Source organism: Sphaerodactylus townsendi, linkage group LG04 (genome assembly GCF_021028975.2).
Source record: "Sphaerodactylus townsendi isolate TG3544 linkage group LG04, MPM_Stown_v2.3, whole genome shotgun sequence".
Taxonomy (NCBI): domain Eukaryota; kingdom Metazoa; phylum Chordata; class Lepidosauria; order Squamata; family Sphaerodactylidae; genus Sphaerodactylus; species Sphaerodactylus townsendi.
In genome coordinates this window covers 33,187,527-33,331,705 of record NC_059428.1, presented here as the reverse complement: position 1 = coordinate 33,331,705, position 144,179 = coordinate 33,187,527, and the positions used below count along the sequence as shown (strand labels likewise).

Here is a 144,179-nt window from a genome sequence, read left to right as displayed (position 1 = left end):
CTGGAGAGAGTAATCCAGACCTGCTGTTTTAGTCCATTTATGCACAATCTCTTCTTTCCTTGAATAAACGGGAGCTTTGTGACATCTTTTAAACTACTGTTGTAAGACCTTGCTGCTAAGTGTCTTGCTGGTAGCCTGTTGTAGGCTGAGCTGGCCCAGAAGCATCAACCTGTGGTAGAAGTCAAAGGGTCCTTGGCTTTTGACTCTTAGGCGGATTCTGCACGGGCCGTATACAGAAGTGCGGCAGGTAAAAACGCTGTTGTGGGGGAAGACTTCACAGAGCTGCTGCTGCTGGAGTGAAGCCGCAACAACCCATTTTCCCCACAACTGTGTTTTAGTGACTCGCTAAATGAGTGAGTCTTTTAAAAAACGAGTGAACAGCACCAGGTGGAAGGCACTGTTTTTTGGCAGACTGCTGTTTTTTTTCACTTACCTCCTCTTTGCATAGCTCCGTGGAGGCGAGGGGACACGCCTCCTGGCCCCCAACCCCCGAGGCATCGTCATGGCCATGGGGGCACATGACGTCCCCTCATCTCTGCAGAGCTATTAAGGGAAGAGGAGGTAAGTAAAAAAGTGGTGTGCCTCTGTCTGGAGGCGCCTCCGCGGGCCACGGCAGTTCCGGGGCCTTGTGCACGTAAGCGTGTGAACGACCCCAGATGCGTACTGGCATCAAGTAGGCCAGTGTACTGCCTGTCTTAAGGCCCATGCAGAGTGGGCCTTAGTTTAAAAATCTCAGCCTGGAGCTGGGAAGAAGAAATTCTGCTGGAAGGGACAAAGAAAGATCTTCCCTGCATTTGGAAGCCTCCCTCCTCCCTCTCCTATTTATATTTTATTGTAAACTGCTTTGGGAGAAATTCTCAAATAAATACAAATATTTAAAAAATAAATTTCAGGACAAACTTCTGCATACCAGAGACCCCTCTTTAGATGCAAGGAGTGAATCTTCAGTATACAGTCATTTTATGCAGATGTATATTTTTTAAAAAGCAGGCTCAAAAGGCCATGAAATGGAGGACATGCGGGTTGAAATACAGTCAGGTAAAATTCAAATCTAATAAAGAAAAATACAGAGACTTCACTAGTTCGCTAAGTTACAATAGGCAGGTAGCAAGTCTCACTGGTTTTGCTGGTTTAACCTCTGTTATGAGAGAGAAGAAATCAGAAGTCAAGTGAAGGGAGAAGTGTGAAATTTCTTAACCAATCTCAGTTTCATGTTGGAGTCTTCCTTTGAAGTTGCCCTCCCAGGTTGAGATGGCTCCCAAAGAGTGATACCAGCTCAAAGTTCAAAAACTATGGAGCTAAACTCCGGCATTGATCTTTACACTGTGAGGTCTTCATAACCTCCATAGCTCCCTTGGAGCTCTTAGATCCCAACACTGACAAGATCTGTAATTCCTCACTTATAATTCCGGTACAAGAATTAGTTGGTTTGTTCAGTACCCTAGGCAGAGGCGGCCTTCCACACCACTTCCCTCTCATCATATGATTGGTCCTATTCATGCTGTATTTCATTTTTCTTCTTTGGCATTCTTATTTGTTAACCAAGCACCATCAGTATTTCATTTGCACCACAAAGTATGACTGAGTCACTCCCCTTCCCATCTCGCTCTAGTCTATTTCCAGCTTAAGTGTTGCGTGCTGGAATATAAAAAGTACTTCCAGCCATGGCCTTTTTCTTTTGAACTGAGTTATTGTAGCCTATCCCTGCGTGCTCAGTATGAAAGAATATGTTCCCTGGGTTCAGGAACTGGCTTAAGACCAAGCAACTCTCTTATAAAATGTTTCAGTACAACTGAGAATGCAGGATACTTCAGAGCAATAGTTACGTTTAGTGCTCTCTCACTCAAGTAGGATTACTGAACAATGCCAGTCTTCTACATGATGCTACTCCAGGACACACAGTGCAGAGCTGGCCATTAGAATCAATGAACAGAATAAGACCCAACTTCTCTTCATGCAATATTGTGAGGAGACTCAATGAATGTGGAAAGGAAGTGTCATCATGCTGGCAAGCATCACATTCCTCTCCAACTTGTGCATGTTTGAAAATGCTCTATTTGCATATAAATGCCATAAGACAAGCAAAACCATTTTAAAAGTTATGGTCCCTCTCTTAGGTTGGTGTGCTGGCCTTCTAATTGCAGTTTCAGTAAGTGGAACGTTCCAAAATATGATCTGCCATCTGCAGTCTGAAGTGGTACAATCCCTACTACTACTTCAGCGTTCTGCCACCTCATTCACGTTTCATTCTGTTGCATGTGTGAACCACAGCTAAGTGCTAATAGTTACCTCTCCTTGTGTTTCGAAGGCCTGAGGAAATGAGCTTCCCAATCACAGAGAGTCCACCTTGCCTTCAAGAGAACCTGAGTCACTTGGGGGTAGAGCTTGCCTCTGCAACGTCACTTTCTTCTTCCCATTATGCATCTGGTCTTCCCACTATGTTGTGTGGAAAGTGTTCTGATTAGCTTTGATTTAGCAAACAATAGCCCATCACTCATGGAACACTTACCTCGGGCCTTTTAGCTGCATGGTGGGCCTGAAGTGTTGTCTCCTTGCGTTTCTCTGTTTACACGTGAGGAGGCAGCCCAGTTCTCCCCCACAGGTAGGCTCAACAGGCCTCTGTTTCCTGGTTCTCTTAACTCTTCCCCTCTAAAAGGCACAGATCTAATAATACTCAGTAGTCCCAATACTATAGAGCTGATATTGTCTCCCCTGCCCCTCCTCTCTACTTGCTGTCTCTCTTTCCAGCCACTTTCTTGTTGTTACCATGGGGGAGAGGCTTGTTTTTTAAAAGAGGCTTGTCTGAAAAAAAGTTTTTAAACACCCTCCCAATCATCAGGGAGGGCAGAAGCAGTGTGTGGGATGTGAGACGGAGCCAGGAAAAGACCCTGCTTGTGCTGTTCCTTGCAAAAGCCAACTGTGTTCTATCGACACATTGATATATTGAAATGAGCATTAGAGAAGCAGGAAAAAGCCAGCAACATGGAATGGGGTGAGGGGGAAGACATGAATGGCAGTGTGAGGAGTGGGGAGGGTGGAAGTGGGCAGTCTGGCCGGGGGCAGATGGAAGAGGTCCAGGGCAAAGCTGTGCTCGCTGGAAAATCTCCCTGCTCTGGCGGCAAAGCAAAACTAAATTTGTGCTGCTTGCCGCAGGGAGACTAAAAAGTGAAACCGGGCCTTGAGGAAATACATCCATACAAGAAATCTTTCTCCATCAGACATTTGCCTACATTGCACAGCAGATACCTTGTGATTAATCGGCCAATGAAGACTAGCAGTTCCAGATGCCTCTCCATAATCCTGGATATGACACAAGACTGATTTTATTATACTTTTGAAATGCTGTGAATGGCCACATTTTAAATAACCAACAAGGAGAATTAAAATATGTAATCTGTCTATACATATCTCTTTTAACGTTAGACATGCACTGTATTCCATAGTCAATGTTTCCTGATTCATGCAACCCAAGACAATGTACTAAAATGTGCTGGATAGTTACCTGTCACAGAAATGTATGGAAATCCTTCTTGTGTTTCAAATCTTGTTGAATTTTTAATTCCAAATGAAGAAACCAATCTTCCTCTATAAAGTACAGCAGAATCCATTATTAATATTCTGTGTGCTTTTAATACTAACTTCAACAGGTCAAATATGAAACTCTACGTTTTTAAAAATTGAAAACTACTGAGAATAACCACAGAAGGTGAAGTTAAAGGTTAATGTAGAGGAAGAGTTTCAAAATTCCAGTAACTGCTGAAGCTAAATGTGCTCGGCCCATAAAACTTGTGACTTGTTTTCCTGAGTCTCATTCCGGTTCACTGCTTGCCGTGTACGAGGAACTTTACAAATATATAGTCTTCAGGTCAACGTGCTGTGAGTGCCTTCCCTAATATTTTCTTCAGGTTCCTTTTAACTCTTTGCTTTCATTTCATCCAGATTTGATTCTAACTACAGCGAAAACTATATATGTGGACAATTATAATAAATAACCACATGCTTTCCTATGCCCTACTGGAAAACAATAATAAAAGCAATAATTTAACTTAGTATTTATGTAGTGCTTCACATATGTTTCAAATTTTAAGTGTCGCTTACATGCTATATGGGAGGGGCTGAGAAAGAGTTGCATGTTTAAGGCCATCTAAGTTTGTGGCAGAGGCAAGATTTTAATCAGAACTTCCTGAATTGTAGCTCAGTCCTTGAGGTACAATTTAAATGTTCCTGCTCCCACAAACAACAACCAATTAAGTGAATCAGAGCTGTGGAAACTCACAGCAAAATGATTTCATGTCTTATGATGCCCTTTGTGGTATAAGGGAGAGAGGAAGAGGAGATGTGGGAATTCTGTTGCCAGCAGTAGCTTCAACTTCAGAGTATGCCAGAAGCAATCAATTTACCTCAGAAACTCAAGGTCTAATTCTAGAAGAGTACTTGTGGTATTTATTACTCAAGATGGAAAATATCCAGAATTATCTCCCCATTGTTCTTATCTCTATCCTGTATTTTATTTTTTTTATTTGGATTAGTTTTTTATTTTATAATTTATATATTAACTTTCTGTCATTCAAGTTAGTAAAAGAAATTGATTTAAATGACAAAACAAAAACCTACAATGAACTAAGCACGTTAACACAAATCAAGAGCCCAGATCAGAATGCCCAACCAGATGTCAGAGCACTGCCAAAATTAAAAAGTGTTGCAAGTCTTGTAAAATAATGTCATCTCAGGGACCTTATGAACCTCTTCAGACAAATTATTCCAAACAGCTGCCAAAATAGCACATGATCTACTGTTGCCATGCAATGTTATTTTTAATGTATGAAGACACAGAATGTGCCGTACCAAAGAAAAGAATATTTGAGCGGTGATGCAAAAGGCACTTACATCATTTGACATAAAAAAAGTGACTGGTAACAATATGAAAAATAAATTATATAGTCCAAGCTCTTCAAGAACCCCAGGCCTTGATCAAACATACTCCTTTCTATTTCCCCTACTAAATACACTCCCCACAGACTCCATTGCTACTTGATAGAGTGTTTACCAATGTTTCAAAGATGCAGGAATTCTAGAACTTTCTAGAGCACAGGTGTCAAACTTGCGGCCCTCCAGATGTTCATGGACTACAATTCCCATCAGCCCTTGCCAGTATAGCCATGTTCATGTTGAAAGGGACTGCTAGGAATTGTAGTTCATGAACATCTGGAGGGCCGCGAGTTTGACACCCCTGTTCTAGAGCTTCCTTTACGAGTCATAGAAAGTTGTCAATGTTATAAGATTCAGGAGGGCTGGCCACCCAGGAACGTACAACCCAGTTATCATGAGAGTAAAAAAACCTGACACTAAATTAGGGATTAGCAAAGTGGGCAATACTCCACTGGGGACAGTGGAAACATCGAGGGGGTGGTGAGGAATTTTGGGGCAGTAGGAGGGCACTGGGGAATTTGGGAGTGGTTCCTGTGTCAGCTGGTGGGGAAAAGGCCTTATTTTTCCATCCTTGTCATGGCAAAGAGCCCTATCGCTGCTGCTTTGCAAGGCAAGATTTTTTTTTGCTGCAGCACTCTCCTCATTGTGTAGTGTGGGGGTGCACGTGTGTGTGTGTGTGTGTGTGTGTGGCTGAGGGAGAAGCTGGCTGAGCAGAGGGTGGCTGCAGGGTAGCTTGCTGGCGAGCTGCTTTGCAAGGCAAGATGTATTTTTTAAAGGAAAAGCAGTAGCGCTCTCCTCACTGTGTAGCCCAGGGGAGGGGAACCAAGGCAAAGAACCCCGTCACCACTGCTTTGCAAGGCAAGATTTAAGAGGAAAAGCATCAGCACACTCCTTACTGTTGTTCTGAATATGCAGTAGACCTTACACCAAGAAAAGTGTGTGTTCATATGTGGGGGGGGGGGGGGCACGAGGGAAGTGGCCTGGGAGCCAAGGGAACAACAGCCCCAAAAGGTTTGGAAACGACTGCACTAAATTATAGGTCATGTTTGAAAAAAAATTGTGAAGAAAGTTGTATAAATTGTACGGTAAACATGTTAAATATGAAAAAATCATAGAATGTAAAACTTGCTGCTGTCTGAAGAAGGGCTTACATCAGCTACTGGAACAGATCCAGAAATTATCTCATGAAAGGATCATGAGCTGCCTTCCCCCGCTTCTTCCTGAAGTCGACTGACCACTTGCTCCATGCTGGTATCCAAAAAAGTCAGTCGAAAAACTGATTTATAGAAACTCCCCGTCTGCATGCAAATATAAAGGAGGAGGAGCTTGGATTTATACCCCACCTTTCTCTCCTGTAAGGAGACTCAAGGTGGCTTACAAGCTTCTTTTTCTTCCTCTCCTCACAGCAGACACCTTGTGAGGTAGGTGGGGCTGAGAGTGTTCCAAAGAACTGTGACTAGCCCAAGGTAACTCAGCAGGAATGTAGGAGTGCAGAAACACATCTGGTTCACCAGATAAGCCTCTGCCACTCAGGTGGAGGAGTGGGGAATCAAACCCGGTTCTCCAGATTAGAATCCACCTGCTCTTAACCACTACACTACGCTGGCTCGCCTCTGACATGACAAATGTTTCTCTTTATTTTTCCACAAGATCCCGTAGGGTGGATTTTATACAACAGCATGGATGTGATAATAGTAGAACTTTAACTGGCTGTACTTTGTTGGTTTCAGCCTTTTTTTCACCCTGCCCGGATAGGTGACACAGTACTAAAACTGGGCTGAAAGAAAAATGCAGCTTTGCTGTTTCGTTTCTTCTCTTTGATTGGATTATTCATCTAGTTAGGCAGTGGTAGAAAGAACTTCAGTCTTTGGAACCTAAATTTCTCACCCTTTCCTATTAGTTACTGTTTTACCAGAATATACTAAGCCTTCCTGGGCCTTTCAGGCAAATATGAACTTGACAAAATCACTGAATTATGGATAACGTTCCTTTTCCTGCGAGGTCGCCCAGTTTACCTTCTATTTCTCTCATATACCTGAACCAGAGGCTGTGAGTGGTGCATCTGTTTACTGTAGTCCCTTTAGTTCCTACCACATAAGGAGATTCATTGTGGTTGCAGCTGCAGCACACAGCAAAACATATTTTTTGAAAATAAAATTATATGTACCCAGATCATAGAGAAGGCATAATATACAAAAACTGATAATTCTTTGCTTTGCAGGTAGGGATGTTCAAATATTTGCCAGTTCAGCTTATAGTCTGCTCAAGATAAACATATGGCCAATTTTTCGTTGATAATTTCAACAGTTCGGGCCCATGAGTTGAGTTACTTTTTGTGCATTTAAAATGCCTTCAAGTGCAGTAAGTAAGTGTTCCATACATGTTCTCACATAACCCAATGAGAGTTCTACTTTCCCCCTGTGGCACAAACCTGTTGTTGCCAGTCTACGGGCAATCATATACTCTCTAAACAAATAAATATGTTGGGTGCTGTGTGGTTTCCAGGCTGTATGGCCGTGTTCTAGCAGCATTCTCTCCTGACGTTTCCCCTGCATCTGTGGCTGGCATCTTCAGAGGATCCTCTTCAGAGGATGCCAGCCTTCAGAGGATCCTCTGAAGATGCCAGCCACAGATGCAGGCGAAATGTCAGGAGAGAATGCTGCTAGAACACGGCCATACAGCCTGGAAACCACACAGCACCCAACATATTTATTTGTTTAGAGAGTTTAGAGAACTGCATGTTTATTGTCGTCATCATCATCATCATCATCATCATCATCATCATCATCATCATCATCATCATCACCATCATATATTCAGGACTCCCAGAAGAACAAACACTTGCAGATGATTGTCTAGTGACTGTCAAGTATTTTCTTTCTTCTCCAAGAAATTTTGTCAGGAACCGTCAGCACCGAGCAGCAACTTTTCCGTTCCTCTCTGCAGCTCCAAATCCAAGAAGCAGCAAGAAGATGCACAGAGAGTATAAAGGGAGACAGCTGTCAGTAGCCACAAAAATATTTGAAGCAGGCTTTCCACATATGCCAGTAGCAGCTGTTGAAACCACTGGCTATTGCAGGAGATCTAGGAGCCTCTCACCCTATGAAGTGCAATTCGTATGTCCTTATGAGATATTAGAACAGCATAAAATTAACCCAATGGCAGGATAAAGTACCAGGAGGAAACTTTAACATAGAATTCTATGGAGATGATTTAAATTATGCAAGCACAAGAAGAAATTGGGAGTATTTTCCAAGTTGCTTACCTCAGAACAACTGATAGGGGGCTGTTATGAAACAGCAGATATGATTGTTAGAGCAATGGTGTTGGATGACTTGTGTTTAAGAGAAGTTGGAAGTGCTGTAGGCTTGGCAGCAATGTTGACTTGGCAATAGGTGTATACTGTCTTCTGAATGGGATTATTTTTCCTATGAAAGATCAGGGATGCAGTTTCTTTGTTATTCCTGGACAGACAGGTGATGAAGATGGCTAAAGGCTGGTCTTTGCCAGCTTTGGATGAGTCATCAGTCACAGCTGTTTCTGCAGAAAACTGAAATGTCCACAGTCAATAGTAACATCCAGATTACACTACTGACCATGTTCTGTGTTGGACTGCATTTGAAACTTCATCTGGTGCAAAAAAAAAACCCTGGACAAAGTGTTAACATGGGTTCCGCAGATTCAATCAGCCATATGGTAACTGCATCAGCTTCCATGTTGTTTCCAGTTCTTATTCTAAGTACTACTTTTGGGCTTTAAACCTTTCAATGGCTGGAGCCCAGAATGTGAAAGACGACATTCAACTGTATAAATCTGAGATTGCTTGCTACATGAGCCCCTCCAATTAGAGACATAGTTGGCAGGGAGTTTTGAGATAGCTTTTTCAGATAGGGACCCTAAATTTCCCAGGAGATATATGAGCAGTGCCTTCATTGAAGACTTTCTGCCGCCATTTGAAAATATACTTGTTTTAGAACACTTCTGAAAAAAATATGACTGTTCTGCTTTTGAGGTTTAAACTACCTATTGTTTTTAGCCTTGAGTATAATATTAAAGTGCCTTGTTTTTTTAATCTGTGAGCTGCCTTGCCCATTCTATAAACAGAAAAGTGACCTAGACATTTACTAAATAAAGGGATCTGTGTCAGTCATATATTTTCTTATTCTCTGTCATCATCTATAAAGGTAACAAACTAGGTACTGCCTGAAAAGCGTATTTTTAAAAGATGGTCAGACTGTGGGCTTACAATCTAACAAGCTGTCAGAATGTTCTTTTTAAAAAAAACACCTGCTGTTGGTACTCTAGTACTTGAGCAAATAATTTGGGTTGCTGATGTTTCGTTCTGTGGGATTGGGGGGGGGGGCGGATCTTAGCTAGAACCCCTTTGCTGTGAATTGACAGGCTCTACGACATAGTATCTGGTATTCATTAGAGAATGATTATGCCAGCTAGTTTGTTTCAGGGAATATGTCCTGAGAGGTGCATGTGTAGACTCAATACTGAAGATTAGGGTTTAATTTCCAGCCTTGTTATGAATAAGTGAGTACTTTACTGAAATAGTATTAATTTGATCCACAATGTATTCAGACAATCAAGGTGAAGGACATTTTTTCTCTGCAAGCTTGCTGCTTGAAATGGCTGGCAAAGGTGTTTACTCACGAGCTAGGCCTTCACCTGCCTTTCCAATTACCAAACTATACTTTTGAACCAGCAGCTTCATAGAATCTGCATACAAATTAGTGCTCTACTTAGCTGTTGTAATCTGAGGGCATTTACAAATCTCTCTCTCTCTCTCTCTCTCTCTCTCTCTCTCTCTCTCTGCACTTCAGACAACAACACACGGCCCTGAGCAAGAATTTTAAGAGGGAAAGCTATTGTAAAGTGAGAGGTGAACTCTGAAAAAGAGGGCTATAGTCAATATTCCAGGCCAGGATAATGACGGGACAATACATGTTTTAAGGATCCAGTTCAGGGAAGGACTGATAAGGAAGGGCACTAAAATATTTGCTAGCATCTTTTTTCTATCTGTAGGTAGTAACTATATGTTTTGTTTAAACAGTGGACTAGATAAGAGAACAGACTGCATAGAGAATTGTGGAAGTTTCACTGATAATTTGTCATAAAATGGAACAGAAAGCCAGTCGTGTCAATAGAAGAAGGATGAAAATCTCCTCCATTATGATGAAATTTCCAAACAACCTTTTAATCACCCCAGGCATTCCATCTATGTGATCTGTGGCCCTGGAAGAATTATTTGGGGAAAAGTATGGTTAAAATTGGCCCAAATCCAGATATTAACATGAGTGCAAACATGTAACATCTACAATATAAACACTGTATAAATTAGAACCCATGAGGCATACACTCTGCCAAATTTGCTGAAACTGGAGTGCCACATTACACCCTTAATTTATACACAGCATATTTAATGGAATTTAAATTAAAGTAATGCACAAATACAAATGCTCCAAGGAAAGCATAAATTACACAGAGTTCCAAACTGTGATATAAGAGGATTGGAGATGGGGTGGGATATCCAGGTCAATTTTTAAAGTCTAGCCATAAAAGCTGCTCTTTTAAAAATTCAGCAAATTGCACTGAAGCTCTCTCCATTTTGAATACTAAACTGAGTGATTTCCAGTGTCATCCTAGGCAGAGTTGCAGCTTTCTAAATTCACTAAAATCAATGAGTTTAGAAGGGTGTAATTATGCTTAGGATGGCATCATTAGAAACATGAGCAGTTATTTAAGTCTGGAAACATTTAGCTCTGAAATTAAATGTGTAGTTTGGGAAAGAGTGTTGCTGTTGGATCCAAAGCCTAATCCCCTCTTTTCAGCTATTGAGATGTGAACTGAGATTCCAAGATCTGAAGCACCATCCTATGCAAACCAGTAGCACCATAAACACTGCCCAGCTATGGTTTTCACTGCTCCTCCTGCACCTTTTTGCCTGACCCTCTAAACTGATTGCTTTTAAGACAGGTTGCACTGCAACCCTCATATATGTCTGGTGCCTTCTTCTTCAGTGATGACATACAGGCAGGATGATCTACTCCCAAGGGAATCACAGCCTCAGAATCTGTCAGGCCAACTGTTTGACTGTGAGACCTCCAAAAGACCTTTTAGTGGTAAAGAGGAGAAAGGGGTTACTAAATAAATACCCAAAGCTATTTGCTCTTCAGGATCTTTCCCCAGCTCTCAAATTGTGGAGGAAAAGGGAAGGAGAGGGCTTAATGAAATCCACATGCCCCACCCCCAAACTCTCCTTAATCTATGTGTTCCCGCTATTCTCCATAAACCAGAGTTCTGCTCCTGTGGACTTCTTTGTAAATAGTCACATAAATGGGCACAAAATGGGAAAATCTGAAAGCAAAGTATAAAATGCACATAGTAATGTAAACCAAGACCTGGATTGCCCAGGCTACCCAAACCTTATCAGAACTGGAAGCTAAGCAGGCTCAACCCTGGTTAGTATTTGAACAGGAGCCCACCAAGGAATACCAGGGTAGTCGTGCAGTGAAAGGCAATGGCAAATCACCTCTGAATTCTCAGGCCTTGAAAAATCTACAAGATAGGGATAAGTCAGCTCCAGTTTGATGGCCAAGAAAAACAAAAACTGTTGATATAGAATTCCTGTCAGTTCTGAGGAAAGGAAATTTTGCAAAATCCATGACCGAAGGCAATAGCAAAGATTCTGAGGAGCAATCTGGTTATAAAAGGGGGATTTTTTACTTGACATCTCTCAGCATCTTCAGTATACTAGTTATACAACTATCATGTCTTGTGTGCTCAAAGGGATTTTTAAAAGCATAGACAATTGACCATTATTTTACAAAATCCTTAAAACAAATAGTGACCCAAATTGAATAGTTGATTTGCTACCTTGAAACTAAGAATTCTTCTGTCACCACTTTCTTCCAGATGCTGATGAACAGTAAAGTCCCCTGTCCCTTCTCTCCCCCACCCCTGAACAGAAAGTGACAAAAGAAATGTTAGACTACATTAACTAATTCACACCTCTGGAATCTGACAATCTTGTCATCTGTAATAAAGAAGGAGGACAGGAAAGATTAAGACAATAAGTAAACTGAGCAATGAAGATGCGATACCAATAAAGAGCTAGCTAGAAACAAGCCGGCAACAGAATGGCAATTTAAAAAAATAGGGCCAGCTCAAGACATTTTGGGCAGATGGTACCAGATTGCTGGCAACTTGACTCTGCCACGCTGTGGCAGAACTTCATTACTGAACTAGCTATATTATCCATGCAATGAAGTAAGCATTACTAACCTACATCTGTATGGAACAATATAGTTTTAACAACAGAATGCTGAGATGTGTGGTATCCTGACCTAGATGGCCCAGGGTTGTCAGATCTCAGAAGTTACGGAGGGTTGTCCCTGGTTAGTACTTTCAAGAGAGACCCACCAAGGAATGCCAGAGTTGCTATGCAGAGAAATGCAATGGCAAACCTCTTCTGTTAGTCTCTTGCCTTAAAAACCCTACTGGGATGCCATAACACTTTACACACAACAACATGTGTGGTGTGGGTTGGTGAAAAAATCCTCTTTTAAAATCAAGATATCCAGCTAAGTTTTTCTCCTCATTTCATTCCCTGGGTCTGCTGATGTAAACAGTAGAGCCAAAATAACTTTTCTCACAAGCTTTCTTTCAACACTGTGAACCAGTTGTGCATAGCATCAGCTGAAGCAGAGGACAGATGGGAGGGGGAAGGGGTTGGTTAGCCCTTGGCCTGAAAATAATCTCCCCTCACCACTGGTTGCTGCTTATTTATAAGTGATTTTGGCCCCCTTTCCCTTGATATCAGCATTCCTTTCATTATGCTGTTTCACACTGAAGACATTTTTCTCAAAAAACAACAATCATCCCTTGCATCTGTTTATCCAGATATGACTTCTGAAAGCAACCATATTGAGCACTTTGCTAGTTTCAGAGACTCTTCTTTGGCTCTCTAAATGGCAATCCTAAAACACAAACAAGGCAGGCATCTGCTGCTAGCAGAACTGTTGAGAGCAGTACCAACTGTCACCACACAGTCTCCATCATTCAGTCTGGGCTTCCAAAATGGGGGCCAGAGATGGGACAGAAGCTTATTGCCAGGAAGGCAGAAGCATGTGGATGTGTGACTTGATTTCATTACTCAGACATCTGCTGTAGGGCTAGGTTTTAAGGGCTTCAGTTGTGACAGGGATTATATCTCATGTACAGTTTATTCCCAGGTTCTCAAACGCCAAAGGATAATACGTTCCAGCATTCTAAAGTGGTGCTCAGTTCATCCTCTCTGTAAAGTATGGGAAGAGGGAGCCGATGCAAAGGAGGAAAAGTCTCCAATACCCATAATAGTTGTTTAGGGATGGGAATTTTGGCGTTCTGCCTCAGCATGCTGGGTTGAGAACAGCTGAATCTGCTCAGATTTCCACTTCCACACACCTACTAAAGATTTAGGATCCTGTCGTGTCATGCTGCTTGAGCTTTTACCATTTTGGTAGTGTACGTTCATTGTCAGTGTCCCACAAGAGCTTAGAGGATTTCGTATCCTGTGTTTTTTTCCACATGCATATGAGACTACAAGTGGAGGTGGCATCCCTCGTGGAGAGAGAATACTTGTGCAAACAATAGCTCTAGTGATTCTGCTTGCACAAATGTGGTGAGTTTTTGAGTTCTTAAGGCCAGTTCCACACTTGAGCTGTTATCTGTTGGAACTGCTGGTTTGCTGCGTTTGAAATTACAATAAAGAATCTACAACTCTTTCAATATTACGCCATTTACAGTACTGTTATATAAGATGTCCCTATCCGCATGGGAGGAGCAATTATGACTTGATATATTTCGATGGTTTTGTAACACTGCAGTACACTAAAGCTACTGCTGCTTCTCATAGGCTTCTTTTTGACAAATAACAAAACAGTCCCTCAATATGTGCCAGTTCTTTGTTACTATAATGTTACTAGACAGACCTGAGGTGAAACAGGGAGGCCTGTTTCAATTGCTACCTCTGAAGGTGCCATGGACAATACAGGCCAAGATGGATGACAGATCCTGGGCCTGGGCTTTGGTGTCAATAAGAAGGATCTGTCTGGACGAGTCCCTCAACCCCTCACTGGGATGCATAGCAGCTAGCTACACCTTTCCTGAAGATAACTGAAAAACAGTGGTCAAGCCCTGGGAAATGGCCACTACCCTTCAACTTAGCATACCTGCTCTCTTGTTCACAAAAGATATGCTAAAACGCCAGACAGCCTAGTACAATCAAAGCTCCCTGACATCTATTCTTACCTCGCTAATCCTATCACTCCTTTTCCTGCTTTACTCCTGGGTACCACCACCTAACTTTGAATTGGAATAACCCCAGATTTGTGAAGTCATCAACTCCACCTAAAATATAATCAACCATTGGATGCTCCCTAGCTTTGAGTCATCTAGCCATTGTCCACTGCATTGTCCTCTCCCGGAGGACCAGAACTTTATTTAGGAAAATTACTCTAAACATTGCTGGAGGGCCAGATTTCATGTAACAAGCCTGCCAACCCTGCAGTCTTTGCTCAGTGTGTCTGGACCACCTTCTGGATCAGTTGCACTGTATGCCAGCTGCTCTACCCCTCTTCTTGGAATTCAACATTGGCATTGAACTCAGCTCCTCTGGACCTACTCCTCTACAAGACAGGTAGCTATCACCCCTTCCCACAATGATCTACTCTATTCCAACCCTATCTTTCCTCTCTTCCTAAATCCTAGGCTGTCAAATTCTCTATGTGACTATAGTTTTATTGTTTGTGCGTGTGAAAGTTCATTATCTTATTTTCTCAATACAAATTGTTAAACTTTACTTCTTGGACTTCTGTGCATTTCTGATGACAAAAAAACTCCGTAAACTCAGGTGAAAAAGACCCCGTTACCTATTCATGCAACTTAAGGCCTGTTCCCTGCTAATTTCCCATTTTAAAAGGGCTAATCCCTACCATTTTGGGTAACAATAATGCCAATTCATTATGGCATATTAAAAATAGCAATAATGGCAGTAGTTGCTTTGCAACTTGGAGGCCAGCTGGGGGAGAAGAAAGTCCCAGGTTTGTCTCATAGGAGTGCCTTTGTCTCATAGGAGTGGCAGCACATCTGCTTGGAAGGCAGGAGTTCCTCAGTTTTAGACCCTGGCCTCTCCAGTTAAAAGGATCATTGAGTGATGTGAAAGTCCTTTACCTGAAGTCGTGGTGCCAGTCACAATGGGCAATACTGACCTTGATTGACCAATGGTTCAACTCGGTATGAGACAGTTTCATGTGGTAACAAGAAATGGCCATCCACTGGAGCACTGGCACAACTCCCAGAACTGCACCAGAGGAACTGTCTCAGAGTATTGTAGAATAATACAAAAATAAGATTGCATTTCTATTCTGCACCACCAGAACTGTTTCCCTCTCCCCTCCCCCTCCAAAAAAAAAGAGCAAAAGGAGAAAGCAGGGATGCAACTTTGAACGAACAGGAAATCACCTGATGGCACACGAGCTTGCAATCTCCATAATATGTGCATGTATCACAACTGCCTGGTATGGAATGGCTTCTTGCCAGGACGTATTTCCTACTATTGTTTATGGACACACACATATGTGTACAAAATGTTTCTCCAGCCCCCCCGCCCCGCCACCGGCGCCGCCGCCGCTGCCGCCGCCAAAGGTGAGCCTGGACTGCAGAACATCTTGTCATCAGAAAAAGGAAGATTTCATTCAGCATTCAAATCATCTTTTATCAGTGAGTCAGATGATTGACACAATTGAACATAACTTGGCTGGGTCTGCACACTGGTTCCTCAATCAAATCACTTCAGGCCAATTTACCTGGAACAAACGTTGGCTTAGCCTGAGGTTTTGTGTTGACTGTAAGTTTTTTGCTGTCAGAGGACTTGCCAAGGACACAAAGGGCTTGGCCATGTTTCCTCTCTGAAGACACTTTTTCTTTTTTAATGTACACCTTAAGCAAACAGCAGCATTTGTGCCAAGCTCCCCCTCTGAATGAGTCAGAAACTCCTGCTCTCTCATACCAGCCAAAATCTATCTAGTCCTGCCAACAGACATCATCCAACACTGCCCCTAAACTCTGTCAAAGTGCTAGATTTTTTTAAACTCCAAGAACAGTCAACCTGAGAGGAAAAACAACCACATGCAGCACACATTTCCAGGACATTGAATAAAAATTGATCAAGTGGTCATTATTAACAGTTTTGGTGGATCAAATCACTTGCTTTAAGGGGACGATATCCAGTTTCTCTTCTGTCCTTGCTGTCAGGAAGAGGAAGGTGGTGCTGTCTGGATTCAAGTGTCCTATACCTCCAACAAGTGTAAGCTGACCTTCATGACTATTAAGATATGTGACATAGGGGTTAGTGTGCAGGACAAGGACTTGGGAGACCTGGATTCAACTCACCACTTGGCCTCAAAGCTTACTGGGTGGCTGTGATAGACAGGTGGCTGTCCCAGACTCCTCCCCCACATCCACCTCTTACCACTCAAAGTTCCCCACTAGGATCCCCCAATTTGGCACTGGACCAGCACTCCTTACCCAGGCCTGGTAGAAGCCCCACAGCCACAGCCACCAAGGGAGAGGGAAGCTGGGCCAACCAGCAGAAGGCATCCTCAAGGATGGGAGAAGCTGCACTGCCAATGTCATCAACAGTGGTTGGCAGCATAAACAAAGGGAAGCCCAGGTGATATAATATGGGTTGTGGTTTTCCATAGGACCACTGAGGAAAGGGACTCCAATTACTGAGGAAAGGGACTCCACAACTGCACTCTCAGCCCCCCCTAAAGCTCCATACACAATGAAGGAGGCAGGGGTGGGCCCAGGGGCCAGCAGTCGACCACTAGCCAAGAAGACAGGAAAAGGAGCCAATGACAGGAAGAAAAAGAAATTGGGTGGACTAATGAGGCCAAATCCATGACTGGCCTGAGGTAGGCCAGCAGGTGGAGATGGGGAGGGAAGCAGAATTGCTTCCTGGGTAGTAAGGGATTTTACCCAAAATGCTGGGGGCGGCCCCTTTTAGAGTGGTGTAATTAGTGAGGGCAGACAGTACTTAACGAGAGGCTGGATAACTTTATGAGATCTTTTCCACCAACGTTATGAAGGTGGTTTCTGCAAGAAACCCACAAAAATCCGGAGTAGAAGTTTAACAATTTTTATTAAGAAAAAGTAAAATAATAAACGTACAAGCACACAAATGGTCAGAGCACACAGAGAATTCACACAGTCCTAGGATATAGATAGAATTGAGGTTATAGGTCTGAAAGAGGTCAGAGGTTTGGGGGGAAATAGGTGGTAATTACCTTATCCTGAAGAACAGATCCAGAAAAAGCAGAGTTCAATGAATGCACTGAATTCCAAAGGGATGGGGTGAAACCAAATGGCATGCAATGCAACTGAACCAGGGGTTAGTCCAGAAAATTCTGGACACTGACTGAATGGTGGATAGCTATTTTATAAGGACAATCAGGTCCTCTAGCCGTGCTAAGAGACCTGATCTTCTCAGGACGAAGGTGGTTCTTGTCCTTCAAAAGGGGGACAAAAGATGGGCACTTGGCTTAATGATCTTAGCCTGGGGAGTTCCTGGAGATGATTAGATTTTGGAGTGGAACTGATGTCATTACAGTTCCAGGATAATGCCAGAGCAGATGAAGGTGTTATTTTGGAGAGGTTAGTCGGGAAACAACAAGATGGGAGTAGCGCTTAGAAAAATAGCTGACAGGAACTCATGATGAAATCATTTAGCATATACAGAAACTGTGGTCAAGGTGGGAACTGGCTTTCTCAGACTAGAGGCTTTGTCCTTTCCTGATTGCTTTAGGAAAAGGTGGCAGCTATTTGCAAGTAAATGTTAGCAGGAGATCTTTGCCCAGACAGGCTTCTGCCTTAGTGGTAACTCTGAGCTAATGCAGGAATGGCATCCATCTTGGCACTGCATTACTAGGCTATCTCTAAGGTTGGCAGGATAGGTGGAGACACTGCTGTCCTAAAAACAGGCTTCCCCTACCCATCATGGGTCTTCTAATAACAGGAGGTAGACTCAAATCTTTAATAGGAGAAGCTACCAGTCAGGCCAACAAAGTAAGGACCATCCCTCAGAAGGGAGAGATAGAGTTGATTTCCTCCTCTTCTTCAGTTTCTGATACCAGCAGGATCTCACCAAAGAGTGAAACTGTGGAGGATAAGGGCCATGGGAAAAGAGCTTCACACTTTCTTTGAGTCATTTATCAACAACCTGTCACCAAGTTTTGGTTGTGCAGAGCCATAGGAACATCCAATCAGAAGGAACAAAATGTTAGAATGCTGTGTGGGAGGGGGAAACCGAGAGTCAACGGAAGCCCCCAAGAACTGTTCTAGAGAGAGAAAATGTATAATTGGTGAGGGGACCCCTGGGCTAGAAGTCTGACCCAGGTAGTGCAGACTGGTTAGTGGATTAAGCTTACCAAGGAAAAGTGATCTGAATTAAGAATTACTCTATCTTCTGAAGTTAATAGACTGGATTTACCTGTGCTGCTGGTACTGTGGGGTCTGGTTAAATTGAAAACTTCTAAAGTGTGGAGCTTGCATACATTGGTGGACTGAAACCAATGTATGTCAGCCAGGGTTGTCAGCCAGGGTTGAAACTGCATTTAAACTCTGAAGTGATTAGGTTTAACTTTTACTTAAAGCTTCCTGTAACAGTAATTCTCTGGGGGGGGGGGGAGGAGTTGCCTCAACAGAAAGTTATGAAGCTACATTGCTGCTGTAATAGCTAAGCAGCAGCTATTATTCAAAATGAATGTTAAGCTCTAGTGAAGAAATGAACAAATCTGCTTGATTTGTTTTTTGCAATCCTGCCTCAGTCTTGTTCACAAACAATTCATAAATTCTCACAATAATGAACTCACATTAATATGGCCATCAAAATTAAGTCACAGTCACAAACTGTGGTGGCAGAAAGTGCTGTCAAGTCACAGCTGGCTTATGGCAACCCAGTAGAGTTTTTAGAGTAAGAGACAGTCAGAAGTGGTTTGCCATTACCAGCCTCTGCATGGGCTGAGAGAGTTCTGAGAGAACTGACTGGCCCAAGGTCATGTGAAGGAGTTACTTTGAAAAGAATATGACAAATAGATGTTGCTGAGTGACTAAAAGCTGGCAAACACATACACACAGAGAACAAGTGTTGTGAGCCCGTCGCTCTGGATCAGGGCCATTGTGCATATTATAAACCAGCTGGGTTTTATTTTTAGAAAGAGAAGCTGGGTATGACTACTATATATAAACTTAATACATAAGTTATACAGAACATTAAATATTCATGCAGAGATGTATCTAGTTAAAATATAGTAAACTGTCTTTTAGAAGAAAACTAAGGATAAAACCAGGCTGGGTTCACTTTATCAGAAGCCATTTAAAGCCTCCATGTTGAAAATAAAAATAATGTTGCAATAATCTTAGGAAGACATTTGCAATTTGTCCCACCATCTAGAAAAAATAAATATGAGGAAGAACACTACTAAGTTTTTTTTTTTCATGGACCTGTAATTTTCACTTAGTCCAAGTGTTGACTTATAGCCCTTTCATGGAGTTGCATCCTTTGATTTAAATTTTACATTCCTTTAGCAGTGTCATGATCTGGTTTGATCTGCTCATGTCTCCTGGCTGGGACGTGAGATCCTTTCCCTTTCCCCCATCCCTCTTATCTATCTGCTGTTGTAGTTTCATTTTATTCTGGCAATGTTTATCAGCTCGTTTGGAACCTGCTAGCCATTGCTCTGTTCAGCACTGGGAAATGTGGGTTATTTTGACCTAAATGAAGGCCACGCTGGCTCTGGACTTTGGGACTGGAGGGATGCCAAATATCTGTGGGAACTGGGGTTCAAGGGTGATGTGGTGTAACAGGTAAGGGAGATGATGATGGGGTATAATGGAGGGTGCTTTGACATGTAAACTTTAATTCTGGCAATCGAAGCCTAAATGCTTTTCCCTGACGCTGTTTCATAATAAAGGAATTTTCTGAATACAGAGTCTCGTTATTGAACAGTTTCAGGGACATAACAAGCAGCTCGCACCATCCTGAGTCCTGTGTAATAGAAATGCATTGCCATAAATGACAGAAGAAATATGGCCCATTACGACTTCTGTATACAAGTTATAAACATGCACGGGCTGTTAGACTTCCATTAGCCAGCTCTCTAAACTCTGCAGTGTGCAGATAATCTGTTCAAGAATAAACTGACAAAGAGAGATAATGCCACTGGCAAACACAGTTACTGAATACCTGTTAGGTGATAAATCCCACCAGGACATTTAAGGCTTGGCACTCAATGGTCTGCAATGAAGCCTGTGCTTTAGAACCTAGAGTTAGGAAGAAAAGATAAGTATTCTTTTTTTCATACTTGAATGTTGCTCACAGTGGCATACCTAAACAAAATGCCCCCCACCAGGGCAAGAACTAAAATGGCGCTCCCTGGCCCAGAGCAAGAACTAAAATGGTACCTCCTGGGTCCCCCCCAAATCTGCTCCCTCCCTCCGAATTGTGCCCCCACCTCCTTGTGCCCGGTCCTCTCCTTGGTGAGGGGAGCTCAGATCTGGCACATCCTTGTGCCAGGCCTCTCCTGTGGGCTTAGCACCCAGTGGGCCCGAAGCAAGTGAGGGTGGCCCTGGCACAGAGGGAGTTGCCGGGCACCAGGTGGGTCCCTGTGACCAGAATCTCCTGCAGCGTGTTGCCCAGCAGCTTCCTCTCTCTGTGTTGCTGGGAGGGGGTGCTCCTGGCCTGAAAGAGCACTAGGAATCTACCTCTGGGGATCTACTTCTGCGTGCAGCAGTGCACAACGCTGAGGTAAGTGTTCTTTTGTCCAAAAGCAGCTTTGGAGGCATGCAATCTTGGGTAAGGGACCAGCAGAGGAAGGAGTGTTTTATCTATTCCTCTGCAGCCCTTTTTTCACTGAGGATCACCCTCCATGCCTTTTTATTCCAAGTAGAACAAGTTATATGGAAGCATACTAGAATCTGTATAATTGAAGATGGATATAATTATTGTTGTTACAGTTGGCTGGGAGCAGCAGCTTGTTTGGCTGCTGTTTATTTTTTAGGGCAGAAATCCTGCTTTACAGAGTAGCATCGCGTGTTGACATTTGCTGATTCCCCCATTGCCAAAACTCTTTTAAGCACAGAGACTATGGCTAATTCCACATGGGTCAAAAATAGGGTGACCAGCCGTCCCGATTTTTGCGGGACACTCACGCTTTTGCGCAATGTGTCCCGCGTCCCGCTGGGCTTTAACATTGTCCCGGTTAGGGAATGTGCTCCTGTGGCAGCGCGCATGCAGCAGCCGCAGTGCCTTCTGGGGCGCTTCCCTGTCTCCTGACCGGGGAGCGCCGCGGGTGCCCGGGTGCACGCGCGCCCTGCTTTTCCATTATAAACATCTGGTCACCTTAGTAAAAAACAGCAGTGTGAAAATGGTGTAAAAGGGTTTTAAAGGGTTTACACCATTTTCACACCGTTTTCACACCGCCTATGATTGCAAGCATAATGCACACTTTCTAAGGAGCAGGTTCCAGTGAATGAAATGGAACCTGCTTTGAAGTAAACACCAGCTCATGCATTTTGGAGTTAACCCTGCAGTTTGATATAGGGAATATATCAAATGATGTGGTGGTGATGAAAATTGCCACCAAGTCACAGGGCTTTCAAGACAAGAGATGTTCAGAGGTTTACCATCACCTGTCTCCACGTCACAACTCTGTTATTCCTAGGAGGCCTCTTATCCAAGTGTTAACCAGGTCCAAACTCCCAAAACCTGACAAAATTGAGCTAGCCTGGCCCATCCAAGTCAGCATGATATCAATTAAATGATGTATTGATTGACAACTAAAATTCCACTTTCAAACAACTGTGTAAGAGCTGTGCAAAGTAAAAGAAACCCCAGTGTGTATTGGACTGCTTGAATGTAAAGGTGAATAATTCTTCCTACACGAACTACACATGTAATAGCACTAAATGCTCCTGTATAGGATACCGATCTTAAAACTTTTCAAAGTGAGTTGGTGCTAAAATACTAAATAGTTACACTGATTAAAAAGGGGGAACAATGGACATTTCTCCCGTGACATGATTTTCTGGTGCTGTGTTAAAAAAACACCCCATAAGATTGTTGTTGTCTTTAAAAAATCTTAAAACCTTCATTAAAATAATTGCCTACTGAGTTATAAATTAATTTCCCTTCACATCAACTTTTCTCATGTGTTGTGACCTTGATGTAGAATTCACTGACATCAGTGGAAAGATCCGTAGTAGATGTTTTTCACTGGCTTTCTGCCAGCTTCAGGCTCTCACAGAAAATAGATGTAGCTTTTGAAAAATGAAATAAGGCCTAGGCATCCTAGCACCTATAGAAGTACAATGGATATTTTTGAGATCTTAGTGTGTCTCAGAAGAAAATTTTTTAATTCATTTTTAAATCCATCTCATTCGTGATGCTGTCTGTTCATAAGGTATCCTCCTGTTTCTCTTCTTCTGCCCAGAGCCAGTGATGGTTCTCATCATATAGCAGTTGCAGAAGTGAGCGTTGACCTAACCATAGTGTTGCCTCCCTCCAGGATATCTCCTGAAATCACAACTGATCTTCCCACTACAGAAATCAGTTCCCCTGGAGAAAATGCCTTTTTTGGAGGGTGGACCAGAGGCAGAGCTACCAGGTTGCACCAGGTGCATGCCTGGGGGGCAGGAAATACCCCCATGACACCCCACTCCCCCGCCCCTCCCACAGCACCCCCCTGCCCCCACGCTTACCTTATAAAAACAGTGCAGGCTGGAGAAGTGGCCTGTTCCCTTCAGGCTGAAAACAGCCTGGCAGGAACTACATTTCCCAGGATACCTTGCAAGCCCCAAGGTCTCATGGGAAGTGTAGTTCCCACCAGGCCATTTTCAGTCTGAAGGGAACAGGCCGCTTTTCCAGGTTGAAGTAAGGTAAGTGGTGGGGGGGAGTAGGGCGCCGGGGAGGAGGCGGAAAACACAGTGTGTGCACCGGGTACACTCTGGCCCAGCTATGCCTCTGGGGTGGACTATATACTTAGCTGAAGTCCCTCTTCTCCGAAAATCTGACTACTACCAGGCCTCACCCGCAAATCTCCCAGATTTTCCCAGCCCAAAATTGTTTAACATTACCCAAAAGTGATGTCCCAGGAAAAAATGTAATTAATTTTGGCAGGAAGAGGCATGTCAGTCTTTGGTCTTTCTTTCCTCCTCTGTTTTTTTCCAACCTTGCTGCTCTGTTGAGTGGATTGCTGATGTGTAGCCAGGATAAATGTACAGTGGAACCTCCGATTTCACTGATAATCCATCTGGCGATTATCGGGGAAATCCGAAATCGGCAATTTCCAAAACTGCACTGTTTGCGCATGCGCAAATAGCGTAGCAAATTACGTAAATTGCATAAATTACGCAATTTACGTCGGCGAAATCCGAGACAGTTGGCAAAATCTGAAACGTTCTAACGGCTGGCGGCAACCAGTGAAAACTGAAATTGGTGATTTCCGAAGGCGCCAATTTCCGAGGTTCCACTGTACCAGTAAACAAAGGAAAATCCGAACTGCTATGTATTGTCAAAGACTTTCCGGGCCAGAATCACTGGGGTGTTGTGTGGTTTCCAGGCTGTATGGCCGTGTTCTAGTAGCATTTTCTCCTGACAGTTTGCCTGCATCTGTGGAACCTCTGAAGATGCCATCACCTGTCTCCACGTCACAGATGCAGGTGAAACGTCAAAAGACAAATGCTACTAGAACACGGCCATACAGCCTGGAAACCACACAACACCCCAAACTGCCATGTTTGAGGATTGTATTATTTTTTAAAAATAGAAAACTCTAAAGGTTAACCAAGGTTTAGAGGGTTCACATGTAATCCTAAGGACATGTTCCTGATAGTAAGTCCCTTGAATAGAGTAGGATATGGAGCAGGCCTGTTTAAATTCATTCTCTTATGGTCTCTCCGCACACGCAAAATAATGCATTTTCAAACCACTTTCACAACTGTTTGCAAGTGGATTTTGCCATTCCGCCCAGCTTCAAAGAGCACTGAAAGCAGTTTGAAAGTGCATTATTCTGCATGTGCGGAATGAGCCTTAGAAAAGAAAGCTGGCCTGTAGAATGCTTCATCCAAAAGTGAATACGTTTTCTAAACTAGATGTTAAATGGATAACATCAAACCCTACAATTTATTCTTACTGATACATTGTGTTGTACAAGTTTCAGTGTATGTATCTTACACAACATCCTTAAATTTAAAAGGGGCACGTGTCCATGTACGTGCGACAATTCTGCCTGAGCTTTTTTTATTATGCTTCACTGACATCATTGTATGTCAACCATTTTGATCTTCTCCCCTTCCCTTTCCTCCCACTACCGTAGCTATACAGGAATGATCTCCTCTTCATAGCAACTTATATCAGTTTGTTCTGACCACGCAACCACCTACAGACTGCAAGGCCAAGACTGTGAGTAAGCCATGCCAAACAAAATGCCTGAAACAATTGATTTTAATTGTTCCCAAGAACTGAAGATGTAATGATGTTTATATGTAACTTTGCTATTCCTTGAGATATCACAGTGTAGGACACCAGATGAGTAAAGATGTTGGTTTCTTCAGCAATGATGCATCACTCAGTAAAATTTTATCTGTTTCAAATTGGGGGGGGGGGGCAATGCTTAAACAATCCATTGTATGTCTGGTAATAATGCTTAAGCTGATACTGCACAAGCAGTTGCCTGTATCTTTATCTGGACCTGTGGCCCTATTCAGCAGTCTGTGGCCCTATTCAGCACTCACTATTCTGAACTTGCGAATGAACTCCAGTTTAGCAATCTCACATTGTAATTACAAACTGATTATAATATGCATTGCATCCTTTGCAAGCACTCTCTACAACATCCCTCCCATCTTCTGACTGAGATATAAAAACTCAGAGATCTCCATGAATACTCATGCCTGATGAAGGAGTTTTGACTTTCAAAAGCTTGTACCCTGAAAATCTTTTTGATCTTTGAGGTGCTACAGGGTTTGAATCTAACTGTTCTTCTGCAGACCAACATGCTACCATCTGAAACTATTTTCATGATAGTATTTTTGTACCTTTCCTTTCTTTCCCCCTGGACCACCCGACATCTCAGCCTGTCCTTTATTTGAACTTTTATTACAAACTAGTGCCTATTCTGTTTGTTTCTCTGAAAACAGTTTATGAATACATGTAGTCTAGTTATATCTTATCATCCTTCATTGTTGAATCCACATAATTTGATAGTTGACACAAACACTGGCTCAGTGCGGAGGAGATTTCAAAGACTGGTATTCCAACCCACAACATCCTTGCAAGAATGATGTAATTCCACTGTCTCCAAACCTGGGATCTTGGAATAAATCTTCTTCTGACAGTTTGACCAAAACTGGGTTTGGACTCTCACACACATGGTAGAACACCAATAAAAGCATCAGGCTTTATTGAAAAGATTAAGGAGAAGGTTTGGGTTTAAGCATAAGGCAAAGCAGGTGCAATAAAATATCAAAATCTAGCTTCCTAATATACACGGAACACTTACCTTGGGCCTCTTAGCTGTGCAGTGGGTCTGTAGTGGGATCTCCTTGAGTTTCTCTGTTTACATATGAGAAGCCAGCCCACAGCCTGTTTTTTTGCTGAAAACTCTGGTAAGCATGTAGTACTCCTGGTTCTCTTAATTCCACCCATCAACAGCCTTAAAGGCACAGATCTTGTCACACCTAGGAGTCTCGACACTAGATCTGATATTCTCTCCCCCTGCCTTCCACACACATACTCACTCTCTCTGGATGCTGCTGCAAAACAGAAGACAGAGGCTTGTTTTAAAACACAGTTTTGTTGAAATAAAGTGTTAAAAGCCATCCTGATCATCAGGGAGGGCAGAAGCAAAACGGGGGACATAGGATGGAGTCAAAAAGATGCCCTGCTTGTAATGTTCCTTGCACAAGCCCTCTCTGTTATTATATTGAGATACAGGTTTCTCAATATGAGTACTTAGAGACGCAGGAAGGAGCTAGCTGGCAGCATTGGGAGGGGCAAGGGGGAAGATTTGCAAAGTGGCGTGAGGGAGTGGGAAGGCTGATTGTGGGCAGAAGGAAGATGTCCGGGGCAAAGCTGTGCTCACTGGCAAATCTACCCACTATGGCAGCGAAACAAATACAAAATTGTGCTAAAAGTGGTCTCGCTTGTGCTGGAGAGAATGGAAAGTGAAAGCAGGGCTCCAAGAAACAGGCCAGTACATTCACCCTCAACATGCAGCAAGCACATTGTGCATAATTAGCCATACATTTACATATGTGAAGATAAGCATGTTACATCATGTTCAAATCAACAAAAGTTGCAAAAGAAGCAGGTAGGAGATACAGCAAGCTGATCCCTGATCCATTACTAGTCCTGATGGTGTTATTAGACCATGTTTGGGAAAAATGTGTGCCAGATGATTATAGGATAACTTGGTAGAAAACTGGACCATTACCCCCTGACCAATATAAGCCGATCAAGAACTGGACCCAAAGATGATTGTTAAAAGCAAGATTGCCCCTTCCTATTTGACATTACTGAGAGCAGTTATGTCAGATAGTTTTTAAATGTAAATATGAGATTTCAAGATTTTCATCTTATCTTGAGAACAGCAAAAGAGTTTTTAAGCAGTTGACAGGGAATTCTCCTTATGTTTCACTTTTAATGCTTGGATGACACATCAGGATACAGGCTATCACTTTAAATTTATGACGTGACCTAATGATGATGTTTATAAACTGTCAGGTTCAGTTGCGAAGCTACAAGGGAGCGGAGGGTGCACTGTGCATCGCCTGGGGGTTGCAGAAAATCACCCCAGGCCCCTCCCCCTTTCCCCCCCATGGTGCCCCCCACCCCCTTCTCACACTTACCTTAGTTCTTTTCCTTTTTCAGGCTGCAAAAGGCCTGTTTGCAGCAAAAACAGCCTGAGGAACTACAGCTCCCAGGAGACCTTGAGCTCACAAGGTCTCCTGGGAAGTATAGTTCCCATCAGACCGTTTTTACTGAGAACAGCCCTTTTGCAGCCTGAAAAAGTTCTGAAAAAGGAAAGAAACAAAGGTAAGTAGAATTAATGGGAAGTGGCTGAGAATGAACCAGAGGCTAGAAGGGCATGGGGTGGAAAAATTGGAATAGTATGCACTGCTAGCACACAGTTTGGCCCAGCTATGCCTCTGACCAGGTTGATTGATCCAGAGGTGACCACTTCTCTTGACAGGAGAACATTTGATTAGCACATACTCTAATATCCTTGGTTTATAGAACAAATCTTTTCATTCCTATTTGTTTACTGAATAAAAGTAATTCAGGCACTGATGGCAACTCAAAACTAATTGTTTTAAGTGTCTTTAAAGTTCACTTTATAATGAATGAATCAGACTTCAGGGAAATTACTAGCAACAGATGCCATCAATCCTTGCAAGGTTGCAGATGCCCATGAAATTCATCTTGCGTACGGCACGTATCTAGGAGGGGTGAGTCACACATGATCTTTGTGCACTACAGTGAAGCTATCACTTTCTCCAGGACTGTGTTTATTACCAACATTAATAAGAAACAATAATAAAGGCATTATAATTATTTTAAAATAAAATATTCAGTGTACTAAAACATTGTTTTTCAAAAATAGAACACTGAACATAGTTAAATGCCCTATCCCAAGAGCTCATGAGAGCTAAATCCCAGAACTTATTTCTTTCTTTAAAGTCTCACACCTGGAATTTGTGAAGCAATCCACAGAGCATATGCAAAAAGGTTTGCCCTTTTAAATTAATAACCGCATCTGGTTTTACATTTCCCCACTGAGAAATTAAATCTAGATACAACCAGGTCTCAAAAGAAGCAGCACCTTTTCATTACGGTTTCACCCTCTCTACTGCAGCAGGTGTGTGATGAAGACATCCGTGTCTATCACGCTTTCAAACAGTGCAGCACTCCTCATGATTATGCAATCGAACACGTGATCTGCTCAGGGGCTCTTTCTTCCTCATCCTGATTGGCTGTTGCGCTGTGTTGGGGCGGGAATTTTAAAAAAACTTTTTTTGCACAGCTCCATCACCATTCACATGTAAATATAGGACAGTAGTTGTTTTTCACGTTAAGCTACCTTTATGTGCAGCTTCGGTACTCTTAACCACGCAGCTGCGCTGGCACAAAAGTGTAATTTTAGTTTACAGTTGGGACAGAAATCACATTCCACGCAGCCACGTTTCAGCATAGCCTCCACTGGCGTGAAACAAAAAAAAGGGCTGCGTGCGCTTCATGCACAGCCCACCACACTCTGATTGGCTGGAAGGCTCCACATCACTCCCTACGGCAGGAAAAACAAATCTAGATTCAAGCCCCGATCCTCCCCACCGATTTGGATTTAGTGCGTGTTTTTTAAAAAGGTGCACTTTCATGCAGGTTCTTATAAAACACGTGATGGGGGGAGAGGGAGCACCAGACCAGGGATAAATCTGTGTTAGGCGATCAGGCAGTGAGGAGTTCTTCCTGAAACCTTGATATTTCGCGTGAGTATCACACAATTAATTAACCGTGGGGAATCGACCACTATGTCAATGAACATAGCTCACATCTGGATCCAGTGGAGGGGATAAGACTGGCTAAACTCTTAGTTTTAAAACTTTAAGCACTGTTCATGACAATGAATCAGACCTCACCGGTTAAAAACAAAAGCTATTCCATGCACCTATAAGAAAATAGCCTTCATTCTCCAGAACAAATCTGCTTGATCCAAAAGGCTGTGCCTTTTCCAGCTTAAACAGAACATCTGAAATAGATCAATAAACTGCTGAACTAGCAAAGAAACAATATTCTTGAAGGCTTTCATGGCCGGATTGAACTGGTTGTGGTGGGTTTTCCGGGCTGTGTGGCCGTGGTCTGGTAGATCTTCTGGATCTTCTGATGTCAAAACTGTTCATTCTGCAGTTCTCTCAATACCCTTGAAGTCAAACCACTCCAGAGAAATTAACTGGAGTATTCATCCTGTGGGATAGTAAACCCTAAAGGCAGGACTATTAAAATTCAACCAGGACTATTAAAATTCAATCCAAATTGTGGATACAAACAACTGATATCTTTAGGAGTTGGCCTGCTCAGAGTCTCCTATTTTCTTGTAAGGATGAGAAAGGAAATGAATATGTAGCTTTTATACCTCATCTTCAGGACAGCCCAAGTTTAGACTACTGTTCTCAGTAGGTTACACTTATTAATCTACCTTCTTAAACAAAATTAGTGTCTCACTCAAAATAACCATAAAGTGCAGATGACGGTAAAGCAATTAAAGGTTGATTATTCCTATGATTGCCTTCTGTTGTGTTGGATTCCAAAACATTCTTCCAAAACTAAGTCTTTATTCAACAGAGAATAGCTGTTTCCGATGAAGAAAGGTGAAGAAAAGGCTTTCTCAGCTGGAAGGAAACTTGCAGGGAGGCATATGATCTAAGCCAGTGGTGGTGAACCTATGGCACTTTAGATGTTCATGGACTACAAATCCCATCAGCCCCTGCCAGCATGGCCAATCTAACCCCATGTTAGGACATCCTTCACACATTTCAGTCTGCTTTCAGATGAGTTTTAATAGCAGATGACCATTTATTGAGACCTATCCATTTGGCCCCGTGCTTGGAACAGGTAGCAATTCTGAAAACCAGTGCTTCAGTACTTGAAAAGGCACATTGGGGCCGGGGGGGATGAGACAAGGTCACCTGGTCCCACTGCACCATGGGACCAATCATGATGAGGCCTTCACGGTATTTTAAAATGGCTGAATTCATCTCTAAAATGGTGTTGGCATCCATGGGTTGAACCTATGTATACAATTCAGTGGGGCTTACTTTTGAGCAAATAAACAGAGGACCATATTTTGTATCTATTCCATAGCCTCACTTTAAAATGGGATTGAAATAAGCTGCTTTCTTTAAGGGCAACAAAATGCTCTTTGTATTGTCAAAGACTTTCATGGCCGGACTCAACTGGTTGTTGTGGGCTTTCTGGGCTGTGTGGTTGTGGTCTGGTAGATCTTGTTCCTAATGTTTCTCCTGCATCTGTGGCTGGCATCCTCAGAGGTGTATCACAGAGATAAGTGTGTACACTTCTTTCTAGGATACACCTCTGAAGATGCCAGCCACAGATGCAAGCAAAACGTATACCTCTCTATGATTAAGGTGACCAGATTGTCACCTTTGTAAACCGGGACCCAGCCGGCCACGCATGCGCACGCAGCCGCACACTGCCTTCTGGGGCGCTCCTGTTTCCCACCCTGTGACAGGGCGGGAAACCGGGGAGCGCCCCCAGAAAACAGTGCAAAAATTGGGATGGTTCAAAAAACCCGCGGGACACGGGACAAATTGTTTTAAGGCGGGACTGTCCCGCCAAAAGCAGGACGTCTGGTCACCATATCTATGATACACCTCTGAAGATGCCAGCCACAGATGAAGGCGAAACGTTAGGAACAAGGTCTACCAGACCACAGCCACACAGCCCAGAAAGCCCACAACTACCAAAATGCTCTTTGTAGGAATAATAAACAGGCAGAAAATTTCTAGCACAGTGATTTGTGCCCACTGATTTTTTTAATTTTTTTTTTTTAATATGGGAGAATTTGGGGGGAGGGGAAGAATTCATTTCCTTAGCACATTTCTGCACTGGCTAAATACAATCAGTCAGAAGGAACTGGAAGAGCACAGATAAAACTCCCATCATTTTCTGTTACCAAAATAATTTTATCCTGATTAGAGGCACACAGTGATATACACTTAATGTGCTCATCCTGCTTTTGATCAGATGTCTGATAAGGTCTTGTTTTTCAGCTTCCTCAGCTCAAAAAAAGCAAGGGTCTAGTCAATGACAAATCTGAAGAGCACAGAACATGTAACTAGAGCTGATTCAAGATATTTTTTTTCCTGCCAATGAACTTGTCTCTAGAGTCTGAAAGGGTAGAAGATCCTTTCAGGCTAACAGAGACCACCAGCATGACATTGGGGAGTGTATCGGCATGACATGTTTTTAAAACACACCATGCACTGCAGGCAAATTGCTGTGAACCCAATATTAATACAAATCCTGCATAAGTTTTACATGCACATGACTCAGTCCCATTTCATGTGCTTTCCCCTGGACCTTTTTATGAGCCAGGAGGGGGATGCTTTTTGCTTCATTGCAGGGTTCAACGTACAGTATATTAAAAAAAATCTGAGGAATAGCAATGAGTCATGAAAAGAAGGAATCAGCCCAGAGGCGTAGCAAGGGGGGAAAGCACCCGGTTCACCCTCCGTCCCGCACGCCCCTGCTCCCCACAGGGGTGTGCGCCCGGTGCATCGCCCCCCTTCCCCCGGAGCTACGCCTCTGAATCAGCCAAAAGCGCAACATTGTTACCCAGCTCCTAAAATACCAATAATGAAAGAACCAGTTGAATATCCAGGGGGAAGACATTCGAACACCATGATGCAGCGACCAAAAAAGCTCTGCCAACAGATAGTGAGGCAGATCAAGAGAAGGACTTGTAAACTAGATTTCAGTGAATGGGGGTAGGCTCAGTATAGGAACAAGTAATCTTCGGGGTAGGTTCAGTATAGGAACAAGTAATCACCTGTGATTTCTTTTATGTCACAGCTGTAATTGTACACAAGTGGAAATACTTATGGGCAGCTTTTTCAGTCGCCATTTCAGAATCTAATCAATCATAGCATAGTTACTTGAACAAAAGATCAATATACACCAAAGAAACATGATGTGAAAAGAGCTTTCATTCACTTTCTGTCAGTGGATTAAACCACCTGCTTTTATCATTTTTCACACCCATCCTTTCCAGGAGGCACACAGAAAGGAGATAATTCAAATTAGATTTAACTAGCTAATCAGATGCAGAGACACAAATTGTTTTTCTGCTTATTGTCCAGCAACTTCAGTATCTTAAGATTGCAGTTCTGAATTAAATTACCCATACATTCTATTTGTTTCCATTAAACTTTAACATGAAATGTTTTTATGCTTATCAGTCTTAGTCACTCCTAGTAGTCATCATATTTAACATTTAAAGTTAAACAATGTGCTGACTCTCTTGATGGTGGTGATACCAGAGCACTGATTTTGGATGTAGGAGGGCCAGAGTCAAATCTATAAATAAGTGTGTCAGGGGGATTTGTATCTAGGTGATTGAGATGCATTCCTACCTCAACGTAACTGCTTAGAGCTACAAATCAAATGCTGCTGAAAGATATATGTAACCAGATTGATATATGTTACTACTGCCATCTGGGGCATTCTTTCCTTGACGGTTTCACATGCTTTCCTTTACGGTTTCACATGCTTTGTAGATAACTACGCTTACCTCTGACACCCTGGTCCCATGAGAGACAGAGTTAATCTGTTATCTTGTGAGGGCAGGAAGCCAGGTGGCTTTCTATTACTATCTGTAACCGTCCTTGGGGCGTCTTAGCTCTGGAGATGGTTTTTCACAAATTCTTGGGAAAGCGGGAGGGGGGAATAAAGGGGATGGCAAAGGACAGATTTGTCAGAACTGGCTTTGCCAAGCTTTAGTTCTTCACTGCTTAATCAAGAAATGCTACTGATCAACAACACAGAGATGGATATTGGGTTAAGGTTTGCATATTGAGGGCTTTGGGCAAGTCACATTCTCTTAGTCTACCTTGCTGTGAAAAGCTGTTGTGAAGATATCAAGTGAAAGCTCTGATTGTCACCATGGTGAAAGAATGGGGTACAATTATGATGACAATTGTATTTATGTTACTTAGTTTATATCCCACTTTTCTCCTCAGTAGGGATCGAAAGGGGTTTACAACATGCTCCTCTCCTCCATTTATACCCTCCCCTCCCTCACAACAATCGTCTAAGGTTGAGAGTTTGTGACTGGCCCAAGGTCACCTAGCAAGCTTCCTGGAAAGAATGGGGATTTGGACTTGCATCTCCAAGGCCTTAGTCTTGCATTCTAGCCACTCTGTAACACCTTTATTTAGAACATTTAATCCCTCCTACCCAGGAACCTGCTTGAGGCTTCTTACAAAATAAAAATAATAAAAATATTAAAATATTAAACCACAGCATTAAAAAAACCACAATCCAGCATAGCACAGAACAAAATAGCATGGTTCAGCCTAAAATAATATTAAAAATCAATCCCTTATTTAAATGTCCTGGGTGAACAAAACCAAAAAATTTTGTTACCCCTGTAGGAGTTCTATAGGCCGGTAGGAGTTCTATAATACCATACTTGTATATAAAGCATATATTATTACACAAAACCAATAACAATCCATTGTTTTCTCTCCAAGAAACACTGCCCTTGAAGTTCTCACAGCTCAGAGAATGGGAAAATGAATGGACCAAGATGCATTATATAGAGAGCCACACCATCAGTCCACGTAGAGTAGCACTGTCTACTCTAATTCTCTAAAAACTCTCCTACGGTCCATTAACTGTAGAGACCAGATATTAAAGGGCTGGATCCCATGCAAAACTGTATAGACAGAAAGGCAAAGGGGGAGTTCCTGGCCTCCTCCTGCGGTCCCCAAATTTCCCCCCACACCTTGCTCTGGTGTGTAAGAGCACAAGGGAAGAGCCCGTGAACTGTCACAATGGGAAAAATGAACAAAAACTGTATCTTCAACATTTCCTTCAGAGGAAATTACTATGGGATCCATTCCTTGGGCTGTGTCAATAAAACAGGTGACCTCCTAGAAGGCTGCCCTGAACTGAATAGCCCAGGCTAGCCCAATCTTGTCAGGTCTCAAGCTAAACAGGATCAGGCCTGGTTAGTATTTGGATGGGAGTCCACTAAGGAATACCAGGGGCTCCACAGAGACAGGCAATGGCAAACCACCTCTGAACATCTCCTAACATGTAAACCCGATGAGGTTGCCCTAAGTCAGCTGCAACTTGACTGCAAAAACAAAACAAAAACAGCTACTGCCCTTCCCTCAGAAACAATCACTATTATGACTGCCCCATTTCTAACAGACAATAGCTTTAACACATTGACAGACACAAAGCCAGCAAATTTTACCCATGATAAAGACAGTGTGAAAGGCTGTCTGACTGAAAAAGTTAAGTATAGACCCGATAATGGCATAGATGCCATTAACATTCTTTATTAAGACCAACCAAAATGGCACTGAATAGTGGCAAGCTTTTGATTTATCCAGAACTCTTCATCAATCTGAATATGGGGGTGAGCACAGGTAAAATGAAAAGGATATTTTTCAATCATGATCTCAAGGTCAACTATTCGCTCCTATATGCAGAATCAGACAAGGAGTTCTTTGATGCTGTCGAAGACTGTTACTCCAATGAAATGTCTTTCCACACTCTGGGCATTCAAAAGGTCTCTCATTTGTGTGAGTTCTTTGATGCTGTTGAAGAGTGCTACTGTGACTGAATCGCTTTCCACACTCTAGGCATTCAAAAGGTCTCTCATTTGTGTGGGTTCTTTGATGCTGTTGAAGAGTTCTACTGTCATTGAAGAGACAGTGGTACAGGGCAGAGTTGGTATCAAGCGTCCTTGGCAGCATACCAGCAATCCTCTTGCCTTCCTCTTCTGGAGGGTCTTCAAGGGTGATTGGTTATGGATCTGGGACCAATGCAGATTCAGGCCTGCTGGGGTCACCATCGATTAGCAGAGGATGGATTGCTGACTTTCTAAAACATGACAGTTCAAAAGTATACATAGGCCAGTGGTGGCGAACCTATGGCACGGGTGCCAGAGGTGGCACTCAGAGCCCTTTCTGTGGGCACGCGTGCACAGGGTTCGTCATGTGGGGTTTTTTTTTTTTGGAAAATAACCCTCCCTACACATACACATCTAGACTGGCCAGGGCACAATAGTTTACTTGGAAGTAAGCTCGGTTGCTAGCAACAGGCCTTGCTTCTGAGTAAACCCTCCTATGGTTGTGATTCACCCATTTGAAGCGTTGCATGGTTGCTTCACCAAGCTTACTCCCGAGTAATGAGCACCTCAAAGCCAACCATTTCAGTTTTTTTCTAAACTAAAACCTCAGTATTCAGGTTCAATTGCTGTGTTGGCACTTTGCGATAAATAAGTGAGTTTTGGGTTGCAATTTGGGCACTCGGTCTTGAAAAAGTTCACCCTCACTGATATAGGCGGTAGTGTAGAATATAGTTTCTGGCTGTGGGTCAAAGGAAGACCTATTCTTTAAAGACTGGTGGGTATGTTCACAGTAAAGAGATGGAACATTCTATTTATTCCAAAGGTTTTAATCTTACCTGCTTGGGTATAATTAAGTTAAAATATGTATAAAATTCAATGCTTTAGTGATACCTGCAGCTAGTCGGTTAAACCTGAACGTTTTTTCTGTGTCCTTAATCTATATGCTAGAGTGAATACTGGGCCCACGTCCAGTCAAAGACATTTTAAATTGTACTCACATTTTAACAGTTGAGTAGTGCAGTGTTTTCAGCGGTATACAGTTTAACTTTATATACAAATTCAACAAAAGGAACTAAGCAGAATTGTAACTTCATCTGCCACATGCTAGACAAAAGGCTTCCCTTGGATCCTAGTGCCTATCTAGTTGTGTTAGATAGGCAGGCACTAGGATCCAAGCAGAGCTCTACAGCAAAGACTGTCCAGCACATGGCAGATGAAATAACAATTCTACTTACTTCTTTTTATAGAAAGGAGTATAGCTCTATTACGACTGTATGAGTCTGTTTTTGTCCAACTAATATTTCCATTTCTTTACTAGAAAATGTGGGTTTTTGTTTTCAATTTTATTTTTTTGTCCACTTTTGTCCGCAAAAAATATGATACATGTGCTAGAGCAGAACAAAGTACAACAGTCTGCAGCTCTTCCTTGATCTATACTGGGTGCATTTGCAATTTTGCCTGGAGAAAACTAATTTCACAAATTCACATTTCACAAATATGCCTAATTGTCCAAATTCTGTTCTTTTGTGTTCATTAATGAGGCCCTTGCGCTGTCCTAATACCTTCACTTCTACTTTGCTGGCGCACAATGTTGTGATTGAAGATTTCATCATATATTGGCCTGATTCCATCTAACCTTTGTGGTGATACCCGTTTGCTGCACAATAAAGTACAAACCAAATTTCACAAGGCCTTTGTATGTACCTGCCTTGTCACAGAAGTGTAATGAGGGGAAAATAGCACCCCCATGGCCCATGGTAGCTATGCCCCACTCACCTGAGCAGGGAGCACTCCTGGGCAGCCTGGTGGGGCAGGGCCAGGCAGAGGGGCGCTCAGCTGCAGCTTCCACCGGGCCTGGTGGGGCCTGTGGCAGCCCCGCTAGGCGGCTCCTTCAGCTTCCACCCACCACGTTACACCCTTCCTCCCCTGTGGTGACCCAGGAACCAAGTCAGTGTGGGAGAGGAGAGGTGTGACAGGGTGGCATGCGTCTGGGGACATGTGACCCCACGTTCCCTTGGGTGCTCCGCCCCTTCCTTATATTAATTTCAGATACCTTCTTACACTAACTGTTTAAACTCCTAATGCTGTTCATTTTTACCAAGCTTTCAGTATTCCCAGTTTAATTCAATCTGTTTTTAAAAGCCTGGTCATTCCAAACCACGACTTCTACAAGCTGTGCGTTCAGGATTTAATCCTGAAGCAATTCTTGCCTAAGCTTTGCACGAACTCGGAGTGTACTCCAACCTTGTCCTAGCTTTACATAGAGTAAAAACATTGCTTGCAGCTCACCCCACCTTCAACTTTAGAAGAGTTTAGATTTATACCCCATCTTTTTCTCCTGTAAGGAGTCTCAAAGTTGCACACAAACTCTCTTCCCACAACAGGCACCTTGTGAGATAAGTGGGGAGAACTGTGATTGGCCAAGGTAACCCCAGCAGGATTCGTGTGTAGGAGTGGGAAAACAAATTCAGTTTACCAAATGAGTCTGCTGACCATGTGGAGGAATGGGGAGTCAAATCCAGTTCTCCAGATCAGAGTCCACCACTCTTAACTACTACAGCACCCCTGCTTGATAGCTCTGACAACTGAATTGGTGTCATGTGTTTTTCTTCCATATGGCATATAAATCACTATCAATATGTAGTGACAGCCATTTCTGTTAATATCAATAATCATATTTGCTTGACTGCTGTTTAAACAATGTAATATATTCATACATAAATTAATACCAACAGCAAAAATCATTTCAATATGTTATTTTAAATACAAACAATACAGAAACCAACACATGAAGTAAATACTGAATTTACACATGTGTTTTATTATATAAAGTAGCACAAACCCACTGCGGGGGGTGGGGGTGGAGGATAATTCCCAAATCATATATTTCTTAGCATATCTGGCAAAGAAAGTTCTTGCTGTATTGTACTTGCTTGATTCTGCGAAGATCAGCTTCATAAGTTCCACTTTATTAATAATTTCCCCACATATTGAGGCAAGTGAAAAGGAACAGTTTAGAATACCGCTAAACAGATTCAAGTAGAATGAACAAGACTACATACTGAGAACAGGATTGCTAAATTGAAACCATTAATATTCGGGCAACCACAGACCCATTAGGATGGATCCACTGAAGTCCAAATGGAACAAAATAGATCTGTGCCCGATGCTCCTTTAAAGAGTGTTCTTTGGATATACAGTTGGATGCAGCATGAAGGGAAATCAGCAAAAAATCACCCTCGCTCTCCCCGTAAGCCCCTAGAAAAAGGCTTTTCACAAATGGTGGAAAAACTTCTGCAAAATTGTATTTACAGAAAGCTGAAGAGAAGAGATTCATTCTGTAAATGAATTCCGTTCAGTGTCTATTGGATTCAAACCATTGATGGGAAAATATTGGGGAAACAGCCTTGGAGTTCTGGCAGTTCTGAGGATTTCACTATGAACTTGGATTACAGTAAGTAACAGAGACTGAAACAGGCTCTATATTGACTCCAAGTACCAGTTCTTTTTCTTGCTGTGAGTAGCAGTTGTATGCAGCCTTCCTGGCCAAGCTGGTACTATAGTTGTATTGAACTTCCATGTTAATCACGTTAACATGCTAGAAAACTGAACTGATCACAGTATTCTTATACAACATTGTGATTCTCAGTTGGATGAAGTGCTGTGATCTTTGTGGCTTTCCAGCAAGAGAAGCAATCCTTTAAATGGATGAAAGTTACACTTGCTTCAAAATGATCTCTGGCACTACAGAGAGTACCAAATTCAAAGGTTAGCTCAGCATGGTCACCCCAAGATCGCCGTTATCAACAAAACTTCCAGGAGAGGACACATTTACCTGAATAACTCCAAAAGTGACTATTCTGTCTTGTGAGATCTAATGGGGCTTTACAACTGCATTGTCCAAGCGTTGCCCCAGCCTCTTGCAGAAATTACATTTATAACACATGACAGATCTAAAATGGAGGCCACAACTGGACTTTTCCCAGGAGTCCAAACTCACCTTGTACCACTGTCAATTCTTCCTGTGTTCCCAACATACTAATAAAACTCCTTTGTACAACTGGTCTTTTCTGCTGCTTTGACAGCTCCCACACTATTCACTGCATCTATTTTTAGTCTTCTTGTTCCCAGGTCAATGCCATACCATGATGCCAAATACGGTAAACAAACAACCTTCTGCTTCACCAACCACAAGGCACAAGAGAACCCCAAATAAAGGATGGGAACATCAGTATTTAACAATTTGCCTAGCCCTGATAACACAACATTTTCCCACTCCTCCTAAAAATTAGCATTTGAAATCTAAACATTTCTACCAAGTTTAATTATCCCATACACATGCACTATTAAAAATGAATGCAAAAAAGAAATATGAGGAAAAACAATGAGCCTTTAGACACTAAGTGGGGGGGGGGGGAGAGGGCAAGGAGATTGTAAGCCCCTTGTGAGTCTCTGGCAGGAGAGAAAGGGAGGATATAAATCCAAACTCTTCTTCTTCTTCTAAGTCATTCTTACAGCCAATTAAAAAAAATACACAGATTACTGTTAATTTCTCTATCACATTGCAGAAAGCGAATGAAAGGGGATTAGTGGTTGCAGATTACAGCCAGAAAACCGACTGTAATCTCATAAGAATTTCATACTGGAACGTGTAACACTGAATTCAATTTGACTGTTTAATGTTATACAGTATATACTATAAATTGAACATAATTGAAGAGCACGCTAACTGAATTTTAGCAAATGGTCTCTCTATACATTATTTATTGTAGCTACTGTATGCCAATCTCCGTGTGTTAATACATAAGGTAGTCATTGTAACTGTATGGGGAAAATATAGTGTAAACGTTTTGAACATTATCATATAATCTGCACATGTTTGCCCAATTACACATGATAATCCAAGAAGTAAACATTTATACTGCAAAACTAGATTGAATTTACATTAACATTTTATGATTAGCTGATGTGCAGCAATATTAGGGGAAATAATAACCCAAGTGTGTTCATGCAAACAAATCTTCAATAGTCTGCAAGCAGTTTCCATATCTCATAGTTTGTATTAAATGGTCTTAAGATAAATACTCCATAAACTTTGTCAGTGCAATTCTGTAAATGAAAAAAAATGTGATACTGTTTGAAGTTCTTTTAACGGGATATAAAATCTCTAATTTGCACTGCTAAATTGAAAGTGATTCATTCATTACTTGTACTAGTTAAACTAGGTGAAGTCATTTCAACCAACTTTTCCTTGTAGACAGCTGCTATCCAAAACTATGACCATAAAAATATAGGACAAGGAGGAATAATTACTAGCTAAAAGAGTTACTAGCTAAAAAAAATCCACTTAATTACTAGCTTAAAAAGCTCTTAAGCAGTACAGCTTGATTAACACAAACTGTTTGGCCTTAACTATTGCTGCTGCTGAATAATTACCAATAAAATCAATAGAAATTATATAATTAAAAAAGCTTAGAAAAAAGTTGATTTCCTCTGAAAAATATACTTGCAAACATGTTCTGAAACTACCATAATTTCTCACACTCCTTCCTCAGTATACAATCCCTTGATATTTTACCTTTAAAAGATGCCTTTGTTATTTTTATGACAATGTTCCATTACTCAGTGAGATAAAATATTAATAAATTAAAATCTGATTCTCTCACATTAACTGCTCGCAAGGAGAAGAAAACAGAATGGCAAACTATGAAGTGTGTTTGGCTAAGCATAAATAAAAACCTATACATTTTGGTTCAAAGACAGTTTGCAAAACTGCATACAGGAATAATGCATTAAGTTATTTGTTCCTTGTTTTTGCCGGTATATTCAAGAAACAAACTTCAACCATTTTAAAGTAGGACATATGCTCCATACAGACTTGGAATACCCTGACTGAATACTCTGAAGCTGGTCATACAACTGAAAACACCTCATAAGCCACTCCCCAACCCTGCAACACACACAAAAATAAAAAAATCTGGTGAACAAAAAAGAAAAAGTACAATAAACTCTTGGTAGAATATTCTTCTCACAAGGCAATGTAGCATATTCTACAGCCAGATAAAACTTTTAAAAAATTACATCGCAATTTCATTACATTTTCTCATAAACATGCAACTCACTGTGAAATACAAAAACACTTGGCTCCGAAGAACAGCTTTAGAAAGACAGACTGCATCAATAAAATTTTCTTTCTGGTTAACTTTACATGGTAATAAAACCTGTACTTTTGCTCAAGTTCAGATATCAGATTTCATATTAGAAGGAAATAATTTGCTCTGTGTGAACATAACGTTCAGGAGAGAATATACACATTGAAATACTAGACTAATAAAAAATTCAATTACAGAATTTTATTGATACAGTAGATTAACAAAAACTAATAAGGAAAATAAGATAAGAATTCATTACATTATTTAATAACATTTTAAAAATTAAAATATTAAATCCTTTTGAAATTCTCAATGCCACGAGAAGCCCAGAATAGTCTGGTATGAATACTGAGGTGTGAATAACGAATCCTGTTTCGCAAATCTGCATCTGGATGATTTTTTTTAAATCCCACATAATTCAAAACAATTTGGCATCTCCAGAGACAGCTGGGTGCCAAAAGTAAACACTGGATTACATACATAAAGGAAAACAGACCATGTCTCTTCTGTTATTACCAACAAATAGTGTCAAAGAAAATGTCACTATTTTGCCAAGCTGATTATTTTTTTCACAGTTAAATGCCAAGAAAAATAAAAATACAAACACTGACAGATATTGCTTAATATCCATTCTAACAATTTTTTCTCTCTCTCTCTTTTTTGAAATCAACCAATCTAACGAACAGTCTGGCACTGTCAGGTTTAAAGCCGCAGTAAAAGCTATACAAGCGCTTTAGAAGTCAGAAACATTTTAAAAAGGGGGATTATTTACAGGTGGTTTCTTCAGTTCATGTGTCTATATAGCCAGCACACATTACACATCACAAAAAAACCCACAGTTAATGATATTAACATGTGCATGGCTTATGCTCGTGGCCAGGAACTCCAAAAGCAGGGACAAGAAATAAAGATTTGTCTGGCTTTCTTCAGCAACCCCACTGGGAGCACCAATCGCTTCCTTTACACTCATGCTTTATGTATATTAAGAGCATTCTTCAAAGCTTCCACTTGCACAAGCTGATAATGTGGCTTCTTCATCGCCTTTCCCTTTTGGATGTCCTCCGGCGTACCTGTGAAAGACAGCAAAATCATGAGTCACAGGTCTCAATTCAGTGAAGGACACCAATGCATGTAAGCTGGCTCCACACACGTTATTATTTTCTGGATCAGAAACCACATGTTAGTCTACTGTCGCAGAACAAGAATGAAGCCCAATGGCACCTTAGATTGTTTATTCTAGCGTCAGGCTGCTTCCACATGGATGTTTTACATTGCCTTAACTTCCTAACATGGCAACATCTTTAGATGGCTGGAAAGGGATACACTCAACAGATTGCACAGACCCTCAGTTGATGCAAGACAGAAGCATTCCTGTGTGGATAGTATCTATCTGCACTGCTTTCCACTGGGCGCATATCCATATTCTGACCAATTGGTAACATGAAGCATGACTAGATGTGGATTGAGATATTTTTAAAAACTTTATGTGAACTATTATTACCCAAAATGGCAGCACATGTGATTCCATCATCAACACAGATGCCCATTTGGATAAAACAGACTTCTGCTACAATTGGAGAAATGTGAGTCCTTTTTCAGTGTCGTAATTTGAGGGGAGGCTATGTCATATTAGACTAAAGGCTAAAAGTTTACAAACGGCAGAGAAGACATAAAAATATACTTACTTTGATTGTGGAAACTTCCTCTTCTTCCATTTCTACTTCTGGGGAAATATCTTCAACGGGAGGAATACTCTGAAAAACATCCATCTCCTCACCAGATTCATTTTCTTTACTTGCAGTTTTTTTTGACCGCGCTGTTCTTCTAAAACAGAAAACCACAAATCAAACCACTACACACATTACATTTAAGGTAGAGATGGTAGCCATCATAGGACCTGCAGTGCTTCATTTCCTCTTCAAAATTTTTCATTTTTCATTTCCTCTTCAAAAATGTTCCAACTTCCCAAATTCTTTCTAAGTAGTCAACTTGCTGTCAATTACCGGTGTCATACCGTTATTTAGTCTTGCATAGTGTTTACCATCTGCTTGGGGCTCCATTCCTAAGAAACCTGGTTCCAGAGCATCTGTTTATCACTTAATCATTTCACAGCTTCTTGCATCACAGTATTTTTGAAATATTATATAAAACATTTGTTCAAAAGGCACTGGAATGTCCCTAATGAAAACAGCTAATAGTACAGCCTTCCATTACATACATTTTATTAGAAAAGTGGCCATCTATACATTCTACATTAAGGCTTATGTTCAGATTCAACTCATGCCTTACCCTTTCTTTGGCTGTGAGGTTGGTGTTTTTGGTGGTCTCCCTCGTCTTTTCTGTGGTGTAGACTGGTTAGACTCAGTTGTACTTATTTCAGATGATTCAGATCTGTTTTGAAAGCATACCCAAGTTACATTTAAAATGAACTTCCAAGCTGAAAACTACAGTAGAATTTACAAAACAAAAGGACACACCTCTGTTGTGCTTTCCTTGGTGTCTTGTACTGCCGACCTTTTGGCTTTTGTTCTATATTTTCAATTTGCCTTTCTTCCTCCTCTTCCCCCTCCTCTTCCTCCTCTACAGGTTTAACTGGTGTGGCTTTTTTTCTACCTCGTTTAGGCGTCTTCACTGCCGGTTCTTCCTTTTGTGTGGTTCCACTTGCTGCCTTTGGAGGTCGCCCTCTTCTTCCCTTCTTTGGCGGACTATTCTGTTCGTCTTCACTTTCTAGGACATCTTCCTTCAGCCTTTTTTCCTCTGACCACTGAGGCTCCTCAGACTCTGAAACAGCTGCAGCTCTTTTCCTCCCTCGCTGACCACTCCTGAGTTTTGGTTCTTGTTCCAGTTTGTTCAGGTCATCCATACCTAACTTCTCTTCTGGGTCTGTGATAATTTTCTTTCTGCCTCTGGGCTTTTCCAGCTCTGACTAAGAATGGGAAAAAAAGATTATTTCTTATATCAAATATGTCAAGATTCTACTTGTGTAAAGAAAAAGAAAATTAAGTGACCCATTCCTAACCAGAATGGGCTGATGATACTTTTTGAGGGTAAAGAGATTTGATAACGTTTCAGTTACTGAATTACATATGACCTTCCAGAAGCTTAGCGTGTTACAGAAGTCAATACTTAAGGTAAAGTTCTGGACTTTCTTGCAATGTTGCTCAGCTATGGGAATATACAAATGACTAGATAATTTCATTACAGAAGTGAATTGTTTAATGTAATGACAATTAAAAAAACCCATGATAATCTCTCTAACAGGTTCCTTTAACTTAACAAGACACCGAAACACAGTCACTAAATTATGCTAGAGTTCCTATTGCTATTTTTAAAAGTTATTTAAAAAAAGATGTAGGACAGTGGTTCCCAAACTTTTTCGGGCTGCCACCCTCTTAGCTCCCAGGCCACATCCCTAGTATGCCCCCCCCCACGCCTCTATCTTGGTATTAGATCTACTATAAATTTAAAACAGTGTGTGTGTGTGTGCGTGTGCGTGTGTATAGAGAGAGAGCTATAGATAGCTATAGATAGATATTGATTTTATATATGGTAGGTAGGTAGGTGGGTGGGTGGGTGGGTGGGTAGGTAGGTAGGTCCTTGCAAAGCAGTGGCGATGGGGCTCTTTGCCTTGGCTCCCTCCCACCGCCGGGCTACCCAGTGCTGCTTTTTTTTAATTCACCAATCACCACATGACAAGGATAGAAGGACTTTTTCCCATCAGTTGGTCCATGAAACCCCGTGCTCCCCCCTTACTGCCCCTAAGTTCTCTGCTACCCCCCTACCACCCCAAAATTCCTCACCACCGACTTGATGTTTCCACTGCCCCCAGGAGGGTGGTACTGCCCACTTTGGGAATCCTTAATGTAGGAGAACAAATGGTAGTATGTTTTGGAATTTTATCCCCAAAATCAGAAATTAGTTTTGCTTATTTTTTAGATCAGAATTTAAGCTTCTTGAAGGTTAGTCTGCCTTCTGATATAAAATCAGCCTCATGGATGATACTTTATTAGAAGTTCTTTGCTAAATCATTTAATTTACATTACAATTATTTTAAATAATTTCACTGCCACCTTTCTCTGTCTCAAGATAGCTTTCAAATGCAATACCACAAAATATGAACTGAACAATAGGATAAACACAACAATAGAATAAACAAACTGCAAAGCAATAAACATCCTTACAATTTCAGAATCATCTCTCTTGTCATTCTTCTTCCCTGGCAAAGGCGAACCCAAGGTATAGTCTTCATTTTCGCTGTGGTCCATTTCAGTGCTATCAAGTCTAGTACAATGCAGACGTTTACAATTATTAGACTCACAATCTATTCTGCCACTTCTTTTTTTTTAAACGAAATGCCTTACAAACAACAGTTTCAAGATAAGATCTCAAGCAACACATTAAATGTAAAGAATTGATTTTAACAGGTAACATGTTCATTTTATAAATCACCGCCCATAACAGATACGCTAAAATATCTGTTTTCACATAGTGCATATGTTTTGGTCCTGGAAGGTGCCAAGTGTAGCATCTACAAATAGAGCTACCTCATTTTCCTGTTGGTTGAAACCAGGCTTCCTACTATTAGTGTACAGGATTACAAGGGTAGACAGAAGGAATGGCAATATCTTCAGTGCTCTGAACCCAGACAGGAGGTTGGGAAGGCTGATATTCTAAAGGGACTGAATCCACTTGTCCTAGAGATGGAATGATGTTGCCCTTTTTCAAAGCAGGTTAAGAGCTTAGGGATTCTCATGGTGTTTGAAAAGCAAAGTTACACAGTAGCCAAGAGAGCCTTCTATCTGCTGCATCTGCTTCACCCGCTCTCTTATAACCTATGCTCAGTTGATATGGCCATGCTGATCCATGCTTTTGTAATCTGATGGTTGGATTGCTGCAATACACACTAGGTGGGCTGCACAACTGAGGACAACTGGGAAAATACAAGTGGTCCAGAATGCAATAGCCCAACAACTGTCAGGGGCTAGCTGCAGGAATATATGTTGCTCATTTTGAAACAACTACATTGACTGCCAGTTTGTATCTGACCGCAGGACAAACTTTAAAGCTCTTCATGATCTGGGACCCACATATCTGAAGGGCCATCTCCTTCTGAATGTCACTGTGTGCCAAGTATAGTAATCAAGCAACCATCTGTTGGCTTCCCTACCATTTGGGGTGGCCCATTTGACACTGACCACACTTTTGACCTCTCCTGCAGATCTGTGGAATGAGCTCACTGAAGGGGGGGGGGGGTGCTCCTTGGACATCTTCAAAAGATGTTGCAAGTCCTGCCTGTTTGCCAGTGTTTTTGAGGGTAGTTGAATGGCAGTCATCTTTTAAGGGGAGGAGGGGAGAAATATTTGGGGTTTGCTCTTTTCTTTTTGTTTTTAACAGAAAATGTTTTTAATTATTATTGTAAGCCACCTTGAGCTAGGGGCGTACCTGCCAGAGGGACAGGGGGTATCCCCTGTCCCTGGGCGCAGCCCCACAGGTCACGTGGGGGGGTGAGTGTAAAACTGCCCCTCACACACCAAAGCCTGCCATGGGCCCGCAGGGCGCCCCTTGAGTCGAGGGGAATGTCAGCAGGCTTACAGCAGACTGCTGCCCCCGCCACACCTCTAGGCCAGCAGAAGGTGCGAGGCTGCCCCCCCTTCACCGGGCAGGGGAAGCACAAGGGGCCAGGCAAGGGGGGGCGCCTGGAGCAGGTGTTGCCCCCTGGGCACAATTTCCCCCAAAATGTCTCTGCCTTGAACCATTAGGAAAGATGGCATAAAAATGTTTTAATAAGCAAATAAATGTCGCTCTTAAGTCCCCAGTTATTAATTTATAATAGTCAAAGTAAATAAGCACATTTGTCAGGTGCGCCACTGGGTGTGTGTGTCGGGGAGGGGATATGGCACTGATGACCCCCGTGTCTGAAGTGAAGTGCAGGATGTTGCTTCTGACCATTTCCCAGATAGCTTTCCATTTATTTCACTAAAAAAAGCCATTCACAATTAAACCATATCTATTTCCTGAATTCTAAGTGCTGCACTTACCGCTTTGAATTAGCATTCTCTTACTCCAGCAATCAGTGCAGAAATGAAGTACTACATTACTAAAATTCCTTATTTCAAAGAGGGTGGCCTTGTTGGTCTGCAGCAGAGCAGCTACGTTCACTTTAGAGAACAACAAGATTTCCAGGGTCAGAGCTTTCAAGAGTCAAAGCTCTTGAAGCGAAGGGCGGCTGGGATCTCAAAAGTCCTTATCCTGAACATCCTGTTGGTCTTTAAAGGGTTTTCGAAATCCAGCACATGTCAGTTTTTGAACATGATTGCTGTCTATCCAAATCCAAATGTAAGAGACATCAATTGCATTCAACAATTGGCATGTGCTGGATTTTGAAAACCCTATTGATTAATTTAGAAAATACATGAATAAAACCCAAGATGTATGTGGTTCACAACTCAATAGAAATAACATGGCATTTGATGAGCAAAGGTAGTAGGAAATGGAGACTAGAAGATAATATGTTACTGCAAAAATAAGTAAAAATGTAAAGAAGATTTGGAAGAATTTTTTTAAATAAACAGAACCAAAGGAATGCCAAATACAACCATCTGGGAAATAAATAAAGCATATATGAGAGAAAAGCTAATAGCAATTTATGCTGAACAGAGGAAAGACAAGATGAACCAAAAATGACATTTTAAAAAGAATGAAGACCTTAGATGAACAACAGAAAAGGACTTTGAACCCCCCCACCCACCCCCAAAAAAGAATGAAATAATGATGTTATGGAATCAATTAGACTTAACTTGAAACAGAAGAAATGCAAAAGAAACTAAAATTTTTGAAGCAAAATACATTTGAACATGCAAATAAACCAGGGAGACTTTTGGCACATTGTGTGAGAAAAGAAACTGATAAAAGAACAATTACTAGTTGTTAAGACGAGTGGTAATACTACTCATTCAGAAAAGGAGATAAAAACCCATATCCTGAAAGTCTTGTGGGTCTTTAAAGGGCTACTGGACTTGAATCTAGCTCTTTTAAAGAATAATGCATGCTATTCTATGCTTTGGCTCCCATTTGGAAGAAAAGATAGTGTCAAAAGTAAAGGGGGTTACAAGATTCTGACTTTCAAGGAGAACTAAAGCAACTATTTAGATGCACTTTCAAACATCACGGGGGGGGGGAGGGGAAGCAATAAACTATTACTGGGTCTCATCTTGGATCCTACTTTGCAAGGGATAGGAAATGTAAAGCATTTAAAAATAAATACTTCCCATCTTTCATTCAAATTCTGTCTTTCTCTGTTGGAGCTAGCAATCGTTAGCCATTTGCCTTCTCCAATGCTTTCACTAACTACAGTTGACTCAAAACCAGAGTCTCAAACATAGTTCAAAACAGACTCTGAAAACTGTAATTTGAACTCTATCACAGTTGGCAAAAATGCTGAAGATGTATTGATGATAATGGCTGGCTCCTCAAAGGAAAGAGAGAGAGAGAGACATGCAAGAGATAAAAGTTACCCATGAACCAAATGGCATCAGTAACAGCAGTTTTGGTTTATCCGTTTCATTTAACAACTACGACAACTAAAGACCATGAAAACAAATGCCAAAACCAAAACAATAGAAAATGAAACAAATGTCCCCTCGTCAAACATCCCCAACAGATCACATTCAGCAATAGACAATAATGACAGCAATTTATTATATAACTGTTCCAGATGCTAATGGTTACCATGCCCTTTGTCAGTTTACTACAATTTAACCTTGTCTACATCAAATGCAAAGAAAGCTGTTTCTCTAGAAGAAATAACAGCACACCACTTATCTGGACTAAATAACACAATGAGATAACAAACCTCTCTCATGTGCTTATTACATGCCTATTGAAGCTTCAACTACTGGACATGACTAATTATTTTGCTTCATACCCACCTCCCTTTGATTCTTCCAGGTGAGCTTGGATTTGAATTGCTGCTGGCGTTGCTTACAGTTTCCATTCGTGATGATTTAGACTGAGATTGTTTGCCAGCTGATGAAAGAGGCTTATTAACTGCTCCAAGAACATTGGCCGCTTTGGGCTGAAATTTAAAATGAACAAGGAAGCCTCCATTTTAACATATAAACGTAATACAATGGTTGCACTCCTCAATTAACAAACCAAATGTGGTATGCACACATTTATGATTCTGCATTCATACTTCAGTATGTACAAGTTTGAATGTCAAAATTAAACACATGACAAAGTGTATTCTTTCCCCCACAAAGGTTCCAGAATGTTTTCCATTTCCTCAGCTTCGAACAGTAGTCCAACCAGTAAACAAAATCATAGCTATTTCATCTAGAAACATATTTCGATTTTAAATTAATTACCAACATACAAAGGCTATAACTGTAGCAGAACATAAATATTCTCATTCTCCGGCAGATTACGAGAACATGAATACGGTTGTATAACAGATAGATGGCACAGACTTTCACTGCTGACTGTGAAGAAACAACACAGCATGCCAACTTTACCGAAGGCAGCTGTCAATGTTTTTTCTTAGTCTCCAGAAGGAATATGGTCAAGTTCAAATCGCAGTTTTCATCCTGAACTTCCCTTTTTACAGTTACTGTTACCATGCAAACCACAACGTAACTGTTTCAAAGCGTTACCTTGAGTATGGCTCATTCTAAGGCTTCACGTGAGATGTGAGTACATTACAAGTTTGTGCAAGGATTCCTATTAGCTCCCATGATGACACTCAGCATTTATGTCGCGCTTTCACCATTCACACCACTTCATATACACTCTCAGTAATTCTTACAACAGCCCCATCGGGCATGCCAGTAACAGTAACCCTACATTATAGATTTGGGTGGGAAGGAGATGTGGATGAAAATAGCTCTCCTAAAGTCATAGAGAGTTTGGGCAGAAGCTTGATCTCATTATCCTAGCGCCTAGCCACTATGCTAGATTAGTTCATATACCTACAAAGCATTAGTATGCCTGCCTAGAAAGACTCTCACACAAGTTTTGCTGATCACTTGCCAGAGTGATGTTACCGTCAGCTTCATCTTGGTTCCCGTACTCATTAGCTACTGAATTAGTAATACTTGCAAATGCTTATATGGTACAAAGCTCACATTTCCCATGTAAGATGCTTTCCTTAACCTACACTTTCCATCCTGATACTGTTACCATACTGCCCTGGCATAGCGGGGGGAGTGCTTATTCACAGGTATCCTTGCCCACGTGTCAGCCTAAAGGGTGTGGTTGGCATTGCAGAGATGCGGAGGCCATACTCTGGCAATAGCCAGGTCTACCAACAAGGAACTTCCAGGAATTTTTCTTTCTTTCTCTTCTCATGCTCTCAGCTTGCTTGCCACAGCAGCACATTTTCAAATCCGCCGTTGAAGAAGAAGGTGTCCTCAACACAGTAGCCCTGCTGAATGGATACTCGTTCCCAGCCACAAGAGGACCCCTGATGATATTGCCTCCCCTGATTAACCCAGATACTCCCTTCTGTAACTAACTTCTCCTGACCACCTTACAATGCACTCTGTTGTTTCTCTAACAATCCATCCTGACACCCCCCAAAGGTGGTTCTTCACCCTATGAATATCCTACCCTCCAAAGGGCCAATCGCCCAGTGCCACTGACACCTTTTCATCTTTGTCACTGTGCCCAACACGTTGCCCCGGAACCAGATGCTGGCCAGATCTTCTTCACGTCGCGATCATGTCGTATTATCCATATATATACAGTATATGCCCCTTTCTATTCCAAACCCATTTTCCAACCCTAGGAACTGTGTGTGTGTGTGTGTGTGTGTGTGTGTGTGTGTGTGTGTGTGTGTGTGTGTGTGTGTGTGTGTGTGTGTGTGTGTGTGTGTGTGTGTGTGTGAATCAAGTGCTTGTGAACATCTTATCCCTACAATAAAGATTGTCAAATCTGCATTATATTCCTCTCTGTGGATTTTCTTCCAAGAGCTGATCTTTGTATACATTGGTATTAAAGATTCCCAACCCAGCCTCTTGCAATATTAATAAGCTGTCTGCTCTGAGCTAATTCCCCCCACATTATTGAGAGACTGTGTCTCCATCCTGGGTAACAATACCTTTAACAACAAAATGGAACATTTTCTGTAGAAAAAAGCAATATGTTATTTTTAGCGATCATATTTCCAACATTGCTGCTACATAAACAAAAATAAAAACTTACTTTTCCAGGAGTGAAAAATGACTTCATTTCTGGAGGCAGGTAATTTTTGGTATTGCTGAAATTCTGCATGGAAAAAAAAGGAAATCCATTACAAGAAATATTTGAATCATAGTTTAGGCCAGGAGTTTCCAAACTTTTGGACCATGTGGAGTTCTGCCACAGTCGCAGAATGGCTGCCACATAATAAGCTGCTGCAGGAAACGGAGCCAGTTACAGAATGCCTGCTCTAGCTTACCTTCATTCACACAGTAAAGATTTTTGTGTGGTAATGTTGGCAGCTATTGCCAAAGAATGTTTTTTAAAAATCTGTACAATCAAATATCCAATGGCTGATTGGATTGGGCAAAAGCCACACTTTCTCAAAATACTTGGTGAATGCCAGGAATATCAAAACAGATTTTTGGCATACTATCAGAATTTGAGAAAAAGGGGAAAAAATTAACAGAAAACGCTCTTTACAATCTATAGTATAATTTATACACTAAAGACACCACAAGAGTTCTATTTTTATTTGTGCTGCCCCGAACTACAAGATCTTCCCTCTGAAATTTAGAGTGGTTTTAAGTTCACATGGACTAGAAAGTATTATGGTTTATAGAGCTTACTGTAGTGTAAGTCACAATGAAATTGTTAGACTTTAAGATATTCTGGACTGGATTCAGTAGTCTACTAATGAAAGGAGATGTGGTTTTTGCTGATTTGCCCCTCACGCTATTCTTTAAAGCCCACTGTCTACTGGAGCAGCACTGCAGCAAACATTTGAGGCAGGAGTATGAGATCAGAAAGCTGTGTTCCACTGAGGTTAGCAGAAATTTCCACTGGATTCAACTTTTACATGAAGTCACAGATTAACATGAACATCCTGTGGAATGTTGCAAATTTAATGGTTATTCTAAAAGTGTTCTAGCTTTTCCCCCGTTTCAAGTAAAACACAATTTAATGAGGGAAGACCTTAATCTACAGGATGAACAATACCTTATCAGGTTGAGTGAAATATCGAGCTGGAAGTACAGGGTCTTTGGGAGATTCTAAACTGTATGTTGTGCTCTTTGACATGATGATGTTCATTGCTATGTCACACACTGTGTACAGTTTCTGCAAAACAGAGACAAAGATAAATCAAGTCATAACATTGAAAAAGTCAAACTGGAAGGGTCATTTGGAGCTCCCACTTTTCATACAGAGCTAAAGTTCTACCATGACACTAAATACAATGGGCCTTTACTCACAGTTCACAAATTATGTGATGCTGTCAAAGGGCACTCTAGAGAGATGTCCTGAACAGAGAATATTAGTCCAGTTTACATTGATCTGACAAATTTGACTGATTCTGTAAAAACCTGTTGTTCTCCTCAGTGAGTCTTGGATCTTGCTGCATTTAGAGAGTCAAAGGCTCCGACGGCTCACTTTCATTCAAGAACTACATACGAAGAATTTCATTGGATACAGCATATCAACACCCCTCACACAGAAACCTAGAATGTATCCAGCTGTGCAGTTATTCCAACACAAAGGCCCTTCCACATGTAGAAGTGGGGGCTGCTGATTATTCTCCTTCTTCTGTTGACACTTATCTTTGTCCCCTGCGCTATTCCTGAAGGTTGGCTAAACCCCAGGAACGGAATAAGAAAGCATACGTATGCAACATAAATTATGCAGTAAGGAGACCAAAAGAAAGAAATGTTGCAAAGTAAGCTGCTACTGGCTGTATTATCAAGATATGATAACAATATATACAAGTAACTTTATAGACCCTGAAACTATCACCTCAAGTGCAATGTATATAACCAGTTGCTTAACTTATAATAGATACAAATAAATACAATAAATATATTGATACACAGTTGTGATTTTTACATTTCAGTGTCCAAATTTGAATTGTCACATTTAGCCCATGCCTGTATTGACAGTTTTAAAGCGGCTATAGTCCTCCAAACGTTGAAAATACTAAACCTCAGGAACAACATTCAGGGGAGATTAGTGGACTGCAGCTGAAGGGGCAACCAAGAAAGTCAGCCTTAGAAAAACATGAGATGGTTACACACATGCCAATTGAAGCATTAAAGCAGGAAATTTATACAGTCTCACAGCTGGTCATTTAAGATTAGAAGTTCACCTGTGAATAAGAGATTTTAAAACTATCTGTGGTGTCCAAATATTTTGATTTCAACTCACCTCATTCATTTTGGGATCATCAGGCCCTTGAGCATCTTTTGTCTGCTTAATGTTTTCCACCATTTTTCTGATAAAGGCATGACTGTTATTTTCATTTTTAGCAATCAATATTTCCAATATGAACCAAAGACACCTAGAAGAATGATTCTATGTTAAAAACAAAAGCTGTCAGAAAACCCAACAACACAGTCTGCAGAAGTTCCTTACTTCATAATTATTTTCAGTTTCTATATGTGTTGATTGTGCAAACAAATATTGGTTTTGGGAAACAATTTCCTTAGTTCATCTAAACAATTCAGGGCAGCCAGACTGTTAGTACAGACTAACAAATAAGCACTGTGGATGGTGCAAAATCGTTGGGAAAAAGTCTTACTCTTTAATGTCTTTCAGTTGATCAATATCTTGGATTTTGACGTAATCTGGATCGTGTGCCAGCAGGTGAATAGTATATGGAACAACATACTCCGGTAAAAGTGACAAAAGTTTCTCTGAAAGTGTACAGTTAAGAAAATCAGAATAGCATTATATAAGTACCTTTATCATATAACATTCAAGAATTTAGAAATTTCACATACACCAAAAAGATCTCTAACACATTAAATCTATACAACAAAACAAAAGAAATACTGAAGACAAGGCAACTGTCTAATTTTATGCATCTCAGATTCAGTGCAGAATTCAGAAAGTGAAGGCAGACAATTCCATCCCTCCCTCACCAATATAAGGATGCACAGATTTTTAAAAAATCTCTTTCCTCCCCAAGTGGACACTATGTTTGGGATATACAAAATTAGTATAATCTGTATGCTAGGATTCAGGCCAATCACCAACAGCATGCAAAATATATTAGCACCACTCTCTGTCATACCCCTACCCAATGATGTTGGTTAAGAGAAAGATAGGCTTAGATGAGTGGTGACTTGGCCTAGAAACAAACTCACTCACTCACTCACCTTCCTATACTGTCCACCCCCCGGAGGGCTCTGGCAGAGTACAATACAATTTTGCTATGAATACACTATATTCAGTATTCCTTCTTCAGAAATACTGAAGATGTTTTTAATTCCTCACAGCTCTTGCTGGTTGTCTTGATAGCTTTGGCTGCTCTGGTCATTTTTAGTCACTTTATTGCCACTTTTGTTTTCACTGCACATATTGGCCACCTTAAAGGCTTTTTGAGTAGAAAGGCAGGGCTGAAATAGTTAAATAAACAGCTGCCTTACATGTGCTTCCTCAAACACACACAAACCTGGAGAAGAAAAGCTTTTCTGCTGAATGAGTAGTGGCCCCTTTGGAGTATATCCTCCCTCAACTTCTAGGATGAGTATTCTATGTATCTATTAAGACACCTGGAAAAGTTAGATTCTTACACAGGCCTTCCTTGAGAGGTAAGCTTCATGAAAACTAAGCTCTCTTAGGCGAAACCAGACAAAATCTCTGAACTCTACAAGTGCATAGTATATGCGTTATTTCTCCCCTTCCCCCTTTAGAAATCAGCTTTCAATCTTGCAAGATTATAACCTTTGCAAGATATTTCTCAATTTCTACCCTAAAACTGAAATAACCCACAGACAAGAATAAGGAGAGATTAACATTATGCCTTGTACAAAATCTTATTTCCTACTTGTAAAAAACCCCCATCAACACCCCAAGGAGGAATTCTACGTAAAGCAAAAGATAATGTAATTATTTGTGATCACTGACTGGGTCTAATTTAAGATATTATTTTAATTAACCTATTAATTTTCTTCTGACAGATTGGCCATCTGTTTTTGCTCCATAGAAAACACATGGACAGAGCCAAAGAACTGAATGGTAGAGGGATAAAGGAAATTTGGAATGAGGGACTAATGAGGGTTTCTCCAAAAGCAGCCACCTATTCCCCAGTGGTCAATCAAAGCCTTACATTTACACCATTCAGATTTTTCTCTCCCTATTTGTCCTTTCAAATAGTGGCCCCTCCATCCATAGTTTCCAACTCCTTAAGTCTCTGAAAGTCACCAATCAATCTTCAACTTTAGGCAATGGCTGAGGAGCTGTTTAGCCCACGAAGAAAGGAAGTGTGAAACAGGGCAAGTAGGCAGGGGATAGGAAAGAGACCTGAAAGCAGGACTTTACCAGAGGGATTGCCAAACTCAGATCCCAAGTGAGGGATCAGGCCTGCTACAAATGAGGAAAAGAAATCAGCCTCTGAAAACAGGTAATACTCCATTCACTGACCCAAGTCTGCTCCCACGTATTTGGGATTGAGAGGAACAACATCCAGAACACAGGATGTAACTTCCAGCAGTTCCCAAACCATTTTGCTAAAATGAATGAATGCAACAGATGTTTTTAACTTTACTATCCCTTTTTGAGTTGCAAGGTGGAAGGTGTGAAGGACAAAGACAGAATAGTGGAAATGCCAAAATACACACACACACACACGTGTGTGTATCTTTTTGGAGAGCACAGGGTACTGAGATAGCAAAACAATTGAATCCCTAACAAAAAAAACTTTGGCCGTTCTTTGTTCGTTCCTTACCGCTGACGGCCGCATGTTGTTTCAGATATTCCCTTCTTACATTTATGTTTTTCACCAGGCACTGCCTCGCATGAGCTCTTCTCTCTTTGACAGGATCCTTTGCACACAGTGCACAAATGGCCATGTACTCCAGTGGTAGCCGGAGCCTCGATAAGCCCTTGTGAAGTTTCTGAGCAAATGCTTGTCTAACCTGGTAACACTCATCCTGGAGGAAAGGAAAGGGCATTTTAGCGATCCCAATTAATGCACCACCTACTTCTGAAAATGTAGCCACAAATATATTTCAAACACACCTACGTTAGCTGATACAAAGGTGTGAATTATGCATAATTAGCATGCAAAGCCACTAATTTCCCACCTCCCTCCCATATGTCACTCCTTTAGTTTCCTTACATTAATCGCTAATGCACACAGTTGGTATTGTTCTAACGTGATGATTTCATGGTAACAAGGCTCCTGTGCCAGCTTCACAATAGCGCTAGCAGCAGCCAACCTCAGGCGAGACATATCTGGTTTGCTGGGGGGGAAAAAGCAGAGATTTGTGAACTAATTATGATGGACTATGCTGTGCAACAGCTCTCTGTCTACACCAATACACACAGAAATAATACAAACTATGTCATCCTTGGATCACAATGGCTTCTCTATCTAAACATTATGATTAAAATTTCCTACCATTTTCTTAAAGAAAATGATGAAGCGGCAGGCCATCAGCCATGAAAGCTAGGGCTGCATTTATATATCTGACTCTCTAATCTGCATTTGTAATTCAAAGCACTGGTTTGGGAACCAGACTTGCAGACTACTAGAGGGGTTAGTGGTCAGCTTCCATAATTCCAGGCACCTGTTTGGCAAAGACAAAGGACTCTTCTCCCTTCAAACTTTGTCCTTATTGGCTATTCTGTATGCATATCTCCAGATAAGAATAGAACATACCTTCAACAAAGCTCAAAGAGTTGTACAAAACGTCTACAATTTATGTACCTAATTTTTCCCTGTTCTGTCAGGTCTCCATCACTGTGTAATATTGTTGTTAACAACCTCAGGGTGGAGGTTCCCGATTTACTGTGGTTGTTCTTCATTCCTAGCAACCATCGAACCATCATCTTGATGGCCTGAATCTGAAATAAATATGAATATAATAAAAACAAATAATATCATACATATTAGGCTGAAGAACTAACTTCAGTAATCTAATTCGTAACCCGTGCATATTAACGAGTGGTCAAAAATGGAGCCCAGAACATTCCGTTAATCTTGTTAACTACAGCCAAACTTATCCAGCCAGAATATTAGTAAATGGAGGACAAGTACAGATTAATAATACTGAGAGTATTGTGGTATTTTTGACATGATACAAGCACACAGGACTAAAGAAAGCTCTGAAGATCTATATGCATCTCAGTGTGTCATCTCCATTGAGGGAGAGAACCCAATCTTTTAAATACTTAGACTGGCCAAAAAGAAATTAATGAATACTTTAAGAAGTTCCCCAAGGAATAGGGACAGACCTCTATTTTTGTAGTTAACTATACCAAGACTGCTCAACTATTATCAGGATTTGAGTGTGTGTTTACACACATGCGTACACTCCTCCCTCCCCCTCATCATCAGATATTTACTTCTAAAAATATGTACAACTGGTCTCCGTTGAACAGATTTGTTTACAAAGCAGCTGTGAAACTGAGCAGCACGGAATATTTTAAGTACTTCAGAATTTTGATAATAAAAGTGCATGCAATCACATTATTGCTTAAAGTGAATATTAAAAAGAAGCCACAAAACAGTTATGAACAGCATGCTACCTTACTCATCCATTTTTATCCTGCCCCTCTTCCAAGGCTGTGCTCCCCCCACCCCAAATTCATCCACAATGGTTAGGCTGAGTATGAAGATCATCTACATCTTTGCAGCAGAGAAGAGATCTGAATCCAGCTTCTAGGCTCAACACTCTAACCACTACTAAACACCACTTCAATGTTCTATACACAGTGGCACCTCGGTTATCGTTGACTTTAGTTTTCGTCGATTTTGGTTTTTGTCGACTTTTTCTGGGCAAAATTTGTCTCAGTTTTTGTCGATTGCCTCGGTTTTCGTCCTCAAACACAGAAAAAATTTGCCCAGAAAAAGTCCACGAAAACCAAAACCAACGAAAAGTCCACGAAAACCGAAACCGGCTGGGGTTTGAGGAAGTCAATTAATCCATTTGAGGCACTTTTTGGAGAGCTTAGAGCAGATTAATTGGATTTACATTGATTCTTATGGGAAATGGTGCCTTGGTTTTCGTCGATTTTGGTTTTCATCGATTTCTTTCGGATGAATTCTCGACGAAAACCGAGGTACCACTGTAGATATTTCTAAAATAATATCACAATGTTCCTATTATCATTTCAAAAGTACAAGCTGCTTTAGGAAAGCCACACAATTGCAAGGAATGAATGAGAATTAAAGCAAACAACAGCTTTTTAAGACAGGTAAAAATACGCTTATAGTTGAGATTACCCAACTATACTTTTCTTTAAGCAATTCACCTTGACAAGCGTCTCAGGGGAAACTTCTTCATCTGGCACCCAAAGTTTAGTTGTCTTTTTTCCTGGCATCTGAACAAAAATTAAAAGTATTCTCTCAATATCTAATGCAATCTTCAATGAAATGATTATCACTCCTTTACACAGTCTTTTAAGCACACTGGGCTATATCCAGACTAACAGCTCAATCGAGATATGTCAAGTGGCTAGGGACAGTGCCACTTCAGTGCCCCTCCACCCACTCCAAAGGTCTTTCTCGTGGAGCAGGAAGCCCCAAAAGGTGAAAAAACTAAATCCTACCGACCCCCCCCACCACAGGGTGGAACAGAGATATGCCACTAAAATCACAGCATATTTCCGCCAACAACACTCGGCATATGCAGGCCAAGAGGGTTCTGAAGACTAAGGTCGTCCCACCTCCAGAAGGTCCCAGGATGCTGGCCTAGCTCTGGGTAGTGCAGGTGTGCCAGAAGAGAGCTGTGCACCACTGCTGGGCATCCCAAGGCCCCACTGTGGCAGGGGGCTGGTGGGTCTGTCCCTCCATTGACGTTAAGTGCACTGGAGTGGTAAATTCGTTGGCATAAACCCGCATAACCTCCAGAGGGGGATTTGGCCCCCTCCCTCTGGATTGCACTGTAAATTTTCCATCAGTATAATGGATCTGTCCTCCCTCCTACTGCAGCCCAGCAATCTCCATAAAATGCAGCTCTTGTGGGATTGTGGAACTCCAGGAAGGGCATGAGGGGGTCTGCAGTGGGAAGGGGGGAAATCAGTGGAACTGCCCATTTAGTCTGGATCCAACCCATTATATCCTTCAAATACAAGCAAAACGTGAACACACTTCTGGAACTCAGGGCAGAGATTTCGGTCCAGATACAGCAAATGCAACCACTGTTGCTGCTTAACAAAATCCAGTCAAATACCGTGATCTAAATGGATATCTTTCTTTCATTAACCTTTACCAAATATACTACAGATCTGCTAATTTGAAAACATGCACATCTGATTTAGTGGGGAGTGTTATTTGTATGCTCTGTGAAAATCAAAGCAGAAATGAAGGTTATTTGCATCTGGATTTTCTTTCTGAATCATGAAATGAATAATAAGCTCCTAGGAACACTTTCTAAGGTTTAATTTTTAAAAGGCTAATTACATTTCATCCAGCAAATAGCTGCTGCTGCAGCAGATTGGTTCTACACACAATTACTTGTCAAGAGGACACTGTGTGAATTGGTTTTCAAAAAATGGATCACAGTATGAATGTAAAACATATGAGCGCTCTAATGCCCACAAGATTTGGTCAGGTCTGTTTAATTTTCTTTTGCAAGGCTGTAGGAGAGAAGATATCCAGGGCAATCTTTTAATGTGAATTAGCTTGTACATCTCTTTTTGGCCTGGTGTGATTTTTTTGTGGGTTTAAGTTTTGTCAATGATTCATACAGACTTGTTTTAGACAATCTGACAGCAGCAGCCTCTTCTACAGTCACATGCAAATAACTAAGAATTAATATCAAACAATATTTTTACTGCAACTTTTTCCCTGTTACCAAACACCCTACCAGAAAAAATAAAATAAAAATGAAACACACTTACCCTGTCACTCATTAGCAAATCTTTAACAATAAAAGTGGCTACCAAGGACTTCAATGGAGCTGCAAATTGATCAGGTGCCAATAAGGCTATGTGACCGATGGAAACCAGAGGAGTAATCAGATGCTCAAGGTTGCTCGGATCAAGACTCTTATGTAATGGCTGAAACAGGAGCAGAGGCATAAATGAAAGGAAGTGTTCAGTTCAATATACCTGACCAGCAACCAACTGCAACAAATTTTTAAACATCCAGTTTTTCAAACCTACTAATGAACTCTACTATAAGGGTTTAGATATTCTTCACAACTGCATTTTAACATGCCTCCTGATTATAGTATTTTTGGGTACCTTTCATTGAGGGATTCGGTATATGCAGTATTCAGTTTAGGGTGTTTTTTAAAAAAAATAATTGTACCTCAAATACTTGTGCAAATTGGGTTTCTTTGCTGGAAAATATTGCATGGATGCAGTGAATGGCATACTTGGCCTGACGTGGAGGTCCTTTTTTAGCTTTGTGATGCAAAACTGGAAGAAGGGCTCTGGAAGCAAGAAGGTAATTTTAAAGAGAATCACACACTGTCAAACAAGGATTTTAACAGTTACATTTATTACATCTACTTTAGAACAACCTCTTGAAATGAGGGCGAAAGCCAAGGCTAACTGTTCTTTGAAACAGGCTCTTTCCTGAACAATAGCATTCAGTACAACAGCCCAGACTGCCAAAAAACAAACCTTCTCAAACCCATACAACCACATTGCTTCGTATTTCTTCTAATAAGACATAGTCATAGAAACACTGCAAAAGATTGGGATTGCAGTTCCAAACACCAGGCACTCCCTTGGCCATATTTCAGCCTTGGGTGTCAATCCCACAAGCACAAAGAACATTTCTTTGTCAGTATTAAAATTAACCTGCCTTTGAAAAAGTTTTTAACTTCAGGCTTTTATGCTTACGGAGCATTTCTGTGACCACTGAAAACTATAAAGCCCTAGCTATGCAGGCCTCGAGACTATCGCCTTGGTAATCCTAGTAAATTACTGTTGCTGTGAAAATAATGGGAGAACCCCTCTCAGATGTACTCCTGGGAGGTTTGGATACCATCAACTATCGGTTCCATCCTGATTGTTTGGCTAGTTCTGCTCCTACCTGGTTAATAAAGCCTATAAGGTACAGCTCGGGAAGTTTTGTTGGCCTTTTGCCAGTTATGCCACTGGGATCTATGTGGTTCAATTTGTTCCCTCACATGGTGGAAAACCTACATGAACTTCTGGAAAAAGTTATCTGAAGTTTTGGAGATAAGTAACTAACTGTAGAGCAGGGGTAGGGAACCTGCGGCTCTGCAGATGTTCAGGAACTACAATTCCCATCAGCCTCTGTCAGCATGGCCAATTGGCCATGCTGGTAGGGGCTGATGGGAATTGTAGTTCCTGAACATCTGGAGAGCCGCAGGTTCCCTACCCCTGCTGTAGAGTTACTTTCCAGTGAAGTGGTGAAAGCACAAACTGGTCCTTACCACAGTAATGGGCTGGATGAGAGCCAATAAACCAAAGCTCAAGTCACTGAGATGGTGTTTGGCAGTGTTGATCATAAATGTGACACACCCTCTACCCCTGGATGGGGTTGTACTCTTCCTGAAGGATCAGACTACAGCTTGATCTACTGTTAGATCCAGATCTACAGCTAGATTCCCAGGTTTCATTTGAAGTACACAGTAGCTTCAACCAGAACTGTGATCTGGTCAGTGATTCATCTCTACTCACACTGGATTTCATGGACATAGCAGAACACTGCACTCAGATGTCTGGTGGTCTCACAGAACAGGTACACTGGATGGATGGAAAGGAAAACATGCTTCTCGTGCCCCCGCTAAGTGTGCAACAATGGAAAAGAGTACTGGGACACAGTGTGTAACAGACTTCCCTCTATGATACACCTCTGAAGATGCCAGCCACAGCTGCAGGCGAAACGTTAGGAACAAGATCCACCAGACCACCAGCCACACAGCCTGGAAAACCCACCAGAACCAATGGAGAAGAGTGTTGCCAGAATAGCCAGGGGAGACAGATGCTCCCTGCCACAACTTTCCCTCTTAACTTCCTAAGTTAATTAAAAACAACAGTTCAATACTGCCCCATCAAAATCAAGGAGCATTTTTATACTGACTAAAAAGAGAAGCAGGTTGAGCTTAATTTTTCTGAAATCTCATCCACAGTGTAATGATGTAGTGGAGCACTATAAATATATTCAACTCACGATCTGATGTGAGGGAAGTCCTCTTCAATTTTGCTTCCTGTGTTTTTGAAAATTTGCAACGCGGCTTCAGCCACCTTTTCATCCTCCATTTTCAAACATGCCAAGAGGGATTCAAAAGTTTCAGCTGAATGGAATGAAATGGGGTGTGTAAACGAAAGCACCTGCAAAAGTAAGAGACAAGGTCCTTTAAAAATATTTTTTTCCTAGATTCTCATGTTACTCCACACAAACAAAACCATCACATTGTTATACACTGCTCAGGTAAATCCTTCATCATCCTTAGAAAGTGGCCACTAAAAAAAGAAAAAGCAAGAAAAATCATCTGCTGAATAACAGCTTGTAATCAATGGCAGTATTTCAAATCATAATAAAGGGCTCTGTGTTGTAAAGTTAAAATACGAAATTTATGTGAGACAGATTAGAGCAAAGACCAGTAGCTTACTCTCTCCATTTATTACCAAGAGTGCTCTGAGTGTGTGGCAGCTGTAGCTCAAAATATGGCCCCAGCGTAGGTAATAGTCATTCATCCATTTCCTGCTATAGACCAAGTCGCCCAAAGCAATACCTTTTTAAAAATAACCTTTTCTAGGATTACAGCAGAGTTTTTCAGATAGTCTTGGATTTACTTTCTCAGAATTATAGTTCTAAAGATTTCAAATCCAGGGAACACAGATACCAATTTGCCTCCTGCCATTTACAAACAAAGCAGGTTACCCCAGTACAGAGTTATCTAAATCACAATATAGACCATGGAGCTTGAATGAGAAAGACGAAGTCATGACATCATTGATGGACTATTAGTAGTACTTCTGCCATATTGCTGAAAACCATCTCCTTTTGGGTTGGTGATGCAACTTCAACTTCATTCAACTTGGAAATTATTTCAAAATATTAAGCTTTTAAAAGTTTTTTAATTACTGTGACCCACTCTTTCTCACTCAGACCTGACCACCCTCTGCAACCTCCATCACACAGCTTCAGTGATACAGATAGGTCAGGTAATCACAGTTTGCCATCTCTTGTGCTTCTTTTAAAATACAGAGAGAGTCCCGACCCTTTCACAAGTCAGGTCCTCTCTCTCACTCACACAAACATCACCTGACAGATAGCCCAGATCCCTTTATCAATCACCCTCATTTAGACTTTTTCACAGAACTATTGGGGATGGGATTCAAACGCTGCTTCAGTTCCATGCTGCCAACATTCATTCATTCCTCTCCCTCTCAACACACATATAGAGGCAGAACTTAACCTGTGTCACAATTACATTTCAGTCTTAACAGATAACCCCAAAATGTGTAACAAAAACAAGGCATAACCATCATCTTCATTCAAACCCCCCATCATAATTGTACTTCACACCAAGTGAAAAACATTGATTACCTTAAGCAATTCAAGACCTGCCCTTATTGCCTGATCAGTGGGCACACCTTCATCTTCATCATCTGCTGTTCCATCTATAGATTTGTTCACTTGTTTAATAAGGGCGCTAAAAAGAAAGATCAAGTAACTGGCTGATAATTCATTTCTCAAGAGATGTGTCATTAATCCTATTCATACTGCTATCATATATTTTTGCCTTCTGGTTCAATTATAATATGTTTGACGTATTCATTTTTGTACCCTTTTTAAAAACCCAACAAAAAATAAATGGTTTAGTCCTAAATAAGATGTGGTAAAATCTAAATGATCCCACTTATCATTACACAATGTTCTGCTGCTTTCACATCTTTCACAATCACAACTTTCAATATTGAAAATGGGAACACTATTTGTAAAATCCGTTTAATGATCAAAAATATTAAAAATGATTTCAGACCAATGTGCATTTTGTATTACTCACTGACCATTTTAAAATATATGTTTTGTTTCCCTTTTTTTCACTTTGAAATAATCAAATAACGTTAAAAATGAATTAAGCACATGAGTGGTTTTAAGACTAGATTCCCTCCCCCAAGTTCTTTACTGACTCTAGACCAATTTACCATATCAGGAGGAAAGAAAATCTACATTCTAATATTGCTTAAACCCTTTTGCATAACATCTTCTATCTACAATATATAATTTTTATATCATCACTGTTTCATTACAGTTCTTCACCATCAAATTAGAAGCGTAAAGGAATACCTGATGGATTCCGTATCAATGTGCACCGGGGCTATCCTCTCCAGAAGGAACTTTATCATTTCCAGAAATGGGTTGGTAGGTTGCTTTGGATTGCCTAACTTCTTAGTAATTTCTCTCTGCAACAGTCATTGCAAACATATTAACAGACAGACAATATGGTGAACAAAATAAGTTCGGTTCTGTTCAGCCTACTTGTGCTTACCACACATCCTTCGGCTTGTTTGCACGAACATGTTGGGCTAACAAGCATTTCCAGCTGGTGCCTTACTTTATCATCATCTTCTAGAACTTGAGTGAATTTCTTCATGAAATCTTGTGCTTTGCCTGGATCTGGCAAGTTTCCTTTAAAGAAGCAAAATGAAGTATGTACTATGGAACTTGGTTATTTAATTTTATCTATGAAAATGTTAGTCTATTTAAAATAGCTTCCACTACGGCTTGCATTCTTCCACTGACAAATAACAATGAGGTCTTGCCCCAACAGATGCCTGCTGCAGAAATGTGTCCTTGCATGCATCTAGCATAACCTTTGCACATTAAAAGACATTTCTCTGAGCTGAAGCTAATATCAACTATCCCCCTAACAAGCTACAGGATCTGCCATACCAAGCAAAATGAGTTTCATAGACTGCTTAAGGTGTTATTAGTAAAACTAACCTCACATCTCAAATGGCAAAATAAAAATGATAAGGAGGGATAAGATTATTTAATTAGTTCTGTTCAATTGTTGTTTGATGCTTTGCTCAACTCGCCATTTAGATAGGTGCGATTTTGAAAATTAATTTCAGAATTTTTGCATGCAAAAGTGGCTTTATGCTTCTGTGCCTTTCAATTTCATGTTAAAATCTACCCCTTGCTAGTATGGGGTTGGATCCAAGCAAAAAGATCAGAGAATGAATCTTCCCTGCCTTTCTCTTCTCTAAACAATCTTATTGCCCTGAAAATCTTATCAGTTTAAAAAAAACCTCATACACCTAACAGAAAAGGGTGCTGCAGTGACAAGAGACAGCAGGTAAAATTCACCGCCTTCTCCTTCAGCAACTCATTCACACTACTAAAAGGAGGGGACGGTTTAGCTCATTCTCTTCTCTTACTCCATAGTGTTGACCATTCTGTTTACAAAGCCACCAATAAAAGATTTTCACAGCAAACAGTAGACAACTCGGGGAATGAAGGCAGAATCACCACTTTCAGAAATCTTTGGCAGCATACAAAATATATATAACAATGTAGTCTAAACATAATGCTCAGCCTTGGAAAAAGACCTTCAACCTCCCACTTTCAAGACAACCACTAAACAGGTTGAAACCAAACATCTCTTCCTGCTAACCGGAAGCATGTATATCAGTAGCGGAACTTCTTCCTCCGCTCACTGAAGCCTCCTGAGCTCCCTAAAATGCTGCTCCTCTAAGGACAATGGATTCTCAGGAACAGCAAGAGACATAAAACCAGGGGAAGATGTAATAAAGAGGAGGGATTGGGCAACCCTGCTCCTACATTCCCGTCGGTGGGAAATGATTGGATCCAACCATCATACCCATGTTGTTGCCTGATCACTTTTGACTTAACGGTGACCCTATGAATAAATGTCCTTGCTTAGGTTCTATCATGTCAATATATCTCCTTATACAATCCATAGCTGCTTTTCAAAATAATTATGTTGCCAACCTTGCAAAGTTAGACTCATATCACTAATTCAGTGCTGTAAAATTATTAAGCAGCATGCTTTTAAACATCAAACTTACTTGTTATTACCATCACTTTTGAAAATATAGCTTTACCGCTGGCATCTGTCTGCAAATCAAATGAAAGAAATCTTATCAAGGTTAATGCTTTACAAAATAAACCCAGGCACAATGGAAATAATGGTGTAGCATTATAAATCACACGGTCTGTTAAATTCATTATTCATGTATTATAAGCATAAGGAAGTTGAACACAATGTAAAATGGGATTTCAATCGATCAAAAGAACATTTTTAAAGTGGACTGTTTCTCTTTGAACAAGAGGGATCATTTAAAGCTGCAATCCTATGCATACTCATTTACAATGACTTGAATCCAAATGCATCACTGAGGGCACTTTCACACATGCAGAATAATTCACTTTCAATTCATTCTGCAGCTCGATTTTACTGTGCGAAATAGCAAAATTCACTTGTAAACAATTGTGACAGTGGATTGAAAGTGCTTTATTCTGCATATGCAAATAAGTGAGGGGAAGACATTTCTGCTCCTGGAAGGGAAAGGGTTAAATTTCCTCAGATTTCTTCTTTGAGATGCAGCTTCCAATGCCACATCTCTAACTATTCCCAAGTATCCTCTGACCCTGGGGAGAAAGGTGATGGTGGGAGGAAACGGAGACCGCAGAGAGAGGAATGAAGCACGAAAGGTACTTGCAGTTCAATGAACTGATCCCAGGAGAATTAATGTTTAAAAGAACAAAATTGAAGGTGGAGCTATTTGAAAATCAGAAGCAACAGAATGGGCTGTTTTAAGTGTATTTATTTTCAAACAACAGGCATACTAAAAGTGATCTGAAGTCACTTCAGTGCATTTGAAACATCGCTACAAACCCACAGCCAATAATATAAGTCACTTTTCATCATTAAAAGACACTTGACTAGTCCACATTAGAAGCTATTGCTAAAAAATTAAACAAAGAGCCTAACCTGCATTGGTATTTTTTTTTACACTTTTTAAAATTAATACTTACATGGCCTAAATTAAAAGAATACAAATAAAAAAGTGGCTGTGCCTAAAAATCATTCTAAAATTATATACCTTTTTAAAAACAGATTTTCCAAAAGCAAGAAAAAGAAAAAGTAGTAGTGGTAGTAGTACTAGTGAAAATGTAAGTGTGTTTAAGTATGGATTTGATCCTTTGAAAATCAAATTATTTTGAAATTATATTTACAATATGACAAACTGCAAACACTAACTACAAAAAATGCAAAAAGATATGAAAACACATAATTCTGTATACCTTCCAATTTTTATTTTAGAAGCAGCTAACTTAACCATGAGTAATGCATGTGATCATTAACATTTTATTTTAGTTTTATTACAGTTTATATTAAACACATTGATGCTATAATTCTAATAGTACACTGGCTATTCTTCATATTTCCTGTGCAGAAAAATTTAAACTTTGTGAATTTATACAAGTTTCCAATATAAACAAATGCTAACAATGCCAGTTCTTTCATACTAATTGCGGCAACAATTTTTAGTAAGCAGGAAAAATATTAATAGCATGGCAGAAAGTGCAAGATCGTTCCACATAAAACAATCAAGTTTGAGATGGCCTTGATTACTTGTGGAATAAAGAAAATATATTGCAAAAATATGACAAAATATCAACATAAACAAACTGTCAATGTAAACCAATTTTTTAGCTGAATTGACTGATCCCAGATAACAGCCATAAATGACTTCATGTAATTTTCCACAGTTTGAATCCAATTTCTGAAAATGTTAATCTTTAAAACAGCCAGTGAAATATTCAGCTGCTCACAATTCAAACCAGTTGCAAAACAGGGACAGTTAATGTTTTTAACTGTAATTATTGGAAGTTGTAGATCATGGTCTAGCCTACAAAACAGCTCAAACAAGTCAGGTCTGATTAAATGGGAACAAAATCCAATACTTTGACTGCAATCTGTCAGGTTCTTTCCGTAAAGTCTTCTAGAGGATTAAACACAAATGAGGCAATTTCTTGGAATTAAGCTCTTCCATTTCTTATCAGAAAAGCCAGGCAGCATAAGCACTGATTACCTGTCAGAAATCCACATAATCTTTTTTAAAAGCCTTTTCACAGATCACTTATTTAGATACACCATTCCATGGATCACAGCTCCTTCAAAAAGTTATCATTACTACGACAGTTTTGCTGCCATGATTGAAAGACATTTTGAATTCCTGACACTTCTGGAAAGCACCAGTGGTCTCTCTACTCAGTTACTTGTTTAATTATATTGGACTATCGATGGAGAAGGTGAAATTTGAATTTGTGCTATCCCATTCAACTTATTTCCTTTGGTTGGTCTGGATCACAGATATCTTTGGCACTGCCATCGCTACCACCAATTTGTAGTCTCATTATTTATAAATGACAACGGCAACTCTCTTAACTCTGAGGCACAACTATAAGCTGTCTGTACACTTGCATGTGCATACAAATACACACGCTCATATGCTTAATCACACATACACATTATCATGTCCCACGAAACAACAGAGCTCTGCTAACCATTATCATCCCTCTAATCATAGGTGTCAAACTCGCAGCCCTCCAGATGTTATGGACTACAGTTCCCATCATCCCCTGCCAGCATGATGCTGGCAGGGGATGGTGGGGACTGTAGTCCATAACATCTGGAGGGCCACGAGTTTGACACCTGTGCGTCTAGCGCAGGGGTAGGGAAGCTACTTCTGAATAGCATTCACATCAGATCCCCAAGGAAACACAGTAGCAACAGTATGAGCACTTCCCCCTCAACCACCACCAAATTACCAATGCATGTGGTACTTATATGCAGCTTCTGAGGCTGAAAGAAAGACACCAGAAAAGAAAATGCATTTCTGGGGGAATTAGGTGGGTTCGGCTCCATGGCCCACAAAGGCTAAGAGTGATACAGATACAGGTCCAAATGACAATCCTGGAGAAGTAGCAATAATGGTCGTCCTTCTTCAAAGAACAACAGAGGCTAGTTGAAGAGATCCTCCTTTGTAAGCCAAGGCGGATTCTGCATGGGCCAAAAACAGCAGTGTGAAAACGGTGTGGAAATGGTTTAAAAGGGTGTCAAAGGGTTTACACCATTTTCACACCATTGTTTTTGGCCCATGCGGAATCCGCCCAAGACTTGCCAACTCCAGAAAAAGTCTGATTTTCCTCTCAGAGCAAGTTTTTAACACCAAAAATTTCTTCAGGTATATATTATCCCAAATATAAGCCTCCTTTCTAAACTTCTTGAAGAGTTAAACATTTGTGGTTTTTTGGATCGTAAAATCTCTTGTCTGGAAGAATAAGTATTACTTAGGAGAATGGCGTGAGATCTTTGTGAGATGTCCCGATAAAAATCTGGATATGTACAAATGCTTACCAAGAAACAAATTGCTATATTAAAACCCACCCACAGCAGATTCGTCTGCCCAAATGAGGTGAAAACAAAACTTCCGTCTTTAAGTGTGTTTGTCTGAAAAGTTTCAAAGAGAGACAGCAAGGCATACAGATGTAAAAGTGAAAAGAAACTTACTTTGGGCTGCTTGATTAAGTCAACCAGATCCTTTACCTGGTGCCTCAGAAGATTCTGGCATTTCCACATTTCATTCAACGCCCTGATAGTTAAAACAAACAAACAAACAAACGGGTAACATCCTGGCATCTTCCTGAAAGTTACTTATGGTTGGTGAAAGAGGCCCAAATCACAAGCTATGGGTATAAAGGCCTGACGAAACTGAGGTCTTCTGGAAAAATGTGAAGCAACAATGCCAGATCCATCACTATAATGGACTGAGGTGACCGTGATGAGCAGCAGGGGGATTAACTCACAGCTGTGACACCACCACATTCCTCAGTTCAGGAAGCAAGGACATCTATAAAAGAATTTTTGTTCATGGATTTGGGGAAGGGGGGCAGACTTTTCGGATAACCTAAGCCAGTGGTGGCAAATCTATGGCACTCCAGATGTTCATGGACTACAATTCCCTTCAGCCCCTGCCAGCATGGCCAATTAGCATCTCTGGCATCTTCAGAGGTGGATCACAGAGGGAAGTCTGTTACACACTGTGTTTAGACAACACACTGTGTTCCCAACGTTTCGCCTGCATCTGTGAGAGAGAAGTCTGTTACACACTCTGAAGATGCCAGCCACAGATGCAGGCGAAACATGAGCAACAAGAGCTACCAGACCACGGCCACACAGCCCGGGAAACCCATCACAACCAGTTGAATCCAGCCGTGAAAGCCTTCGACAATCTTATGTCTTCTTCTCAAAGCATCATTTATAGACTTTGCCACGCTAAAGAGTTCAGCTTTGTATGGTTTTCTCTTATGGTTTAGGCTCTTGTCAATGTATTCAACTAAGACACTACATACAATAAACAATCACAGGAACCAGCTACCATTTTATGAGGAACTACTCTAGGGAACTACACAGTGCATGATACATTAAGTAATCATTTTACAAAAGAACAAGAAATGAGGTGATTTCATACAGTTCAGCCAACCATAGCAGAACTGAACTGCAGTATCGATTTTCACCCAAGTATAGCACGATTATTACTCAACATTATTCAACAATAAATTCACTGCAACTAAAATCACCAACCCCATTTGGTGCTACAAAAATTAGAAGAACTTCATATTTATCGTATGAAACTTACTTAACGGCATTTGAATCCAGGGTTGCATAAAGGTAATATAAGTATTTCATTCTTTCATTTGTTTCCAAATTATGAGGGACCATATACTGAGCAAAGATGCGTTCAACCAGCAATCTAAAAAGAGACCATCAATTAGAACCTTCAACTTTTATAAAATAGGGATACAGTAATTTACATAGATTAACTTTTTTTCTTACCACTGGTCAAAATGTCTACTACATTGATAAAATCAGTAATTAAGGAATTAAAGGTTTCAGAATAGCATATCCATTATAACCCTCTAAATTAATACTTTACTATTTGTTTCAATTATTTTTAAGTTCCCCATTCCTCATGACAAAATGTTATCTAACATAACATAACATAGTGGCTTCTTTAAAAGTATTGATGTAATTTAGAAGTCTACATTTAGAACAGAAATATGATAACAAAGAACCAGTGTGGTAGAGTGATTAAAAGTTAGTTAATATCTAGAAGATCCTCTAGTTCAGGGGTCAGCAACCTGCGGCTCTCCAGATGTTCATGAACTACAATTCCCATCAGCCCCTGCAAGTGTAACCCCGTACTTGGGGAATGGGTTGGCTGATAAGGGGTGGAGACTCAGGAGCAGCAGAGAAAGGCAATGCAAGAACTCTTTGGAGAAGACGGCGCTACCAGACTCGGACTGGGATTTCTATAAGTATAACACACTTGTTAAGGTAAACTGCAATATTGTTAGGAACTACTGGGAAGGCGTTTGTTTGTTTTGCTATGTTAGCAAAATGTTGGAGTTTATTGTTTCCCAGGGTTTTCTTTTGTGGTTGTAATGGGTGAGAGTTCTCCTGGAGACCTTCATCATGTTGCAACCTGTTCATCAAACCCTTAGGTCTTCTAGGAGCCAACCAACTTGCAAAGAAGAATTTGGACTTGGCAATATCAGTGAGACTGTAAATAGAAGGACTTGAGAAATGCAACCTGAACAAGGACCCGAATTGTAACATTAAAATGTTGATGTTTTAAAAGTGTTAATTGTAAAAAGAAAAATGCAAACTTATTTTGTTATTTCGTAAACTGTTAGAGGTTACAACTCATTCCAACACGTCCTTGCCATGAACCCACAGTTGAGAGCCATGAAATACCTGCAACCAAGCGTGGGGCTTGGAAGTGAGATACAAATATAAATTCTTTGCAATGGAAGTGTGCAGCAAGTTGGGGTTTAGACCCCATGTAACTGTTTGTTATTTGGTGTAAGTTCAAGAATGTTGCTATGTGAATTTGAAGCATCGCGTGATTCTGTTTTGGCAGTTGCGTGAAGAGGGAGGGGATTCCCAGTTGCAACCCCCCATCCCTTCTGCACAAACTGATTGGGCCTGAATTCTGCAGCATTTCCTTTTCTGGAAAGTTTTGCGTAAACTTCCAGTGCAGCTGGTTTGGAACAGTTGGAAATCTGCAGAACAAGTGACAACTACTAAATGTAAGTTACATTCGCTTCAGAAAGGGAAATTTCCTCAAAAGATGAAGGGGATAGTCTTTAGAGGCTGAAAAGGGAAAATCGAGAGAGTCAAAATGGCCAAGATGCTTGGGAGGGCATTTTAAAAACACATTGAGTCTTGCCAAAGCTCCAACTGGAACAAGTGTTCACAGGTTAGGAAAAGGCAGCGCCCAGTCAAAAAGAAACCACCATGGAGATTTAACAAAGGGGCGCTTTAAGGGAAATTATTAAAGGGAAAAAGAATAATGTCTTTTAAGAAATGGGAAATTCCAACTTCTGAACTGATAAAAGAATACCAGAGAGAAATACACAAATGTTTGGCAAAGAGAAACCAGTTAGCTGTAAAGGGAGGCAAAAAGGATTATAGAGGAACGATGTAGCTGTGTAACATCAAAGGCCAGCAGGCAAACAGTTCTTCCAAAGTACATCAAAGCAGCCAGGGGAAGCCAGCAAGGGAAGCTGTTAGGCCGTTAGATGACAAAAGGAAACAAAGGGTGTGCTAAAAGATGACGAGGAGAGTGCAGAAAAAGCTGAATGAGAATTCGCTGCATCATCTTCCCACCCAAGAGGAGGTGAGGAACATTCCTGCACCTGAACCAAGCTTCTTAGGGCCGAGGCTTAATCCGAGGAACTAATCGAAGATAATAGTAGTGAACAAAGGAAAGAAGTTCTGGCTTGTGTTGACCAACTAAATGCTACCAAATCCCTGGCCCCAGGTTGGCATTCAATTAAAGAGTTCTTTAAAGAGCTCAAGCATGGGGAATTACTGATGTTCTCACTTTAATATGCAACTTATCCTTGAAATCAGGCTCCATCCCTTCGAAGACTGGAAGGTGGCCAATGTCCGCACCAATCTTTAAGAAAGGATCTGGGGGGACCAGGAAATTCTAGGTGATCAGTTTGACATCTGGTTCCTGGTAAATTGGTAGAACTGTAAATTAAAGATAAAATTATAAGAAACATGTACAAAAAGCGCAAGACCTGAGAAAGAGTCAGCATGGCTTTTGCAGGAGGGAACAGAATCCTGGTCTTACAAACTTACTAGAGTTCTTTGAGGATGTAAATAGGCATGTGGATAAGGGGGAACCAGTGGACATTTAAAACTGAACCCCTGGGAGAAGGCGGAGGTCCCGGCTTGACAGTGTGAAGGGGAGGGACTTTCCAGCCGCCCGGTGTGGGGAGGGGAGTCACAGTGAGCACGACCCCTCCGTCCTCAAGCAGCCTGGGGGTCACCTGGATTTAGTCTCTCACAATGGAGACCCAGGTGGCCCCGCTACAGCCGAGGCTGCTTTTTTTTCCACCTTGAGCCAGTGGCTGCGCTATTGGCCCTTCCTCTCAAGAGCTGGACTCCTGCCTCAGCTGATCCATCTGCTTAGGAACCATCTCAGACTTGACCATTCAGCCAACGCTTCGCTCTGTGAGCCTCTTTCCCTTTGATCCAGCCGATTAAAACTGAACTGCCATGCAGCAGCCACGTCTGCTTACTGGGCAGCACCTTTTAGAGAACACATCCAAAACACCAGTAGCGGCAGCTGCATTACAGCCCAGTAGAAGTTCGAGGATCATCTTCTAAGGTGTTGAGTGTTGGACCTTTTAAGGCCATTGTGGCACAAAGCCATCGTGATTCCTCGAGACGCGCGATCACCCCATATTATGTCCCTAAAGAGGCTCCTCTCCGGGTCGTGCGGAGGCCAGCTGTATTGGTGAGTCCCTGGCCCCTAGGTGCGCTGGTCTCCACGCTGGCCAGGACTTTTACAGCTCCTGGCTGACACAGCCTGGAGGCAGCTCTCCCTCTCCCAGCTGTCAAGGGCCCTCACTTGGGGCCTTTGGGGAGTTCCTTGAGGGCCTGTAAGCCGAACTGTTCCGCCCGGGCCAGCCAGGAGAATTCCAGCCAGCTTAACAGTGCCCTGTCTGTGGCCCTTAACATCTGGGCCACAGCTCCATCAATTCCCATCGGTGAGACTTCATATGCCTCCCTTCATCAGCGGGGAGGGAGGATTTTATATTGTTAGGCACGCTGGGCGCCACCTACATCTTGGATTTTTATTTAATTTATAGTTAAATTTGGACATATTAGTAAAACTTGGGATATTTTATGTTCCATTTTAGCCAATTGTCTTCAAATATAATTGTACTTCAATAGAGCACCGCTTCGGGGATGAAATTAAAAATCCAATAAAATAAAATAAATAAATAAATGCATCTTGGATTTTCCAAAAGGCTGACAAAGTTCCTCACCAGAGACTATTGAGAAAAAACTCAGCAATGAAGGAATAAGAGGAAGTCCTCCTATGGATTTAAAAAACTGGTTGAGAAAACAGGAAGTTAAAGAGTGGGTGTAAGTAGGAAATTCTCACCAATGGAGAGATGTGGGAGGTAAATTTGTCCCCAAGGGATAAATATTAGGACCAGTGCCTCTGTTAACCTATTCCATAAATGACCTGGAATGCTGGGTGGGTAAGCGTGGTGGCCCGGTTTGCAGATGATGCCAGGTATGTAGAGATTGGTAGAGAACCACAAAAGATTGCGAAGGAGGAGCTCAAAGCGGACGCGCCAGTAAGTGGAAAATTAGGAGAGTGGGGCTTAAGAAATGGCAAAATGCAGTTCAGTAGCAGCAAAATGCAAAGAGTGATGCACATAGGGGCAAAAAATCCAAACTTCACATTAACACGCTACAGGGTCAGTGTGCTATCAGTAACAGACCAGGAAAGGGATTTGAGCGTCTTAATTGATAGTTCCATGGGAATGTCAACTCAATGTATGGCAGCAGCTGTGAAAAAAGGCAAGCTATGCTGTGGGATAATCAGGAAAGGAATTGGATAATAAAACTGCAAGATTGATCATGCCCTTATATAAAGAAGCGTGAAGATGCGTGAACCGCACTTGGAGTACTGTGTTCAGTTCGTAGTCACCCACATCTCAAAAAAGGATATTGAAGAGATAGAAAAAAAAAAGTGCAGAGAAAGAACTAGCGAGGATGATTGAGGGACTGGAGCACCTTCCTTTATGAGGAAAAGGCTGCAGTTTGCTAGACTCTTTAGTTTGGAGAGGAGGCGTCTGAGGGGGGATATGATTGAAGTCTAACAGAAATTATGCATGGGGTAGAAAATGTTGACAGAGAGAAATTTTTCTCTCTTTTCTCACAATACTAGAACCAGGGGCATTCATTGAAAATGCTGGGGGGGGGGGGAAAAGGTGGGACTAATAAAGAGGAAACACTTCTTCAATGAACGCGTGTGATTGGTGTTTGGAATATGCTGCCACAGGAGGTGGTGATGGCCACTAACCTGGATAGCCTTTAAAAAGGGGCTTGGACAGATTTATGGAGGAGAGAAGTCAATTTATGGCTACCAATCTTGATCCTCTTTGATCTGAGATTGCAAATGCCTTAACAGTCCAGGTGCTTTCGGGGCAACAGCATGAGAAGGCCATTGCTTCCACATCCTACATGTGAACTCCAAAGGCACCTGGTGGGCCACTGCAGTAGCAGAGAGCTGGACTAGACCGGACTCTGGTCACGTCCAGCTGGCTTGTTCTTATGTTCTTATGTTCTTAAAATCTTGCAAGGGGAAAGACAATGTTCTGCATTCAGATGCACCCAAATGTGGCTCCTCCAACCACAGGAATCTCCGGGGAAATCCTTGTGCAAGCGTTTCCAAGAGTTGCATTGTAATTACTAATAGGGCGACTACAGAATTTTAGTAAGGAGAATGTAACCCCCATGCCCAGAATGGAGTTGGCCAATGGGGGGGTGGAGGACTCAGGATGCAACAGAAAAGGCTGCAAAGAGAACTCTTTAGGAGAGCGACAAGGCTACCAGACTGGGACCTTGGTTCTATAAGCCCACTTAACACACCTTGTTAAGGAGTAAAAGCTGCAATATTATTAGGAGCCTACTGGGAAGGTGCAGTTGTTTGTTTTGCTATATTTGTAAATGTGTTGGAGTTTATTGTTTCAGGGTTTTTTTCTTTGTGGTTGCAATGGGTGAGAGTTCTCCACGGAGACCTTCATCGTATTGCGGAACCTGTTCATCAAGCCCTTAGAGTCTTCAGGAAGCCAACCAACTTGCAAAAGAAGAATTTGGACTTGGCAATATCAGTAGACTGTAAATAGAAGGACTTGAAATGCAACCTGAACAGGACCTTGAATTGTAACGTTAAATGTTGATGTTTTAAAAGTGTTAATTGTAAAGAAAAGTAAACCATTTTGTTGTTTAAAATTGTTGTTGCAACTCATTCCAAATACTGCCCCACAGAACCCACAGTTAGAGGTTACACAAGCATGGCCGCAGGTTGCAGACCCCTGCTCTAGTTAATATCGGGGAGATCCTTGTTCAGACCCCCAGTTGTGTCACAGAAGTTTGATGGATGACTTGGGTCAGGAATAGTCTCTCAGTCTGGCCTACCTCACAGGACTGTTGTGAGGATAAAGGGAGGAGAATGATGCAAGTTGTTTTGGATCCCCATTGGGGAGAAAGATGGGGTACAAATGATAAACATGCATACATACATTAAGGCTTCCACACAGCCAACTATATCAGTGGAACCAAGGATTTAAGCACATCTACCTTCTGGAATTTCCAAAGCACTTAGGTGGGCAATTAAGTTGGTGCCACTCAAATGATGCAGTCTCCTGGGAACGTTAAGTAACACTTTCCAGGATCATGGCCCAGGCTGTTCCTGCCTTCACTGATAATGGTAACTAGGTCACACATATCATATATAGGAAAGCAAGTATTCTTAGCCGCAGTCCTTCACCCCAATCCTTGGTTAACCTACCGATCATCAATGCTATTTTGATAATATATATGCAGCAGTTTGTCTTTTATCCAAGCAATCTGTTTTGCAGCTTCTTTTCCTGCTTCCGACTGCAAAGAATATTTCTTGTATATCTGTGCAAGTCCCATCATAGCTTCTTTTCTCACTCTCCACTAAAAACAAACAAAAACAGAGAGTCAAATGTCAGTCTCAAGTCTAAATGCTATGTTTATTTTTAAATCTATTGGTACGTATTTTACACCATAAGATCTGGCCACCTGGATGCATGCCGCAGTAACATCAAGACTAGACTACTGTAATGCAGTATACATTTGCCTCCACTCAAACTCAACTCAGAACCCAACTGGTCCAGAACACCATGGCTTAGCTATTAACAGGAGTATGTATATTATTCTGATTCTGCAGATGCTCCATTGGCTCATTTATATAGCTGTCACATATAAAGCCCTTCATGGCCTCAGGACCACTTCTCTCCCTATGCTCTGTCATGACAATATGGAAACTGATACAGGACCTTCTGAAGGTGCCAACCTGGAAATGGGCAAAATACACAACTGTCTGTACCCATGCTTTCTCCGTTGTAGTTCCCACTTGGGGGCTGGCCTGCCCAAGGAGGTCAGGAAAGCCCACATTTTCCTGGCTTTCTTCAAACTATACAAAACAGAATTATTAAAGAAGGTTTTTCTGGGCAGGTAATAGGGTTCCAACCCTGGCTTGGATAACCACATGCTATATTTTTTTCAGGTATACTGATGACAGAAGATTTTGGAATTCATCTGTCATTTCCTGGACCATCTTTGTTCTAGAATGCTTCGCTTGGGTTCTAGTACCTTGGGGACAGAACTAGGTAGGCACCAGGATCCAAACAGAGCACTCTAGAACAGGGGTAGGGAACCTGCAGCTCTCCAGATGTTCAGGAACTACAGAGATTCCATCGCTCTCAGCCAGGTGGCCATGCTGGTAGGCTGACCAGAGGTAACAGACCTGAGAACATCTAGGCTACCTATACTCTATTCAAAAGAGCAGTCCAGGAAATAGTGGAAGAATTTTCAAATCTGGTGTCATCTTTATCCTGAAAAAGGTATCACCTGATCTTGTCAGATCTCAGAAGCTAACTGGGTCGTCTCTGGCTAGTTTTTGGATAGAGACCTCCAAGGAATACCTGGGTTGTGATGGGGAGATAGGTAATGGCAAACCACTTCCAAACACGTCTTGTCAGCTGTGACTCAAGGCAAATAAAGAGGTTCCACTGCACAAAATGGTTTTACAGCTATGCTTGGATAAATGAATAGGGACTATGGTCTGTACTGCTGTGTTTAGCTTATTGCAAGTAAGATCCTCATTGTCTAATTTCAGTAGTGTGTCATGTGAATACTTATGCTATGCTTCAGTTCTGTCTGGTGAATCCAGACTTCTAAAATCCTAATGCACTGAGTACTGAATGTCCCATTTTTGTGACTGTACTGGCCCGCTATGTGTATTCTCCTTGAGTCCCTGTGAAAGGCAGACTATAAATAACATAAGTAAAAAAAAATCATGTACAAATCAGACTGAGTAAAATCCAGTTTAGTTTGGCATTCATGTGCAGAATGCCCAAACCATAGTTTGTTGGTGAGCGCTAAACCAGGATTTTAAATCCTGGCGTGGTACCTGGCTTGTCATCTACTGTTAGAACTAGGGAGTCTCGCTCCATCCAAATTCTGAAAACAGTTTGTTCAGAAGCACCATTCCTGTCAGTCTCCTGCATACATATTTATTTCAAGCTTCTTCTGCCATATTTTGACAAAATATGGCATTCAAGTAGTTTTTCAAAAGTTTGTAAGTGCATAATCAATACAAGAAAGTAAACAAAGCTGACAAACATTACACCAAAAACAGGTCCAGCAAAATACAGCCAGAGCCATAATCTGGTTTCTCAGAAGAACTCATTATAAACAAAAAGAAATGAGAGAGTTAAGCAACCCTTCTCCATTCTATTGGCTGAGGAAGACTCAAATTCAAATCCCACTCTGTCAAGAAGTTCACTATGTTAGATATTCTAACCTGGAGATATTCTAAATGACCAGTGAGGTTCTGCCTCCTCAGCAACTGAGCCTGTAGTCATGCCCTGCTGAAAATACAGCTCGACATAAACACAGCATGCAACAGGAGAAGGAGAAACTACAGAAACCCAGGACAGATTTGAGTAAGCCCTGGTTTGATGATGCATCTGAATTGAGTCCAGGAAGTTCTTGTGTATAGAATTTTGGTAAATCGACATTCTAATCAAAAGATGTCAAACACACAGATTTTTCATTGCATTTGAAAGAAGGAATTTGCTGAAATAAAAAAACACTGTACTTCAAAATTATGTACTCCCATATTTTCAGAAATACAAAAGACATGATGAATAATAAAAATAAACACAGTATGTGAATACAGACTCCAACAATTCTGCAAGACACTTTTAACAGCAGAAAGCTTTTTGAGGCACTTAACAAAGGTGCCAATTCTTAAGACTTTTAGTCCATATAATTGGCACAATGACTTACCCGTTTGTCAAGTGTTCTTTCTCTAACAAAATTAAGTAGATGATCATTGACAAGTAGAATGTCTTTCTTAGCAGCAGTAACTATTGATACAATAACATCATGTCTAATGGCTTCTTCTGGGTCATGAGACCTCACTTTAAGATATTCTGCATAGAGAAGACATTTTAAGAAGACATATATACATAGTTAAACAGAATACCAATAACAGACAGCCATAAGAGCATTGATTCTAGGGAATGAGATACATAGATGCACGTACACTAAAACATTTCTGCTTAAGTTAGTTATAAAACGCACAATTAATAAAATAGTTTCATTCATGAAAATAGTTGATGGGGGGGGGGTTCTTGTTCAACTGCTAAAGGGCGCCCCCATCCCTTCTCTATAGTATTTCTAGAACACAGAAAAGCCAATAATACTAATCACAGCAATGCATCACCCTTTCCCTCCACCAATCCCTGCTGCCCCAATTTGGTTTACAATGCCTACAAGTATGACAAGTAGCCACTTGCTTGTAGGAACTGCAAACCATATATTGGAGAAAACACATGGTATCGTCAACTGCATGTGTGATGGGAAGAACCAGGCATAACAAAAACATAAAATTATTATGTTTCCTCTACTACAGAATGAACAGCTAAAATGGTAACAGGAAAAATTCAGCTAAATGTTTTACACTAAAAGAGGGAGCGAGCGAGCAAATCGTTATGCATATATTTCTTTAAAGTGTTTCTATTTTACCTAATGCTAACTCCCACTGCTTGTAAATTACGTACTGCACAAGTAAACTACAGGATATATTGTGTTTTAAGTGCCATCAACTTGCTTCTGACTCACGGCACCCCTATGAATCAATGTCCTCCAAAACATCCTATTGTTAACAGCCTAGCCCAGCTCTTGCAACTGAGGACTGTGAGTCAGTGAGTCAATCCATCTCATGCTGGGTCTTCCTCTATTCCTGTTGCCTTCAATTCTGCTAGAATTACTGGCTTTTCCAGCAAGTCTTTGTCTTCTCATCATGTAATCAAAGTAGGATAGCCTCAGTTTGGTCACAGATTATATCCCAATTACTAAATGTACTTTTGACACTTACCTGTGACAAAACTACACTGTTAATCTAAAACAGTTGTAAGAATTTACTTTTTTAAAAACTGATCTCTTTTTCTTATGCATGGTAGGGAAGCAAGACTGGTTAACTCAGTGGCAAGGCAACATAACGCAGTCTCAGATTTGTAGATGAGTAGATTGACTGTTACCTGTTAAATCTTTTGCTAGATCTGGATGGTTCATAAGGCAGTGACTAGCAAATTTCACACATTCAAGACGAATGGGGACGTGAATGTCATTAAACCTGTTTCCAAAACAAATCATAGAATATCACAGAATTGTCAGATTATGCTAATTTCAATTTTTCACTTTAGGGATGGCAGAATTCATCATCTTGTTTTTGAATGCAATTATAATACAGGCACTGGGAAAATGACTGACACATGGGCCAGAATTCAAAGAAATAATATGAGTACATCCATTTTCAGTAGCACTTTTTTTAACCTCAGACCCTATTGTGAAGTACACAGTACTATGAATATGCAATACATAATATTTTCAATTTCCCTGGCTTAGGGAAGAATACAGAATGTTTATACTGCTTATATGCTGCAATATTCTCATAAAATTAAATAATTAACAGTAAACAATTAATCAGACATTAAAACATAAAGAAATTACGGAACTTTCAATCCTAGATTTAGGAAATGTGTCAGAGTCAAGGTAACAGCATATGGTGCTCAAGTGAACATATGATGAAGAAGGAGGAGGAGGAGGAGAAGAGTTGGATTTATATCCCCCCCCTTTCTCTCCTATAGGAGACTCAAAGGGGCTGACAAACTCCTTTCCCTTCCCCACTCACAACAAACACCCTGTGAGGTAAGTGGGGCTGAGAGAGCTCAGAAGAACTGTGACTAGCCCAAGGTCACCCAACTGGCATGTGTGGGAGTGCACAAGCTAATCTGAATTCCCCAGATAAGCCTCCACAGCTCAAGCGGCAGAGTGGGGAATCAAACCCGGTTCCTCCAGATTAGAGTACACTTGCTCTTAACCACTACGCCACTGCTGCTCCCATACAGCTGCTCTATACTGAAACAGACCATTGATCCATTGAGGTCAGTGCTGTCTACTGAGATCGGAAGCGGCAGGATCTCTGGTAGAGGTCTTTCAAATCACTGGGCCATTTTAATTGGAGATGTCAGAGCTTGAACCTGGGAACATCTGCTTTCCCCATATGTGGTACTTTATCAGCTCTCCACTAAGCCCCTGAAATTCTTCTTTGTGGGAGGGGGGCAAGCAACCCTTATGAACAGATAGCAGGGTTTCTGCGGGAACAGTGAACTGTCAAAAACCATGTTTCTCTTTTCTATCAATAGAAATACTGCGCTCTCAAGGAATAACACCTTTGGAAACAATTTAATATTGTTTGACCTATGTGCTAAAAGTAGTCTAATCCAACAAATATTATTTATTTTGTTAAAAAAAACTTCTGAAAGCATTGGATTATATCAATGCCTAGAAATATCTCCAAAAATTGCATACAGAGATACAGAGGCATCCAAGCTATCACAGAAAAAGCAGGCAAATCTCTTTAATGGCACTGAACACCAAAGAACAGCAGAAATTCAGACACCCCAATAATGTGCAAGAAAACACTGGATCTCCGGCTAGACAGAGAGGCTAATGATGAACAGGTAATGAGTATCCTGAAGTACACATCTCCCGACTAATATTTTAACAATTTTCACCAAGATTCTTCTGATTAATGATTTCTACAACCGTCCTTCGCTATCCTAAGACGTAGTTGCCAAAGGATGGATCATATGGCGACAACTCACTTTCAACCAATCACCGGGCAGAACTCAGTTCCAGCCAAGCTGTGTGTGAAAATGAGTCCTGATATCTCCAATATATCCCATAGATGCCCCTTTGCCAATCTTATGTGGGAGATATCATAATCTGCCTTATTCAAATAGGCTCTGTCAATGTAATCTGAAAAAGGTTTACTTTATCCCACAATGATTTGGAATGCCCGCACAATATATCTTCTTATGATCGATGGACTGCCCGTATTTTAACTAAATTGCCATCTACAGAAATAAAAGATAATATAGTCCCCTGTTTGTTGGTAGATGGAGATTCAGGGATTATACTGCTAGTGGCCATGCATCTCTCCACCATTTCGTTAAAGAAATAAAGGCTCCTTATTTGCTGCTCAACATCATTAGAAGAAAGGCGCCTGAATGAAGGAAAGATTTCTACAACCCATTTGTTTATGTAATTATGCCTATGAAGATGAAAAAAAATTATCATTTCTTTCATACCAGGGAGTATATCCTATTATTTTAAGATAACGTCCTGAACTTAAATGCAGTCATACAATTTTAATGAATCCTAAATAACTACTGCCTCACTGCATCAAATAAACCAGCACTGATCATTCAAATATAAAAGGTATTTCAAAGATTTAACAACTGCAATGTGTCTGCATCTTTACCAGAGGTTTGCTTTTAGATTATGAATTCTGATAATTTATCCTATTTAAGCCAAAGAAAGGACCAAGTGGCAGAAATAAACTTTGGTATAAGCTTTGGTCTGCAATTCTTTCATACAAATATTTTACACTAACACATATATTTATAATCCAATTCAAAGAATGAGTTTCATATGTCTCTATTTGTGAAACAATAATAAAATCCAGTGTAATATTTACTACATCATTGCAATCTATGTGTGTTATTGGATTCAAATGATATTTCCAAAAGTGATGAGTACAGAAAATGAGGCAACCTAAAGATAAGTGTAATTTAAACTTTAAAGTGGCTTGTAACAATCACCTCTTTGGAACAAAATATGCAACTCTTAGCTTTATCTGTGTCACAGCATAACAATTTTTACAAGTGTTTTGTTCATATTTGCCCTTAAAAAAGATGTTCTAAAATTCTGATTGCTACACCATGTCAAACAATAGGAAGGGAACTAAAACTGTTTATACCTTCCTAAGTAGCACTGCCAGAGTGGTTTGTTTTGAGATGCCAATTCTGAATCTTTTGCTCCAAACATTTTTGCTAGCAGCTTTACAACTTGAAGGCGTTCTTCATTGTCGTTGCTCTGGAAAATGAACATGTTTTTAAAATAAATTTAACTTTAACACAAATGCTTAGAAAAAAATACAAACATCTTTACTCCCAAAGTTTAATACGTATATCTGGCTACAGTTCCAAAGAGTATCTACAATACACTCATGAAATAAACAAAGCAATGAAGTCAGTTCATAATAAATGTAATGAGATTTTTCCTCTTTCATAAGGAAGACAATCTAAATATATAACTAAAGGTTCATATAATTATTAATTAATACCTAAACACACACAGATCAAATTCATCTACAAAAGGAGAGTTTTGTCTCTTCTTTTTCTCTGTGCAACCTTGTGCCACCTGAAAAACTATTCTTTAGAAAAGGCGGATCCCTCAGGCATAGTGTGGATTGCCACACACAGGTGCTATAGCAAGGAGGGGGGAAAATAACAAAAATCCAGCATACTACCGCAAAAGCAGACAAGCTTTGTAAACGAAGCAAACTCTTACACAATATTGTGTGATTTATGCCAATCTTCCTTTTTTTTGCAACAACCCCAGTATGTTCCTAAGGGTCTCCAATTTCTCAGAAGGAACTTAGAGGCTGAAAGGATGGCACCAGAAAGGAAAAATGGCAAAGATCCCTTCCACAAATTGGCTGTATTCTGTCCATGAAGCAGTTAAATCTAACCCATTGCTAATATAGTAAACAACACATAGCTCATTTAGCAGGGAGAGAAGAAAAACTGCAGTTTCTTGTGAGTGCATTACGTAATAAAAGTGCTTCAATGTAAAGGTTGCCGTTTTCCTGATATGGCGGTCTTATCAATTAACGACTTCGAAAATGTACAGATATTAACATCCTTGGTCAAGCCTTGCAAAGCGAGGGCTGTGGCTTCCTTGATTGAGTCAATCCATCTCATGTTGGATCTTTCTCTTTCCCTGCCATCTTCAACTTTTCCTAGCATTATTGTCTTTTACAGTGATCCTTGTCTTCTGATCATGTGACCAAAGTATGATAGTCTCAACTTAGTTCTAGCTTTCAGGTACAATTCAAGCTTGATTTGGTCTAGAACCTGCTGTATCTGTAAAAAAAAAATCTCCTCCAACTCCACATTTAAAACAAATCAACATCTTTCTTCACTGTCCAACTTTCACACCCACACATAGTAATGCAGAATACTATGAGTTATCTTGAACTTGGACACCAGCAACACACCCTTATGCTGAAGAATCTTTTCTACCTCCTTCATGGCTGACCTTCCCAGTCTCAAGCTCCTTCTGATTTTCTGGTTGCCATCTCTCTTCTTTTGATGATGGAACTGAGGAATTAAAAATTGTAACCATTTCAATTTCTTCATCTAAAGCGGTGTAAAGTTGTCTTCTTGATGTCCAGCTGCAGTCCTGATATGGTACTTCCTGATCTAATCTTCATCAGTAAGCATTTCACGTTAACGTTATTTTCTGCTAGTAAGGTGGTGGCATCTGCATATCTCAAATTGTTGATGTTCCTTCCGTCAATTTTCACTCAACCTTCTTTGAAATCTAATCCAACTTTCATTATGATATTTTCTTTATAAAGATTGAATAGATAGGAAGGTAAAATACATCCTTGTGTGACAAGTTTACCTGTTGGAAACCATTCTTTTTCTCCATATTCAAGCCTCTTGTCCAGAGTATAGGTCACAAATCAAACAAACAGATGTTGTGGGACACCCATTTCTTTTAAAAACCAACTATCGATCATCATTATCTGCACAGTCAAAAGCTTTGCTGTAATATATGAAGAAGCTGATTTTCTTCTGAAATTCTTTCACATGCCCCAGTAAGCCAGTGTAAATGTGATTTCTAGGTTTTCTGAACCTCGCTTGATCTGGCATCTCTCATTCCATATACGGTAACAGTCTTTGTTGTATGATCTTGAGCATTACTTGCATGAGAAATTAATGCAATGGTCTGATAGTTGCTGCAGTCTTAGACATCTCCTTTTTGCAGAATTGGGATGCTGTTTCCAGTCTATTGGCCATTGTTTTGTTGTCCGTATTTGTTGGCATACTCTTCTCTGGCTTGGAATTGTTACATTGATATCTCATCTACTAGCAATTTGTTTCTCCCACCGGCTGTCAGTGCAGCTTTCACTTAACCTTCTAAAATTGTAGGCTCTTAAAAAGATTCAACATGCTTAACGATGTTTTAGAAGAAGAGGAAGAGTTTGGATTTATACCCCACCTTTCTCTCCTGTAAGGAGACTCAAGGTGGCTTACAAGCTCCTTTCCCTTCCTCTCCCCACAACAGACACCTTGTGAAGTAGGCTGAGAAAGTTCCAAAGAACTGAGACTAGCCCAAGGTCACCCAGAAAGACTGTAGGAGTGCGCAAACACATCTGGTTCACCAGATAAGCCTCTGCCACTCAGGTGGACGAGTGGGGAATCAATCCCGGTTCTCCAGATTAGAATTAAAATTCCAGCTAATTTCTTGGCTCTTATGGAACAGGTCTCTTCCTTTTTTGGCTATTATCATAATAGTTATTAAAATAATTCTCCTTGTCTTTACATGGAAGTCGCAAGAACACTGCATTTAGATTCTATTTCTGTCACCTTTCACTTTTGCGTCTCTTCTATCCTTAGCAATTTTAAGAGTTTCATCAGTCATCCATTAAGGCTTTTCATTTGCTTTGGGTATAGAAATAGTCTTTTGCACATTCTTCCTTGACTGTTATCTCTGGTTTCAATACAGTTTGCATTCACTTGAACTTAGTAATGCAAACTGCTTCTTTACCCAGACTTTAAACTCTTCAGGAGTGTTGTTTAGATTGCATTTTATCACTATGAATGTTTTGGCATTTTTATTCAGCTTTTCTCTGTTATGAAATTAACAATTCATAGTCTGTGCCACAATCAACTTCTGATCTTGTTTTAGCAGAGAGAACAAAGTTCATTCATCCTCTGCTTCGGAATATGTAATCTAAATTGATTTCTAAATTGGCCATCCAGTGATGATCATATATACAATTGTCTGTTCGGTTGCCTGAAACAAGTTCACAACAAATTGTTCTCTTCACATAATTCTGCGAGTTGCTCTGCTATTTCATTTCGTGCTCCTAGTTTTTCCAGCAATAATTGATTCTGCTTTGTTTCCTACTTTTGCGATCCAGTCACCTATGATTATCAATCAGCACTGTTGTTTAAGTATGTGACTAATTTCTTCTACGGCGCCTGCATAAAAGGTTTTGATTCATTACTCAACAGCATTTGAAGTTGGGGCATAAACTTGGATGATACTTAACTTGATAACGCTGATTTATACTATTCAGACAAACTGAATTACAGCACGACTGCTAGTGCTATATCGTGCCTCAATATTAGAGCAACTCTGTTACTTCTGCGTTTGTCATCCCCCAAGTAAAACTTTGTAGCTTTCTGATTGAAAATGTCCAAATCGCAATTTTTTGAGGGGAACGGCCTAAGTTCACAAGTTTATCATTTGAAATAGAAGATGGAAACAACCCTTCTCAAATATCTGTTCAAACATACCTCAGAATACTGCAATGAATGTATAGGAGTTAGGGCTGCTCACCAGGGAGCACACTGACAGAATTAATATGTCAAACACCACCTTCATTCCTATGTAGTGCCTACTTTAGTGCCATTTAAGCACCAGTCGAGACATTTATCTTGACCTAGGCTTTTAATTTAATTTTTATTCAATTCTTTTTGGTTGGTTTTACGGCATTAACTCCTTCTGGCGTGATTTTTTTTGTAATTGCTGCAATTTTTATAAATTCTGCAATGGTCTGCAATACTCCTTCATGGACATTTTATCAACAATTTTATCACGCATTCTGATTGATAGTTTTAGTGTTTTTGTAGTTTGGTTTCTTTTGATAAGATGGCCGATAAACCTCCTAAACTAATACATAACCAATTCTTAGGAGATAAGAACATAAGAAGAACATAACAACAAGCCAGCTGGATCAGACCAAAGTCCATCTAGTCCAGCTCTCTGCTACTCGCAGTGGCCCACCAGGTATACCTGCCCTTCATAGTAACCTGAGTAAAATACCCTGGATCTAAAAACTTACCTTAAGCTTAAATTCAAGCTGTGGCAAAACTGAGAGTAGGAGGTGACTGTCAATATTATACAGTTCCAGAATTAAGTCAAAAACATGCTCTGAGAGATCACTGATAGATGTTTTTCCTAACATAAGCACTTGGTTAAAGAACTGAAAGATAAAACAAAGCGTATCAATAGCAGAATACAAATCAGTTCTCACAGTCTTCCTACCAATCCATTTTATTTTCCTTGGTAAAAAACAACACAGGATGAGATTCAGTGCATCAACACGCCCCCACGCCCCCCCCGCCCCAAGCAATGCTAAAAGTTGCAGCCCTTAAAACTACTCTATTATTCTGTTTCCTGCGGTAGGAAAATTACTGAAAATTACTGAAAATTTCAGAAACACATTTTAACAAATGACTATCTAGGTCAGTTCAGTTTATGAGGACCAGTTTAAATTTCTAACAGAAAGTCCCTTTTTGCCAAAGAAAGGTCTAGCATTCTATCAAATATCTTTCTACATTGAATGTTTAGTAGCAAAACTAAATCAATTACAAAAAAATCTTTAAATTAACTCTTAAGTATATGTATTTGGAAGAATTTTTTTCTGGTTTCAAATGGGTTTACTGCCAGGTACATATTTAAAGCCCACAGCTGAAATCACTGTGTCCTTGCCTACACATTATTAAAACTTTTTAAAAAATACTTATTTAATGGAAACGCATGACAACATAATTCATGCTAGAAGAATGTAGTATCTTATTTTGATTTGTAGAATGCCCCAATAAGATGCAGCACATGAAGCAAGTGATTACAGTTATGAAAAGCACTGATGTCTATGGTTACAAAGCTATATGAAAAAGTCATGGTAATCATAATACAACTCCATGAACTTCCAGAAACGTGTAAATATTCATCCACACAAGAAAACTTTGTAGAGAGAATTCTGTTCACAGAGAGCCACAATTGTATTCAGCCTCATCCAAAAAAAGCCACATTTACTTCCACCCCTGGCAAAAGATCTGCATCTCAGGGAGGTTTGTAGTTAATCCATTCCTTTGGTGACAGCTGTTTCACAGCGGGAATCAACTACCAACTGCAAGCAATGGTCTTGTCTACTCTCCTGAAACATGGGGCACGTGCAGCCAGAGGCATAGCTAGGGAAAATGGATCCTGGTGCAAAATCTGAGTTTGCTCCCCCCATGTTAGTTTGTGTTTTTTGTATTTTTAGTGTTTTTTCAGTTTTTGCCCTGCAGGGGGCACAGTTTTTAAGATAGCAGCATAAAAAACTTCAGGGTATCTTTAGGAGATTATTCTGATGATACCACCCAGGTTTGGTGAATTTTGGTTCAGGGGGTCCAAAGCTACGGACTCTCAAAGGGGTACCTATTGGAAACAATGGGGATGGGGGCACCCCCTTTGGGAGTCCATAACTTTGGACCCCCTGAACCAAAATTCACCAAACTTGGGTGGTATCATCAGGATAATCTCCTAAAGATACCCTGAAATTTTTTTATGCTGCTAGCTTAAGAACTGCACTCCCTGCAGGGCAAAAACTGAAAAAAAACACTAAAAATACAAAAAACACAAATGGTTATCAAGGGAGCAAAACTCAGATTTTGCACCAGGATCCATTTTTCCTAGCTATACCCTGAACCAAACCTCACCTAACTTGGGTGGTAACATCAGGAGAGTCCCCAAAAAACTCCCTGAAATGTTGGTGCTGCTAGCCTAAAAACTGCATCCCCTACAGCCCAAAAACTAAAAAACATTAAAAAATAAAAAACCTGAAATTTTTGCTTCCCCCCACCAGGAGGGTGGCCTGGTGCGACCCGCACCCCCTGACCCCCTTGTAGCTACGCCTCTGGGTGCAGCACTGGAGAACAGTGTTCAGAAGACCTACAAATGGCATGTCAAAGAATCACTTATGGCTTCTAAGCCACTGAGTGAGCATCACTGCCTTATGATAACATGGTAATTCTATAATGGAATCACTCATATCCATTCACCCCTATCCTATGCATATTTATTTAACAATGAAGTCCACTTTGGCCAGTGGGATTTGCTCCTGAAACACTTGGAGGAGAACATTTGAGTAAGACCTGAAGGCACTGAATATTGCATGGGAAGAGACTGAAACACTCACCCAAGACCAGAAATGCTGGTGAGCACTTGTTGCCCTATAATATGCTACTTAGCGTGATGGAGTCGATGATGATGATAAAAGTGTGCATAATATAGCAAACGGTTCTCAAACTGAGGTATACCACCTTATGGAGACTTGTGTTGTTGCAAGTGTACATGTCAGCTATGTCACCTATCCTAAATTTGACAATATATCCACCTGTTGTTGCAATCGGCAGCCATTTCTTTGCCTGGCAGAGAGTGTTCTAGGTACCCGACAGTCTATGAATGTGGATACCTTCATTTTGTATGTTCATAAAATCATTTAAAGCATTTTTAATCTGTAATACAAAGTTTTACGGTCTTATAAACACAATTAATTTATACGCATTGCACAGATTATCACCACAACCACAGTAATCCTCACTTACATTAGTAATGTATGGTTCAATAGATTGGGCTGTCCTCTTCAGTAAAGCTTTTGCCAAGTCATATGCTTGTTTGTTCAGGTTCTGAAATATATATTTTAGATGGAAATGCTGTAAGATTAAATTTGGAATTTAACCTTCGCTACTAATAAATGAATCACAATAACTGTCTAACTTGAAATTCCGGGGGGGGGGGGGGGGGGGGTGATTTTTTTTCATTGACATCTGCTTAGAACAATCTAATTTTAAAAAAGAAAAATCAATTGTAGTAAGCATTCTTTTTAGAAACTGCTGATTTAGAATGAAAACTTGTTTCTAACCAGATATTCTGTAGTGTATGTGAACTACATAATCAAATGCTTTATGTTGCTTCTGTGTTGTCCTATTTAGCTGTAACCCAATGTTTTAATTGTTATGGCAACCAGGTAGCACGCACACTTACTCAGTAAGAAAATGAATTTTAAAAAGGGAAAATAGATTTAATCTTTTTTTCTTGGTGATTAAAAGCATTATTTAAATTAGTTTACCCTGGAATTCAAAAATGAAACATGTAGAATTAAATCACAAATTACTGTTGAGGCAGAAACAGATGGACTACATTGATTGTATTAATGTTGGATTGTCTTGTGCCAATCCTAAAATGTAATACTTCCCCCCAAACCCCAATATTTTATTATTTACATAATTTGTATCCTGACTTTTCGCTCTCATTAGAAACACTAAACCACCTAACAGATTAAAAACATAAATAAAAACATATCATAAAAATCAATAACCCCAAACAAAAACACATAATTAAAACAATTAAAATCAATTAATTGGTAGTAGTAAATAATTATATTTAGCAAAGGCCATTAGAAAATAAAACAGAAACTAAAACAAGAAAGTAAAACACTCAAAGTAAAGTGAAGTCTATTACAAAATTAAAATTAATCAGTCACTATAAATTGTAGTTTTCTTTGAAAGCATTTTGGCTCTAACCTTCCTGGTTGTAAAGGGAAACAGAGCAACTCTACACAAAACATGGGAATCAATATCAGATTTAAAAAACAAGTTAATTTTCTCTGGCTCATTCCGCACATGCAGAATAATGCACTTTCAAACTGCTTTCAGTTCTCTTTGAAGCAGTGCGGAATAGCAAAATCCAGATATGAATGTTACGTAATTAAACATAGTGAGGAGCTAAGCTCCTGATTTCACTTCAGAAAAGCATAAACCATTATATCAGGGCCTATTTCATGGCTCATTTCATGATGATATATTTACGTTTATAAAAGAGAAATATTCTTCTAACATACATAATATACCCTAATCTTTAACTAAGACATTCAACACATAGAACTGAGGAATATTCAACAAAACTATACAAAAGGCTCACTTATGCACTATTAATTTAAAAGCATTACATGAGAAAGCAAGAGAAAGAAAAATAATCATAACCCAGGTTATGAAAGCAAGAGAAAGAAAAATAATCATAATCAAGATAATGTTGATTGGACACCCAATCTGAATTCCTGCTATAGATTTTTTTTGCAGTACATCTTTTGTTGTTTATGGGAACACTGAAGAGAACATAAAACCAACGTTCAGAACAAATGTCTAGTAACAGGAAAGAAAAACCAGATGTGCACCCATGTTTACTCTGAACAAGTCCCCGAATCAACACCATTTCAGTCCTAACTGATATATATGAAAATCCATTTAATTAAAGTGATGTTATTCTGCATGGTATATTCAGGAGTATGGAGAAAATACATTTACAAATTGTCACTTACAAGGACAACATCCATCCCCTATTTGCCTAGTCACATTGCTCTTCCAACTTCTACCCTAACAACTTCCACGATAATCAACACAATTCCATCTTTTAATCTTCTGGTAGTGTGGGGCTACTAGTACTAGCTACTTGGAGTTGGAATTAGGAGAAAAGAAGAATGTGTGAATGTGTTTAAAGATGGTAGCACTGGGCTGAATATGTGTACAATTCTACTTCTACCTTCATGAAACTGTTCAATGTCTGAGAACTGGAGAGGAAGAGCAAAAGAAGAGAATCCAGACCAATCCAACTGTGAAGTCTTTAATAAAATGCCTTTTGAAATATGAAGTCTTTAATAAAATACCTTTTGAAATATTTACCATCTAAATTACTACTGATGCTAAATAAAAGCAGTAATAGTGACACAGTAAGTTAAGAAATATTCACTTACCTTATGTGCAGGCACCAGGTTAACTAATACTGTATCCAGAAGCTCCTGAGATACTGTGTCACCTTCACAAATGATGGAGCCCATCAAATCCACCATATGCATATGGACCTTCTGATTATGCCCATTGCTGAAATTAGAAAAGTTGCTTTATAGCTCAGCAAAGCAAAATGATTTATAGGTGTTAACCCGCAAGGTAATTTTACCAACAAACATTTTATGTTATTATATGGACCTAAAAGGAAAAAAACTGTGTGTGTGTTTGTTTGTTTAAGTTGTTTCTCTGAACAGTAGACAAACTGTTTCTGTTCTCTGAAACCACAATACAAAAGTCTCAGTGCAAAATTATTGATATTGTAATATTTTTCACAACACTGGAAATTAGATCAATAGTTATGTGCAGGCAGTTTGACTGAAGGACGCAGAGATATAACCAGCAACTGCCTACCTGTAACCCATAAAAAGCTGTTCAGCTCTGAGTAACTGTTGCAGCAGTAGTGAACACAGTGTCCCTACAACAATTGATGCTCAACATAAAATAACTACTGATTTAAAAGCTGCCACATGTGCCATTCATTGTGTGTTGTCTCTTTGGGGCAAGAACCATCTAAAACAGATTTAATAATTTCCACAGCAAATTAAACAAATGCATTCACATCAGGAAAAACTGCAGATATCCAGTCACCAGGTTATCTAAAATTCCAATGTCTAACAATTTTAAATATCCTTTTGGCCCTGGTGAATGAATGAAAAATATTTAAAGATACTCACTTAATCACTGAAAACAATGTTCTGTATAACTGCGTGAAAATTTCATTGCTGTCTTCTAGTTCAAAGCATATGTTGTAAGATTTAACCCATGCAATGTTCTGTACAGGAGAAGAAAAGATAACTATAACTTCCCAAAAGTTAACAAACACTGTGACAACTTCAGATGAACGTAATTAGGTTTCTGATTATAAAATGCAACTGGCATTTTACAAAATGCTAATATTGGTAACGGTTTGGCAGTCAAAACTTGCCTTGTGTACAGTATATTCCAAATTCAATCCATGGCTACTTCTGGCAAAGATATCACGTATCTTTTTTCACCTCAGACCCTAGAACAATTGACTCATACATCACTTAGTAGAAAGCAGTTTCATACATACTAGTTGTAAATTGTTCAAACTTACCTCAAGTAAATAAAAATATCTATTGAACTGAGGGCTTTTTGTGTCTTCTAATCCTTTCAGTTGTCTTGTTATGAACATAAATATATCCTAAAACAGAAAATACAGTAATTTACTTCATATCACTTGACACTGTATATGTCCTAGTTCCATAAGTATTCACTTCAATTGACTCTTTGCTACAGACTAGTAAACTTGTAACATGTTTAACTAACCTCTTGTTCTCACAATCAAAGTCTGAAGCACATAAAAAGACAGAAAGTGTTAGGAATGTCAACCAGGAACAGCACCAACTTTCAGTTTCATTCATTTTATTTTGAGACAAGAACAGATTCTGCGATTTCCCACTCTGCAATAAATAATGCTGAAAGAAATAATATCTCACTCTTGGATTCTTTTTTGTTGAAAGGAATAATTCATGCCCTTTCCCCCTTTCGAATCTGCATCCATTCAGCAAAAGTAAGGTTTGTATGTTATTTTAGTGTGAACCATATTGAATATGCCAGAGCTTTCAACATTTGGCATTCCCAAATCACATGTTTGTAATGGGAACAAAACACCCAGTACCTAGTAATACAGGTAAGTACAAATTTCCCAATGGAAAAGTATAAAGTGGCCTGTCACCATGCTAAAGCTATGGCCTGATAGCAACTGTTTTCCAGGTTGCTACTACAGCACCCAGCTAGGAATAGTCTTGAAAAAGGTGTAATTCCTCTCAGGAGACTGTTAGGTTCACTATTGATGCCCATGGACATATTAACCCGCAACTGCTTCAGCTCTTTAGCATGGAGGATCTTTAGCAGAATTTTTTCAGAAGTGCTCAAGAGTTAGAACTCCAAAGTAATAATATTTAGCTCAAGAACAAAAGCTACAGTTTCAATAGTTTCCCCCACTAAAAAAATGCATATCCACAGTCTTTGCTTCATAATTCTCCTCTAATGTGACTGTTCATGTTCATGTGGATAACAAACATAAATTCCCCAAGAAGTTTTGCAACAGAGATCAAAATTAAGAAAAATTGACTTGGCTATTGTTTCATATAATCTTATAGTGCCAAAGGCCAGTTAACATTTATTTTTGGCCATCAAAGCAATCTCAGGACCTTGGATACATGTTCATATGAACAAACACAAGATATAAATTGAGCAATAAAATAGCAAGCATAATGGCAATTGCTACGTGTGAAGGAAATAGTGCAATCAAGATCACAAGTGCTGCTGCTAAACATAATCGAGTTTGCTTGCTTCACTTGAACACACATCCAAGGTCACCCAGAATAGCTTATCGGGACAAAAATCCGGAAAATAAATGATCACATTATTGAAGTTCTTGAGAGGATGCAAACAATCCCTGCATCAGAGTGGGCTGATTAAATTTAAAAAAAATTACAGAGAAGGCCACAAGGGGGCATTTCCTCTAGGACAACACTTTTCCCTCCAGGAGTACAGAACAGACCTACACAGAACAATACCAAGCAAGAGTAGAGGGAATGGTTTCCAAAAAAGGTTCCCTTGTATATTCTTTTTGAAAGGCTCTGTTAAGACACCATTTAACTGAAGGTGAGACACAGGAAATTCTAGTAAAAAGGGACTGCACAAATAGATTTAACTTTTTTCTTATAGATAAGTTTTGAAAAACTGATCGAATGCATTTTTTGGAATCATGTCACAGCTGACTTATGGTGACACATGGAATTTTCAAGGCAACAGACAGACCTTCACAGGTCGTTTGCCGTTGCCTGCCACATCACAACCTCAGTATTCCTTGGAGGTCTCCCATCCACACACATAAGAGTGCATGATTGGCCCAAGGTCACTCAGCAAGCTTCCACGGCGGAGTTGGCATCTGAACTTGGGTTTCCCAGACCCTAGTCTGATACCTTAACCACTACACCCCACACACACGATCTCGGATTTTTGCTGTCAAGTTACAGCTGACTTATGATGGACCTGAAAGGTTTTCAAGACAAGAGACGTTCAGAGCTGGTTTGCCATTGCCTGCCTCCATGTCATACCCTGGTATTCCATGATCTCCCTTCCAACCACTAGCCAAGGCTGACCCTGTCTAACTTCTGAAATCTGATGAGATCAAACTAGCCTGGGGCTATCTGGGTCAGAGCTCAAATGCATGACATGCAATGTAGTGCATTTATTTATAGTGCACATTGTTGTTTAGTGTACATGGCACTTCACAGAATAACATAATGAATGACACATTCCTATCCCAAGGAACATGAGATCTAAATTTTAAATGAGTGCAAGACAAACGGAGAGGAGGGAAGGAAAGATCCTAGCCTTTCCTTCAAACAGTTCAGCTGGATCGACAGAGGATGGGGCCTGTTATGATCCATCGTCCTAGGTGGACTTCTTCCTGTGGATTTTCACATGCAGTAGGACTTGTAGGACTGGGGAGAGCAGAGAGCAGGCTGTCTCATTTGGATAAATTATTATAGCTTAAGGATAGTATTCTAACTGCATGACTCAGAGACAGAGACACCTACAGACACACTTGATACAAGCAAAGTATATTCAAGGCCAGAATCCTTTTAAAAAATTTAAAGTAGTCTAGTATAAGGAGAAAATAAAAATTGAACAATGTAACGGCTCTAGCTATTCTGGGGAAAATGTTTAAAACACAAAAACCTTCAGTACAGTGTTCTCAAAGGGAAACTAGTGGGTTGTAAAGAATGCCAGACTCTAATCTGGAGAATTGAGTTTGATTCCCCACTCCTCCAGATGAAGCCTGCTGAGTAACCTTGGGCCAGCCACGGTTCTCTCAGTCCACGTGGGGACAAGCAATTGCAAACCACCTGTTAATGTCTCTTGCCTTGAAAACCCTGTGGGGTCACCATAATTCAGCTGTCACTTGAGAGCACTTCCCACCACCAACCAAGGGAAGTGAAGACTGGAATACAAGGCAGCCTTGTTGTTCTTCCCACAAACGTTTTGTCTTTCTGAAAGCGAGTTTGAGTAAGTCACTCAAGGTTTATCTCAGCAGCAAACTCAAACCACACATGGACAGGAAACAACAGAAACCATTTGTTGTACCCCCCCCCCTCCCACACACACACATACACCTTCTCCACAGGAGTAATTTATTTTTAATGGATCAGTTTCCCAAACAGTCATTGTACCAAGAATTGTATAGACAAATCTGCATAACCTAATTTGGAACTTTAATACTGATTATGATCAATGTTAAGTGGATTGGGAGATGTTGGAATAATTGAGAGCGCTTAGCAGATAAAAGGAAGAAGCACTGGAACAAACCAGAGGTAATCAGAAGTACAACAGCCACTTTACTTTGCAGAAGTCTGATATTTGAGAGAACTGAGGTGAGCAACCACAGTTCATGATACATAAAACACATTTTACTCTCCTCAGGTGGTGTTCCCAATATGCTACAGGTGCTCACGTTAGAATTGGTGCTTTAAGGAATATATGCAGAAAGAAAGCATTCCACTGCTGGAAGCTTCCTCAAAATATAATGTGTTTTAGTATTTCGGCTATATACACACTCAAAGGACACAGCTAGCAGAGCATTAAGCACACCATGGAAGTTGAGCATAGAGTAGAAACATGGAAAAAGGCTGCTTTGTATAAAGCTAACTGTGATCATGATTCAGAAAGTCCGAATCAGAAGCCAATAACGAAAACACCTTCTTTCACTATAGTCAAAACAGCAAACCCAAACCACACTTAATGGTGTAAGAAGTGTACAAACTGCTTAGTTTGTCCATGCAAATGACACCATCATTTTCACTCACTACTGGAAACTACCATTTTTCACAAGTTGAACTAAGTCAGCATTATGATAAAAACAGCAAAAAGGACCCAACGATTAAGATACTTCTTTATTTTGTTCCATTTTTTCAAAATGTTGTACTCTACCTTGACTCTCAGAAAGAAAGATGTGCTAGAAATGACATATATAAATAAATATGTGTGTGCGCGCGTGCACAAAGTTTCAGAAAAAAACTGCAGGTAATGCACCATAATCATGCTGAATAGTGTTAACTACAAAAGTGAAATTCACACAAAGACTACTTTAGACTTTGCGCAAGTTAGAAAACAAGTACGGCAATAAAGTCAACAAAATTACTTTGCCTTTTGACAGCAGACAATCGCACATTACTTAAACAAATAAATAAATAATAATCTACACACAAAGTCAATTTTAAGATCAAAGGAGACATATGATGGGGGGTGGGATCCACTTGTCAGACCAGTTTCAGTCCTACACAGTAAGTGAACCTCAGTGCCACTGCACAAAGCACACTCAGCTAGGCAGAAGTTTCATATCCAAACGTAATTCATATTTCCTAGTTTTCTTTATAGAGGCATCCCAATGTACTTGCAAAAATTTTAAAGGGGCCACTTGAGCAAAAGGCCTTTGAGATGTAATTGGGGCACTTACCTCATTTTAGCTGTCCTACTATCTAGGAAGAATGGACCACCTATCATTTGAGATAAATATTAAGGATATGAAACTCCAAGACTAAAAATATTTTTTGTTAAAGTAATGTCAGATTAATGGGAGTTTATTTTAAACAGTGTACAGATCAGTAGAAACTTTCTCACAGTAAATTTTCCTTATTGTCACTGTAACAATAATTCAATCTAGAAAATAGAATTTGAGTGCTTTTGAAAATTATCTAATCTATATCTTAATAGCTTTATATTGTAAAGCTTGAAGCTGAAGAGTGTGAATCTCTCGTTAATATCTATTTCCCTGTAAACATAGAACAATAGAGCCTGTCTTTGGCTGGGGAGGGCGAGATATCGAGTTGAATAAAATAACATTATCATCCATTCAGATGCAGAGAAGATAAGACACCATCTTACCTTAAGTTTTTCTGGTGAAGTATATGGTGCTTCAGGAGCATATATTCTAAAAATATCAGCTAGACAGCATGCTACAAGCAAGCGTACATCTTTATCAGGATGCTTAAGGAAAAAATCAGAAGCAAGATGTAAAGCAAGATTTAGATACAGCTCCTTTTCTTCCTCAGAGTCCTGGTCCATATCCATGAAAGTTTTTACAACCATCTGCCAAAAAAACAACAACACACAGTTCTAAGATAAGCAACATACTACAAACAAGTCAACATTAAAATCCATACAGAGACAGGACATTAAAACTCTAGGTTGCCAATTATGGCAAGAATGGCAAAATAAAAACACTAGATAAAATAAAACCATATTTTCCTTCACAATAAATAATCTATGCTTGTTATCATTTCACTGAAGAACTGCAGCGGTCTAGCATTTTACCTAAAGAACTGCAGGAAACTAACAGGGTCATTCTTTTACAATGAAAATAAGCCGCTGGTGAATGCACAAGACCTTGTTTTATTTCACTGCAGTTCGTTTTTCTTATATTTTTACACCAAAGAACTCAGCACAGTATACACTGTGACTGGCTATTCCCACTCCAGTTTCAAAACCACCCTTGGTGGAATATCAAGCTGAGACACAGAAACTGTCCTAAGGCTAGCTAATGAGTTTTGTGCATGAAAAGTCATTTGAACCCAAGCCTTCCCAAACCAAATCCAACCTTCTATTCACTATATCGCAAGGGTATATACCACTCTCATTCAAATAAAACAAAGAATTTGGGTTTTTTAGACAAATAAAATAGACATTTTATTATGAACAATTTGAAAATAACTTTTATGTTTCTCTCCAGTTTCGATACCAGCAGTTTCATGTTGCCTTTATCAGCAGAGTAATTATTTCCTGGCAAAATGCAAGGATAACGTTTTTATTAGAATACCAAGCAAAGTTTAACAGCTAGTTTATTCAAACCCACAACTATCATTCTTAACAGCCTCCAAACGTTAAAATTCTTAAAAGCTAACTATAGGGAGATTTAATTAAAAAGCAAAGATTACAATCACATTTAAGCCTGCAGTTCCTCACTAGAAATAGATCTCTGCAAACACAGAAGGCACCAGTTAATTACCATATTGCATCAAATGATCATTTTACATTGCAAGATTCTGTTATGATGTAAGCACTGAGACAGCTACTCATGTTTCACACAAACCATAAGCCAGAAGAACAGCAGTTTATTTAGATTTAATAAAAGACCAAATATAGCTTGTTTATTTGGACACACTGCATTCGGCTTTATCACTGCACTGTAATGGCAACAGATAAGAAAATACCTGTGTTTAGGAATGACTGCTTTTAAATATCTCCCAAGTAGCAAATTATGTACTTCATAACAAAAGTAATAAATATGACAGGTGCTTTCAGTCAACACTACAAGACCTGAAGCAAATTATTTTCATAAGAGGGCAAAATTGCAGAAGACAATCCAGAAAAGTGTTCATTTAGCTGCACGTTTTTTATCCTGCCTTTCCTCCAAAGAGTTCAGGATGGTATATGTGGCTTCCCTCCCCCAAGCTATCTCCACAACCACCCTGTCAGGCAAGCCAGGCTGAGAGTGGCAGAGTGACTGGGCAAAGATCGACCTTTAAATTTAACAGGTGAGGGAAGATTCTAACCTGCATCTCCCAACAGTCACAACACCACACTTGATCACAAAGCAAACTTTAAAAATACAGCGTATCCATTTATCTGTCTGTGGTGGAAGGTGGCCAACCTATGGTGCTCCAGATGTTCATGGACTACAATTTCCATGAGCCCCTGTCGGCATGGCCAATTGGAGCACCATAGGTTTGCCACCCCTAATTTATAGTCTATACTACCGTAGCTCTGATCTACAGTGACAATTCAATCAACTATTAATGGGGATACAGTAGGGATATCAACTGCCAGGTGCAGCCTGGAATTCTCCTGGAATTACATCATCTCCAGATTGCAGAGATCTGTTCCTTTGGAGGAAAAGCAGCCTCAGGGGGCAAATTCCATGACATACTGTAGACTCGAGTCTAGGTGAAATCCCTCCCCAAATCTCGAGGAATCTCCCAGACTGCAGGCGGCAATTTTAGTGGATTTTAGGCACCCTTGAGTACAGAAAGCCTCACCAGATGAATGTTAGAAGCAAGTGGACTGATATATCTACTGCAAGAACTCTTAATAAAGAGTTAATTCGTATATACCCGTGGTGGCGAACCTATGGCACTCCAGATGTTCATGGACCTGATTTACATCCCAGCCCCTACCAACAGCATTGGTCAGCTGGCTATGCTGGTAGGGGAGCTGATGGGAGTTAATTGTGACCATCTGGATTCCCTCAGGTCCTCCCTCACTGGTATATACACTAACACAGGCACCCAATACCACAGGGGAGCATAAGGTGCATGCATAAAGCAGTAGGGTGAATGGATACACTTTCATCCCCAAATTCCTCCACAATTCCAATCAATTCTTCACCAAGCTATACAATGTAGCTCAGTTATTATTTTACCTACCCTGCCTTCAAAGAAAAAACTGAGAAATCACACATTTACCTGTAATGACTGTGACAAAATCTTATCACATCCGAGGAACGGAGGAATACTTGTGTTTAAAAGTGGGCAAAGTCATACCCCATTAATAGCCATTATAATAACAGAAACACAGATACTCTTTATCGTGCAGTAAAAAAATGCAAAATGCTGTGGGTTGGTTTGTGTGCAATGATGTTAACGTGACTTGGTGACACAGACAAACACTTGAACAGTACTATTCTACTATTTTCACAGGGCTTTTAAAAATATGAATAGCAAGATATTTTTCTAACACTGCTGAAAGCACTCTAAAGAAAAGCACACACGGACAAATGTAAACAAGGAGAAAAGTCTAGGCGTTTCCACGATTTCAAGCTGCCTAAAAAGGATTTTCAAAAAGTATCCAGCTGTTCACTCACTTTTAACCGCCGCACCATTTCTTCTTTAGAAATTTTATCAGATATTTCTTTAACTCCTGGAGGATAAGTAATTTTTCCATCATTGGCTCTTGTCTTAGAATGAGCCATGATGCCACTTCCACACCTGAAGGGAAAAGAAAATGAAAACAAGAATGGTAGATCAGAGAGATAACGCGACTCATTTTACATCAGGCACACCTGACATAATAAAATGCCCAAAATATGGAGGATGTCACAAATACAACCTCTTCTCTCTGTTCTACCTGAACTTTGTTGCATCCTGTGTGTGTTGTGTGTGTGTGTGTGTGTGTATCAAAATTTGTATCCCACCTTTCTGCCCTCACGACGGCAGAAAAAATTAAAACATGCATAATAGGTTAAATTAAAACATGCATAATTATGCAAATTAAAACATTTGAAAACCATGAGAACCACCCCTTCAAAAATATAGCATTATAAAAATTAAAAACAGAGTTAAAATGCATACGAGGACATAAAACAAATAAAACATTAGGAGATCACTGGTGGAATGCCAGACTATACAAAAACATCTTGGCCCACTAATGGAAGATGGCAACAGAAGGAGACAGACAAATCTCCCTGGGGATAGAATTCCAGAGTTTTTGTGCTGCAACCAAGAAGGGCACCCACCCAAGCTGAGAAGGTGGGGGCATTCGAAGAAGAGTCTCTGGCAATGACTGTACTGATATATCACGCATGTTCATAAGGGAGAAGACAATCCTTCACGTACGTTGGTCCAAAAGAAGGAAAGGCTTTAAAGATCAACACCAGGAATTTTAATTGTGCCCGGAAACGAAGTGAAAACCAGTGCAGATGGAACAAGACTAGAGTGATATGGTTCCTACGACCCACTCCAATCAACGTCTTAGCTGCAACATTCTGAATCAAAACTGAAATTTCTGAATCCATATGAAAGATGCAATGTATGTATATACTGACAGGCAGACTTGCACTAAACAGCTTGATCTACTACTCAGTATGAAGGTTACCTTTCAATATACACTTTTCAGGATTTAGAAAACAGGATCTAGTTTTTCACTGAGATGGTAAACCTGTTTCTGGTAAGAAGTACTTCAGACTGCAGACAGGAGGATCTCATGAGTAAATATTCCTCCACACAAAACTGTTCCCTACATATCAAAAATTCCAAGTCAGCGTCATAACACACACACCTTTTAACCCACCTTTTCTCTTTTATAGGATAAAAGTGGCCCTGGGATGAAATTAATGTTATGTTTCACCTCGCACACCTTTCCCTGCACTTGAAGCATCCAGATTCTCCTGTTCAAATCATGGAACTTTCACTTCACAGGCCAGATTTATTATTGACCAGCACAGCTTACCTTTTATTTACTCATATAGTTTATATTACTGCTTACATAACTCTCTAGAGGCATGGAGAATAAAACCAAATAATAAGCTTATTTAACCTGGAGCGTTCTTAAGCGAAGTTACATGAGCAAGGTCTAGAGTCCAGGGCAAGTGCCGTAAAGACAGAACTGGAGTTATGGTTTTTACCCCGCCAGAGGCTGCGTAAGCGCCCACCCGGAGGTGGAGCGTGACGCCTTGGGTGGAGGCATTAGCCAGGGGCTGCAGAGGGGGCATTCCGGGGGTGTTCCGGGGAGGGGGTGGGCGGCACCGCAACAGGGGTGCAGGGTACGCATGCGCCCTGGGTGGAGTTTCCCCACACTCCGCCTCTGGTTTGCCATTGCCTATCTCAGACTACCAACCCTTTTCTGATGATCTCCCATCCAAATTCTAACCAGGGACAACACTGCTTAGCTTCTGAGATCTGACAACATTGGGTTAGACTGGGCTTAATTTAAAATCTTTGAAAGACTGAAAGTCATGAACACTACAGTAGATGCATGATTTATTTTTAAGTGTTTTTTTTAGAGGAACAGCCTCCAACAGCTGCCTATCTATTAATTCACTGATGTCCCTATTGGGCTCCCAATCTAACCGGGATACCTCCTTAAACTCAAAAGTGATTCACTAAGGCCAGCTGAGGGAAACTCTGCCTTGTTCATCACAGTCTAGTCTAGAATCCTTATCACTGATATACTACTTTTCTGCATATAGGGAATATGACATATGTGCACACAGCAGAATGAGAGCCTCCCACCTACAGTTTGAAATGGAACAGACCAGGTTTACCATCTCAGTAAGAACTAGGCCATAATAAAATGCTTCCTTTTTCCTTATAACTGTAAGAAAGCTAAGGCACACACAGCATTTAAAAGTGCCGCAAAGGAAATATAAATATAGGTGTGTTATTCTTATCTTTCTTTGCTCATCTATTGTAAACATGCAACACTTCTGCTTAATACTGCATCTCCAATTCAGTACTGAATATTTGCCCAGAGACTAGCTTCTAGAAAAAGTCAAACAGAATTTGCTTTCTTATTAATTTTGATATGCCTATTTCCAATAAATCAGACTAAGAGGAATCAGGAGAAACAGCTGTGATAACTGAAGTTTTAAAGCGGCAGTAGATCATGCAGAGCTGGATATGTAAAGATGTCACATGCTTCAAGACAAAATATACTCTTTTCAACTAAGACGCTCAAGAAGCAGTTTGTCAGCCTCTCCTTCTCTGATGCAGTTAAATACAGATCCCCGCATATACGCAAGTCAGAATTCTATACCAGAAACTCTAAAGAAATTTTAAACCCATCAATCCAGGGTACAATTTATGCCCATGCATTTACTTTGACCGGCAGGAAGAGACGAAACAGGCACAGAGACCAAGAACCAGCACTTGCATGAATCCCAGCTTTCCCATTTTGGAGCCCATTATTTTACAATAGCATAACTTGCTCACAGAGGATGTGCCAAGGATAACAGCAGCCAGTTGGGCAATCAGAAGGCACGTACCAACCTCCTATCAGTAGAATGGCTGACATTTTTCAGCGTATGAATAGTTGGGAACAAATCAATGGGGGAGGGAGAATTCTTTTGACATAGGGGTCCATCATGTGGTTCAATAATATCCTCAGTGAACCAACTTTTATGTCCAAGTTGAGAAAACCCAGCATCCATATTAGACCATACACCTGCTGCTTTATACAAAACTATTTGCAAAATAAGTGAAACTTGTAAAAAGGGACAGTTCAAGAATTCATCTTTGTGGCCATATAAAAAGAGAAGAAAGGATGAGAAAGTCACTAAAAAGGAGATAAAACAAGTCCCTTCCTCCTTCCTAAAAAGCTGCTAAGTGGGTTGCTATTATCTGGGGGGCGGGGAGATAAAGATATTTCTCCAATCAAGTGTCACTTTACAAAAACTAGAGAGCAGAATCAGATGCATTTCTTGACTATTTTGGGTTCAATTTTTTAAAAATGTGAAGCGTGCTACAAATTGAAAAGAAACAGCATAATAAACTAAGCAGCCCTAGATGAAAAAAGGAATTTCACAGCATCTTAAAAACTAAAAATTGAAAACCCCAACCGAACCTTTGAAAGTCAGAGTTTACTTCACACAGGGTTTTTGCTGCGTGGTGAAGGCGAATGTCCGCTGCAGCAAGATTTCTTGTACAGACATATTTCCTCTAGCTCACTTTCACTTTCCACTCTCTCCACAGCAAGTGAATCCACTTATAGCACAATTTTAATTTTGCTTCCCTGCAGGACAGATTTGCCAGTGAGCACATGTTCCCTCTGCCCACAGCCAGCCTACCTAGCTCTACCCTTCCCACACCCTCACAGAGCCGTCCATGCCTTTCCCCTCGCCCTTCTTCCATGTTGCTTTGCATCTTTCATTTCTTTGGGGGGGGGGAGTGCTTTTGGAAGGAGCTACAATGTCTATATATAAATATAACAGGTAAACACAGCAGTTTGTCGCTCTGCCCAGCTCCCATCTTTTGGCTCCCAATTTCAAGGTTCAGCCCAGCTGTGTCCACACAGGGTGCACATAAGCCACCAGTGGTTACAGAGCAACCCATCTAGCTTCTCCTCCTCCTGAAGGTCATCTCTCTGGCTGAGCTGCCACTTTCAAGTCTGAGGAACACTTTGGAGAAGTATCGCAATAGAATCTCCCAGCCAGGGCAGCGGGTGGGGGGCGTGACCAGTGGTGGGATACAGCCTATTCGCACCTATTCCGTAGAACCGGTAGCTAATTTTTTAAATCTAGTTCAGAGGATGGTTGTAATTCCACCACTGAGTCCTTTTGGAACCGGTTGTTAATTATTTGAATCCTACTGCAGGGCGTGACCATGGCAAAATCACCACAAGAGTTTGAAGCCTTTTGCTGGCTGCTGCTGCCACCGCTGCTCCTCACAGACTCACACCTCTGTGGCTTAAATAACCGAACAGGACCTGCAGTTTTTGCTTTCATTCCTGTGAATCCAACACGGATTGGGGGGGGGGGTAATGCTCGGTCTGTCACCTGTCAGTTTCCCCAGCGGAGTTCACTTTCCGCCCCTCCCCCCAAGCTATGGAATGCAAGGAGAGAAGCTAACCAAAATACTGTAACACAGTATATAACAGTATTTAAAAGCTTTTTATAAAGCTACCAATATTGAGACTACTGGGTGCGATGAGATCTGTGCCTTTAAGAATCACTTGCTGGGAGATAAGAGAACCAGGCTTGAAAAACGCTGCACAGAAAAGCTGTGCTCCCAAGAGGGAGTGCCTCCTTGCATGTAAACATAAAAATGCAAGGAGACACCTCTGCAAACACACTAAGATAAGCATTCTATGTGTAAGGGGCCCATGAGATGTATAGAGGTAACATAGCTAAATTGACACTTAAGAATTCAAATTTATACTTAAGATGGGGAGAGGAGTGGGGAGATGTTACAAAGAGAGGACAGCATAGCATAAGAATCAATAACTTTGGGTAATAAGTTTAAAGTGACTGATTTCCTTCAAAAGCACTTCAAAAGGAGAATCCAGTGCCATACAGCTGAATTAGAATTTATCAAGTAGTTCAACATTCCCCCACACCTTGAAAAGGACTCATTACAACCCTCCTCCTCAGAGCGAGAAAGACACATTTAAGTCTTAGTTGAGAATACAAGCAACATATTAAGGCAATAAAATCATAAAACATATCAGTGAATGAAATCTGACACGAATGACCTATCTGCAGCTGTGGGGGAATAGAACAAACTCTGCTGACTACAAAATGGGCAATATGGAGCATTGCTAGATTTTATAGCATCTTAGAGATGAACAATATTTTCAGGGTGTAAGCTTTCAAGAGTCAGAACTCCTTTTTTTCTGCTACAAATAGAAAAACTATCAAGATGAATCCTAAGACCCAAATTCTCAAAGCAGTCAGAATCAGGAATAGCAGTTTTATCCTGAGTAGTTTCACCTACCTAGGCATCACTGCCTTGCCTGTGATTCTCTGAATAACATAATGCACTTACATTTTTGAAAATGTCCTGATTACTTATCAGTTAAAAATATGTATCCTAAGCCTTCACTTTTGTGGAGTAAATTGCCAATTTCAGGTAATTCCAGATATTTGCATGGCAGAAATTTTTGGTAGGGTGAAAGTCCTTAATGTGACACTTATCACACTAGTTAAATTAGGCCAATGAGTACAAATGAAAAATCTCATCACCATAATTCATTTAAAATCTATCTTACATAAATAAGAATTGCTTATACACTTGTAGATCTGATATGAGAAAGGCCCATGCTAGAATAAGACATTATTGCTGTTTCAAATATAGGGTTGCCAACTGTCTACAGAAAAAAAATGTCCAGCTCTTTTAATGAAAGATTAATAGGAAGTCATTAACCAGGTGATATAAAGCTTCATCTGGTATCTCTATATTTCATCTGGTCCTCTACGTAAGTAGCAGGATAGTTTATCCATGACTGCTAGCAACCCTTAATGAGAAATCACCTTCAGTTATATCTCCAGATCTTTAGCTGTGCTACCCTGTAGTAGCAAAGATAACTGTATGCCACCATAAAAGCAAAAATGTATTTCAGGATAAGCTTGTATAGACCTACAATTATTACTTCTATTGCTTGTAAGTACAGCCTTGCTTACAGACATGATGGGGGAAAAACCCAGAATGTTGAGAACCGGTAAAATTCCAGAGGTGAACACAGAAAGAAAGGTGTGGTCAGATCTAATCCTACCTAGAACATTCACTAATTGGGGCAAGTATGAATCCATTTTATCCAGACATCAGTATCTACCAAACACAAATAAGTAGCCGCATCTGATCAGCCTTATGGATTAAAAAAGCAGGAGATTCATAAGAATTTGTTCATGGGCATCTTATTTTCCCCTTTTTCACTACTTCCTCTTTCCCTTCCCTAGAAGCCCTTACAATCTCTCTCCTTTTCCTGATTCCTTCTCACTCACTAGCTAACCAACACAGTATTGAACATGAAACCCTATAACCTTTATCTCCTGGGCCTCCAGCTTTTCTTCCTTCACTATTCCTGCCAAACTCTCCCTGGAAAAGGTCTAAAGCCAGGTACTCAGGAACCTTTGAGAGCTCTTATCTGGCCCACAAGCACCTGGAGAAAAGGCTGCAGGCTGCAGTTGAGGGACGAATCAGCCTGGTTTATATGGTTGTGGCTCCTTGCTTAAAAACCAGCTGGCCAATCCAGAATGGCCTCGAGCCAGCTGGGGGGCAAGGAGTGACCCAGGCTTGCTGTAGACAGAGAGAGACTTCCCTTTGTTTGCAACCTGCTTTTAAAAGGAGAGGGAACCAAACTGCACTCTATTTCACAACACATGCAGTTGGCCTGCTTTCTTCTCTCCCATGCGGCACTTGGTTTTACAGGATTAGAGGCAAGAGGGTAAGCTGGAAAGGGGGTTGTGGGGGGGGGACAGGGTTTCCTTGTTTCTACTTACTGGCGGAGTCATCCTGGATTGCAGCAAGGATATTTTTGAATCGAGTACAAACTGTGCTCTCAATGAGTACAACAACTGAGTAAGAGAGGGGCTTGCTCCAGGAACCCACTGTTGGTTCTAGCAGGGAGAAGTTTCTGCTGCTGCTGCTTGCCTCTTTCAAAGAGAACTCGGGGGGGGGGGGTGCGTTCAAAACAGGGCTTGGACATGTTGCTTTTGCTCATGAGTAGAACAGCTGGCTTTACTCACAAGTAGCTGTCAGTCACAGTGTGATGCTGTGCTCAAGGATAAATTCCCTGAGGCTGGCATTAGCAAACTTCACCAATTTTGTGGTCCAACTTACCCCCAACTTAAGGCCTTCACTGCTAAAATTTTGTCTCTGCTTGGGACAACATACGTATGTGAACAGCTATTCTCTGTAGTGAACGTTAATAAATCAAAAGTACATTCCCAGCTTAGAGACACACCTGAACATCATACTCAAAATTGCTACAGCACATATGCTGACTCCATATTTTAATGCAGTAGTTCAGAGCAAGAGGTTCTGTTAAACAAAAGAAAATGCTATAGGACTGTTGTTTTGAACATGTTTGTTTTTAAATGAAAAATAATATCATGAATTGGCTTTGCCTGTGCCTTCTATAAAGTCTCTCAGGTCCCTGGTATTAAATTTTATGGTAGACATGGCCAAGCCCAACCAAGTCACTCTTGTAACAAATGAGTTCACCATTGCTGCTGTAAGTAGTTCCAGATGCCAGCCCAGCTACTTATCTGCCATCCAATATCAGCTATCTTTATTATTTACTTCACATATTTCCTGTCTAACAGGGACCCAAGCAACCTACCTTTCTTCAGCTATATTTCGTATTAATTTACTTCATTTATCCATAACAGGGACCCAAAACATCTTGTATCATTCTCCTCTCCACAATTTTATCTGCAGAACAACTTTATGAGGCAGACTATGCGGAGTATCCCAAAGTCAGGGGGCATTCATTGAAAATGCTGGGGGGAAGAATTAGGATTAATAAAAGGAAACACTTCTTCACGCAACGTGTGATTGGTGTTTGGAATATGCTGCCACAGGAGGTGGTGATGGCCACTAACCTGGATAGCTTTAAAAAGGGCTTGGACGGATTTATGGAGGAGAAGTCGATCTATGGCTACCAATCTTGATCCTCCTTGATCTCAGATTGCAAATGCCTTAGCAGACCAGGTGCTCAGGAGCAGCAGCAGCAGCAGCAGGCCATTGCTTTCACATCCTGCATGTGAGCTCCCAAAGGCACCTGGTGGGCCACTGCGAGTAGCAGAATGCTGGACTAGATGGACTCTGGTCTGATCCAGCAGGCTAGTTCTTATGTTCTTAAAGTCAGTGGCTGTCCCCTTGTTTGTGTTTCTGTTAAAATTGTGGGTGTAAAGTGCTGTCAAGTCGACGGTTTTCAAGGTGAATTTAAGCAGAGGTGGTTTGCCACTGCCTTTCTCTGAAAAGTATTCCTTGGCCATCTCCCATTCAAGTATCAACCCTGCTAAGCTTCCAGGATCTGATGAGATCAGGCTATACTAGATCATTCCACATTCCTTTCTTTTAAATTGATTAGTCCCAGATAGTTTACCTTTCCTCCACAAAGGAAAAAAATAGTCTATCAGAATTCAAAGGAGAGGGGCCCAAAGAAAGGTGTTTTATTTAATTTAAATATTTATATACGTGCCTTTCTTCTGATGACCTTTGACTCCTTGATCATTTGAGCTGCTGTTTTCTGCAGTTTCAAGCTCCCTGTTTTACTTTCACTACAGTGTACAGGACTGCATATAACAACCTAACTATGGTTTTAAACAGTATTTGGTACTAACTTTTCATACATCTGTTAACTTGCAAATCTGTCTACCTTTGGGAGAAGTCAACAGGTTGTGCTTGAGAAATTACCAATACTCCAACAGAGCACCTGCCTTCCAAATATCCTTTCCACATAGGATTGGCTTTGGGAAAAGAATACTAAGGCTAAGTAGCCTCAACAGCCATTTGTGAAAGAAAACAATTAGTAACGAATTACCCAGCTACCTGTGGTAAACCTGCATTGCCCTTCAGACCACAGGTAGGAGATAATATGTCAAAATACGCTAATTTTCTAAAAACAGAAAGTATATTGGGATACAGAAGCATTTGCTCATGTCAGAATCTGTATTCAGTCCACAGCAGTACACCCAGACACAGGGTGGATTAGTTCTGCTGTTTATGAGAATTCTGCCACAGTAATACTGGGGAAAGGGATTCAACATCCAAAGCAAAAGAGAATGGAAAAAACAGCACACACAAAATAGGAGGCTGAGAAAAACAGAAATAAAAAAACCTGGGAAAATGAACATAGAAAAGATAATGGAGAGAGAGTCTGGGTGAGGATCATCTGGAGTCTACAAAGGAAAAAATAGTGAGTTGGTGATTATAAGAACCTGAATGAAAGGAAACTGTGAGACAGTAGGCAGCAGCAAGGAATCCATCTGAGTACCTGGATAGGCGACATTCCACCTTAACTCAGGTTCTTAGTGTGTGGGAAACAGGGTCGTCGCTAGCAAACGTGATAAAATGATGAATCAGGACGAATGTCCTCCTATGTTCAGGAGAGAAGGACATTTCACAGTGAGTATCCAATGGTCAAAGTGCTGAAGACCCCTTCGGCCAAAGGCTGCATCTGCCAAACTATAGATGTTGATCTTAAAGTGATTAATAAATGCCACGTGGCAACTTTGCAAATTTCTTCTACTGATGCATTTTTATCAAAAGCTGCATGGTCACAACACTTCAGATTGAATGGGCTGTGATCCCAGCAGAAATGGGTAATTTCTAAACTCTATAGGCCTCACTTACACAGTCTTTGAGGCACCTGCTAATAATGGTACTGGAAATTTGGGGTCCTCGATTGGGATATGTGCTTTCAAGGTCCAGCAAACATTCAGACTGTGCCAAAATACCTCCTTGAGGTGCTTCGGGTCAGGACAAAAGGAGGTTGCTTTCTTGCCTGTGAAACTGAGAGTTTACTTTAGATCACAAGGTAGGACTGGTCTTTAAGACGACCTTATCCCTGAAATAGGAAATGATGGTTTGAGACAGTATACCTAGCTCCGGTACTGGTCTGGATGAAGTTACTGGACCTGGAATATTGCTTTCATTTGTAGGTGCAATAATGAGATGTCTTTAATAGGCTGATATGGAGATGTGGGAAAAGGCAGTTGAGAACAGTGTTCAGTTTCCACAAGGGATAATGGTATATCTGAGGTCTGTCCTTAAGTCTGGCACCTTTCAAAACCTTCAAGCATGAGGGTGTTTGGATGCTAACTAATCCTCCGCAGTTGGGATTACTGAGGTTATAGCAGCAATTTGCCTTTTAAAAGGTAACAGAACGTAAACCTGATGCTATGTAGAAGGAAGTCCAGTTGACTTTTCTGGCTAAAGAGGGTCAACTCCTTTCCTTCTGCTCCACCTCACAAACGTATTCCATGTGAAACTGTACATTTTGGCTGCAGAGTCTCTTCTGGAAGAAATGATGATTTTGGTGACTTCTTTACTGTAACCTCAGAAGGTAAACACTCTCCTCTCAATTTCTATGTGGTCAGCTTCCAGCAGTCCGACTCCAGGTATCTTTACCTTTGTCTAAGCTTTCATCTCAGGTATACCATAATGGTATAGACCTCAGATATACCATTATCCCTCGTGGAAACCAAACACTGTTCTCCAGGGGAGGGCGGTATAAAAATCCAATAATAAATAAATTAAATAAATAAAATCTTTATTTTGCTTGAGAATATTTGAGGAACTATGCACATGAACTGAAGACATCTTATATTTTTATTTTCCAGTAAGTAGATCTTAGTGTTGTTATTTTATTGTGTATCTGAACTGCACCTGTGATTGGGTTAACTGTTTTATTTTTAAACTTTGTTTTACAACCTTTAAGAAAGGTTTTTAAAATACAGTTTCTGTCTGGAGTTCTGGTTCAGAGCCCATGGCTCAGCATTGGTACCACCCAAAGGCCAGATCAGGTTTTCGACATGTGCACAATATCATTCTTGCTGTTGTTGTCATATTTAAAAACAAAGATCCATGTTTCCTTTCCAAAGTTCTGGCCAAACCTTTATTATAGTCATAAACTAGCATAAAAGTTTCACCATAAGCCCCAACAAAAATGCCTCTGGTCTCATTTGTACATTCATCTTTAAAATCTATTGGATTATTGAATGTATCATTCTCCAAAATTCTGTAACCTTGTCAGGAGTCCACGAATGTCCCTTTGTGGAGCTCACATTTCCAACATTTATTTGAGGCATTTTTATAGGTTTTTGATAATCTGATTCTGGAGATCTAATTCTAGTAGTGTTGAAGAGCTGAGTAAATTGTCCAAAGTTCCAACTAAATTATTGGCAATTTGGGCTCTCTTGGGCTCCATTGCCCCTGGAGCTCTTTTAGGGTCCCTCCCCATTCTGACAGGCTTGCATTGGTTAATGTTTGTTGAGTGGTCGCAATCCTTGTCAGACGCTGCTGCTCTTTGTCCACCAAAGTAAGCTGGCCTTGACTTGCCTGCGTACAGTCAGGGACATATGCACTGGAATAAAGTCTGCCCCACTGGGCAGCATTGATGTGGGCTACAAGTTCACTCATCAGATTGGTCAGTGGCATACAAGAGGATGATCTGCTGCTGACTATGGAAGTCACCTGGTCCTTTACCTTCTGTGCCTTGGGAAGCGAAAGTTCGTTATGCGTTAAGCGAAAGCCTTCCTTATGAAACAGTAGGAATCACCCAAGATGTCCTCTGGCTCAGAGGGAGAAAAGGTTGTGGTTGGTAGCTTCAGGCCTCATAACAATATTCCACTTACAGTTATGTTTCACACATAGTCACAACATTTGCCATGTACCAAACTAGCAGATTTATCTGATACTCCAGACTTTGCTATTTTTAGTCCATGCCCTAGATCATTTTTGCCCTACCTCAGCACATAGTTGATGTATTCAACTTCCATTCCACTGTGACTTCAAGGACATCTTTCCTGGCCAATCACATCTTCTGTAGAGATACAGAAGCAAGGAACTCACAAAGTCTTAAAAGGGAATATCATTTTCTCCACCTCCATTATTTCCTCTGTCCTCTCCCCTTTTTCTGTTTTCTTCTTTCCTTCCCACCTATCTGCCAACCTACCTTTATCTGCCCTGTGTCTTCAGTTTCCCCCCGATCCTCTATAGCTTCTATCCAGGAAAGCTATGGCCCAGTTGTATGGTGCCAGCTGCCAGGCCTAGTTGCACGGTGGGCATTTGCAGGGACTTATGAGAAGCACCTTAATTCCCCCCATATCCTCTTACCCACACTTTCCTCTTTCCAGCCTCCTGGCAACTTTCACAACCTCTCTTCTCCCTGCTACCTTTGGTACACCCCAGCCATCAATCAACCAACCTTTTATCTACCTATCTTGAGTTATTTATTTAATTCATTTTGACCTACCTTTCTCCACAACAGGGAACCAAAGAGGCTAACATCATTCTTCTCAATCTCATCTTCATAACAATCCCATCAACTGGCCCAAGTCCCCCAGCGCATTTTCATGGCAGAGTGATGATTTAAACCTGGGTATATCTCCCAGCAACTTATCTAAAATTCTAATTCTAACAGTAGCAAGCAGCCAGTCCTTGGTAAGTTTTATATTTATTTGCTTTTAGGTAGCCAAAGGCCATCACAAGGTCAAACCAAGCAGTAAAAACATAATCCTATATAAATAAAACATACAAATAAACAAGACAATATAAAATAAAGATAAAACAGAAAATGCAACATGGTTTACAATATAAATACAGTGTAATTAAACTTTATCCTGTCTTGCCATCAATTCAGGCTAGTTACATTCTTTGACACCAATTTAACTCTAATTGCTAGAGAAAAGTAGCAACCTGTAAGTGACATGTGTCAATATCTGATAGCAAAAATACTAATATATCAGAATCAGAGAACCCAATTAATACCACACCAAGGCATTTTCCCCTAGGTTTTAAGTAAAGAGGGCAGGCTAAGATATAATGGGGTAGATTCCCTGCGGTTGAACCAAAATACACTGAGGTATTGGTGTTTTGTTATACTGACCTTTCAATATTGCCACTAACATTGTTTGGAAGCGTACAGATGTAAAGGCCATTTTGAGTTTTTTGTGTTATAATATTAATTCTGTACTGAGTTCTGTAATTATATTTTATTAATTTAAACCATTGGGAAGCTTTGGACTGGAAAACTATTGAGCTGACAATCAAAGCAGGGTGGGTTATGCAAGAGAGGTGATTTCAAATGTCCAGAAGTTGCCCTGAGGAAGACAGGTGGGCCAGTTTGTAGGGTCCTAACCCATAGCTTAATAAAAGAAGAGGGCTCCCTCAAAGACCAAAGGAGGCCTGGGAAGGTCCTCTCCTTGCTTTTTACTGACAGAAACCAAATCTAGAAGGTTGGCAATACTGTTATGGATGCCTAGCAACAGCCACTGGGGGTATTTGTTTCTTAAAGCTACAGGTACTGCTTCCTAAACGGTTAAAGATTTTAATCTGCCAAGGTAATTTTTTTTTTAATTTCTGATTTTCACACAAATCTGTGGCTTTTTTTAGGTTTGTATAAAGATGCATTGCCTGTTTGTGGCTGCAATCTCTGGATCTAAGTATCTACAGATTTAGCCAAGTTGAAAATTATATATATTGATGATACTAGCAGGGCCCGGCCACGCGTTGCTGTGGCAATTGTCCTTCTCATCACAATCCGCAACCCACACAGATGTCCATGCAGGTCCAATGATCCCCAGCATAGCCTTTTGGGTTGGTCAAATTGAATCCCTCTTTCCCTTTTCAATTCACATTGTTATATGGTGGTGTCTTATTTTTTTAGTATAAGGTAACCCTTTCCATTCCACAACGGAACTGTCCAGAGTGCGAATTCCGCTGTCCATGAGGCTGGTTGACACACACAGTCCTGGCTTGGGGAAGGCAGAACTGGGGCAAGGAGGCTATCCCAGTCCAGGCAGCAGGAGGCAGAGAATTGGTGAAGGCGTTCCAGATCGAGAGAGCCAGCTCTCTCTGGGTTCTTAAAAGAGCCATGTATACACAAGAGAAAGCGGAGCCAGTAGTGTTGGATTTAAGCCCCCCATGCAGCGATTTTTTTCTTTAGAAGAAAGAAGGCAAACTCAGCAGCTCACTTTTACAGGTAAAGAGGCTGTGGCGAGATATGGGTGAGGGAAGTGGGTAGCAGGAAGTGGTGGTTGGATGTGTGAGGAGGAGGAGGCAGAGTGAGAGTGTGTGAGGATGGAAGGCTGGATGTTGTATGAGTGTATGTTGTTTATTGTGGTAGCAGTGGGTGAGGCACAGAGAGTAGAAAGTTACCTGCGTGTGAGGGGGGGGACCCCACCTGACGTCTCGCACGGCAAAGTGTGTATGTGTTTCACTTCCACACGTATTACCTAACAGTATTACCTATTTACTGTTTTCACTACTCATCTCTGGCCATCTGCATGAACACTTTAAGGGCATACCAACCCCTCAGGCCACAGACATGTTGCACGAACATTCTAAGAGTGATAGTTAAACACAGCCAGCTTCATGGCCTGGTGCGCCAGGAAAAAGACGTTTTACCTGGCTCAGGTATGGACTTTCGGCAATATGAAGGTCCGATTACCTGCCCGCAACAAGGAGGGGCGTCATGTGAAAATTTGGGGGCGATCCGTCCAGCCGTTTCAGCGTTAGGGCATGACTAACAAAGTCACTGTTAGCTTTTTATATATAGATAGATAGATAGATACACTTTCCACTTAATTGCATAAACATATGTTATTCTTTGTAAAAACTATTTGAGAATCTACCGTTCTGAATAATTTTGTGAAAGACTTTTGTTAAAACTGCATTACAGAGAGGAAAACATAGGTGTACATGTGGTTTTAAACTTCAGCTTAATGAGTAACATTAGCTTGCACAGACTTTTGTGTGGAGAATGCTATTTTTTAGTGTGCACAAATATCCTTACAGCAAAGGAGTGAGAGTGATCCGAGTTCCCTGTGATTTCACCCACATGATCAGTGAATGCCATGCCTGGATATATGGAGAAAATGAAATATAATAATCCATAATGCTGAAGGCAGCAGTACATTCTACATGACTCCTTACATTCATAGTAGATATGGTCATCTTTATGGTGCACAACACAGACCTACAAATTTTAATAGCTCCTAATAGTCTCATAGAGCTTTATTCACCAATAAATCATATAAGAAGTAAAAATGACTACCTATTAATTTCTCTCATTAGACCCTAAAGACTGTAAGAATGGCTTACCATTTCGGATATAAAAAAACAGAGAAGAAAGAAAAAGTGAGTACTATGTGGAAAAGAACAGTTTAAAAATCTATTTTCCCACTTTTAAAAATTACGCAAATTCTGTTCAAACAATATCTCACGAATATCACTAATATATCAGGAAGAGTTAAGACTCCATAAGCTTCCTTGGTTTTACTGATAGTCCTCATTTTGATTGGGTATGGGCATATTGTGAAGGGCTGAGAGTATGACAGACATCTGATTTTACATTGCATTATCTTGAAGCCCTTAGGCAAAAGGTATAATCTAAAAATATTACAGAATCAACCTGCAAGAACCCGCGTAGAATCCCCGCGTAGAGTGGGAAGCAATATTGACACTCCTTCGTGCACCAAGATTCAAAAGCTCTCAGGGGCTTGAGCAGGATATTTTCTCATTTACCCACACTTTTTCTCTGTAACTGACACCCAGCTGTTCCAACATTTTTGTCATTTCTAGAATCCTCATCAGACATTTCCCTTACTTTTTTGGTTAATCTATGAAGTCACATTTTCCCCACATTTTGAGGTAGCTGATTTAATAATTTTATTAGGCACCATGCAGTTTTTGTCTGCCTTGAATCCATCAACTCGCTGTGAACCAGTGCTCTAGTACTGAAGGAATTTACTTGTATTCATTTTCAAAATGCTGAATTTTGAAAACTTGAATTGTCTCTTCACAACTTCTTCCTGGAAGCCAGCATATCATAGTGGTTAAGAGCAGGTGAACTCTAATCTGGTGAACCAGGTTTGTTTCCACACTCCTCCACATTAAGCCTGCTGGGTGACTTTGGGCTAGTTACAGTTCCCACAGAGCTCTCTCAGCCTCACCTACCTCACAACATATCTGCTGTGGGGAGAGGAGTTTGTAAGCTACTTTGAGACTCCTTATGTTTGAGAAAAATGGAGTATAAATCCAAATTCCTAAACAAAGTAGCCATCCCCTTTCTTGGAAGGAACATTTCCCTCCATGAGCACTCTGACCTCAATGCTTCTCTCATCTCGCTGAGGAGCTCTCCCTTTATACTGTTTCCACAAGCCTCAACTCCACCCATCCAGGTCCTATCAGGACCAATTTCCTGCCTTCCAGGGTCTTCTCCTTTTTGCATCTTAGTTCTCCCCTTCCCCCATTATTTTCTGAGTCTTTGCCTGGTTTGCTTTCCCATTGTTTTTGGCCAGGTGGCCCAAACTAGCAGCCTCTGTATAACCTAGACTTGGGAGTCATGGATTCTCTAAGGAGACTGCTATCCTCTCTGCGCTGGTTGATGACATCATCAGCTGGTGTCATGAGACTGCAGCAGCCGGTGCCTTGAAAACATTACAGGGTTGCCATTAAGTCAGTTGTGACATCACAGCTCATTCCACCACCAGTGCAGAATGTGTTAAAATCTTCATGCTATACATTCTGATTTATTAATACTTTGTCTTACAAAGTACAGTGGAACCTCGGTTTTCGTTGGTAATCCGTCCGAAAAGAATTGATGAAAATCGAGGCAAACTTTTCCATTGGAATCAATGGAAATCCAATTAATCCGTTCTAGGCACTCCAAAAAACATACCAAAAACACATTTTTGGTGAATAAACATAGAGTTTAATGCTGAAAACAGTAATAAACAATAACACTAGGACCAGCTTCAGAGCCAGTGGACCAATGTCGCACCAGAAAGCTGTCCAAAGATGTCTGTTTCTGACACCTCTTTAAGATTTGTCTGAAATTGGGCAAGACGTTGTCATTAAGCAAGTTGCAGACACGGCCTGCAACAGCTTTGTCCGGGTGATTTTTCTCCACAAACCCCTGCACCTTACTGCAAATCAATGAAAACCGAGACAAATTTTTCACTGAAAAAATCAATGAAAACCGAAGGCAATGAAAACCGAGGTTCCACTGTATCTCATTAATCACAGAATAGAAAATTTTTAATTTTCTTTTCAGTACTCCCCAAATTTTCCAGTTTTTCCCAGTAGGCAGATCTTTTGCTTTCATATCACTAAATGCAAGTGATGGTACAACTGTTGCGCTTTATTTCCACAAAAGTGAGGTAAACTCTATTGAAAGAAATTAGCGGACACTAATACATGGCGTAACAAGGATACACTGAAGTTAGAATGTCAACGGTTTTTTAGTAACTCTGGGATTTTTTCTTAAATATAATACAGTTAAGAGACTTTATTTCCTTTACATTTTTATAAATGTCATGCCAATTGCTTTTCTGTACTTTTTATCAGGATTTTTTTTGCAAGGTGTTACTGACAGGGTTACTAACCAAAAGAGCTTTAACACCTTGATTTACTACAGAATCAGGTTTATAAAAAAGCTAGGTTGACAAGAGTGCTATTGGTAGGAAGTGCAAAATCAGAAAGAATATGTTGTAGAGGCTATTTGGATGCCTGTGAGGTGGTGATTTTCATCTGCACCTAACATCACTGATACTGATGCAAACATCAGTGGTGATTATTTTGCCCACTTCTTAAGTGTTAAAGATCTTTCTCATTCAACCCACCTTAGAAGAAAATCTGGGGGTATCAGCAGCAATGTTTTGTCAGAGAGCTATTGATATTTTCAGGTTGCTTTCTCCTGACTGACACTGACAGAGTGATTAGGGTTGGGAGGGTGACTTCCTGCAAATTGGGAAACCTCAAATAGCCCAGCCTATTCAAATAATGACAGGAGAAATGTCAAAACTCCCCTGGGGAATATTATGAGTGCAATCCTTTTACAAGGTGTTCTTACCTGAAAGATGGCTCTGAACAGATCTCCTTCTCAAGTCATCTTTAACAAATTGCGGGGGGAGGGGGGGTAATTATTGACCTAAACACAATATCCTATTCTTGAGCAAAGTAACTGAACACATTGCAGCAAAGTTAACAGCAGGAATTTCTGGATGAAAATATGCCCATGACACATTTCTGGTTTTATATCCCCCTTTCTCTCCTGTAGGCTCCTTCTCCTCTCCCCCCCCACCAAACACCCTGCGAGGTAGGTGGGGCTAAGAGAGCTCAGAAGAACTGTGACTAGCCCAAGGTCACCCAGCTGGCGTGTGTTGGAGTGCACAGGCTAATCTGAATTCCCCAGATAAGCCTCCACAGCTCAAGCGGAAAAGTGGGGAATCAAACCCGGATCCTCCAGATTATAGTTAACCTGCTATTAATCACAACGCCACTGCTGCTCCCAGACCTTGACAATATCCAGCTAATATCGGATACAGGTAATCTATCTCTGCTATTGTTGGACCTATCAGCAGCATTCAACACAGCTGATCACAATATTTTTGTAGATCAACTGTAATTAACAAATGGAGCAAAAGGAAATTCCATCCGTTGGCTTTGTTCTTGCTGGCAGGAAACAAAATTTCCAAAAGAGCAGCAGAATCAGCTACCTGAAATCGAATGTGTGAGGTTTCTCAAGGGTCCGTTTTTATCACCAACAAGTCAAGATCATTCAGAGTTTAAGTGGGTCATTATCAATATTTCACAAGATTTCATACAAAAATGCCTTACACTGAAATCAGCTCACTGGTCCTTCAATGTCTCTCACATCACTGCAAAGATCTCAGAGACTCAAAACACATTATCGGTGAAACTTGCAGCTATAATTCATTAAAGTGAAGGTAGGATGATGTGTCATGCTAAGATCTCATTTCTCTGAGATCCTTAGCAAGCACAAGGTACTCCTCATTTATCCTGCTGCATCCTCTAATTGGGCCTTACAGACTATCAGTGAAACAAATGGTTTTCTAAAGCTGATTCATTGTTATGTTTGACACTAGGTTTCAACAATATACAAGATAAAGGATGCATATGACTAAACTGTGCAATGTATGTACTGCTTTATACATCCTTTTACTATGCTGAAACATTGTATTGAAAGGTTATTTTCAGAGAACTGAAGTAGTGCCAGACAGAAGACAAATCAAAATTGCACCAGCAGGCAGCATTTACCCGAGGAGTAATGCAAGCATTCAAAAACACTAAAAAAAGTTTAACATCAGATAGCAAAATAGAAACCAGCACTTTTGATCCTCAAAAGAAGCAGAATATCATTTTATTACAGCTTAAATCTATTTTGACAGACAAAAGTAATGCGCTTCTCAAGAAAGAGAGATCAGTGAACTTCCTACAGGTAACACAGACACAGTAACTGATTTTAAATCCTGCTAAAGATGTATCTATCACATTAGTAAGAACGTTCAAGCAAACAAAGTTTCAACAACCACCGCTGACTTTACAGCTTTATACATTAGTTATTCATCCCGAATCCTGAACATGCTGAACTAACTGCATTTTGTCTGGCATCCACAAGCAAAGATATTTGCCAGCGTTGTGGTTCTGTACTTCACTTAGCCTCTTGCAGTGCAGTTTAAGAACAACATGAGTCAAATTTTTGCAAAGAACACGTATAGATTTCGTTATATCACCTATAAAAACCAGGAGAATTCAGGAGGAGGAGACCAGCTTCAGGCTCTTGACAGCATAATACTTATGCCAACAATCAAAAGTTTGGATGTCTCCCTGTTTAGGGAGGTACAGGTCACGAATGTGGCCAAGCTGGCAGTCTTCCATTTTCTCCAAGCTAGGCCACTGGCACATTACCTGTTTCACCCTGACCTAGCCATGGTGATCCATGCAATGATCACCTCAAGACTAGACTTTGTAATTCATTCTATGCAGGACTGCCCTTGAGACTGCTCCAGACAACTTCCGCTGATCCAAAATGAAGCTGCCGGGGTCCTGGCAGGGATGCTGTGGTGAGCACATATTTAACTGGTGCTCCCTCAGCTACACTGGCTCCAGGTAGAGTACTGGATCAGGTTCAAGGTTTTGTTTTAAAGTTCCAAACTGTCTGGTACCTTTTGTATCTGCCAGACCACCTCTTCCAATACATCCCTCAAAGGGCACTTTGCTCTGCTAATACCAACTTACTAATGGTCCCTGGCCCGAAAAATGTCCAGCTGTCCTCAACCGACCCTTTCAACTCTGACCCTGGCCTGATGGAGGGATCTTTCAAATGAGACCAGGGCCCTGCAAGACTTGCTACAGTTTTGCAGAGCCTGCAAGATCGAGCTGCTCCACCAGGCCTACGGTCGAGAGATGCAATGGTGTCCAACTGGGCTGGCCTCCCTTCCCCATCCCCGCTCTGTTTCCCTGTTCTTTTTGTTTTCCTATTATTGATTCCACATTTTGATTGTTAATTCATTCTGCCCTCGGGCTGATTTGTTATTTTAGGATCTGAAGTGCTGTGAAAGTGCATTGTAATTGTTGATTTTAGTGATGTAGTTGTTGATTGTTGTGAGCTGCCCTGAGCACTTCCAACAGGGAAGGGCAGCCTATAAATCTAATAAATAAATACATAACCCTTGTAAACACTACTAAAAGAGAGCTGTCTCCTGCTCAGCACCCCACCCCCAATTGATTTATTTTATTTCTTTAAAACATTTTAACCCCTTTTCCAACCTGTTAAGGACCTCAGGACTGCCAACCACTAAAACATTTTTTTCAAAGATATGTAACACACATACATATTTTCTTCCCTAGTTTCCTCAAAATATGAATCCTGTCTTGCTCACAATTTAAAAAGGGAGAAAGAAAGAGTAATCCTAAGAAGCACAATGGAAAGAAACCAATGATCTAAAAAAACTAAAAATCAGATCTTTTGGATTCAAAACTGATGTTTCCAACAAAATACTTTTTGGGGGAAAATCTATCTGAAGACTGTTCTCTATTTAAGACACATTACAGACCAGAGATTATTCATCACAAAATAAGGATTAGTTTTTAAATGTGTAGCATGAGGCAGTATTTAATTTTTTTTTGGTAAATGACTTCCATTAATCCACTCATGATGTCATGCTCTTCCAGAGGTTTCTATAATATTATTTTGGGCAGTTTTTGTACCTAGAAGATATTATCATACATGCTTTGTTTTGCAGTTCTCAAAACTGTGAATTTGTGTCTGCAGAGATAACATGTCGCTTCTTTACTGCCACAATGTTATAAAATAAACATACAAAGTTGAGAAAAAGACCTTAACAATCTATGTACACAGAAACAACGCTTTACCTCTTAAGTACTAATTTTCAAGAAGTTCAATGAATAGAAAATAGTTTAGAGTGGAATAGATCTATGCAAGGAGCTAGGTGTGAGGAAGGAAGGGCAAGCATTATAAATGAAAGTTTGGAAGGAATGGAAGGAATATTGTACAAGTCTTATGATCTTTGTGAGTATAGCCTGGGGTTTATCATATTATTCTGTCCCTGGAGGAGAAAACCTATAATGGTAGTAGGCCGTAAAAGAGATCCCTGACTAAGTTAAACGTACATAGGATAAGAGAACAGGTCTTTTTATGGATTAAAAACTGGTTAAGCGATAGTAAGTTGGAAGTAAGAATCAATTGACAATTCTCACAATGGAGATAAGTGAAGATCCACAAGTATTGGGGCTGGGGCTATTTAATTTTTTTTCATAATTGATCTGGAATTAGGGGTAAGTAGTATTGTGGCCAAGTTTGCAGATGACACTAAATTACTCACGATGGTGAAAACCAAGGCTGACTGAAGAGCTCCACTAAGATGGACAAGTTGGGTGAATGGGCAACAATATGGGAAATGAATTTTAATGTAGGTAAGCAGAAGGTGATAAAGACTGGAACAAAATATCTCACCTTCAAATATCTGCTTATGGGGGTCAGAACTTGTTGAGACTGACACGACAAGAGACCTCGGTGTTGTAGTGAGGGTGTCAAGGGTCAACCCAGTGACAGTGTCACAGAAATGAAAAAAGTCAAACTCTTTGCTGTGGATTATTAGGAAAAGAGGCTGCAAATAATGCAATCAACATTATAACACCCCTGTACAGAACTATGATGAAGCCTCATTCTCAAAAAGGGCACTGGAGATCTGGAAAAAGTGCAGAAGAGGATAAACAAGATGATCAAGAGGTTGAAAGAGCACCTCCTGTATGAGGAAAAGCTGGAGTCTGGGACTTTTCAATCTGGATAAGAGACAACTAAGGGAGGCATGAATTTGGTTCATAAGAATATGCACAGGGTAGGGAGATCAGCCAGATAACTTTTTCCCTCTCCTGCAATAACTAGAACCAATGACGTACATTGATGGGCAATACATTCAGGACAGGCAAAAGAAAATGCTTCCATACACAACTACTAATTAAAAATGTGAAATTTGCTACCAGAGGATGTAGTGAAGGCAACAAGCAGACAGCTTAAAAGGGGGATTAGACAGAGGAGAGGTCTATCAGTGGTTAGGGCCATGGTGACTATAGGGAACCTCCATGTTCAGAGGCAGTCAACCTATGAATACCAGTGCCAGGAGTTAAGATCAGGGAAAGGCCTTAGCCTCTATCCACTCCTGTTGGACCTCCATAGTAACTGGTTGGCTACACTGTGTGAGACAGGATGCTGGACAAAATGGACCATTGGTCTGATCCAGCAGATTTTATGTTCATGTAGGGAGTCCCCAGGGGGCACAAGGAAAAAAAGGTAATCAATGAATGCTTCTCTGTATACTCTGACAGGAAAATACAACAGTTGTGATATATTCATATTTATCCACACCAGGAAACAGGGGGAGATAACAACACAGTGTGGATGAATCCAGTCACTCAAAAGGTGACTACCAACCAAAACAGATGACCAAGCAATTGGCTATTATAAGCCTGCCACCTAGAGCATTTGCACATTCTGCAAAATTCAAGAGTATTTTTAAACACACCAAATTGTTACCATGTCCAATATTATAAATACAGTTGTACTTTTGAAATTTCATCCACAAGTACTAGCCATGACATTTATGTTTTCCTATACTGTCAACTGCCCACGAATAGAGTACTTAAAGATGTCATCCTTCAAATCACAACACAACTTCGTATCACACCAACACACGCTGTAAGCCATTCTGAGTCCAAAAAGAGAGGCTTTGTAAACCTAGTAAATTAAACAAGCACCTCTAATCCTCAAACAGCGTCACAAAACATCACAACAAACTTGTTCAAAAAAGAGAAACAGACAACCACCACCATACCTTCATTAAAAAAAAATACACTGGACTAAGGTTAACAAGGTACACAAGAACGCAATATACTTCACACCATAGTTACAAGCCCCTGTGGGGAATCCTTACAAAGTTAAAATCCCACACAACTTAAGAATGCCATTACAGCTTCACATGGTAGACATAGCCCTGCAGGAGGTGGTTTACTGCAGCTTAATTTTTGAGGCTTTGCAAAACCAGCAGATATGGGGGGAGGTTTTTTTTTTAGAAAAGTGGCTTATATTTACATAAAGAGTGAAATTCCTGGCATACATCATAGAAACTCTCAACGCAGAGAACCCTAAGAAAACCACATCATTATAATGCATCAAGATTATAATGCATTATAATACATCAAGATTGGGGGGGGGGGGTTTGAATTAAGCGTGCGAGGCCTCCTTTTGCAAAATTTTAATTGATATACTTCAACTTTCCCAAACCAGAATTGGGGGGGGGGGGGGTGTTTACGTCCAAGGAGACGATCCATGCTCAAATCTCTCCCACAGCGGAGAAAAAAGCAGGGCTTCTTTCAATTCCTGGCAAGTTAAAAGTGCATTCAAAAGAGACGGGGACCCCTTAGCAGGAATCCCCTTCCGTCCTGTTACCCCCACCCCCCAGCAGCTGCAGGAAAGAGCTGAGCTGGGTCAGGGTGCCCCTACAAGGGGTGGGGAGGAAGAGGGAATAGGCCAAGTAAGGAAAAGAGGGATCCCGGAGCTGCCAGGCATTCTTCAGCCAGGGGAGAAAGCAGCTCCCGGGGCGGGCGGAGAGAAGGAAGGAAGGAAGCCTCAGCACGGGAGCGCCACATTTGAGGGCGCCTGGCCGGCTCCTCCTCCTCCTCCACTCTCCCTTTCCAGGCCACCTAGGAAAGGGAAGAAATGCAGAAAGGGGGACCGACGCGGGTGGGAAAAGGGGAAACCATCTTTTCAAAGCGAGAATGTCTCAAGCAAGGTCAAGCCCTCCCCCCCCCCCCAAAAGCCGCCACGCTCCTTCTTCGTCTTCCCCCCCCCCCCCCCCCCCATTAAGGAAAGGGCGGCAAGTTCAATATGAAGAGAAGGGTGGAAGGGGATGGCGGCTGAGCCGGGAGGAAAGGGAAACGGAGCCGCTCTCGTCCCCCTTCCTCCCTCCCCCCCTCCCCGCTCGCCTCAGAGGAGGGAGAAAGAAGCGTCTCGAAAAGGGCTTTTTTTCCCCTCCTTCCCGGCACCTTCCTCGCCGCTTACCTTCGCGTCCCTTCTGGCTGAAGCGGGTCCGGCCAGGCAGGCTGCGCGAGAGCCCGTCCAGCTCCGCTCTCCGGCCCCGCCGAGCCGCCGCCGCCGCCAATCGCCGCTCGCCCCCCCCCTTCCGCAACTCGCCCTGACTCCCCCTCCCCTCCCGTCAGCTTCAAAATGGCGCCAACTCGCCTCCTGCTCCGCGGCGGACCCCGCCACTGAGCGGTGGGGAAAGGCGAGCGGCAAAATGAGGCAGTAGCGGCCTCTGCTGGCTGAACCCCGTAAACTAGAAGAAGAAGTAGAGGAGGTGGAGGTGTTTGGATTTATATCCCCCCTTTCTCTCCTGTAGGAGACTCAAAGGGGCTTACAATCTCCTTGCCCTTCCCCCCTCACAACAAACACCCTGTGAGGTGGGTGGGGTTGAGAGAGCTCAGAAGAACTGTGACTAGCCCAAGTGTCACCCAGCTGGCATGTGTGGGAGTGCACAGGCTAATCTGAATTCCCCAGATAAGCCTCCACATCTCAAGCGGCAGAGCTGGGAATCAAACCCGGTTCCTCCAGATTATATACACCAGTCCTTAACTTCCTACGCCACTGCTGCTCCATCAAAGCTTATGCATCCATCGAAGCTTATGCAGTAGGGAAGTTTCCTCAAGAGAGGGGAAGACTTTGCACGTGAAGACGAGTCGCAGTGATGTGGTCAAAGGGATGCGCTGACTGGCTTTATTCATAGTCTGCCTTTCTTGCTGACGCTAAAGGAGAATTGCAACAAAAACCAGTGTAGTGAGCTCCTGTGATACACTGGCTCATCATGACAGAAGCGATTGAGCCACATTGTCTTTCTGGATTTGGGAAGGTTTGTGCTTCTCACTCCTAGAGGGTAGTTTGTGTTCTGGTAGTGTTCATTCTCACAACAATCCTGTCAAGTAGGCTATTGATGCTCCCATTTTGAAGTGTGGCAGTGCAGAGTTTGAAAAAGATTTGCTAAGTCTAGAAAAAAATGTCATGAACACCATTGTGTGTTGCTATACAACTGCATGATGCCATCCTCAGTCACATCTGCATTGATCCTAGAGAGGCTTGTACTTTGCTGTTCATTTTCCAGCCACGAAGTGGTTATTTCTTTTTTTATTGTGGCCCTGCAAAACGGTAGCACTGAACATTGCCTTTGGCAGGAAAGGTGTTGGTACGGCAAGTGTCAGCTCTTCAGTCATGAAATAATTGATGATGCTGTTAGTTAGTGAACATTGGCTAGATTAGCATAGCCAATAGGGTGTTGAGAATCTGCATTAATGAAGTAACCCATAGATGATGTGTTGCAAAGCACTTAGGCACTTTGGGAGGTGTAGTAATGCACTGCTGACCCAGCAGCACCGTGGTAGAACGTTGGGACGCCAACGGACCTACGGCCTTCTGGTCGCACCGCACCCCCACTCCTCATCCCCCTATGAGTCACGGGTCATGAACTGTCTGGCTCAGTCACCGGGCGCAGGGACAATGGTCTTGCCCCCAGGTGAGGATTAGGCTCAGACGCTTACGCTCCTCTCCGCACGTAGCCAGGTGAGATCATGCATCACATGATGATCTCCAGGTCTCCCGGTCTCCCGCTCATCTCCCTACCCACCTCCTTTACACGCCCACAATGAAACCCTAATAAAAGGTGCCAGAGACCAGCACAGGGCAGAGTTGTCAGGATCACGAAATCCCGCGCTTCCTGTTGCTGACGCTCTCCACCAGATGAAACCTCCTCCGCGTCTCGCCTATTCCTTAGCGACGACCCTGCGGGGATGACTACAAGCTGGTGCCGAAACCCGGGATTCCTCGAACCTCCACCCTGCTCACCGTCGCCTGGGGAAGGGCCGCGATACCGAAGTCCGCTGGATCGGCGCATCCAGGGACCACCGTTTCGGTATCGCCTGTCCTCTGGATCGGCGCATCCAGAGACACGCGTCCTAGGACACTCTCTCGTCCGACGGAACACCGGTGAGTATGGGAGCTTGCAAAAGCAGGGCTTATGACAAGCACGTTGACGAACTGAAAGCGTTAGCGAAATGCGGCAGGGTCCCCGTAAAGAGAAGGGAGCTGCGCAAATTGGTTGAGGAGATTGAAGCTCAGTGTCCATGGTACCCAGAGGGGGGGACATTGAATCTTAAGGACTGGGAAAACATCGGGCGCACTCTTCGCACAGAGCCTCGCACGCCGATGTCGCTGCTACTGACGTGGAGACAATGTTTTGTCGCCATCAGCCTGCAGACCTATGGCTCCCTTGCTGTAGGCCGCCCTCCTTTCGATCTTTCACCTTCAATTTCACCCCCGGAATTTTCTCTATCCACTAATTTGGACGCCTGTCCTCCTTCTGCCTCACTTGCTTCCTCGCCTCCCTCAAACTCTCCCGCTCGCACTCCCGCGGCCCGGCCGCCTCCTCCTCTCGCTCCGCCTTCCGCCCCGCTTCCTCCCTCATTTTCTGGAGCCACCGCACCCCCGTCAGCGCCACGTAATGGCGCGGGTTTCAAAACTCTGGCAGAGCGCATTAACCACGATCTGCGGAGGAAGGAAACCCTGACGGAAGATGATGCCTACCTCCTCGCGGTGTCCAATGCCTGCCTTTCCTCCGGTCCTCCTGCCTCTATGCCTTCACTTGAATCTAATCTAAGCTCAGCTGATCTAAATCTCGTTGCCTGCCCCTCCTCTGCGTTTCCACTTCCAGCTCTGCTCGTTCCTGCTATTTCTGAAATCACCATGCCTCCGTCAGTGCCACAGAATGGCGCGCATTTCAAAATCCCTGCAAAAACCACTGATTTGCAGCCGGAAGGAATGCTGACGGAAGAAAACACCAACATCTTGGCACTATGCCCCGTCCGTCTCACTAACCAAGAGGACTGCCGTTTTGAACCCTCCTCAGAATGTCACATACAGGACAATGAGGCATGGAGAGGGAAAGACGTTCGCACGATGGCCTTAAGCCTAGAGTCCTTCATAAAGAGGAAGCCCCCTTGGCCCCCTCCAGCCGTAAGGTTCAAGCCAGATTTCATAGCCTCTGAGCACGTGCAGGGCCCTAAGCTCAAAGCACCCAGTAACAGCAAAATCGTCAGTACCTCAGAAGGAGCAGGATCCCAGCCTGCGGAGGAGCCGCCCTGCGAGACCCAGATGGTGGGCTTCTCGAGTTTGGGTGCAGCCATTCTCATAGAGATTCAACACGTGCCTGCCTCTAGGACCCTGTTTGAGCCAGTTTGGAACCACGCCATAGAGGACAAAGGCTTGCGCAATTCCCCCATCGACCCCCACCTAATCTTTTCTTCCACAGCAACACGAGGAACTGCCGACCCCTCCCCCCTACTGGATGCTTAAACTCATGTTATTTCCTCTTAGGTTTGTCTTCAATTGTCTGTTCAATGAAAATGATCCAGTTTGGAAACACTTCCTATGGAATTAAGACAAGGACTAACCCCACTTCCTTTTCACCCCCGCTTATATTGATAAAATGCTCTCACAGAAATCCCAACTATGATTGAGTCGCCTTGTTTAAAATGCTCTCACAAGAAAACCATCTTCAGCAAGAGAGAGAGAGCAAGATCTTGAGTCAAAGTTGCAATCCTCCTCATTACATTATATATGCTCATGTATGCTTATGTATGTTCTGTGTGTCTTGCCCTTCTAAAAGGGACCCCTAAGGTTCTTCCCTCATGAGAGGAATTTTCCCCATTGCCTCTAAGCTATGCTCTTATGCTTCAATTTAAAGTTTCTCTTCTTTTGATTATATGTGCCAATGCCTTGAAAGGTGTCACCCATTCTGCCTCAAGCCACCTCCATTTTAGTTTTAACCCTCAAAATTCTTCTTCAAGCCTTTTCTTGAGAACCTTTTCCTTTGTCTACCTGAGCCTACACTGCCACATTGGCGTAGCACTGGCTTGTATGTGGAGCCAGAATTATTTCCGTGCTCCCACATTTTCTGCTGAGTGCCCTCCCTGGCTAGTCACAGTGCCTGGGGGCTCTCTCAGCCACACCCACCTTACACAGCCTCCGCTGTGAAGGTAGGAAGCAAGTTCAAACCGGCCAGAGTCTCCTTACAGGAGGGGAAGGTAGAGTTAACTTCCAACCCCCCCCCCTCCTTTTCTTCTACGTACCCCTTGCATTCTCTCAAATGGGCTGACTCACCACCTCAACACCCAGGATTTGAAAAGGGTTTCAAGTTGCTCGTGTGATCAAAACTCAAGCCCAGGAACTGTTTTCTTTGCATCTTCTCTACATCTTTCCTATAGATGCTATATTACGATATGACTATAATTGTGAATTGTTTAAGTTGCTTTGCAAAAAACCCACACCTTAGACGGTGATTGGGATTGTTTTACAAACAAACATCCGACCTGGATATGACCTCTCCCTTCTCCTAAGCCTTCGGGCAATTCCCTGCCTTGTATCTCTTAACGCCTTGAATGTTGCAAGTGATCGTTGTCGGAATGGGCCAACTGCGCCTAACGAAAGCTTGGCCAAAACAAACGAAAGAAAGGGGAGTAGTTCCCCCCCCCTATTGACCCAATCAAGGTCTCATCCAGCAGACCATATCCAAAGTACTCTTCTCTATTCTCTATCAAAAATTGCCTGCCCCCCCCCACTCAGGGCTCGGGCTTTCCATTGTCATCTATAAGAACTAACTCAGCCAGCACGCAAAACCCCTGGGGGAAAAGCGTCGCTTGTTTTTTCTCTTCTATACAGGAGTCCAGCTCGCCATGCCAGGCCAGCCCCATCCCGGAGATGGAGCGGGGCCTCCCTGGAGGATCCGACCCCGCCGCCCTGTTGAGAGAGCCCGATCACCCCCCAGCCTGGGCCAAGATGGGAGGGACCTCTCTGGAACCAGTACACCCATTCTTCCACGGAGATCGCAACCCTCGCTGCCCCCCCCCCAGGGGAATGGCAGCCTGGGCCAGCTATGGCTCAAAGGTTGACGCTGTGTGTCGCTGCTCCTCATCTACAGCCGCCATTCTCTCTCCCTCTCTGCCGCCCCCTGGCTGAAACTTGGAATTGCAGCCAGGAACATTCCTGATAGATTAACCCTTGGAACTCTCCGCTGTTTTCAGCCGCTTGAATAATTGTTGGAACACGCCTTCTCTCACAACCTTGCTCGTGAGAGTCACTGAACCTGCAGTGCTAAAGACTATCAGTAGCTCTCCCTACGCTCTTGAGAAACCCATGGACTCTAACGCCATCGCTCTGTAGTTTTGGTAGTCAAACAGCAAGAGCTATGCATTGGACAATTATGCAACCACGGGTTGCCTTCCTTCCTTACATCTAGCCTATGTACTGTTTAGCTATGTTTATTGTTTTCATTTATATGATGTCGCCTATCTACAAACATGCATGTCTTGTATATATTGTTGCCGACGCAATGTCTGATGCCTTGCCCCTTTATGCCCATTGGAGCCGACCTCCAAGGGAATTGTTGAGTACTATGACCCGACTGATTATTGAAGTTACTGCATGCCTTAATTTTAGAAGTTATCGTATTTGCTGTTGTTGCATCACCAAGGTTGTGAGAATGTACATAATATGTGTTGCTTTAACCTCTCTGACAATTCCCAATTGATTCATATGAAAGTACGTGAGCTGCAAGAAGTTGTATCTAATCTGAAATATGATGTTTTGCCCCATTGGTGGTCAGCCCTCTGGAGCTGGCTGCCGGGAGGATGGTTGAGTGCTATTGTACAGCTCTGCATTGGTTTAATTGTATGCCTCGTTATCGGATCTTGTTTCGTTCAGTGTGTGTCTAATGTTGCCTGTAACGTGTGTAAGAAGCCCCTCGAATTTCCCCTGCCCCGCAACCAAGTTCTAATGCTACACAAGCAGCTCGGTCAGCTTGACCAGACGGCGGAGGAGACGAGCGTCCCTTTAAATCACCCCCTAGCATTTCGGTCCCCCTTCTAAAATGTAAAAAAGGAGGAGATGTAGTAATGCACTGCTGACCCAGCAGCACCGTGGTAGAACGTTGGGACGCCAACGGACCTACGGCCTTCTGGTCGCACCGCACCCCCACTCCTCATCCCCCTATGAGTCACGGGTCATGAACTGTCTGGCTCAGTCACCGGGCGCAGGGACAATGGTCTTGCCCCCAGGTGAGGATTAGGCTCAGACGCTTACGCTCCTCTCCGCACGTAGCCAGGTGAGATCATGCATCACATGATGATCTCCAGGTCTCCCGGTCTCCCGCTCATCTCCCTACCCACCTCCTTTACACGCCCACAATGAAACCCTAATAAAAGGTGCCAGAGACCAGCACAGGGCAGAGTTGTCAGGATCACGAAATCCCGCGCTTCCTGTTGCTGACGCTCTCCACCAGATGAAACCTCCTCCGCGTCTCGCCTATTCCTTAGCGACGACCCTGCGGGGATGACTACAGGGAGGAAGTTGTGAACTTTGTTCTCAGTGTGTGAGTTACATCTCACAATGTAGACGGGGAAGTAGCTCAGTTTAGAGAGGGCTGTTTTATTGTTTTTCTACCATGTTACTCTCCCGGGGGAGGGCGGTATATAATAATAATTATAATAATAATAATAATAATGATGCTGTAACATCATCTGCTGCTGTAAGAAAATAGCCCAAACTGACTATCTCGAATGGGGGGGGGGGGCGGGGGCGGGGGGGGGGGGGGGGGGGGCGGGGGGGGGGGGGCGGGGGGCGGGGGGGGGGGGGGGGGGGGGGGGGGGGGGGGGGGGGGGGGGGGGGGGGGGGGGGGGGTGGGGGGGGTGGGGGGGGGGTTGGTGGGGGGGGGGGGGGGGGGGGGGGGGGGTGGGGGGGGTGGGGGGGTGGGTGGAGGGGTGGGGGGTTGGGGGGGGGTAGGGGTGGGGGGGGGGGGGGGTGGGGGGGGGGGGGGGTGGGGGGGGGGGGGGGTGGGGGGGGGGGGGGGTGGGGGGGGGGGGGGGTGGGGGGGGGGGGGGGTGGGGGGGGGGGGGGGTGGGGGGGGGGGGGGGTGGGGGGGGGGGGGGGTGGGGGGGGGGGGGGGTGGGGGGGGGGGGGGGTGGGGGGGGGGGGGGGTGGGGGGGGGGGGGGGTGGGGGGGGGGGGGGGTGGGGGGGGGGGGGGGTGGGGGGGGGGGGGGGTGGGGGGGGGGGGGGGTGGGGGGGGGGGGGGGTGGGGGGGGGGGGGGGTGGGGGGGGGGGGGGGTGGGGGGGGGGGGGGGTGGGGGGGGGGGGGGGTGGGGGGGGGGGGGGGTGGGGGGGGGGGGGGGTGGGGGGGGGGGGGGGTGGGGGGGGGGGGGGGTGGGGGGGGGGGGGGGTGGGGGGGGGGGGGGGTGGGGGGGGGGGGGGGTGGGGGGGGGGGGGGGTGGGGGGGGGGGGGGGTGGGGGGGGGGGGGGGTGGGGGGGGGGGGGGGTGGGGGGGGGGGGGGGTGGGGGGGGGGGGGGGTGGGGGGGGGGGGGGGTGGGGGGGGGGGGGGGTGGGGGGGGGGGGGGGTGGGGGGGGGGGGGGGTGGGGGGGGGGGGGGGTGGGGGGGGGGGGGGGTGGGGGGGGGGGGGGGTGGGGGGGGGGGGGGGTGGGGGGGGGGGGGGGTGGGGGGGGGGGGGGGTGGGGGGGGGGGGGGGTGGGGGGGGGGGGGGGTGGGGGGGGGGGGGGGTGGGGGGGGGGGGGGGTGGGGGGGGGGGGGGGTGGGGGGGGGGGGGGGTGGGGGGGGGGGGGGGTGGGGGGGGGGGGGGGTGGGGGGGGGGGGGGGTGGGGGGGGGGGGGGGTGGGGGGGGGGGGGGGTGGGGGGGGGGGGGGGTGGGGGGGGGGGGGGGTGGGGGGGGGGGGGGGTGGGGGGGGGGGGGGGTGGGGGGGGGGGGGGGTGGGGGGGGGGGGGGGTGGGGGGGGGGGGGGGTGGGGGGGGGGGGGGGTGGGGGGGGGGGGGGGTGGGGGGGGGGGGGGGTGGGGGGGGGGGGGGGTGGGGGGGGGGGGGGGTGGGGGGGGGGGGGGGTGGGGGGGGGGGGGGGTGGGGGGGGGGGGGGGTGGGGGGGGGGGGGGGTGGGGGGGGGGGGGGGTGGGGGGGGGGGGGGGTGGGGGGGGGGGGGGGTGGGGGGGGGGGGGGGTGGGGGGGGGGGGGGGTGGGGGGGGGGGGGGGTGGGGGGGGGGGGGGGTGGGGGGGGGGGGGGGTGGGGGGGGGGGGGGGTGGGGGGGGGGGGGGGTGGGGGGGGGGGGGGGTGGGGGGGGGGGGGGGTGGGGGGGGGGGGGGGTGGGGGGGGGGGGGGGTGGGGGGGGGGGGGGGTGGGGGGGGGGGGGGGTGGGGGGGGGGGGGGGTGGGGGGGGGGGGGGGTGGGGGGGGGGGGGGGTGGGGGGGGGGGGGGGTGGGGGGGGGGGGGGGTGGGGGGGGGGGGGGGTGGGGGGGGGGGGGGGTGGGGGGGGGGGGGGGTGGGGGGGGGGGGGGGTGGGGGGGGGGGGGGGTGGGGGGGGGGGGGGGTGGGGGGGGGGGGGGGTGGGGGGGGGGGGGGGTGGGGGGGGGGGGGGGTGGGGGGGGGGGGGGGTGGGGGGGGGGGGGGGTGGGGGGGGGGGGGGGTGGGGGGGGGGGGGGGTGGGGGGGGGGGGGGGTGGGGGGGGGGGGGGGTGGGGGGGGGGGGGGGTGGGGGGGGGGGGGGGTGGGGGGGGGGGGGGGTGGGGGGGGGGGGGGGTGGGGGGGGGGGGGGGTGGGGGGGGGGGGGGGTGGGGGGGGGGGGGGGTGGGGGGGGGGGGGGGTGGGGGGGGGGGGGGGTGGGGGGGGGGGGGGGTGGGGGGGGGGGGGGGTGGGGGGGGGGGGGGGTGGGGGGGGGGGGGGGTGGGGGGGGGGGGGGGTGGGGGGGGGGGGGGGTGGGGGGGGGGGGGGGTGGGGGGGGGGGGGGGTGGGGGGGGGGGGGGGTGGGGGGGGGGGGGGGTGGGGGGGGGGGGGGGTGGGGGGGGGGGGGGGTGGGGGGGGGGGGGGGTGGGGGGGGGGGGGGGTGGGGGGGGGGGGGGGTGGGGGGGGGGGGGGGTGGGGGGGGGGGGGGGTGGGGGGGGGGGGGGGTGGGGGGGGGGGGGGGTGGGGGGGGGGGGGGGTGGGGGGGGGGGGGGGTGGGGGGGGGGGGGGGTGGGGGGGGGGGGGGGTGGGGGGGGGGGGGGGTGGGGGGGGGGGGGGGTGGGGGGGGGGGGGGGTGGGGGGGGGGGGGGGTGGGGGGGGGGGGGGGTGGGGGGGGGGGGGGGTGGGGGGGGGGGGGGGTGGGGGGGGGGGGGGGTGGGGGGGGGGGGGGGTGGGGGGGGGGGGGGGTGGGGGGGGGGGGGGGTGGGGGGGGGGGGGGGTGGGGGGGGGGGGGGGTGGGGGGGGGGGGGGGTGGGGGGGGGGGGGGGTGGGGGGGGGGGGGGGTGGGGGGGGGGGGGGGTGGGGGGGGGGGGGGGTGGGGGGGGGGGGGGGTGGGGGGGGGGGGGGGTGGGGGGGGGGGGGGGTGGGGGGGGGGGGGGGTGGGGGGGGGGGGGGGTGGGGGGGGGGGGGGGTGGGGGGGGGGGGGGGTGGGGGGGGGGGGGGGTGGGGGGGGGGGGGGGTGGGGGGGGGGGGGGGTGGGGGGGGGGGGGGGTGGGGGGGGGGGGGGGTGGGGGGGGGGGGGGGTGGGGGGGGGGGGGGGTGGGGGGGGGGGGGGGTGGGGGGGGGGGGGGGTGGGGGGGGGGGGGGGTGGGGGGGGGGGGGGGTGGGGGGGGGGGGGGGTGGGGGGGGGGGGGGGTGGGGGGGGGGGGGGGTGGGGGGGGGGGGGGGTGGGGGGGGGGGGGGGTGGGGGGGGGGGGGGGTGGGGGGGGGGGGGGGTGGGGGGGGGGGGGGGTGGGGGGGGGGGGGGGTGGGGGGGGGGGGGGGTGGGGGGGGGGGGGGGTGGGGGGGGGGGGGGGTGGGGGGGGGGGGGGGTGGGGGGGGGGGGGGGTGGGGGGGGGGGGGGGTGGGGGGGGGGGGGGGTGGGGGGGGGGGGGGGTGGGGGGGGGGGGGGGTGGGGGGGGGGGGGGGTGGGGGGGGGGGGGGGTGGGGGGGGGGGGGGGTGGGGGGGGGGGGGGGTGGGGGGGGGGGGGGGTGGGGGGGGGGGGGGGTGGGGGGGGGGGGGGGTGGGGGGGGGGGGGGGTGGGGGGGGGGGGGGGTGGGGGGGGGGGGGGGTGGGGGGGGGGGGGGGTGGGGGGGGGGGGGGGTGGGGGGGGGGGGGGGTGGGGGGGGGGGGGGGTGGGGGGGGGGGGGGGTGGGGGGGGGGGGGGGTGGGGGGGGGGGGGGGTGGGGGGGGGGGGGGGTGGGGGGGGGGGGGGGTGGGGGGGGGGGGGGGTGGGGGGGGGGGGGGGTGGGGGGGGGGGGGGGTGGGGGGGGGGGGGGGTGGGGGGGGGGGGGGGTGGGGGGGGGGGGGGGTGGGGGGGGGGGGGGGTGGGGGGGGGGGGGGGTGGGGGGGGGGGGGGGTGGGGGGGGGGGGGGGTGGGGGGGGGGGGGGGTGGGGGGGGGGGGGGGTGGGGGGGGGGGGGGGTGGGGGGGGGGGGGGGTGGGGGGGGGGGGGGGTGGGGGGGGGGGGGGGTGGGGGGGGGGGGGGGTGGGGGGGGGGGGGGGTGGGGGGGGGGGGGGGTGGGGGGGGGGGGGGGTGGGGGGGGGGGGGGGTGGGGGGGGGGGGGGGTGGGGGGGGGGGGGGGTGGGGGGGGGGGGGGGTGGGGGGGGGGGGGGGTGGGGGGGGGGGGGGGTGGGGGGGGGGGGGGGTGGGGGGGGGGGGGGGTGGGGGGGGGGGGGGGTGGGGGGGGGGGGGGGTGGGGGGGGGGGGGGGTGGGGGGGGGGGGGGGTGGGGGGGGGGGGGGGTGGGGGGGGGGGGGGGTGGGGGGGGGGGGGGGTGGGGGGGGGGGGGGGTGGGGGGGGGGGGGGGTGGGGGGGGGGGGGGGTGGGGGGGGGGGGGGGTGGGGGGGGGGGGGGGTGGGGGGGGGGGGGGGTGGGGGGGGGGGGGGGTGGGGGGGGGGGGGGGTGGGGGGGGGGGGGGGTGGGGGGGGGGGGGGGTGGGGGGGGGGGGGGGTGGGGGGGGGGGGGGGTGGGGGGGGGGGGGGGTGGGGGGGGGGGGGGGTGGGGGGGGGGGGGGGTGGGGGGGGGGGGGGGTGGGGGGGGGGGGGGGTGGGGGGGGGGGGGGGTGGGGGGGGGGGGGGGTGGGGGGGGGGGGGGGTGGGGGGGGGGGGGGGTGGGGGGGGGGGGGGGTGGGGGGGGGGGGGGGTGGGGGGGGGGGGGGGTGGGGGGGGGGGGGGGTGGGGGGGGGGGGGGGTGGGGGGGGGGGGGGGTGGGGGGGGGGGGGGGTGGGGGGGGGGGGGGGTGGGGGGGGGGGGGGGTGGGGGGGGGGGGGGGTGGGGGGGGGGGGGGGTGGGGGGGGGGGGGGGTGGGGGGGGGGGGGGGTGGGGGGGGGGGGGGGTGGGGGGGGGGGGGGGTGGGGGGGGGGGGGGGTGGGGGGGGGGGGGGGTGGGGGGGGGGGGGGGTGGGGGGGGGGGGGGGTGGGGGGGGGGGGGGGTGGGGGGGGGGGGGGGTGGGGGGGGGGGGGGGTGGGGGGGGGGGGGGGTGGGGGGGGGGGGGGGTGGGGGGGGGGGGGGGTGGGGGGGGGGGGGGGTGGGGGGGGGGGGGGGTGGGGGGGGGGGGGGGTGGGGGGGGGGGGGGGTGGGGGGGGGGGGGGGTGGGGGGGGGGGGGGGTGGGGGGGGGGGGGGGTGGGGGGGGGGGGGGGTGGGGGGGGGGGGGGGTGGGGGGGGGGGGGGGTGGGGGGGGGGGGGGGTGGGGGGGGGGGGGGGTGGGGGGGGGGGGGGGTGGGGGGGGGGGGGGGTGGGGGGGGGGGGGGGTGGGGGGGGGGGGGGGTGGGGGGGGGGGGGGGTGGGGGGGGGGGGGGGTGGGGGGGGGGGGGGGTGGGGGGGGGGGGGGGTGGGGGGGGGGGGGGGTGGGGGGGGGGGGGGGTGGGGGGGGGGGGGGGTGGGGGGGGGGGGGGGTGGGGGGGGGGGGGGGTGGGGGGGGGGGGGGGTGGGGGGGGGGGGGGGTGGGGGGGGGGGGGGGTGGGGGGGGGGGGGGGTGGGGGGGGGGGGGGGTGGGGGGGGGGGGGGGTGGGGGGGGGGGGGGGTGGGGGGGGGGGGGGGTGGGGGGGGGGGGGGGTGGGGGGGGGGGGGGGTGGGGGGGGGGGGGGGTGGGGGGGGGGGGGGGTGGGGGGGGGGGGGGGTGGGGGGGGGGGGGGGTGGGGGGGGGGGGGGGTGGGGGGGGGGGGGGGTGGGGGGGGGGGGGGGTGGGGGGGGGGGGGGGTGGGGGGGGGGGGGGGTGGGGGGGGGGGGGGGTGGGGGGGGGGGGGGGTGGGGGGGGGGGGGGGTGGGGGGGGGGGGGGGTGGGGGGGGGGGGGGGTGGGGGGGGGGGGGGGTGGGGGGGGGGGGGGGTGGGGGGGGGGGGGGGTGGGGGGGGGGGGGGGTGGGGGGGGGGGGGGGTGGGGGGGGGGGGGGGTGGGGGGGGGGGGGGGTGGGGGGGGGGGGGGGTGGGGGGGGGGGGGGGTGGGGGGGGGGGGGGGTGGGGGGGGGGGGGGGTGGGGGGGGGGGGGGGTGGGGGGGGGGGGGGGTGGGGGGGGGGGGGGGTGGGGGGGGGGGGGGGTGGGGGGGGGGGGGGGTGGGGGGGGGGGGGGGTGGGGGGGGGGGGGGGTGGGGGGGGGGGGGGGTGGGGGGGGGGGGGGGTGGGGGGGGGGGGGGGTGGGGGGGGGGGGGGGTGGGGGGGGGGGGGGGTGGGGGGGGGGGGGGGTGGGGGGGGGGGGGGGTGGGGGGGGGGGGGGGTGGGGGGGGGGGGGGGTGGGGGGGGGGGGGGGTGGGGGGGGGGGGGGGTGGGGGGGGGGGGGGGTGGGGGGGGGGGGGGGTGGGGGGGGGGGGGGGTGGGGGGGGGGGGGGGTGGGGGGGGGGGGGGGTGGGGGGGGGGGGGGGTGGGGGGGGGGGGGGGTGGGGGGGGGGGGGGGTGGGGGGGGGGGGGGGTGGGGGGGGGGGGGGGTGGGGGGGGGGGGGGGTGGGGGGGGGGGGGGGTGGGGGGGGGGGGGGGTGGGGGGGGGGGGGGGTGGGGGGGGGGGGGGGTGGGGGGGGGGGGGGGTGGGGGGGGGGGGGGGTGGGGGGGGGGGGGGGTGGGGGGGGGGGGGGGTGGGGGGGGGGGGGGGTGGGGGGGGGGGGGGGTGGGGGGGGGGGGGGGTGGGGGGGGGGGGGGGTGGGGGGGGGGGGGGGTGGGGGGGGGGGGGGGTGGGGGGGGGGGGGGGTGGGGGGGGGGGGGGGTGGGGGGGGGGGGGGGTGGGGGGGGGGGGGGGTGGGGGGGGGGGGGGGTGGGGGGGGGGGGGGGTGGGGGGGGGGGGGGGTGGGGGGGGGGGGGGGTGGGGGGGGGGGGGGGTGGGGGGGGGGGGGGGTGGGGGGGGGGGGGGGTGGGGGGGGGGGGGGGTGGGGGGGGGGGGGGGTGGGGGGGGGGGGGGGTGGGGGGGGGGGGGGGTGGGGGGGGGGGGGGGTGGGGGGGGGGGGGGGTGGGGGGGGGGGGGGGTGGGGGGGGGGGGGGGTGGGGGGGGGGGGGGGTGGGGGGGGGGGGGGGTGGGGGGGGGGGGGGGTGGGGGGGGGGGGGGGTGGGGGGGGGGGGGGGTGGGGGGGGGGGGGGGTGGGGGGGGGGGGGGGTGGGGGGGGGGGGGGGTGGGGGGGGGGGGGGGTGGGGGGGGGGGGGGGTGGGGGGGGGGGGGGGTGGGGGGGGGGGGGGGTGGGGGGGGGGGGGGGTGGGGGGGGGGGGGGGTGGGGGGGGGGGGGGGTGGGGGGGGGGGGGGGTGGGGGGGGGGGGGGGTGGGGGGGGGGGGGGGTGGGGGGGGGGGGGGGTGGGGGGGGGGGGGGGTGGGGGGGGGGGGGGGTGGGGGGGGGGGGGGGTGGGGGGGGGGGGGGGTGGGGGGGGGGGGGGGTGGGGGGGGGGGGGGGTGGGGGGGGGGGGGGGTGGGGGGGGGGGGGGGTGGGGGGGGGGGGGGGTGGGGGGGGGGGGGGGTGGGGGGGGGGGGGGGTGGGGGGGGGGGGGGGTGGGGGGGGGGGGGGGTGGGGGGGGGGGGGGGTGGGGGGGGGGGGGGGTGGGGGGGGGGGGGGGTGGGGGGGGGGGGGGGTGGGGGGGGGGGGGGGTGGGGGGGGGGGGGGGTGGGGGGGGGGGGGGGTGGGGGGGGGGGGGGGTGGGGGGGGGGGGGGGTGGGGGGGGGGGGGGGTGGGGGGGGGGGGGGGTGGGGGGGGGGGGGGGTGGGGGGGGGGGGGGGTGGGGGGGGGGGGGGGTGGGGGGGGGGGGGGGTGGGGGGGGGGGGGGGTGGGGGGGGGGGGGGGTGGGGGGGGGGGGGGGTGGGGGGGGGGGGGGGTGGGGGGGGGGGGGGGTGGGGGGGGGGGGGGGTGGGGGGGGGGGGGGGTGGGGGGGGGGGGGGGTGGGGGGGGGGGGGGGTGGGGGGGGGGGGGGGTGGGGGGGGGGGGGGGTGGGGGGGGGGGGGGGTGGGGGGGGGGGGGGGTGGGGGGGGGGGGGGGTGGGGGGGGGGGGGGGTGGGGGGGGGGGGGGGTGGGGGGGGGGGGGGGTGGGGGGGGGGGGGGGTGGGGGGGGGGGGGGGTGGGGGGGGGGGGGGGTGGGGGGGGGGGGGGGTGGGGGGGGGGGGGGGTGGGGGGGGGGGGGGGTGGGGGGGGGGGGGGGTGGGGGGGGGGGGGGGTGGGGGGGGGGGGGGGTGGGGGGGGGGGGGGGTGGGGGGGGGGGGGGGTGGGGGGGGGGGGGGGTGGGGGGGGGGGGGGGTGGGGGGGGGGGGGGGTGGGGGGGGGGGGGGGTGGGGGGGGGGGGGGGTGGGGGGGGGGGGGGGTGGGGGGGGGGGGGGGTGGGGGGGGGGGGGGGTGGGGGGGGGGGGGGGTGGGGGGGGGGGGGGGTGGGGGGGGGGGGGGGTGGGGGGGGGGGGGGGTGGGGGGGGGGGGGGGTGGGGGGGGGGGGGGGTGGGGGGGGGGGGGGGTGGGGGGGGGGGGGGGTGGGGGGGGGGGGGGGTGGGGGGGGGGGGGGGTGGGGGGGGGGGGGGGTGGGGGGGGGGGGGGGTGGGGGGGGGGGGGGGTGGGGGGGGGGGGGGGTGGGGGGGGGGGGGGGTGGGGGGGGGGGGGGGTGGGGGGGGGGGGGGGTGGGGGGGGGGGGGGGTGGGGGGGGGGGGGGGTGGGGGGGGGGGGGGGTGGGGGGGGGGGGGGGTGGGGGGGGGGGGGGGTGGGGGGGGGGGGGGGTGGGGGGGGGGGGGGGTGGGGGGGGGGGGGGGTGGGGGGGGGGGGGGGTGGGGGGGGGGGGGGGTGGGGGGGGGGGGGGGTGGGGGGGGGGGGGGGTGGGGGGGGGGGGGGGTGGGGGGGGGGGGGGGTGGGGGGGGGGGGGGGTGGGGGGGGGGGGGGGTGGGGGGGGGGGGGGGTGGGGGGGGGGGGGGGTGGGGGGGGGGGGGGGTGGGGGGGGGGGGGGGTGGGGGGGGGGGGGGGTGGGGGGGGGGGGGGGTGGGGGGGGGGGGGGGTGGGGGGGGGGGGGGGTGGGGGGGGGGGGGGGTGGGGGGGGGGGGGGGTGGGGGGGGGGGGGGGTGGGGGGGGGGGGGGGTGGGGGGGGGGGGGGGTGGGGGGGGGGGGGGGTGGGGGGGGGGGGGGGTGGGGGGGGGGGGGGGTGGGGGGGGGGGGGGGTGGGGGGGGGGGGGGGTGGGGGGGGGGGGGGGTGGGGGGGGGGGGGGGTGGGGGGGGGGGGGGGTGGGGGGGGGGGGGGGTGGGGGGGGGGGGGGGTGGGGGGGGGGGGGGGTGGGGGGGGGGGGGGGTGGGGGGGGGGGGGGGTGGGGGGGGGGGGGGGTGGGGGGGGGGGGGGGTGGGGGGGGGGGGGGGTGGGGGGGGGGGGGGGTGGGGGGGGGGGGGGGTGGGGGGGGGGGGGGGTGGGGGGGGGGGGGGGTGGGGGGGGGGGGGGGTGGGGGGGGGGGGGGGTGGGGGGGGGGGGGGGTGGGGGGGGGGGGGGGTGGGGGGGGGGGGGGGTGGGGGGGGGGGGGGGTGGGGGGGGGGGGGGGTGGGGGGGGGGGGGGGTGGGGGGGGGGGGGGGTGGGGGGGGGGGGGGGTGGGGGGGGGGGGGGGTGGGGGGGGGGGGGGGTGGGGGGGGGGGGGGGTGGGGGGGGGGGGGGGTGGGGGGGGGGGGGGGTGGGGGGGGGGGGGGGTGGGGGGGGGGGGGGGTGGGGGGGGGGGGGGGTGGGGGGGGGGGGGGGTGGGGGGGGGGGGGGGTGGGGGGGGGGGGGGGTGGGGGGGGGGGGGGGTGGGGGGGGGGGGGGGTGGGGGGGGGGGGGGGTGGGGGGGGGGGGGGGTGGGGGGGGGGGGGGGTGGGGGGGGGGGGGGGTGGGGGGGGGGGGGGGTGGGGGGGGGGGGGGGTGGGGGGGGGGGGGGGTGGGGGGGGGGGGGGGTGGGGGGGGGGGGGGGTGGGGGGGGGGGGGGGTGGGGGGGGGGGGGGGTGGGGGGGGGGGGGGGTGGGGGGGGGGGGGGGTGGGGGGGGGGGGGGGTGGGGGGGGGGGGGGGTGGGGGGGGGGGGGGGTGGGGGGGGGGGGGGGTGGGGGGGGGGGGGGGTGGGGGGGGGGGGGGGTGGGGGGGGGGGGGGGTGGGGGGGGGGGGGGGTGGGGGGGGGGGGGGGTGGGGGGGGGGGGGGGTGGGGGGGGGGGGGGGTGGGGGGGGGGGGGGGTGGGGGGGGGGGGGGGTGGGGGGGGGGGGGGGTGGGGGGGGGGGGGGGTGGGGGGGGGGGGGGGTGGGGGGGGGGGGGGGTGGGGGGGGGGGGGGGTGGGGGGGGGGGGGGGTGGGGGGGGGGGGGGGTGGGGGGGGGGGGGGGTGGGGGGGGGGGGGGGTGGGGGGGGGGGGGGGTGGGGGGGGGGGGGGGTGGGGGGGGGGGGGGGTGGGGGGGGGGGGGGGTGGGGGGGGGGGGGGGTGGGGGGGGGGGGGGGTGGGGGGGGGGGGGGGTGGGGGGGGGGGGGGGTGGGGGGGGGGGGGGGTGGGGGGGGGGGGGGGTGGGGGGGGGGGGGGGTGGGGGGGGGGGGGGGTGGGGGGGGGGGGGGGTGGGGGGGGGGGGGGGTGGGGGGGGGGGGGGGTGGGGGGGGGGGGGGGTGGGGGGGGGGGGGGGTGGGGGGGGGGGGGGGTGGGGGGGGGGGGGGGTGGGGGGGGGGGGGGGTGGGGGGGGGGGGGGGTGGGGGGGGGGGGGGGTGGGGGGGGGGGGGGGTGGGGGGGGGGGGGGGTGGGGGGGGGGGGGGGTGGGGGGGGGGGGGGGTGGGGGGGGGGGGGGGTGGGGGGGGGGGGGGGTGGGGGGGGGGGGGGGTGGGGGGGGGGGGGGGTGGGGGGGGGGGGGGGTGGGGGGGGGGGGGGGTGGGGGGGGGGGGGGGTGGGGGGGGGGGGGGGTGGGGGGGGGGGGGGGTGGGGGGGGGGGGGGGTGGGGGGGGGGGGGGGTGGGGGGGGGGGGGGGTGGGGGGGGGGGGGGGTGGGGGGGGGGGGGGGTGGGGGGGGGGGGGGGTGGGGGGGGGGGGGGGTGGGGGGGGGGGGGGGTGGGGGGGGGGGGGGGTGGGGGGGGGGGGGGGTGGGGGGGGGGGGGGGTGGGGGGGGGGGGGGGTGGGGGGGGGGGGGGGTGGGGGGGGGGGGGGGTGGGGGGGGGGGGGGGTGGGGGGGGGGGGGGGTGGGGGGGGGGGGGGGTGGGGGGGGGGGGGGGTGGGGGGGGGGGGGGGTGGGGGGGGGGGGGGGTGGGGGGGGGGGGGGGTGGGGGGGGGGGGGGGTGGGGGGGGGGGGGGGTGGGGGGGGGGGGGGGTGGGGGGGGGGGGGGGTGGGGGGGGGGGGGGGTGGGGGGGGGGGGGGGTGGGGGGGGGGGGGGGTGGGGGGGGGGGGGGGTGGGGGGGGGGGGGGGTGGGGGGGGGGGGGGGTGGGGGGGGGGGGGGGTGGGGGGGGGGGGGGGTGGGGGGGGGGGGGGGTGGGGGGGGGGGGGGGTGGGGGGGGGGGGGGGTGGGGGGGGGGGGGGGTGGGGGGGGGGGGGGGTGGGGGGGGGGGGGGGTGGGGGGGGGGGGGGGTGGGGGGGGGGGGGGGTGGGGGGGGGGGGGGGTGGGGGGGGGGGGGGGTGGGGGGGGGGGGGGGTGGGGGGGGGGGGGGGTGGGGGGGGGGGGGGGTGGGGGGGGGGGGGGGTGGGGGGGGGGGGGGGTGGGGGGGGGGGGGGGTGGGGGGGGGGGGGGGTGGGGGGGGGGGGGGGTGGGGGGGGGGGGGGGTGGGGGGGGGGGGGGGTGGGGGGGGGGGGGGGTGGGGGGGGGGGGGGGTGGGGGGGGGGGGGGGTGGGGGGGGGGGGGGGTGGGGGGGGGGGGGGGTGGGGGGGGGGGGGGGTGGGGGGGGGGGGGGGTGGGGGGGGGGGGGGGTGGGGGGGGGGGGGGGTGGGGGGGGGGGGGGGTGGGGGGGGGGGGGGGTGGGGGGGGGGGGGGGTGGGGGGGGGGGGGGGTGGGGGGGGGGGGGGGTGGGGGGGGGGGGGGGTGGGGGGGGGGGGGGGTGGGGGGGGGGGGGGGTGGGGGGGGGGGGGGGTGGGGGGGGGGGGGGGTGGGGGGGGGGGGGGGTGGGGGGGGGGGGGGGTGGGGGGGGGGGGGGGTGGGGGGGGGGGGGGGTGGGGGGGGGGGGGGGTGGGGGGGGGGGGGGGTGGGGGGGGGGGGGGGTGGGGGGGGGGGGGGGTGGGGGGGGGGGGGGGTGGGGGGGGGG

At 45.5% G+C, this 144,179-nt stretch overlaps 1 protein-coding gene across 1 annotated transcript; it reads right to left on the bottom strand.

The window, feature by feature from the left end:
* Positions 1-39,077: 39,077 nt before the first annotated feature.
* PDS5B (PDS5 cohesin associated factor B) lies at positions 39,078-125,634 on the bottom strand. The gene is made up of 35 exons (XM_048492897.1): positions 125,523-125,634; positions 101,059-101,182; positions 98,085-98,288; positions 93,244-93,330; positions 92,840-92,937; positions 92,072-92,198; positions 89,868-89,948; positions 87,338-87,478; positions 83,174-83,289; positions 80,388-80,482; positions 79,132-79,277; positions 76,601-76,752; positions 70,352-70,465; positions 69,223-69,304; positions 65,711-65,759; positions 64,168-64,307; positions 63,966-64,081; positions 63,222-63,327; positions 61,839-61,999; positions 60,000-60,123; positions 59,588-59,746; positions 57,998-58,066; positions 56,451-56,587; positions 55,860-55,983; positions 55,467-55,671; positions 53,316-53,430; positions 52,943-53,075; positions 51,743-51,862; positions 50,768-50,830; positions 48,496-48,641; positions 44,749-44,848; positions 43,045-43,493; positions 42,857-42,958; positions 42,253-42,391; positions 39,078-41,637 (listed from the first exon to the last, which is right to left on the bottom strand). The coding sequence occupies exons 2-35, from the start codon at positions 101,164-101,166 to the stop codon at positions 41,602-41,604; spliced, it is 4,344 nt and encodes a 1,447-aa protein (XP_048348854.1). The 5' UTR covers positions 101,167-101,182; positions 125,523-125,634; the 3' UTR covers positions 39,078-41,601.
* Positions 125,635-144,179: the final 18,545 nt, after the last annotated feature.

What these genes read in the sequence shown, in the direction of transcription:
- PDS5B (XM_048492897.1), bottom strand. Translation starts at nt 101,166, where the DNA reads ATGGCTCATTCTAAGACAAGAGCCAATGATGGAAAAATTACTTATCCT. An exon ending in TGGCAGTGCTACTTAGGAAG is followed by an intron (nt 80,483 to 83,173) that starts GTATAAACAGTT and finishes TTTTGGAAACAG; the next exon opens with GTTTAATGACATTCACGTCC. An exon ending in AAAAGTGATGGTAATAACAA is followed by an intron (nt 64,308 to 65,710) that starts GTAAGTTTGATG and finishes GCTTCTTTAAAG; the next exon opens with GAAACTTGCCAGATCCAGGC.